The 122,868-nt window shown below is 40.8% G+C and overlaps 1 long non-coding RNA gene across 3 annotated transcripts; it reads left to right on the top strand.

The window, feature by feature from the left end:
• The first annotated feature begins 1,367 nt into the window (after positions 1–1,367).
• LOC146432291 (uncharacterized) lies at positions 1,368–53,254 on the top strand. 3 transcript variants are annotated; one of them, XR_014854538.1, is made up of 4 exons: positions 1,368–1,453; positions 41,443–41,544; positions 52,121–52,194; positions 53,018–53,254. It is a non-coding gene; the product is annotated as an uncharacterized LOC146432291 (long non-coding RNA). The 3 variants fall into 3 exon arrangements; XR_014854537.1 differs by lacking the exons at positions 1,368–1,453; positions 41,443–41,544 and adding an exon at positions 51,069–51,327 and having other exon boundaries at positions 53,018–53,245; XR_014854536.1 differs by lacking the exons at positions 1,368–1,453; positions 41,443–41,544 and adding an exon at positions 51,069–51,388 and having other exon boundaries at positions 53,018–53,244.
• The last annotated feature ends 69,614 nt before the right edge of the window (positions 53,255–122,868 follow it).

The following is a 122,868-nucleotide window of genomic DNA, read 5'->3' as shown; positions in this document are numbered from 1 at the left end:
CAAGGCACCTGAGCCTCCTTATTGAACCAATTTAGTGGGCACAACCCACCCAAAACACTGTGTCTGAGAAAGGGGCAGGGCAGGGTGCCCCGGGGGGATGATACCCCTGTGTGTGGGCTGTGCAGGGCAGGCTAATGCTGAAATCTCTCAAAAATCCAGGTGTCTGTTGTGAGGCACAGCTGGTGAAACTGGGAGCATGGCTGTGTCCATGAGTATCTCAGCTTCAGCTCAAAGTCCTTGGGACAGGCTGGGACTACAGCACTGCCCATCTCCCATCGATTCAGTGGCTCAGTGCTGGAATGGAGCAAAAGCTTTGTTCAAATTTTAATGTACATTGCAATCAGTGTGCTTGTTTAAGGGGGTTGAACATCATCTTTTTAATTTATATATTTGGAAGCTCTTTGTTTACATCAGGCCTCTGGTATTTCAGGAGTTCTTGCTCTGATGAATTTATTGTGATTATTTGTTTGGAGAAATGATCAGTCTGCAGCTATCTCTCTTTGCACCTTTGCCTGATTGCAGCATGTCCCAGGAGATGTTAAAAGCAATCCAGTGCTGTCCAGGTTAGAAAAATTAACTTTTCAACCTTCTGTTTTCTCCAGCGATCTGGGTTTGGCTGAGGTTTAACCACTGGTGCAGAGGGTTGCAAGCACACTGGGTGGAGAACTGTATTTACATAATTTTGTTCTGTTTGGAAGAGTTTGCAACAACGTCACTTTATTTTCCCCATGCAGACCATTTCCTAATGCTCAGAGTGATGCAGTAACTGGTTAAAAAGAACAAGGAATTATAATTGGTGTGACAGAGTGTATATTTTTGTGATGCTCTGTTTGTTGTCCCCTACCAACCGTCCCTATTTTTTCCAAGATGAGCTGATTATCTCCCTGTCCTACCAGCATAAACGCCAGTGGAAAACCCAGAACCCAGGTTTGCTTCCAGTTCATGCCTCCCCAGGAGGATGCCATTCAGCTTGGCAGGACATCAGGGAGCTGGCTGCAGCATCCCTGGCGGGGCTCCTGCTCAGGGGTTCACTGGCTGCTCTGGGAAGTACCAGGGGAGCAGGCTTTAGCAGGAAAACTGGGCAATTGGTGCAGGTGAGACAGCTTTTAAAGGTCATCTGAAAAACCTGTTTCAATATCCAGCTCATGTTGGGGTGCTGCTGCCCTAGGCTGGGTCAGGCTGTGGCTGGGGGAGAGCCTGTGGTCACTGAGGGACAGGGCAGGTGCCTCCCACAGCCTCTGCAGTGCCAGCAGGTGCACCCAGCTCCTCACCGAGCTAACTGACTCTCTGGTGGTACTGAGGAGCTCCAACCTGTGAGTGATTAACCTGTACAAGACACCATGACTCAGGACAGCTGCTGTGGGCAGCACTCTAGCAGCCAGAGAGGCTGGGGGTGGGCAGCCCCACAGCATGGGATCTGTGGAGCATCGCTTGGACTCTCCTGGTGTGACTGGTAAGGACAGATTCCTCAGCATGGCCAGCCAGGTTTCAGGCTGGTGGTGCAGCACTATCCTGGAGTGCAGAAATGTTGGTTGTCCCCCTCTGTAACACCTCTGGGAGCAGGTGCTGTCTCTTACCCCTGATGTTGACTCTCAGATCTTCCCTTTCCATGCTGCATTCCAAGTATCTTCTAGGTCATGTTCACATGGAGGTTTTGTTGAATGAATATTGAAAAGTTTGGCTGATGCACACACATAGGAAGGGATTACACAACACACAAAGTTTGCCACCTAACAGAGAGTTCAGATGAAAGAGTTTAAAGCTCAAGCTTTCTCTCAAGGTTAAGGAAATTCAAATAATGATGGATCTCATGATGACAAGAGGTGATGGGGGTCAGGAGGCTCTGGGTTCCCAGTTTGAAGGTTTGCATTGAACAGGAAAGGCTAATACAGTATGTCCTTGGATACGTGGTCCTCTTATCTCTAGCAGGGTGTTTGTAAAACAGAGCTGGTTACTTCCTGAGCTGAGGGAGGGAAAGGCAGGCAACTGCAGGTGAGCCAGGGAGATCAAAGTCACAGACACCAGCTCCACTGAAGTGCCCAGGAATGAGCTTGGAGACAGCAAGTGGCAGAAATGTTGTTGTAAAAGCATCTGTGTGATTCCAGGCTGTTTAGGCATAGTACAGGTTTTTCAGTGAAAAATCATGGTGGGTAGATCCCCAACTCTCCAAAGCAAGGTGAACTCCATAATTACTGGATAAGTACAGCCTTGAGTAAGTACTAGTGTGAAACAGAGGAAAATGTGAAGAAAATGTGTTTTGAAGGAAAATTAGTAATTTTTTAATTTCCATCATACAAAATAATTCTAAAATTCTGACCATATGTATGATGCTTTCTATAAAATCCCATTTTAATCAGTGATGACAGTTTGACATTTTTCCAGCTGCTTAGAAGCAGTAGACAGTCAAGTATCTCAGTAGGACATGGGTTGGCATGCTGGGATATATGTAAGCTTTAACTTTCCTCCTACTCACCAACTTACGATGGTATTCGAAGAACGGGGGGTAAAAAAGCTTTCTGCAGGTTTCACACCAGCTTATGCCATCTGTGTTTTTAGCTTTGTCTTGCAAAAGTAAAATCTTTGCTTTGAAAGTGTATCCAGATGCTGTCAGCTAATATTATCATTCTCAGTAGCAAGTGAGGATTTTATTTATAAAATGTCCTGGCCTTTGCTGAACAATAAATGGTTCTGCACACTTGAGGGACATATAAATAGCAATTAAAACACAGTTTGGAGTAATGCTTAGGCTCTTAAAGAAAGTGACATCAATTTAAAGGAAAGGATAATGTGCTAGGCTAGACATCAATCAAAAGGAGGGGAAAAAATGTTGTCTAAAGCAGCATTTAAATGGGATAAAGCATCTGGGTGAACAGGCTCCAAAACATGGTGGCTGACAGATAAAGGATGCCTGGGCAAAGACACTGTGTGTGATGAGACCAACCTGTTCAGATGTGTCTGCTCCAGAGTATGGTGTCATAAATGTGCCTTATAGCCCTTTTCCTTTGGAAAGAGGTCTCATTGTATGAGGGAACATAGTCTGCAGCTAAAAGGGGATGATTTCTTACTTATTTAGCATCTCCTATTGCATCCTAGTCAGATGTCTGATCCTAGTCTATCCTAATCTACTTTAGATATGCCCATAGTGACCACCACAGTGGTTATTTGCCATGATTTGTTAACCACCTCTTCTTCCTTACTGTGTTTATGTTCTCTGTGTTCTTCTGGAGTAGGAAAACACTGAAAATCTGTTATCATAAATGGTAATCTGATGTAAAATGTGCCCATTGTCCCACTGTTCACTGTTGTGAGCTGTTGTGTCGTGTGCCAGGTTCTATCTGTAGCACTCTGCCCAATTCCTCTGCCTTATTGCTCCTGTCATCTCTTGTTGCTTGTTTTTGTTTCTTCCCTTCTGTTTCTCAGTGGAGTGAACACAAATCTACTCTCCAGTGCAGAGTGTTTTGGTTTAGATTGCAATTTCTGTGGAGCAAGACACCAAGTTTTAGCTTACAGGCCTCTGTGTACACACACAGCACCTTGTTAACTGTATAAACAATGAGAATAAATTAGATTCAAATTATCACAATTGTAGTAGCACAAGGAGAGGCAAGTAAAATCAATGCTATGGACCTAACCTGCATGTGTAGTTACTGCAATTATGCATAAAAACAATCATTTTGTGGATTGGTAGGGACATTTATCTTGACATGCACTTGCACAACTCCTTAGTGTTCACATAGTTTTAGGCACAAATGCCCTGTAAGTCTGTATGGCACTGGGGATGCTGAAACTGGACTCTCAATCAGAAGTTGTTGGTTTATTTTTAGCTACAGAATTGTGTTGCTGGATTGTTTGTGGAATTCGTAAGTGTTGTCTGAAGAGTTTTAAAAACTGAGTTCTCCACATCTGAGCATTGTATCTTTCAGCTTCACATGGGGGATTTGGTATATTAATGCTGGCACCATGCTTCTGTGAGGAGTGGGCATTAAGTTGAGAAACAGCTATAAATATGTGCAGAATTTGCACCTGAGGATAAAAAGACTTTGAGAAATCAGGACTATATTTTTGTCTTTGTTTATTCCTGCAATTAATGTATTTTTTAAAATGGTTTTAAGTAGCAGAATGCATAAAAAAACCGAGACATTTAAGATCAAGGAGTTAGAGATCTAATCAGAATGTTGATGACTTATTTACAAATGTTTTCTCAGACATGTTGCTTTTCTTTAATTTCTACAGGATATCCTTTTCCTTCAAAGTCTCCAGAAATTACAAGACAGGCTGCTTTTTTTCGGGGCTATTTGTTAGGAGGCTGACAAGATGAATTAGTCAAATAATTGCTGTTAAACTCATACAGTGCCTGCTATTTAAGGTGTTTAGTCTGGGTAAATTGTTCTCTGTTAAGGCACAATAATTCTCTCTCAAAAATGTATTATTTTTGATACATTTCCATCTCAATTTACAATGCTTATCTTACCTTTCCTAATATCTAGTGATGTTGTGTGCAGTGTAAGACATTACTTGGTTTTATGCTGAAAAATCTGTCTTTTTCCTCCCTTCAGATTACAGCTCCTTGTGGCAAAAAAAAGTTCAAATACTTTATTTAAAAATATTGATTCTGGTGATAATTATCAAAGATTTAGTTTTTTTTACTTTAAATGAAGCATTAGCCATGTCCCTAGCTTGTAAATCCAGTTATTAATGAAAATCTGCATGAGTGAACTCTGACAGAAACTTTGGTGCACGTCTCTGTGGGTTTTTCCAGGGAGGCTGCAGCAGTTCTAGTACTCAGAGAATCCCCAGGGCTCTGAAGATGATTAATGATAACAAAGCTTTCCCTATTGTGTTCGCAGATAGGAAGGAAGGAAGAGTACTCTAAAAAGAGAGTGCATAGAATTTCAGAGTATTGAAGTTCAGGAGCAGAGTTAACCCTTAAAATCAGCTACAAAATGTCTCCCAGTTATGTGAGGGAGATGAAATGTACTTTCCTCATCTTCGCACAATCTGCCTACTGGCTGCACTGTCAGATTTCCACACCAAGTGTGTGCAGAGGGAAATCAGTGCACTGAGATGTAGCAATGCTTTCAGATGAGTTGAGCTGTTTGCAATGCAGCAAACAGTTAGGCATACCCACAATCCACTTAGGTTTAGCTTTTTGAAATGTGTTAGAGATTTCTGCTAATGGGTTTTCCCTGTGGGCAGCATTACCAACCTGATTATACAGGTTTTAAGAAACTCTCTTAGGAAGATTCTTTTTCATCACAAGTTTTGACATTGACCTACTAAACTAGGTAATTTAGCATTTTATTTTGTAAGAATGAAAAAGAAAATTGAATATTTCATGACAAGAGAGGGATTATGGTAACACTGTTCTTTATAGGAAACCTATCATGTCCGGGGGCCAGATCATGCTTCCAAGATCTGTGCATCTACATGGAGATCTCAACTTGCTTTCAAAACAGCTCTGGGAGTGCTTTGGTTGTGATACCCACCCCAACTGCTTGCTGTGGAAGCTTCTACCATACGTCCTTCTGAAGTCAGCTTGGGGGTAGAGCTGAGAGGTGAACAAAATACACCTTCCTACAAAAAATTCCAACGAAAAGGTGATACATTTTCAAACCACATTAGTTTTTGTAGGGATCTTCTACTTCAAGAGAAACAGGGAGATCATGGCAAAGATGGCTCTGGTTGAACCATCTGGAGCCTCTGAAAAGGGAGGGCTGACCTCCAAAATCTTAAGGTTTCTCCAGGATTAGGTGCAGCTTTTGAACAGAGGTGGTGAGCAAACTTCTCCCACAGCGACACATTGCAAGAGAATTTTTGTGAAGAAATTTTGGTGGAGATTGCATCACAGAAAACCCAATCCTTAAGCCAACTGGAAGGATGTGGCAATTTAGCCCTAGTGATTTACTTGCTAGATTCCTTTAGTAGCAATTGTTCTTTTCTATTAAGGGGTATGAAACATAACCTGATTCATTGTTGGCTGAAAACCAGGAGTGCTTAGTTTCACAAAGACTTGATGCACTGGAGCTGGGATTCCATTAAAAAACACAGAGAATTTTTAAACTGGTTTTACAGCAGGTAAATTTTATCAAGATATTTCCCTTTAATAAAATTTCAGATGCTGTAGTACTTGGCCAGCTCTCCTGCTGGTATGCTGTGGTTTAAAATAGTACATTTGCACACTCCGACCCCCCAGTATTACATATCTGGTCACAATTCTTGTCAGTCTATGCAAAACTGTGTTTTACAAAACTGTTGTTTAGTATCTCCTTTGAGCTTTAGAGTGAAATATTCAAACTTGTGCTTGCCAGCATTCCATTTGGTATTCATTGTTTTATTACTTTTACTAATTTGTTAGTAATTTGCCACTATTGTTATGCATGGACTTTAGAAGCACATTACTAACCCTCTAGCTGATCCCAGAGAAAAGTAATGGCTTGTTGGGATGTGATATTTGATAGCTTCCTTCCTCTCAGTGCCTTCATCTTTGTGTTCTCCTCCTTTCTCTACTTGACTTTTCACTCTGGAGTGTCCACAGTTGGAGGATGTCCAAGCACAGCAAAGCACTGTGAGGCTGTGCAGTGATTTGATGGTCAGCTGGGGAAGGGGGGAAACATCTCCAAAGAATGTCCAGAAAAGTAAAAAATAATGTGGCGTTCACAATAATGAGAGTGTACCTTTATGTGTGACCATTCTTACCTGGCTATGTAATTGATGCAAGTATGGAAAATACAATATACATAGTGGAGGTGTAACATCTTGCTCTTCAGTAATTTTCTAAAAATAGCTTGGAAAAAGGGTAGTTAGCCCTTCTGTGATGCCTGTTATAATGCCTCAGAGCACTTTGCAACCTGACCTGCAACCTTTGGTCTCAAAGCAGGACTCAAGCAGCAGAAGTTTTTTGTTCCACATTTGGGGTTTATGTTAGCTCCGGCTGGCAGAGCTGCTGCGATAACCGAATGCCACATGTGGCCAGGTCCTCGGGCTTGCAGCATTCTCTGCCTCAAACGCAGGGTTAAGATTTCTTCCTGTGCTGTGACCCCGTTACGGTAGGTAAACAGGCCGGAGCAGCATAAAAGGGCTGGAAGCCCCGTTCCTGGCTGGGGCAGAATTCCCTGGGCACCAGCCCCGCACAGGACAGCAGTGAGGCACCGCACAGCCCCTGCCCCAGATGTCTGCTACCTTTGGTATGCAAATCCTGGGGACCCTCATCGGCGGCCAGCACGGAGCCTTTCAACTTCTCCTTTAGTTCCTGCTGTGTGTCTTTCCCCTCGTGCTGCAGAGAGAGAGAACACTCTGGTTTTGTTATGTTTGAATTACGCTATCTTTTATATTAGAACGGATCAAAAAAGAACTAACACCCAAACCATTTTCAGTTTGCGTAGCTATATAAGCAAATGTTTCATAATTAAAGTGTTCTAATTAAAATGTACGTATGCCCTCGACAAAAATGAAATTGTTCCGTAGCGTTGCTGCTAGCGTGAAGTTTATACAAGACAACATTCAGAGATTTCTCAGTCACTTACTATATAAAAGCAGTTCCAATCCCACCTTTAAAATAACCCACAAAGTTCTTCATATAAATAAATATTCCACTGGCATAATTTATAAATTACTTTGGTTAAAAATGTTAAATTGCCAAGAAGTCTGACTGCAACTGGTCTGGTTCTTCTGTTTTATATACATATTTAAAAAAAAAAAAGAAAAAGAGAATGTTGAAACAGCTGAGGTTGGTTTGGTTGAGGGTTAATGTTTGGGTAAGAAGCCTCCAAGGAAAACTGAAGTGCTGAATGAACACCACTCTATGGTAATTAGTGAGTGGTATTTTTCCCTTGGAGTCAGTTGCTGAATCAATGTAATAGCTAGTGATGGGAACAAGGAGGGACACCGGATGGAGGAGATGATAAATTTCTCAGTGACATGTAGTGTTGAGATTGTGGCCATTTCACTTAAGAAATGTAGGCCCTTCTAGCAGAAGAGGGCATGCAAGTTTTGTTGCACTGGCCAGAGTTTAAGTGATTGGGTTAAGTTAGTTACTTTCTTTTTTCCTGGGGTGGTTTGGTTTTGGTTGGTTTTTTTTTTTTACTTTTAAATATCCTCAACTCATATATGGGTATTGTGGCGCCATATTAAATGGTTGCAATCTTCTGTGTCTGAGATACCTGAAACTGGAGGTTGGTAAAATGTTCCCTATTTATACAGTTTTGTCTGCAAAGTCTGCAGAGCATTTGAGGATCTCTGAATAAATATCGGTCATTATATTGAACTTTGAAAGCACTTTTCTGCACAGAGACATGCTGAAATGTAGATAGATAGATATCTCCTAAAAGTGTGCATGTTAGGAGATAAAAAGGTAAGACGTTGTTTTACTCAGTTCTGTGGCTTCCACTACACACATCTATAGGGTCTCAGAACTGTCAAAGTAAAAGCTCAATGCAGCAGCTAGTGAAAGAACTGTGAACATGTTTCCCTGTCCCTTCCAGAATTGTCAGTCAACTAAAGGCTGGACATTTTTCACACAGAAGAGTTTAGCTTTTGAGAGAGGGAAAAGTCTTTTCCACTGAATAGAAATCTTAACAAAATTTAATGGAAAACACTGGGATTTTTTCTGAAAATCCAAACATCCAATTATAAACCTTTATGAAATACAAGTGTTTGAATGAATGTGGGAAATGCACCAAAAGCACAAGTGTTTTCTTTTGACCCTTTCTTTCCCAGACCTTGTGTCATGAATAGTTTCTTAGCAGGGAAGATGCAGGTCAGCCTAGAGTGGCAGCTTGAAGGCTGCTTCTGTGGCCTTATACTGAAGCCAGCCAGGTCCCTCAGCCCCTGGGACACATCTGAGCTGGGATCATGGACCTGTGGGAGTCCTCTTGGGAGACCATGGAGCTATCTGGGCTCTCCTGGGAGACTGCTCACTTGGCCCGAACTAGAAAGCCCTTGAGATTGGTGGTGTTTTTGAATGCAGCCTCTGCTTTAGCAAAAAAACAGTCATTTGGCTTCAAGATAAAGGAAGAACAATTATTTTTAATGAAATGATCTAATTTAAGAATATATAGCACATCTGGGTTTTTAGGGGTGTCAGGCTTTGATTTTAATAGACAAAGTGGGTCCATGGAGAGAGCTCTTGGTCTTCTGGAGAAGAACACAGAAGACCTGTGGATATCAGTGAGATCAGGTTTTCTCCAGAATGATCTCAGGCTGTGAATGGCTGTGATAGCTTCTCACCATCTTTAGGGTTATGTGTTTATTGCTGTTCCCTGGGACACTGTATTTACACTTCTTTCTTGGAGGTTGGTTGAGGGATTTTTATGGTTTGGCAAGGTCCCCAAACTGATGCTTCGTGTTTAGGTCTACTGAGGCATCTGATGGGAGTCAGTGGCTTTTAGGGAATATGTCACATTCTTAAAACTAGGCATGTGTGAAGCAGTGGCTTAGCTAAGGCTGTAGATCAGGTTTTGTGTGCTGTGGCTGTGGACTGTTCTTTCCATCTATTAAAGTGATATCCTGTTTTCCCAAGAATATCATATTTAGGAGAAAGCTAGTCAAGAATTCTTCTAAGTAAAAGACCTTTTTTCTGTGCTTCACATAATAGCAGTTCAGTCAGATAAAAATAGTACAGAAAACAAATTAAACTTACAAATGAGAGGATATTAGACTTTGGTCATCTTAAAAGTTGGTATTGGCCTTTTTTCTGAGAGATTGTTTTATTTGTTTGGGTTTTTTCTTTTTATTGATCTTTTTCTCCCTCAATGTTGCCAAGGTTTCTCACTGTTTTGTTGTTGCTTTCTCATAAAACTCTCCACAATTCTTAAGGGAAACATTCTCATTAAGGTCACAGTGGTAAAAGAAATCTTTATGGCAAGGTTAGGAAGTATTTCTAATGATTTGGAGGTATTTTTCAAGGCAATTTATCCTTACAGTGGTCATTTAAAACTAAAATAAAACTCCGAGTAATAAGACCCATTCTTTTCCACCAAACCATGCAGAGTCCTGGATTTCAACAGGGGATGATACATGAAACCATTGAACATAGTGCAGAAGCACAGTAAAACCAACTTTCCAAATAAAGGAGAATAAAGCAGTTTTTAAGCCTTGTCTAAACACAGTTTTGCTACTTTTAACTTTGCCGATAATTAATTTGATACAAATGTGCTGATATTTCTCATACCCAGGAGTGGAAAAATGCTTACCTGCATGGAGGAGTGATTGCCAAATAGGTTTGGTGCTCACCCTGCTCCCCCTCAGATATGAAGGCTACATTTTGAGCAGGAACTTAAACAATGCCAGAGAGCATTACCCAGCATTGGCACATGGAAAGCCGTGCTGGGAAGTTCTCAGGAGGGTTCTTGATGGGCTTTTGACCACTGCCAGCTGCCCTGTGCTGAAGCCCTCTGCCCGTGGCTGGAGCTGGGGCAGGATGGGGTTGCAGAGCCAGTTTGCTCTGGTGGTGCAGGGATGGGAGCTCTGTGTCCCTCCAGCCTGTGTGCCCTGCAGTGTTCCCAAGCACGTTTAATTTGTTTTACTGGTAAGGCTACTAGATGTACAAGTGCATTTGTGTGAAGTGGTTTGCTGTGTTTTGCATAAGAGTAAGCTACCTCACCTCACACGAACATGCAGTAATTAGCGTGGCGTTAATTGCACACCTGAATGCTGCACCTTATTACACAGTCACACTGCCATGTAGGCCAGCCCTGTGCTGTACAGAAGTAGGGCATGTTTACACTGCTGTTACTATATCAACCCTACAGCTTGTACTACACTGGGTTACAAATACCTGCTCTAACAAATACAACTAGATGAGCATGCAAATGTGTGAGTGGCCTTAGCGGTAGTGAGCTGTGAAGAGGACAGTAGAGTATAAGTGATGACTACAAAATGGACTTAACTGTCTAAGAGTCCAGAAAAACTGCAGGAATCCTGTATTTTATGAGCTGGGGTGGTGTTTTTGAAGTATTCAAAGCATGCCTAAGTACATTATTTAAGGACAATTTTTTCCATACAGATATTTATCTTTCAGTATTGATGGCAATTACTTATTTTTTTAGTAATTGCTGCAGAGCCTGTATGGGATCTGAAAACTGGCTGGCAATCTTTCAGTTTCTTGTGTTTTGACTGGCAATAAAGACTTTATCATCTGAATTTAGCTGCCAGTTCTGTCGAGAGCACACAAAGGACTATCACAGGGTCTGCTCCTGTCAACTCCTTGTTTCTGCAGTACCAGCTCTCCATGCAGGGCTGACTGCAAGGGGCATGACCTAGCAGAGCATTGGCACCAGGGTGATTTTTCCCCAAAAGGTGGGCAGAACTGCACAGGCGGATTTTGTTGAGACCTCAGGTTTCTAATCCAAAGCCTGCTGGCAACAGCAATAGAGTTCCCATTTAGTGTGATGGAGTTTAACTCAAATGTTGATGATACAACTCATCATCTTAGTCTCTGTGTCACTCCAGTGAAGATGATGCTTCATCTTCCTGCCTCATCCTTCTAGAATGGGACTGGGTGAGCACAGTGGTGTGTAGGAACAATGACACTTGTATTCAGCAAGACACATCAGACTGAAGCAGGAGCAGAATTCTGGCAAGTTCACTGGCTGCAGGTGCAATAGAAATTTTTTTAATATTACCAGGTTGACTGGAACACTGGCTAAAAAGCAGATAATCTTTGTGAGCATGTCAGGAAATTGGGGCTGTTTTCACTGACCTTCTGGTTAGCTTCTGCCATTGTCTGACATGTCGCTGAGCAGTGAATATAGTGACTGATGGCTCTGTGAAGCATCGCGGTGGTGCAGCTCTTCCTCTGCAGCGTGATGCTATTGTGCTGCTGATTGTCTGAAGCTACACTTGCTATTTAGGGTGGCAAAACAAAGAATGGCTTGGTGGTTAATTGCCAAGTTCCCCTTCCTCAGAATGGATCCTGACTTCTCTTTCAGTCTGGAGATCTGCTTCACTCTTGGCAGTTACAAAATTCATTGGAATCTGGATTTAGAGCTACATCTGGAGAGAGAGGCTTTCTTGCAAAGGATTTATTCAGTTTGCCAACACACATGCTAGAAGCTGCTTCTAGAGCAGTTACTTGTGAAAAAGCACACCCAAAAGTGACTCCTGGTGTGCTATATGATCAAATACTGGAGGACTCCCTGAGCAGGATATTCATTTGCCTTTGCCTCAGAGGAGCAGGGAGCAGCTTTTCAGGCAGTGCATGCTGTGTGCCAGCCAAATGTGCCACAGCTGGGCCTGAAAACTATTGTTTGGTGACAAGCTGGTTGCTGGTTTAAAAAAAAATGGTTGATCTTCCATTGAACTTCCTTAAGGAAAAGTGGCTTGATCATGCACCCTGGGAAGTAACATAAAAACAGCTTTTCAGTGTCAACAGACCACTTAGTTGTGGATGGGATAAGTTAAAGCCTTCTCTGAGACTATTAAATGAAAGACTAATTATAGTTGTGCTTTTGGTAGCTCATTGATTTAATTCTTTGGCTGTAATCTGTGAGAAGCATCACAGTCATTAAAACACATTGGTACCCTGCTAATAGTGAAGAGCTGCACTCCAATAAAAGTACAGCGTTGAAACAATAGAACAATATTTTACTAGTGGAGTGTCTCACAGGGATTTTAGTTGAATATGTTTGTTTTTCATTTGGAGCACATTCACTGAAATTTGCAAATGCAAATTAACAAATGGTTACAACAAACTAAGAACATCTATGTCATATGCACTTAATCAAGGATTGCTGTGTGAGCAGAGCTTGTGCATAGGCATACATCAAAGCTGATATCTGTGCATGTTGTAATGTATTCCTCCACATGACCATATCCGATACATGGTACTTATTATTCTATTAGTACCCAAACCACAAACCCTTTCCAATATCCATCTGTGAAGATGCACATAGCTGCATACTTTGTTTTATTAAGGATCAGCCATTAGGGGGTCACTGGTTAAAAGTCTGATGATCATTAGAGGGATTTTTAAAAAATAAACAAACAGCTGTTGTCATATATCTTGAAGAGTTTCTGTTGTACCAATGCAATTTTTATCTGTGGTGATGATGTTGTCATGGGAACATATGCACAGGGGAATTAAGTGATGTCAGGAGAAGTGTAAATGATGCAAACACTCCTCATTTGAAATGTTAATTACCACCCTCCCCACTACTCCAAAGAATGGTTCAATTTGATTTTATTTCAGATGTAGGGAAAAATATGACACTTTTGTCTAACAATAAGTAGCTTACATTGTTGTACCAAAGTGAGTATGAGTCAGTGAGTTAATCTGCATTGGCAGCATTTGCACTGGGGACCATCTGCAGCCCTGCTTGTCTGAGCATCAGTAATATTCCTCTGTGAATATCTCATCTTGATGGTCAGGGGAGGCAGGCAGCCTCTTTAAAGAGTTCCATAAATGCTTATAATTGCTGCATTAAACTTCAGTTTATTATTTTCTCCAGGTGCAGGTATGCGGATGATATGAAACCCCACTGCATTTACATACAAATTGAAGATTTTTATTAATCAGCCCAGTAACAGGAATCAAACAGCAACACTCCATCAGGTCCTTAAATACATTTGGTGACATTTTTACCATGCATTAGCATGATAGGGCAAGCAGAATATAATGTACCAATGATTGCTTTTCCATTGAAAGCACAAACGGTTTCATTTTTCCTGTCATCTCAAATAAGTGTTAAAGAGGGTTTGGAGGCTATTGTGTATGTTCCGTATGCTAGGGACTTACAAACACTGATGGCCACATTAAATAACCATTAGTGGCTCGGCTTAGATCATTGCAACATCCCTCCTCTTCAGAATTTATTCTTTGATTTAAAGTGAAAGCAATCTGTGACTGCTTTCATAAAGTCCTTCGGCTCCCTCCATTTTTTTTTTCCTCAAACAAAATGCATTACAACAGTAATTTTATGACTGTTAAGATAACTGCCGTTAACAAGCACTTAATTAAAATGTACAATAAATAGCAGGCTGCAGTCTTATCTCCTCTCATGAGCTCCCAGCAGCCTGAGACTCCAATGCACAGCCCTGCTGTTCCTCGGCTTGTTTGCAGATTAATTGCTTTTCTGTCTGGCAAAAGCTGCTTCTCCTTCAGCCAGATCGTAAATGACCAGATAGGGACTTTATCAATCAAGCTACTACTTTCTGTGATCACTTCCATTCAACACCTTCTGAATTTCGCATTGAGAGGAACAGAAGTTATAGAGATAGGATTTAACATCTTAGTTTTTGTGTGCTTGGAATTTACGATAGTGCTGTCACCATTTGACACTGTTAATCTTTACATACAATACCCTTGGAGCAAGACTGGTTTTGTTCCTGAGCTGGAACCATCCCTTGTAAGAATTGTGAAGAATACATACAAAACACAACTGAGGTGCCCTCCGCAGTGCAAGGTTGCATCTCTTCCATAATCTGTATGCACTTGCTGATGTGGCTCAGCATCACTCTGTAACCTTGGATTCTGACCAAGCTAGCTGTTTACAGTTGTATTAATTGAGAACTTGTTTTCTTGTCATTATTTCTCATTTATATGGGGTGGTTTCCTCACTTATATGGGGCACTTGTCTGGAGACCTCAGCCATGGCTAAAGGTAGTTGCTAAATGTGCCTTTGATGAAAACCATATTATGCTCAAAGGAGGTTTTGTGAAATCAGAATTTAGAGTTCTGCTATTTAGACTTTGCCTATCAAAAAAACACCAGTGCATATAGATTTTGGGAAACACAGTTTTTTGCAAATGAATTGTGATTTCTGAATTTAGTAGGATGATCCAAACAAGTCTAATCACAGTAGAATTGCTTTCTTTTTACCAAAAGGCTTTAACAGAACATCTGCTCCTGCTACTTGCAGAATGCGTAAGAGTTAAAAATGTAAATATGATACCAGAGTGCAAATGTACCATAGGCCACTTCAGAAACACAATCTTTGAGCTGCAGAAGGTACGTTGTTTTCTTCTCACCTGCTCAGAATATAAACAAATCTCTAATTTAACAGGTTTATCTCACATGCTGAGCAAAGGGAATGGCTTCCATTTGGAGTTCTAAACATGCACTGTATAGTAACTTTGAAAACACACTGTATTAACTTCAGGCTGGCTTCTGAATACACATGCAGCTGCAGTGTTAAACATAATTTGTGTAGCTGCTTCAGAGTCATTAGTAAGGTCAGTCATCTTAAACTAAACCAAAATGCTTACCCCACCACCCCCACACACTATTCTCTGAATATGGCAGCCCTGTGAACATGGTTTGTTATTGTTGTCTTTTGTTTTTCTCCTCCTGTCAGTTAGAGAGGCAAGGGACTTTCCTCATGGAAAAACATGCCTAGGACAGCCAAAATGCAGGAGTTCCCTGACAGCAGCATGTAGATTTATGTTAGCAGCCTCTAAGGACATTTGGAGCATCTTTGCAGAGGGTGTTTTCCAGTCTGGACTCCTTTGAGTGGTCTTCTCAGAGGTTCATTCTTAAAACACATCCCCAGGAGTTAATTGTAAATGAATGAAAAGGAGAGTAGCCCTTAACAGGCCACTGCAGCTACTCGTGCTGGCAGATGTGCTCTCAGACAGCCCCTGAGCAGATCCATCAAGGGACTGGAGGAGTGTTGGGGTGAGTGATACACGTGTATCAGTGGAACAAAAAGCCCCAAAGCAATGGGAGCATTCTCAAGGCACAGGAATGAAGAGGCTGCTGATAAAAGAGTTGCTATAAAGCTGCTAAAGGAGAAAAAACACAACTGTTTGGAATCCTCCAAGCTATTTGTCATGGTCACTACCCTGCTACCACTTAAATAAATAAACAAACAAGCAGAAAAGATAAAGACAAGAAATAATCACTGAGCGTATCAGTGAGAGGAGAATGCAGCCCTGTGAAGATAGTAAAATTACATACATAGGTCAACCAATTTGCACTGTAATGCTGCTGCAGGTGAATAGCCCTGGTGTAAGACATGTATGCATGGACATTTGCAGCTCTGATGTGGTTATGACAGAGAAATGTTATTATTAAGATGTTTATGTGCACTAGGATCAGAACAGTATTTACATCTCCCACCTGTAACCATTAGGTGAACAGACAGATTTACAGAACACTCCTTTGAAGGAGGGACATGCACAACAAACCACTGCCTCTGCATCTTTTTATGTTTTTCTTATTTAAATTTGGCTTACTCTTAAACTAGGCCTTGCAGTTGCATAGCACTTATGTTTTCCCATGGTGCCTGTACATTTGAAATTCTCAGTTCTTACCAGTTTTTGCTCTGCTTTTATATGTCAGTAAAGATGGGGTGTTTTGGACACCTGATGTCTTGAAAAGAAATCTCTGCTTAAAGTTCAGCTGGTGCTCCTTTTTGTTGAGTTGGCATTTATGTCCTATGCTAGAAGCAGGCTGAGCTGTCTTGATGAGATCGTTTTCATTTCAGATTCTTTTCAGATAATGTTTCAAATGTTTGGTGCTCTCCTCCACCCCGTGTTGTGTCATTTGTGAGAGCTTTGTTGAAAAGTGAAATGGCTTGATACAGGCTGAACTGTTGCAGATCATTTGTAATACTCTTGGATTAGAAATGCTCAGAAAGCTGTTGCATAAGCCAGGTTTCCATGTGACTTGCTGTGGGTTTCTTTGCAGGTGGGAGGGAAGAACATTAGGCACTAATGGGGCAGGCCCACTTAGAGTACAGCCATGGCTGATTAATCCAAATCATCTCACTCCACTCGCTACAGCATATGTGTTTTAATTTTTTATTACTTAGGAATTTATTTTGAAATTATGCTGATTAAAAAGGTCATATTTCCATCAGTACCTACATTAATTCAACCTTGTAATATTTACTTCACCCACTCAGCTGGGTGGAGTGACTTTTTTATGGATGAGCAGATGTTATAGCTGAGCTGTCAATTTTTATATTACTTCATTAATTTATTCACAAGAAATGTTTTAATCCCAAACACTTCACTGTGAACAAGTGGCAAGATTCCTGAGTTCTGCAACACCCTGACAATTCAGTGATATCTTCTTCACATTTTGAAATGGAGACATTCTCAAATCTGACATAGGCAAATACAGTATGCACTGAATATTGTATTTTGACATTGCATTTGGTGTGATGGTCTTTGCTAGTTCAGCTGAGTGAAGAAGTCTTTACCTGTGCAAATGTCTATAACTTCATATGAGTCAATTAAATAATTCAGCAGGCTAGGTTTTCTCGTTCTCTTGTAATATTCTCAGTTTAGTCTTCACAATGATCTTTATTCTTTCTGTCTCCATCATCTCCCTCAATCCTAAGGAACAGAGATTTCTAACTACCCTGATTTGTTTGATACAATCCCATGGATTTTTAAATTATTATTTATTTACTCAATATATTCTCAGTTTGTTGAAATGTCTCCTAGCAGTTATGGTGGGGAGAGCTGGAGAACTCAAGAGAAGAACTAAAGAGAATTTTGAAAACGGAGGGAGGCAAAGCAATTTAAATGTGTCATTAGCACATAGACTAAATACTTCTGCTCCATGGATGAGAACATATTGGGAAATACTGGAGTTTCTTTAGGTTTTGTAGTTATCAATGAATGTGTCTTTATGAAATAAATATGTATTTTGAAGGAGATTTTCACAGTCAAACTAGCTGAAATAGCTATGAAAAAGAGCTGTGCTTTCTTTGGAAAAATGAAATTGAAAGCTGACATCCTGGATCAGAGCTGCGCTGTACATGGTCAGCTCTGTGATGGATTTTGCAGTAGAGCAATGCACAAAAATATGATGCAGCAGGGTTGGGGACCTGGATGAACAGTGCACTCAGGATGGGGAGGACAGATTTTGGAGCTCCCCCAGGACAGGGCTACAGCACTGCACAGCCTCCAAGTGTGTGTTCTGAGCCCTGCTCAGCACTGCTGCTGGCTTGGGGGAAAACCAAAAATACCCTTCCTAATGCAGCCAGTGTTGAGAGCTTCATTTCCTTAAAAAGAAATTTGGAAGACTTCCCAGATTATATATGCGTGCCTCTAACTTCAGAGGATATGACTGTACCAAGAGACTATGAGTAAAATTAATAGTAGAGGGCTGTCCTTGTTCTCTTGGAATACCCTCATTTTAGCCCTTCTAATGATCCTAGTGCTCTTTCCTCATCACAGAACAGGTGCTGATCTTTTTGGAATAGACCTGCACACAACCCAGACACTCAGATCTAGAATTCAGGATCTGAGGGAAAGGTTCAAACTGTTGCCTGAATTTTGCTGAGTCTTTCTGGTTTCAGGCTTGATTGCAATAGGATCTACAGCCAGTGTTCCCAATCTAGCAAATTTTCAGGCACAGCTGCTGGGTGCAGGCCCAGACTTAAAGAGCCAAGTGAATTTTTGTCTGAGTAATAAAGGGATTCACTCTTTTCCATCCATGCTGGTGTTGTGGAGATGAGTGGGCTCCTCCCATTCACAAGAGAGCAAGGTCAGAAGGTTTTCCTTCCATATCTTTTTGCCGTAACAGATACAATCTGATCTGGTGTACTTTGATCTGGAAAGGGCTAAGACAAAATTCATGTTTCTGCTGGGGACATGTGTAGGTAGGATGTAGTTATGAATTCATATATATGATGGTATTTTTGGTGTGAATTTCTTTCAGCAGAGAAACAGTAGTTGCAGTAGTTTTAACCTGTGTGATGCTCTGGGAAATTTAAGTTCAGTTAAGGCATCCTGAGGATTACAGTCTGTATTAGTATTAACCAATTACAAAAAAACTCTTGACAAATTAAATGTCAACTCCTACCCAGCTGTGGCTGCTGAAATTCAGATCCAGATGCAAGATTGGATCTTGTGTGTATCTTTGCTGTGCTGAAACACTGTGGCAAAAAGCAACAATATTCTCCTCTACCTTTTAGCTAGCAGTTAATCGAGCTCTCTGTCTCAAATATCTTCTCAGAGATCAGGAGTTCTTAACTGCTCACATTTTTCATTCCACCCATCACCTGAGAAGGCTTGTCTGTTGTTAAACCAAGCAGCAGCGACTTCCCAGTAAAATAAGATGAAACAAAGCGAACCCTTTTTCTTGTTCTGTGAGGGCTGTTTAATTTTGACTCTGTCGCAAAATACTTTTTCTACCTTAGCTATGAGCAGAAAAACTCATGTCACTTTGTACAGCATTTCAGTACCAAGCTCTTAAAAAGTAATGCAATTGGAAGTGGTAAAGACCTGGGAGGTCACCAAATAATGGCTCTTCCCAAGCAGGAATTTTCCCTATAGTGTGTATATATTCCCTAGAGCTTTTCCAAGTCTTGTTTTTCAAAAGTCTCCATTAATAGAACTAATTTCTCTTGGGAAATTATTGCACATGGAAAAGATTTCACAAGAAATCTTTCCTATTATATGATAAATCAAAATCTGGAAAGTTGTGCTCTTGTACACAAGTTCTTGTGTGCTGCTGATCACATTCCATCTCTCTGAGCACTATCACTGCTGCTAGTGTGTCTGATGCATCATGTCTTTTCTTAGTGGGTCTGACAAGAAATTATTTGATTTTGGCATCCCTTTCCCTAGGTTATTGTGCTGTGTGAAGCAGATCAGAACAACCCCCTGTTTTAAGATTTGCTGTGATGAGTGACACCTATTTGCTTCCAGCCACAGACCAAGGGCCCAGACTCTCTGCAGACCCAGCTGCAGGAGGGTCAGACACACCCTTGGGTTCAGGGGAGCTGTGCCAGACCCCAAATAGTCATGGCAGGAGAATGGTGCCTTCCCCTTGCACTTGCAATTGTATTTGCTGCTGGTCATTTATTTTTGCTCTAAAAATTGTTGTCCTAAAGAGCAGCTTTCCTTCAATTCAGGGTCAAGAACTGGACTAAGTATAAGAGGATGAAGGTTTTGTAATTTCTTGTGATTCAGTGTTCAGAACTATCTCCCATATGAAAGAAAAAGCTCATATGAAAGAAATATCTCCCATATGAAAGAATGAAGAGAGGCAAAAGGCTAGAGAAACTCAGAAACAGACCTGCAGACCAAGCATTTGGCAGGTGGTTCATATTGGCATTTCTTTGAAATTGATTTGAACTATTAAACTCCCAGTGTTAAGTTCTGTCCATAGCTGGTATAAGCACAGAGAAGCATAAATGAAGCCAGTGGAGTTATGCTGAATTTAAATTAATGTTGAACTTCTTAGGTAGTGCATCCATTTAATGAACTTATTACATGAGTCCTTCGTGAAAAGAAATCCAGTGATTTCTCTGGCAAAAAAAAGGTACTCCATTATGTTCTTGTACTGATAATTTTAGCCTCTCTCTTTCTCCCCCATTCCTACTTTAAAAACTTCTGTAACCCCTATTGTGTGCTTCACAGGTGTAGCCAGAGTTCCAATTGCGTAGAGATGAAGGGCAGCCCCTCTGGGCTGGACTGTGGCACACTGGATCAGAGACCCTGGCTCTGTGCAATGTTCTGGATATGGAACAAGAGAAAATATCTTGTGCTGTAGGAGAGCAGTGAGGAAGTTTAGTAGGGAGAATGAAGTTCCAATTGTGGAAACTACTGTGGGCTCTAGCTCTGGTCAAAAGTGCCAATAAATCTTCTGTGCTCAAGAGGTTCTTCAATTGTATGTTAAATTCAGAGGTTTCTAAATTTAGAAGTTGTGCATTTGATATAAACCTTATTAGAACTCCAGTTTTTGCTTCTACATTGTAAAAAATCCTCCAAGCTGTTTTCTACGGAATTACACAGAAGCTGTGCATCCCTTAATTAGTTGCTTAAACAGCACAACCTTGTTTAGCAAGTTGTTTGTTTTTTCTGTTTTGTTTTGTTTTGTTTTTAGTTGCATATACGTGGAAAGATTTCCCTAGATATGGCTTCTCCCACTATCTGAGGCAATTTTATCAAATTTTTGTGTTGTGCAGGAGTTTGTTATTGTCTTTTATTTTCATGGCTTGTACAAATATAGTGAATTATAGCATGAAAAATCAAACAATAGCTGCAGACAAAGGCCCTGAATCTGGAAACCTGTACATTTCACGTTTCCAAACTGGATTTTGGAGGAATTGGTGTCTAGTGGCTCTTGTTGTTGTCTGGCATGTGAGCACTCAGGGTCATTACTGGAGAGGAGCTGTACTTGTGTCCCTACCCTCGTCTCAGTATCTCCTTTCATGTATCAGATGTACATTCACCCCTAGAACCCATGAATGGGTTTCCATCCATGTCAGATCAGGTCCTCGCCTGTCTGCTTGAGTTCATTCTGCCAGAGGCTTTCCTAACCATTTAGCACCAGCAGTACACAGTGACTGTGGCTAGCACAGGTCTTTCCCATGAGAACATTCTCCTGTGTTTTACAAACAAAGATAAAGTTTGGATGTTATTAAAACAGTGTCTCGAGATTTGGACAGTTCAGGCCTGGCCAATCAGGCCTAGGGGGAGATTTCTGACTGACCAATCTGGGTGACCTCTGAAAAGTCTATATATATGTTGGATTCAAAATAACAAAGCTCTCTTTTCTATGCCACGCTGAGAATCCGGGTTTTCCTTCTCTGCTAGCGGCTCAACAGCAACACAGTGACCACACATCCATCCATCCTAAAATCCAATTTGCCTTGAACAGAATCTATGGAAAATGTCAAAACACTTCATGCATGAGGTTTTTTGATAACTGGTCATTTCTCCCTCTGTGGTGATGCAGATAGGCCTTTGCTGAACTTTTTGGGTGTTAGAGGTCTCAGACCACCACTCTTCAATGTCATTCTCATTGAAGGGAAGATTTCTTACAAAGCCGTTTGGGTTTCTTTCACTCTTCAGAGAAGTAAGTTGTCTTTCCTCATTCATTACTATTCTGTTCATTTTTATGGAGGATAGCTCTCATTTCAGCTTAACCCAAACAGGAAATATCCAAACCCCCATGTCAATAGTCAATATTCTTTAAGATGTATAAAGGCTTGAGCCTTTATATAGTATTGAGCACTTCTGAAAAACTGACTCAGGGCATCATGAGCTGGCTGCTCCTAAATCAGTAGCTGGTTTTGAAAGAACAGCTGTGCATTTCCAGCTCCTTTTTAACCTTTCTCAGTGCTAAAATATTAGCCTCCCTCCAAGATAGGCTGTCAGAGATAGACAAGTGTCTGTAAAGCCATCTCCTCAGGATAAAGTCACCATACCTTTGAAAAGCTCCTTGGCAAAGTGCATGTTAACATTAAGTGCTGGGAATTTTAGGTGCTGTCAAGAAGAGCATAGGACTGAATTCCACACCTGGAATTTAGAAGATGCCAAAGGGAGAAAGGGAGGCCAGATGGAGAAAGGAGAGCAAAGCAATGTAGGGATTCAGACCAACTAGCCAGAAGGAAGAGCAAAGGTGACTATCAAAAATAACACAGTCCCTAGTTGTGGAGGTAATTGTGGCAAGGCAGAGCTTACTTTCTACTCCAATGGACGATGTGTCAAAGGCAGCTGTGCATCAGCTTCACAAAAAGACCTACTTTATGTCTTAATCTGATCCCTTGGTCCACGTGCCTTTAATTAAAACCAGAAGTGAGGCCTGTGATGCTGTGTGGAGAAGAGTATGTAGTGCTAAGTCTGCACCCTGGATCACCTCAAGTGAATAGGGTGATAGTGTTCCTGTACTTTGGATTTATATCTGTATTTTGGATTAAGAATAATTTGCATTCTTAGGGGTTTGCTGCTTTAAAAACAACAATCACAAAACAGGGAAGAGATTCATCTTACCAGATCCCACAGAAGAGCTTTGGCTGGCTGTTATTGTACACAGACTAGTGTAGCTTTCCTTGTGGATTTAAAAAAATCACCTCTAGGGCAAAGATTTTCCCTATAGTTCCTCTTCCCTTGTCCTAGGTATCATCATAAACACCATCAAACCTAAGGTTATTAATTTCTTCTCAACTAGTTTGAAATCCTCTGGATCTAAAGCTCATCCTTTTTTATTGTTTAGCTTTCTAATTTTTTTTTATTTTAAATCTGCTAGTGCCATAAGAAGTGTGGACTTGGAGACTTTATTCGAAGTGAAATTAAAATCCCATTTTGAGTCGGGAAGTGCATTCAGTGTACGAGCTGTTGTGTTGCATGCACGTCTGAGAAGGTTTCTGTGAGCTGCTGCCTGGTAACTGTAGACAGTGCTGCAGGCTGGATCATATGTCCAGGCTGGTATTTCAGCCTCCTCTTAGTGTCCAAAGAGTTTTAATAGGACAAAAGGCCAATTTCATGTTTGGCTATTTCAGTTTACTGGAATCTATGCTCAGCACAGAGCAAAAAACACAGTAGGGGCTGTGTCTTGTACTCAACAAGGGGACAACATACTTTCATAGGTTAAAAATGGACATTTTCCATATCCTCAGGCACAAAATAGATAAAATATGTGAGCTAACCTTCAACCTCTTCAGCTTGTCTCCTGTTTCTGTGGCGAGACTCTGCTGCCCTGAAGTGTAGAGGAAGAGCTGTCCATGTAAATGAAGCCTTGCAGGACACTGGCATGGTGTGGACTGATGTAGGTACATTTTCTCTCAAAGCAGGAGCCTATCTCTCAATGTGTTAAAACTGCACCTCGCCCCGTGTTCTCACTCAGATGAAGGAACCAGAGTTCAGCTGGCACTGGACTCTACTATTTTGGCTGATAAGGTTTAGTGTAAACAAATGCAGGTCTCTGAATTATCTGGCATGAGGATCAGTTAGGGGTGCTGGCTTCCTATAGCCTTAATCTAGTTGGCCTAAATGATTTATAAACTGGCAACATGATAAATGTTGTTTTAAGTGGACAAATCACATTGAAGAGGTGTAACTTTCTGTCAGTGTGTAACATGACCGCCTCTCTTAGGGGAAGAATAACAATCACAAAGAGCAGTAAAGGTAACAGGATCACTAGTAGGCATATTCCTTCTCTACAGCATAAATCATTAGAAGGGCACTTCTTTCTTTCCTCTTTGCTTGCCCTTCTTCGTCCTTTCTTCCTTTTTTTTTTTTTTTTGGTACTGTTTTCTAGCACTTGCATATCATTTTGGAAAGCTAAACCCTCCACTTGATTTGTGCTGCACTTTCTTCATAAATCTATGAAGCTTGTCTCCATCAAGCTGTATTTTCCATTAAAATATGGTTCCCAGGTGATTTTCAATACTATGAAAAACATGTAGCCATAAGTCTTTCACTGATTGTTTATTATCTGTTTATGTGCTCCTGAGGATTTTGACAGCTAGGACTTGTATCATGTGTAATGTAATAAAAGTGGATGTCTTCAGCCTAACAGGGATAGCTGGCCCTTTATTTCTGTTGCCAGGGCTGTATTTGTTTTCTATGTGTTGGTTGCTTTTTTTTTTAACCTGAAACTTTGAGTCTACTCCATATCAGGTCAGTTTAAACTTTGTGTTTTCTTTGCTATATAGATCAACAACCCCCCAAAATAAAATCCAAACAAAATATAACAATAACTTTCCTGTTATAAACAGCACAGGAAGCAGTAACAGCAAAGCTGCTATTTACACTGCTGCAGGGGTATATTTACTTCAGCTGGTTTCCACCATGGACACTCAGTTCCACCTGCAGTTGCAGGAAATGCAGCAGGACATTCTTGATGTCTCTCTTGGATATGTGTAGCAAGCATGCTGTGGGTTGCAATATAGGAAGCTGCTCATAAGGAGGTGTAAGAAGTTAATGCTTTAAGATGCTGGTTTGTGATGAAGTTTGTGAAAGCTGATAAGAATTCATTAAAAATGTCTATCTGTGGGCAAAAGTGCAGATCTTTTGCAGGCAAAGTTACCTCTGGCCTTAAAGGGAACTTTACATTAGGATTACAGGATCAGCCAGTGTTTAAGCACTGATTATCTGAGAGAGCACAATAAGGCTGGCTGAGGAATAAAACCTTACCTCAAACAGCATGCTGGGAGTTCAGTTTGTCAAGTACCTGTGTATTATTACATACTCACTATCACAAGGAAAGCCATAGTCAGCCTGACAAGGGAGCCTCCTGGAAGAGTTTTGCTTAGGAAAGTTTGGCAGGGATGGCCCCACCAGAGAGGGAAGGGAAGGGAAAGAAGACGACTGCCTTGGAGGTGGGCTAGGAGGAGAAGTGGGCTAGGAGAAGTGGGCTAGCACGTATTTGCTGACTCTGTGGTTAGTAGCCAGGCCAGTCTCGTGTGTTGACTCATCATTTCCTCATCAGTGGAACAGGGAAGTATTGATTATTTTTATGAACCAGGACTCAGAAGGAAAATAACTAATAATTATTAGGACAATTTGTAATTTAAGGGCCGGCTTTATAGCAAGCAAGCAAAATAATTTACTATGGTCAGGAAAACTATTCAGCTTGGATTCCTGTGCCTTTATAATATGGAATGTCCTCTCCCTGCCCTGTAAAGAGATGTCCTCCCAATGGTATTCACGCAGTGGTTACATAGATTTGATATAACCTGGGGTTTGTGTTGTATCTTCTCCAGTTGGACCTCAGAACTGGTTGTCCAATGAGAAACTACCATTTCCTAAATGCTTGGTAAAGCACTTAATTGTGAAAATAACTAGTTTACCTCACATCAATTTGAAAAATTACTCATTAGTTTTTGAGGTGCAGCCACCTTCCCTGGAGGACAGAACTACTGATCTCATCTGTACCTAAAACCTTGGCTTTGCTTGCTAGCAGGCGTGTCTGATCCGCAAATGAAAATTGGCTTACTGTCTCCGTTTCCTTATAAACAGCCTTGACTGCACCTTTGGCAGAACACATGATAATTAAACAGTTGTGGCTCATACTGTGCAGGCTGAACAGAGCTGGCAGGGAAGAGTTTACATGACTGTCATGCAACACAGAAATACTGTTTCCCTCTGCTTTTCAGTGGCATTTGCTAGCAAAGTAAAGTTGAAATTCTCTAAGAGCTATGAGAGCTTAAAATGTTTGCAGTTTATTATTGTTTCTTATTGTTTGCTGAATATATTATTTAAGCCTAAATTATCTGTGCAGCTGGTAGACAAATAAGTCAAAAGAGACAGAGCACAGGGACTTGAAGGAGCTGAGATCTGAATCAGAACCATTACCTGAGAAATGTTTTCTTTACCTACAAAAGTATTAAAGCATCCAGATCTTGTTTAAATATAGGGAATTGTTCAAATCCTCTGGAGACAGTTAACAGCAGAGTCTTACCAATGCAAACTGCATTGATAGATGTGCTAGGCACAGTTTTCAGTGTTTGAAATGATATTTTCTCAAAACTGAAATAACTTCTACTGCAATTGCTGCAAACTGATTTTAGTAGGTTTTTAAAAATATATTTTGTTTTCAAAACAAAGTTTTGTTGGATCTTTGTTTCCACTGGACTCTGGCCATCACTAGCTAAGTAATTCCACATGGGGATGTCTCATTTTCTCAATTGTTATCTTCTGCCTTGCTTTTAGTCTGGAGAATTGTCATTCTCTGCCCTCAGTCTTGACTGCAGGGATTTTATCTTCTGAGATTCAGCTCCACTTTGCCCACAGTGTCCAAGCAATGTTCCAAGGCACAGCAGGGAAATTGATCCAGGATGTCCTGAGACTTCCCAATGCAATGCATAACGTGTACAAAGGTTTCTCCAATAGCTGACTGACCTCCATCCTTAGTGTAATATTGTAGCACTGATTCACTCCTGAAATGAAAACCTCTTGAAGAGCAGAGGCTGATGCAGTTAAAACCCTCTGGGTTATGATCCATTCATTTAGAGCCAAATGGCCCACTTGTTAATGTCATTTGCCTTATGACCAATTATTAGGTATTTCCTTATTAAGCAGAAAATCTCTTTTGCCCAGTGTTGTAAACCAACTTAATAGCACTTCAAAGCAGTTGGAAAAACTGGGAAAGTAGGGTTCATTTACTGGCTACTTCAGCATTTGAGACATTTCTTTTATTTTATTTTGAAATGAAAGCTGATAATCAGAATATTTGTCTCACCTCTGTAGGGACATTAAAACTGCCATTTGTCATATCTTTAATTCCGACACTCTAAAAGGATGTTATTGCTGAACATCTTGGTGCTGTTTCAGTTACAAAACTGAACCCACCAGGTTGGGAGAAAAAAAAATCTTTCATTCACCAGTTGTCCTACTTGCCCTGATGCCCCTTTCCTAGCCAGGCCTACAAGCTCCATTTTCTTCTACATTAGTGCACCAGACTTTCCCAGCTGCTTACACAGTTCTTGTAGCTCCTGGTGGACTGCACAGATGTGGTGATGACTTGCTTCATCCAACTTTGAACATCCACATTACACCAATATTTTTTTCAAATACAGTGATTATGTGCCCTGTGCTTTTCCTCTTGGCTGTTCTGGGAAATTATTACTCCCAGCTTTCCCAACCCCAGGTCATATATTCCCCTTTTTCCCTTGACAGGAAGGATAATTGCTCTATACTTTGGGTGTTTTCATGCAGCAGTCAGTACATATTTACTAATTAGATGACACCCTTCTTTTCCTAGCTGAGCAAGCTGTGAGCTTTTAGCCTCCCATCCTAGAACATGTTCTTCATGCCCCTGAACTTCCTACTTTCCTTTTTTCTATGCCTGCTTTGGTTTGAATTTGCCTTAATTCTGATGCCTCATGAGAGGAGATCCATACCCAATTCTCCAGGCCAGGTGGTACAGAGACTTGGCCCATCTTTGTGTGGCTGACATGCCTTGACTCATATTCTAGGATTTTGTTTTGCTTTTTATGGCCACATCAGCAAGCTCACTTACCACCTTATGAACGAGAAATATGCCCAGGTCACTGTCAGCTCAGATGTTTGCACTTCACTGCAAAGTTACTATTATTATTTGCCCCTAAAAGCATTCATTTTTCACACTGTTGGTTTTTTAACCATTATTTTCAAATCTCTAGTTCATCCCTTTGTTCTTGTGCAAGATATCTGGCCCTGCCTGTGCACTGATAAAGCCTCCCTTGGGCTGAAGCAGAGTTACACTCCCACATTTGTAGCCTGTGTTCAGAAGAATCAATTCATTACCTCCAGTGACTTGCAGTGAGACAGCAGATGTGTGGCCAGAGGATGTCCCAAGGTGTCCATAAGTGACCATGTGCAGAACACAGGTGCTTCCAGCTCCTCGTGGCCATTTCCCAGCAGCAGCTTGTAGCTAATACACTCTCAGAATGGCTGTGAGAGACTCCTCTGCCCTGGACTAATCTATCTGATGGAATAGGATGAGTTTCAACTACTAAACCCTCCCTCCTGAGGCCAAATGCTTTAAAGTAAGATCTGATGCAGATCCTTATCCTAGGACTGTCAATAATGGTTTCAGAGCACGTCACCTCCTTTTCCTTTCAAATGTAGTTTATTAATTTACTGATCTTTCCGAGTCAGACAGTAGTTAATATACACTATTGTGTAAATTGGGTGGAGCTGATTTCATTAATAAATAGCACAGAGTTTAGTTTAAAATTTACATAAGTATTGCCAGTAACAGTATGCAAAAGTCATAACTAAGAGCCCTCCTCTCCATACAAACACACTAAAATGAAGGATTTAGTTACAAACGTCCCAAAAATTAAAGCTATAATTTTTAATGCATCTTCTGACTCTGAAACTTCAGGCTTTTCTCCACTACTGTGACCCCTAACAGAAACTTCCTTTGTTTAAATGTTAACCAAGATTCTCATTTAAGCTTACTTAGCCACAGGGCTTGCAATATATTTTAACAAAGTTAATCCAACAAAATCCAAGAAGATGCAGTGAAAATCATGAAATATTACTTCTCCCCTCAAAAAAAAAATTAAATTGGTCTTTACATAGGTAGATCCGAAAAAATATATCTCTCTTTGGTCATAGCAAGAAATAAAGTTATTTCCCCAGGTGGTGATGCCTCTGAGAAATGTGTTCAGTGCTGCACAGTGGGAAGTTGACCTGCTTGGCTCCAAACCTTTGAAACGAGGGTTTAATGCTGCAAAGGGGTTCATGCACATGGGCACTACCACGAACATGCAGCTGGGACTCCAGGGTTGGCTTTAATAAAGAAGATGTGGCCTGGCTTGTGGCAGGAGTGTGGTTTCCATTGTCCAGAATCACAGGCCTCTGCATTCCTTATTGTACTTATGAATATTTTTTGATGCTGTGAATAATTGAGGAAACTTCAATTATTGGGCTGCCTTTTTAATCATGTGTTTTGTTTTGCTTTTAAACACATTCATTTTCAAACTTGTGGTTTCCAAATGGCTACAACTGTCATTTCTCTCAGGCATAACTCAATTAAGGAAAGTCTCATGACATTTCATATTTTTTGGTTTATATGGAGAAATTCCCTGTCAAGAATAATAACATTTTCTAGCGCAAGTTCTTGGGTTTGCAAACTTGGAATGTGTTTTCTATGGGTCCTCATAATTTTTCATGCTAGGGTGAACATTCCTGGTTTGCACATTGAATATTTGGTAAAATAAATACACAAAAAAGACACAAAAAGTTAATAGGTATAAAAATGGGAATGAATTTTACCAGGAATTTCCAAGTATTTGTGTAGCACTGGCTCTTGCACATCTGCTTTTGTCTGGAGAATTGGTCTTCCTTTAAACATTCACATTTAAGCAGCTGGATTCATCATTGAACCAAGTATCAACAACTGAGGGATATGGCCTTTATCAAATTTAATAAACCTTTGAGGACTGCAGAAAGAATACACTTGTCTTTAAAGATCAGCCTGTCCAAATGAAAACTAAACAGAAACTCAGATCAAATTCATGCTTGTGGCTGCATTGTGAAAGCCAGCTCTTTGGTGTTTTGCAATAGAAATTAGTAATTTTAGCAAAGCATTATGCTTGTTTTGATGGCCTACAGTGTTAATTCTCTCATTTTTTCTTTCTCCTTTGTTAATAATTCTCTACAATGTTAATTTTCTCATTTTCTCTTTCTCCTTTGACATGGAGATCAGAATCTGGCCTATATGTTGTAATATGGTAAGAGAAGTATACAAATATAAGCGTGTCTAAATATGTGAATACAAGTTAGGCTATTAATTCAAAGTGCCTTGCCATATTTATTAATGTTCTGTGTTACGAGATTAAAGCTATAATTTAGAGTTACAGGAATTATAAACAACTCTTTAGCAAGTCATATACCAACCATAGTAACTTTTAAAAGGTGGAGTGTAATTTATTCAACATTGTAAGGAAAAATAAGGTAAATGAGTTAGCTTAGGGGTGGGGCAGTAGCAAACTGCTTGTGGAGACTCTTACTCCCTGAGGTGATAGAGGTTAAATGCATTACAGAGCTTATAGGCTGGCTCCCTAGAGAGAAAGGGGGCCAGACGTTTCTAGCTGACATGTCAAGGACACCACACATTTGCCCTTCTGACTAATGGCACGATACTGAGCTGATAGCAAGGCAGCAGCAGCAATTTTCAGAGAGAAAAATGGAACACAATAGGTGGCTCCTAATTAGGGAGAAGGGCAAGATGCTGGCACAGTCTTAGTGTTTTAGAGGTCCACTAGCTGAAGGCATAGTGAGCCTGAGACCACTGATGCAAACTTGGAACATTATTAACATTAGTGGCCAAGAAGGCCATTTAGGTAAAATGTCCACAACAAAGCCTTCTCCAGTGTAACCTTCATAAGGAAAGTCTGGACATTAAACTCAGACCTGGTCCTGCACCACCAAAAACAGCCTGCTGCTTCAACTGGTTATTTAAATGGGTTGTCTCAAAGGTTTCCACTCTAAATCACTAATTTTACTTAAGAGCAGCAGGACAGATATAGAGAAACAGGAGGGAGGGATACACTACAGTGGTGGAGGGGGGATGTGTCAGTGGATATGCACATGAAAGAAGATGCCTGGGGAGTGGCAGGATTACTGTGTGAAGGAAAGTTGTAAGGAGATTAGAGTATAGAAGTGAGTAAAGGGAAGACTTGGAGTAGGCAGGTGGAAGTGCAAGGAGGGAAGGAAAATGAGGGAGGAGGGGTCCTAGTTGGTCTCAGTGTCACAACTCAACCCAAAAGTTATTTCACATTAAATTTGGGAACTCCAGACTCTTTCAAAAAAACCCCCAAAACACCAAACACCATATGTGTTGTAGAGATCTTTTAGCTAGCAGATGCTGTATAGTAACATATTAATGAGGCTTGGACCTGGAGAAACTCAGCAAGCCAAAGCTGAGATTCCTACTTGCAAAGCTATTTTACTGCAGCTATTTTTTTATCAGAAAGTAAATAGGTTTTTTTTTTTTTTTTTTAATGTCCTTTTAACATCACTCCATGAAAGTCACAGATACAGAGAGGATTACATAGGTAAGCAGATAGTCTTGAATGTGGAGCCAAGTGTTAGGTGAGCAATATTGCTGCTTTATGAAAAATCTCTTGACAAATCTTAGACATTGTCCCAAAGAGTTTGATGAGAAAATGATGGCTAACATGAGAAAAAGGATTTGAAGAAGACCAGCAACATTCCAGTATTTTCTGCTGCGCTGAGTCAGACCTTCTAACAGAGGAAGTGAGAAACTGAAGGTGTAGGTTTTACATGTTGGCTAGAACAGGTTTTGAGCTTAGCTGCTTGGTAGCAGAGATGAGCAAATGTTGCAATAGATCACACTGAAAGGTAGGTGGAAGGAAATGCTCCATTGATTAAGGTACATGGCACACTGAGAGCAACAAAAAGCACAAACCTACTGCTCCTCTGACAGGCTCTTGCCTTTCCAGCTACCTCTCTTGCCCAACAAGCCTCAAGAATGCACACTCCCTTAATCCTCTGCTGGGAGGTTTGGGGCTTGGTGGAAGAAAGGACCTTCAGCAGCAGGAGGGAGGATTGTTTGGAGAATGAAATTCAGTAAACGCCAACCTCGAAGTGAACCTGCTGGGACTGATTTGCTGCCAGCCCCTGGGAACAAAACTGCAGCACTCAGTTCCTGAATCCCATCAGCTCCCACAGCCTGGAGGGTTCACACTGCTCTATCTGGCACCTCTTCCCATGTCAGAACAAGGCATTGTGTGTGTGATTTCAACATGCTTCTGGTTTTGTTCTAACTGCCAAGAAACACTAGTTGTGTTATTATGAAATGATTGAGGAGTATTTGCTCATACAAATTATTTGTTTTAAGAGTTTAGTAATTAAATGTCAACACAGAGTGTTGGTGTCTGAAAAGCTCTTGTGTGAAAGCCCTGCTCTAACTTGAAACTACAATACACTGTTTCTCTTCTCTCCAAGCAGATTTGCTTGAAACACCCTATTCAGTCGAATGCATCTCGCTGTAACACGCATGGTCCTTGGCCTTCAAAGACACCCTTGTGCAAAGGGCGTGTTGCATTAATTTGTTCAGCCAATTTAGGGTGTGTGGCATTAATTTGTTTGGCCAATTTGTTTAGAATCTGGCAGGGCATAGGCAGCCAGTGCAATGTCTGTGCATAATGCCTGTGTCATCTCCTCAGCAGATCTGGAGAGCAGGAGATTTACTGCGTGATGCCAGCCACACCTTGAGCTGCTGCTCAGGGCAACAAAGGCAGGAGCCGAAGCAACACGGTGCTTGCTGAGGGCGAGTATGAAAATGCTTTTTATACTTTGAACAACTGATTTCCACACACACTGCCTGAGCTGCAGGAATAAGTGCTGGGTCGAGTTCACTGCCAGCACTGACTGTGCTCACCTGAGACCCAGAGGGTAATAATCACACTAATCACACCCACAGTGAGCCCCACTTTACCTCAGTGAAAAGCCACAAACAGTTCAGGATGAAACTACTATATTTTGGTGCAGTAGTGTGTAGCTCACTGGAGAATGTTAATGCTAAAGTCCATTGAGCTTTTGACTTGCATAGAAATAATGTATTTTAATCCTATATAATTTTTTAAGATACTTCTCTCTCATTCCTATTTCCTGTCATGCTCAAGATGAATGGTAATGTGCTTTCCAAAATATTTCTTTGTAAGGACCATATAGTTATAACTAAAAAATTACAGAAGTGACCAAGGTCTTATTTAAAAGTAAACAGCTGTTGTTCAAAATATAAGCACCAATAGACTTCAACAGCACTAGGTTTTACATTGAATTGTTGATGAAAAAATATTTTTTGTGTGTTTTTCCTTTGTTTTTTGTGGGTTTTTTTGTTATCCTAACAGACAACAAGGTCTAGAATTAGAGCTGGTGGAAAAGACTAACACTTTCTATTTTCCACTAGAATTTATTTTTCACAAAAGTCTATAACACCAGTTAGCTTTCTTCTGAATTTAGGCTAAATGTTCTGAGATGTGTTGTTGTTCTGGGAACACATCGATACTCTGAGAAAGACAGGCACTGAGGGCAGTGACATCATGGAAGTGCTTTTGCTTGAGTTAAGTCAGATTTTTTCACCCTGGGTGCCTTCACTGCTGAATATAATAGAGTAGATAAGTGCAAGAAAGGGTATAAGGCCTAGATGTGTATATATTTAGATCATCTTATACATTTCGATTGTGAGCTGCTGTCAAATAATAGAGTAGGCTGAGAATTTTGTGATGTTTATAAAGGTGTCCTTATACAGTGGTTTAAGAACACATGTGCAAAGTCACCTGGCTTATTCCCTGGGCACCCAGGAGTGAGGTCTCACTGAGATGCTGGAAACTGGAACTTGTACTTTTCACATCACGTATGAAATGCCAAAAGAATCAGGTGTGCAGAAATGCTCCCATTTCCCAGAATAAGACTGCACATTTCAGAGTGTGTTAAGGATACTAATGGATGACCTGCAGTGAGCTATGCACTGTGCAATCTAAAGCCAAGGGCTTTATGTCAGGCTTAGAGATTTTGAATGGTAACACACCTTTCAAAGAGCCTAAAAGTAATTAGCCTTTCACTCCAAGTTGACACACTTACACTTTTAATATCAGGAATAAGGAGAAAGACTAAGGCTTCTAACCTCAAATCCATAGCAGCTTAGGCACTTTCACCTCGCTGGTTTTGTTATGACAGCTCTTTGTTTGGCTGATAGTGAGCGGTGTTTTGAATAGAAGTGCTTTTGCTGTTGCTTTGGCACTTTCCGGTAATAAGGGAGGACTTGGAGGTTATGCAGCAAGGTGCTAATTGACATTAACACTCAAGACAGGAAATGCTGACACAATTTAAAATTAACATCCTGTCAATATACTGCTGACCTGTGTTAAACATGTACTTTGTCAAACTTTCAGAATTAGATTTTAATACAGAAACAGTGTAATGTTGGGAGTATTGCTGGTCTTGGGAAAAGTGAATTTAATACAGTGAGAAGTCACCCAACTGTCTCCCATTTTAGCTTACCTTTTCTCAAACAAGAAAAGTTAAATTTTGCCCCAAAAGATCAAATATAAAGCCATCTAAGCCAGCTAAAAATTATACCGTATTTGTTCATGTTCAATTACTAAAAGAAACTGTCCTTCAGTTCTTAGATTATTTTGATGTTCCCTAATCAATGACAATGATTCCCGAATATGGATTTTACAAAATATTGTCGCAGATATATGGCATAATGCACCAAACCAAGCTAACTGGGTAACTTACCTATAAATTAAAATGAAAAAAAAGGGCTGACAGAAAACAAAATGTAGAGCAACAGATCATAAAGTGGCTTATTTGCCAGTTAGTTTATATTTTTAGTTATCCATTCCTTAACTAAAGATCTATGAGGATATTTGCAGTTATTAGTGACTCCTGGGGTAACTGGAGAAGAAAACAATGATATCATGTCTCTAGTACTCCAACAGTTACCAGCTGATGTGGTGCTATTCATCAGTAGATATTAAAAGGTACACCAGCACTCTTAAAGCACGGTGCAGCTCTGGCTTGATGCTCTACCCTTCCTTTTGTTTGTAGTTGACAGTAGCTAATTTCATGTATAAACTGTCCCAGTGACTGCTCACATGCAAAGCTCTGGTGCTACTTGCAGATTGGCTCACTCACCAAGTGTTATGCAGCTTTGATGAAACAAAGGTGCTGTTCCCTGTCAAGCAAGTCAGAGCCTCCTCTTTGCAAAGGTGGAAGGCACGAGGCAGAATAATGCCCAATAAGAGAAACAGAGCACGCTTGGGTGCGGTCTGCTCTGTGGAGGAGGCTGTTTGCTGAACATTAATCAGAGGTTGTCGCAGGCGGTAGGAACAGCACGAAGAAAGGCACGGAGCCAGGAAAAGGTGATGAGGAAAAAGGAAGCAATTGGGGGAGAAGATTGGGCCGCATGGCAGGAGGTGGAGCAGGACAGTTTGAAATGGGAGGTGTTGGTAGGAGCAGCCCTGCGCAACCTCGGGGAGTGTGGAAACGTTTCAGGAAGGTGGTGCAAGCTGCATATCACTCCTGGCAAACTTTCTCTAAGAAAACAGCAAGTGGGTGGCCTGTTGCTCTGTGTGCTTCCCGCTGACGGTTCCTGGGAGCCAGCCAATATTGTGTGTTGCAGTTAAGGTTACAGTGAGACTGGAAAAATATTGGCTGTAGCCCTGGTTCTGCAAATTATTTGCACAGGGCACTTATTGCCATTAATAACGAAGTGCTCTGAAAGGCAACGTCTCAGTTTGAGTGTGTGAAAAGGGGGAAGGTGCTCCCACAGGGAGACACTGCTCCAGTAGAAAGTGATTCTTTAGAGCAACTGCCACATTAGGTGGAAAATCTTTAAAGCAAGAGCTACTGGGTGATCTTATCCTGTGTTACAAGTACTATAGTTGGGCTTGTAGGAGAGCTGCTTTGATCTGGGGAGGAAGAAAATGAAAATTATAAGTGGAACATACATTGGAGACTTGGACCTTTTCTCTGAAATCATTTGGCAAAGCACTCTCAGAGCAAAATAGTCATCATCAAATGGTCTGTTTTACTCTGATTTAGTTCTTTCTCACAAAAAATAAATTCTTATTTCCCATTTTTCTGTTGTACAAAACCCAGAGCAATTTCTCAGTAAGGAGCTCAACTATCATGGTCACACTGTGCTCTAGGGGAGAAAAAAAATTGCCTTCCACTAAAAAATGTTTACATTGGCTGCCAAGGTTTCTCCTGATTTCCTCTGTTGGGAATGAATAATTAGGAAGTGAACTGGGAGGTGAAAAAGGCCTCTATGTGTTTAAGTCTAATGTCACAGCTTTCCAAGGACAAAGCTTTTAGTACATAGAAAGGTTTCTCTGTCAAGCAGATGAATTCAATAGCTAAGCAAGACAGCAAGAAGAGGAGTCAAACAAAGCAGAGAATTCCCAGTAGGCAGCTTTTAGTATGCACTTACGACAGGTACGGCATGAAATGGATGCAGAGCACACATATGTGGGACACACAGGCAACACACATAAGGTGTTAATAGTCTTAGCTGATGCCAAGGAAGAAAAAGAGCAGACAGGGTCAGCTACTGTTTCCTGAGCTAAATGTTCTTTTTCTTATGGTGGTCAGAGCCAAGGGTAGTTTTACAATGTGCAAAACATGCACTTGTAATTAAAGTGAAACTCACACTGACAGAGAAAGGGGATGGTGAATATTGACCTCACATGCTGCATCTGTAGAGCATTTGGGGACACATTCTTTCAGCAGAAGTGATGTTGGCTTCTGATATTCTTTTTTAGTAAAAGGTGAACAGCAATAAAGTTCTGTGTTAATTTGTATGCATGGCATGAAGCCATTTCTCAGGAGAAGGCAGTGCTGATGGTACTTTAGAATAAAGAACAACTCCACTATATTTTTTAAATTTTCCATTCTTCTATTTAAAAACAGGGTTGTCATCATTACTTGTAAGCAGTGGAAATTAAAATAATAAATAGGAGAAAAGATAAGTAAAACCTATCTTTTCTTTGTGTTTGTTTTCTGCTGTTAGGCTGTTCAATACTATGTTCACATAGCTGTTTAAGCAGGTGAGTCCCCAGTGTACCTTACTGACATATCTACACAAGTCTGGCTTGGAAATCTCCTTGGAAATCTCTTTTGAAAGAGACTTGGAATAAGAGCCACTGAAAACTTTGTCCATTTTCTGATGCTTCTTGGCTGATATAGGTGGCCCTACAGAGAGAAAAGTGTGGAATTTCTGCCAGAACCAGTGTGCTGACCCTGAGAAGGTGGATGGAAAGACAATGCATACGAATACAGAGGCTCAGATCCTCAACTGTTGAGTCATGGCTTGAGCTGCTCTTTTCTGCTTGTCTGGGGGAAGATCTCTCCCCTGGTCTTTTGAATTGAAGATTGCTGGGGATGACAGGAAAATCTGCCCCTGCTCTAGCCCTCCTAGACTTACCTCCTGCACTAATCAAAGAATCAACAAGTATATATCTTCCTTGCAGAGAGATAAGAGCCTTTGAGAGGCAGAGCACTCTGCCTTCCAACAAACTTGTGCATAAAAGGTTAATTTAGAGGGTGAGATTTCTGTGTATGTTGGACAAATGGAGAGCTGAAGGGATTCTTTTTATTCCTCCCATTCTCTTAGCCTTGGCCGGCGGGTGCTGGTTGAAGGTATGAGTTTACATTATGGAGCACCTCTCCATCACCCAGGCCTTTGTCAATTCACCAAATGTGACAATTATAGCATTTCAGAGATGAGACTTTCTAATCCTATTACTCATTCATCAACCTGCGGATGATAGCAGAAGCCAGATTGAACAGTGCCAAAAGAGCAGTGAGGAGCCTTCTCCAGTGCTGTGAAACTAGGCTTAGCTCAGGCACAATAGGTGTGTAATTTAAGGTTTTGTTGAGCTGAAATCCAATCACATACTTGACTGGTAGATCACAGAAAGACACAGACAAAAAGAATGAGATAATTCTACCTCACACAAACACTTGAATCCGGCTTTGACTTAATAACAAGTGTGTGATCAACCTTACACTGTTTCTTTCTTTTTTATTTTTTTTTAATTTTTATTTGAACCTAGAAATGGGATGGCACTGAAACACTTTGCCTACTTGGGTGTCAGCCAATAATATGAAGGAAAAAATACCAGAAGGAAACAGAAGTACTTGTTTAGATAAATAAATTTTTAAAGTGCAGATGTTTATTATATGAAAGATAACAAGGAAATTTAACTTCCAGACCTAGCTCAGTGCTGCTCTGGTACCTGTTGCTTTCCCAAAGATGGAGAGGATGTAGCAGAAATATGAAGAGTACAAAGCTAAAAAATAATAAACCTTGGCTATTGGGAGGAAAACTCTTCTGTGAACATTATTGCCCTCTTTCTCTCTTGCTGCTTAAATGCTCCTTTAACTTTGTCCTGTTTCAGCCATGAGAGCTCTTGTGTGTGGGTGGATGCTGGGTGCTGCAGCCCTGAGCCACTGCTGGTCACGTAACCACACAGAGGAGATGGGAACCTGGAGGAGAGGAGCCACTGTATTTTATGGAAACAGAGAAGTGAGTTGGTTCTGTTCTGTGTTTAAAGATGTAGCTTTTCAGCAGACAGTGTTATTTATATTAGGTTTTATAAAGGATAATCTTTAGTACAGGCTGCTCTAGGAGTGGCCTTTAGAATTAACAAAATTAAGTGTAGGGCATGTAAGTTGAAAGCTTTGGGAAGAAAGCTCCTTGGAATAGGAACTTGCACATTTATGTCCATCATCAGTGCTTCCATATAGAGTAGGAGTCCAGCTTCTCTGGCCAAGTCATCTGTCAAGACCAAACTTAAAAACCCCACATTTCTATAGTCTTTTTGGGCATCCCAATCTCTTTGAACTCACAAATTCAGTGGGATTAACTGTGCATGGAAGTTGGTGCTAGCTTGTAAGGTGTCATGACACTCAGAAATGTATAAACCCCAAACTAGAGGAGACATTAAAAACCTGAGAACAAGCCCACTGCTAGGAAAAAAGGCAAATAGTTTTAATGACTCAGGCCTGGCAGAGGAACAAGGACTGTAGTCTAGTGGTGGAGAAAGTATGGGGTTTTAAAGTCTGCCAATCAAGAAATGCTTTCAAGCCACATTATTTGAGTAGATACATGAGACTCCAAATGCCTTAGACCAAATTACATGGCCAGTGAGTCACTGAGGTGCAGCCAGCCCATGGACATGGACAGGGCAAAACTCAGGTGGAAAGCAGCTGACAGAACTCCTCTGCAGCCACAGGCAATGCTTACACTGTGCCTGTGCCAAAGCAAAACAGCCAATCCCTGGTGATGCAGTGAGCAGGGCAAAAACCCAAAAAGCCCAGAGAGACAAAAAAGGAAAGGGAATCTTGGGTGTCAAAGAGTTAAACTGAAGTTTGGAGCTTGGTGTTAGTCACAAAAGACCAAAATCCAAGCAATGTTTTGCTAATGAAAAAGTAAATAAATTACAAATTTGCAAGATATCAGACTCAGAAGCATACAGAAACAACATCAATGGAAAGATTTTTTTTTTTAATAAGTGAATTAGTGGAGAAAAATCCTACAGCGATGAAATCCATATTTAAACATGACAGAGGGAGATATTTTCAATGGCTCATAGGAATAGGAGGAGATTGAGATATGTTCCAAATGCAGGGAAAAAAGATATCCACAACACAGTATAATCTGAGAAACTCAAACGGGGTTTAATGTAGTTCCCAAACTGCAGAGATCTCATAAACATAGTGATTTCCTTTAGCGGTATAAACTCTGACATTTGACCAGACAATTGCCTTGGGGACATTAGCTAAAATAGCCTCAGCTTTAAAATTGAAATATGAACTTCTAAAGGCTTTGGTAATTTCTTTCCAGTGACAGTGAGACAGCCAACATGACTAGTGACTGCTGCTGGATGTATCAGCATCCCTAATTTAGAAAGAGGCTGGTGATTTTGGCTGTGTTGAGCTGCAGACCCCCTCTGATCTGGAAATGTCCTTTTCCTTTGGTTTGCACATGTGGGTAGCTCAGCTGCGTTTCACCAACAAGAAGACAGGTACAGTTTTCACCATCCTTTTTGCCTGTCAAGAAGCCAAACACGACTGTCGATGGTGTGTGGCAGAGCTGGTGAGCTGGGGTGGTGCTGCTGCTCCTCAGCTGTGCTCACAAGGGTGATCCCACAGAGGATAGACCCTTCCAGGCTTGGGGAGTGGCTGTGCAGTGTAGCACAGAGCTTGCTGCTGCAGTCCGTGTTTTGGGGAGGAGATGTCAGGCATTTATGCTCTCGCTGGCAGGTAGGTTTAATTCCTTTTCCTGGAGGGACACAGTTTGGGCTCCTTTGTGCTGCAGCCTGAGCCCACTGGGGAGCATACCCTGAGGGTGAGCGACTGTTGCCAGGACAAATGCAATTGTTGGTGGTCTCAGGGGGCTGCAAGTGCTCTCTGTGGGAGCTGTTTGATGTTGTTGACCCCACAGTGAATCAGGAGGGGAAGGAGGGAATTGCATTCAGCACTCTCTGTATAAGTACATCTGCTAACGACCTGTGCCTGGTAAGGTGTAAATGTGTGCACACATTCAGCACTTTGGCAAGTGCCCTCTCTTTATAGACATGCTTGCACACTGTACTGTATTTTTATTTTTATTCAGTATGCTCATTTATGATGTTATATTGCTGCAAAGTGTAACCCAAATTAGCAGTGAGAAAATAAATGCCTTTTGTTGCTGCTGACTTCTCAATATCCTGGAGCAACTAGAATGCTTTAGACTGTGCAGGTGAGCATTTGCTCACCTGTGTCAGCCCTGACCCACCTCTCCTTTAGCAACCATATCAGCTGCACAGATAGCAATGTGATTTTCCTGCTTTTGTCCAACAGAATAACGACAGTGAGGTAAACCAGCTTATGAGTCCTGCTGTCTTCCCCACTACAAAGTAATTTGTTTTGTGTGCTCCCAGTAGACTGTAAGGACCTGTTTACTAATATGGCCCCTTCAGCTCTGTGGGTTCATCCTCTGCACACCAGCTCTGAGTGCACATAGGTCTCTGCAGACTTCATCAGGACAGCATGTGGTGAGGAGAGTTGGGGACAAATCTGGGCTTCCCCTAACTTTTCAAATCAAAACAGCCAGGACAAACATCACTTCTTTCACCAGCCTTTGCCTGTCCTCTTGTCCTTTGCAAACCTGTGTGAGCTGAGGGAGACTCATCTGCCTCGCTAAAATCCTACCCTCTGCAGTAGCCTTTGAAAGGTCAGCCTGTGTGGGCCAGTGGTGGCTGTTTTGCATTATTCTTTTCTTCTTGCCTTCATACTCTTTCCCTTGGCTCCTTGTCAGACTCTAGGAAAAGCTCTTGAGGGCCACAGAACTGGAGCAGCTTTGGCCTCACAGAAATTTAAGTAGCATGTTTCTGTCTGTGCAGATCCCAGATCTTGCTGTCTGTTGCTGTGAAGTGTCAGACTCTGTTGGCTGGTGACTAACAGCAGCAGCACTTAACCAAGTTGAGTGAGGATGATGTTTAAGCATTTCTCATCCTAAGGAACTACTATGGCAGCTGCAGAAGGCTCCTACAGTCTGGCTGTGCTCTGAATAACCTCTCTCACTATGGTTCACATTAAAAATTTTGATTATCTGTCAGACTGCTGCTCCCCTTCTCTCCAGCTATCAGAGTTGCAACACTCTGTAGAAGTCATTTACTTGCCAGCAGTACCGTTAGGCCTTTGTGAACAATTAAGCTGAGGTCGGAGGTTGTAATATATCAAATTTGCGGACCATATTAAATTTTATTTTTACTGAAAGGAACTTTTTGTCTCTTTTATCAGGAGGAAAATTAAGCTGTGAACTGGAATTCCATCAGGCTGTCTACTGTGAAGTCCTGTGGTTTTAGAAAAGGGGCAGCAGTGGTCAGAAATGACACTCAAAAGGTAAATTTATTTCTTTTTTATTAAAAAGGATAAGTTATGACCTGTACAGTATATCTTAAAGAAGGAGGGATGTTAACAAGATAGACTGCATTTTCCCATTTCTTTTAAGAAGCCTGGTCTTGCCAGGCCAGAGAAGTTCTGGATGGGAGGGAAGGGGATGCTGAGCTACCACTGAAGCTGCAGGGTATGGATTTACCCAGCCTCTGTGCCTGCCCACCACAGCAGCTTCTGGTTTTGGTTTTTAGGTGAAATGTAGGAGGGCTGGGCTGGAAAGAGCATGGAAGTGTGAGCTAAATATTCTACCTAATTATAAATGAACAAGCAGCTCAGGATAGGTTTTTTGAAAAGAGTTTCTGTTTGATTCAAGAGCTGGAAGTTTCTTGAGGTAAAGTTTCTAAAACCTTTAAAAACACCTTCAGTCTGGGCATCTTCTCTCACCAAACACACCAGAAGTTTTGCCCTTTAGAGATTACTTCCAAAAGTTCTGTGCAAATTTGTCAGTGAATTTTTGCCATTCTAAATAATTAATATTTAATAAATGGAAACAATGCCATTATAAAACCAAAACACAGTGAAACCCTGTGTCCTTCTTGCTTCCAGAGAACAGACATTTTGGGATACCTGGTCAGCACCCAGCCAGGCTGGTGCTGCCTTTCACCTCTCTGTATTCTGTGATTTAGGGGGAGGATTGTGTTCTGGACTACACGAGGAAGTACGTGCTTGTTCTCTTCACATGAGATAGCCCTTCCTGTCCTGCACATGTATCAAAGTATGTGTGTGAGGCTGATCTTGTCACTCCTTACAAACCTGCTCTGTTTGCACAGCCTGGCCACCTGTGGGTTACACACAGACGGGGCTGGTTTTGTGCACTGTGGCTGATGATATCAAATTGGGCTGCAAAGATCCAAGAACCTTTTCATTTTTCTGTAGGATTAAAGGATTGCCCTGCTATATTTGGCGTGGGTTTTTCCTCCCCTCTTTACTGCACAGTGTTATGTTCCAATCATCCATATCTCCTGTGTTTCTACCCTGAAGAAGGTGGAATTTCAACAGCAAGAAAATGGATTCTATTGTGCTCTGTATAATTTGAAAAACACCCTGTGGGATGAGTTGTGTAATTTTAATATTCATTATCTCAAATGCAGACAATAGAGTAGACCTTAGTAGGAAAGACTGATTAGCAGATTACTGAAGATAGTTTTTTCAACTTGCCACATTATTTGATGGTGAGTAAAACAGTTTCTCAGGACCTGAATCTTTGGTATTAAAAATGAAATGTAATGGCTGTGTGGGAACCATCCTTCAGGAAACACATACATGGGAGCTCACAGCCCTGCACTGCTAGAACTGACCTCCTTTGTAAGTCTTTGGCCTTACTGGTTTAGCAGCTGAGACCAAGAGATTTCTGTTGCTCTCTCCAACTCTAAATGAAAGACTGGAGAAGGGGAGCATGAAATCAGTCCATAAACTAAATGGTAATGTTTTAATTACAATTCTATTGTTATTCTCCCTATTTGTCTATTTGTAATTGTGTTATTTGCATATTCATTCCTTTCTTTGCCAAAAAGGTTTTATTGTTGTGGGTTGGTTTGTTGTTTTTTTTCCCCCAAATGTTTGACTCCAAAAAGAGGCCAAACTTGTTATTAACAGGCTATAAGGGAAAGAAGAAAAGAAAGGAAGGGAGGAGGGAAATCTGTTTTCCCTAAATTCAAAGACTTCTATGGGATAAGGATACAAGGTGGATAAGATTTTGTGGAAATAGAGACACTAAGATTTTTTTGTAGACAAGAGCAAATGAAATTTTGTTTGGCAGCATGATTAGGAAGTGTAATAAAATTTAGCCAAGCAAAAAACTCCTGTAACTGTCACCCAAATGCGTTCAAAGTAACCTGGTAATTTTATAAAGGCTGGAGTACTTGACAGTTCCTTTCTTCAAGCAAAGTCTTCTGGGGTATTCATTCTGTTAAAAACTTCAGTGAAATGCAGCACTACATACTGGCTTAGTTCCTTTCCCATAGAAGAAAATATTCAACAACATTTTTTGTTTCTTTCTTTTTAGCAAATAACAAGTAACTAATAGAATTCCAGTTCCTGTGAAAGAAAGATGCTTTTACTTCACACAACCATCTAAGGAAGTAAGTTTGTCTCCTTGTAGAAACACTGCCACAGCTATAACCATCTTGACTAGTTCTTTATGTCCTCCACATTACATGGACACTTCTCAAGATTTTGTGTCAGTAGGCCTTAGAATCAGAAGAGCCTGCTGAGACAGTACACAAAGCTGTAATATCTTCCATTTCCATGGCTGCTTTGATAGGACCTGGGACTCTGCCTCTTGCTCTGAGGTCAGGATGGATGGTGTTGGAGGGTTTCTTCAAGCCTGAGCCAACCTCAGGTGTGGGAGATGCACAGGAACTGGAGCAGGCTGGGATAGTGTTGACTGGAGGAGCATTTTCTTTCATTGTAAAGTTAAAGTAACAATCAATTCAAGCAGCAGCCTCTCATGCCTGCCTAGAATTACAGTGTTCTGTGCACCTACTACAAACCATCAGGGAGTGGGGGAGTCCACTGCAGCCTCCATGCATGTAACCTGTCTGCAGCTGTCACTAGAGATGCTGGAAAGCAAGTCCCCATCACAGGCATTTCCTGGTGCCATCAGATGATGTGCAGTGACTAAAAGGGTTGCCAAAGCTGAGAAAAGGACAGGCTGCAACAGACAATATTTAATAAGTGCATACTGAGATTTTTCAGTTATTTCCATATTTACACATACTATATTTTTTAAATGCTGTGTTTGCCTCTCTCCTTTTTTTCCTAGTTTATGCTGTCTCTGGACTTGAGAATTTTGTCTTTCCATTGTGTTCTCTCTCACAGACACTGTATAATGACAAACCAATCCCCCTGCTTCTAGTTAATGAATAGTCTCTAGTTGGTTTTTTTTTCAGGCACGAGTGTTAAAGAAAGCCTAGCTTTCAGCTATTAAAAATATTCAGTGATATTTATGACAGATTTTCCACTTCTTCTTTCCTGCTGCACATAATCTTCAAGATCATTAAAGGGAAATTCTGAGATTTTCCATGCTCAGTGCTAATGTAGCACTTGTTTCATAATGAAGCTTGAAATGGTGGGTTTTTTCTCTGCGCATGATTAATGCTAAAGTCCACATCCTTATCTGATAGAAAACACCAAGAGCTCCACTGAAGTAAATGAAGTTAGGATAATTTGCATCGGTTGAGGATGTGGCCCTGTATCTGGCTGACATTATCCTGCCTGCTGCAGTATAGACACCAGCTGGGGTGCTGTTGTTTCATTCAGTGTGGGATAGGAAGGGTCTCAGTGGGGGACAATGAAAGTGGAGAATGGTCATTGCTAGCACAAGTTGGGAACGAGCTGTTTGAAGTGTAAGATGATTGAAATAAAGAGGAAAACTCACCATAACATAGTGAGGTACAACTGAAATGACCTGAACTTAGGGAGGTTGCTCTGCTTTGTGTTACTCTAGAGGGATCAGTGCTCAGAGGAATTCCTCCAACCCATGTCTGTGATCGGGGTGGGAAATTCTCCCATGCCCTGGGGTTTTCAGGTCAAACTGAACTGCTTGGGGGCTGTACCTCCAAGCCATCTGGAGGCTCTAACTACTACTGTGCCAAATGCCCTGTTCCTCAGGTGGAGCTGGCAGGAACCAGTTCTTCAGCTGCGATGTTGGCTTTCTATTTGCATTTGGATGGAAACCAAGAGGTTGTTTTTTTCTCTCTGACTGTGAATAGAACTCTCTCTCCTCCTTTAATCTGCCCTACTTCTTAAGCAGTGATGCTGTTTGCAGTGCTGTAGCTACCTGGTTCTGGGCTTTTGTTTCAGAACACTTGTGCCATAATATTCCCCTCCGGAGGTGTCTTGCTAGAGGCACTGTCTCACCTCCAGTCCCAAGGAGAACTCATCATGTCTCCGTGGTACAGCAGAAACTTCTGGGGTTGTCATTCTGTCTAGCATGACTGAAATAGCTGTAAAATATGGTATGCATTTTTAGTAGGTTATAACTGTATTCTTTGAGCTGAAGGAAGAGAGCCTATACAGCAAAATAGATAAAGTTTTTACTAAATATTTTCCCCCCCCAAATAAATTTTTGCAGTAGTTTTTCACAAGTAATCTTCAATTAAATAAGACTTTATAAACACTTGATCCAGCCACTGTTTAAATCAGAACAAAATTCCTGTCGAATTGAATGAGGTCAGACTGGGGCTCCAAGTGAAAGTCAATACAGGTTTTAGTTCCTTCTTTCTCCTTCTTGCCTGATCCAGCATTTACACATAAGAAAGTTGGCCAGCTGTGAGTTGGTGATTCAAGAAGGATGGGTATGCCTCAGAAGCCATTGCTCCAGCTGTCTCAGGCTGTTCTGGTGAGCCAGAGGTTTGTGCTCTTCAGTTCAGGGATAGAGAATAACAAATCTGTGCTGAAATAGAATCCAGAGTTCAGGGTGAGGACACAGTAGAACAAAGCCCATTACTATGGGAGAATTATAATAAATGGCATGAAGAAAGCATGATCATTTCAAATCCTCACCAAATGTGACTTGTAATTGTCACTTTTCTTGAGAATATGGTCTACTACAAAAAAACCCAAACCAAAACCGAAACAAAACAAAAAAACCAAACCAAACTAAACAACAACAACAAAACCCACCCAAAAAAACCACCAAACCAAAAAAAAAACCCCAAAAACAAAGAGAAAAAAAAGAGAGAAGCTGTTGATTCTTTGGAATTAAAGGTTTAGGATATGACATGGGGAATTAGACATGGGCCTCCTGTTAGCAAGCATGTTGACCTCCATGCATAGCTCTGAAAATAAACCCTTTCTCCAGCTCAGATGAATTTTTTTCTTCCACTGAAGAACAGGCATAGATGTCATTGAGGAGGAGAGTAGATCCCACGATTGGAAACTTTTGATGTCATTTTCAAATGCAGTTGTAAAACTGAGTGTTGACATGTAGGTGTCTGCACCCATAGTATTTCCAAACCAAGATATGTGTGTGCCTAGTTTCTATGGTGGCAATAAAATATTGCTGAGCATTTCATGGTAAATGTTTAGGCTTCATCAGTTATTGCTAAAAAGTGGGGTAAACAGGCAGCTATAGCAAAATTGAGAGTACAATGCATAACCCATGTATTTTACCATGGATTTGGAGACAAAAAACTGTTTTGTAGCATTCTGGACCCTTCAGCAATCTTTATCACAGGCATGTACTTTTGGCAGGTAGCTCCACTGAAGTCTGGGCAAGTGATGGTGATGACATTCTGAAGTCAACAGGAGGGTAAGGTGGCAGTAAATCATAGTGTGCAGGACACTGAACTGGAACTCACATCATCATGTCCCACTGCAGCACTGGGTGTGATTTGGATTCTCTCAGCCTCAGTTTCCTCCTGTGTAAACAGCAGTGATCTCTTTTGTGAAGTCCTTTGACGCCTGCAGAAGAGAAGTAATGTGAAAAGCCTGGTTTGCTATTATGCATATCCTCAAAACAAAGCTTAATGCTTCAGCTCTTTGCTGGGTTGAGTGAGTGTGCTTAGCACTTTGTGTGATCAAGCTGTAGATTACATAGGCAGTGGTTTGTAATAAGAGCCTTATCAGTAACAAAAACCCTTCTGTCATTATCAGACAAGCAACAATCGCATTTTAAAATGGTTGCCAAATATGTTTATTTGAAGATGGTTGTTTCTAGCATGGCTCAAACCATTGTGTGGCAAGTGTTCAATTGCTTCCCACTAAAGCCAACATTTATAGCTTGGAAAACTCTGTTAGATAAATGTCAGTTTCTGCCATAATTTGTGGAATCAATACAAACTGAGTCAAAGAGTCACAAACAGTAATATGAAAATAAAATGATCTGCATTATGGTTTTTAAGTAAATGATGATAAACTAATAAATGCCATTAGCTGCTGCCATTACTTTGTTGAATTTAGCTGATGTTACTGTGTTGACTTTAAAAGCTATCAGCTTAACTATATAAATCCATTTGACATGTCTTTATTCAGATAAAACTTTAATACTGCAAGTGTAGCAAATTAGATGCAAATGCTCTTTTTATTTTAAGTATATTTAAAGCTGCCTTTTCAATGCAAATTTTACAGGAAATCTCAACAAGCTAGGACAGACATCTTAGCTGTCAGCGTGCAGCACTTTCATTTCGGTCTCAGGCATGGGAGCTGCGTTTTGTCCCTGCAGACTGAGATAATTAAAACTACAGAGAGATGGTTTTAAATATACATGATACACAGTTACTTAAATTGTGGGATAATGCATAAATGCAGCCCTTAACATTTTTTGATAGCACAACACTGACCAGATAACATGGCAGAGTGGATTGTAGGAAAAAAAAAATATCTTTGTGTAAACAGTTTAATGTTCTGGGTTGTTTATCTTTTTTTTTTTTTCTTTTTTTGCTTTTCACTTGAATAATTGTGGAGGCAAAGAAATACCAATTCAAAATCTGGTCTGTGAAATGCCCTCATTAAAAAGATACTGATACTATTAACTTTTTTTTTTTCTTTTTTTAATTATGCTTTAACTCCTTTGTTTTTAAGCAGTCCATAACCTCCTTGGAATACATATCTATTTCAGCTTTCATTTGCTGAACCCCCTGAATGAGTTTATCCAAACAATGTGAATTTACTCAGATCTTTTTAAAATCCCACATCTCTTGTGGTTGATAAAGCTGACTTTAGCTAAGAAGAGTTGGATCAGGGTGATTTAAATTTCACAGTGAAAATGATAAGGGCTTTACTAGAAATAATAAGCACATTCAAATACTGTCATGGGCAAACAGTGGAATGTGCAGTGAGAAATTTGGCAAGGCTAGTCTTTTTCAGTGTTGATTTAATGAAGTAATGGATAGTAAAATAGAAAAAAAAAGATACTTGCATTCAGAGGTAAACTTATGTTAATTCCATATCAGTAGTTTTATAAAGCTTTATTCATTAAAAAGCAGCATTAATGCTCTAATAACTTTTAAAATGTCACGCTGTTTAAAAACAACAAAAACCCCAAACCAACCCACCAGCTAGGGAAGAAGAAGAGTCTCTTTTGGCAGCTCTCTACAAAGTGGCTGAGTGATACCCTATTATTGCCAGCAACCACATGTCAGTTTGTTGAGCCTGAGGATAACTTGTGTTTCAGGGAAAGAAAAAGAAAAAAAAAGGCAAAAAAAATTTAAAAGCCCACATCCATTTAAGCTCCAGGGCAAACAATAATTGTCCCCAGTTTAAAATCGTTTTAAACATTTGCTTGTCGATTTAAACAACACAGAGCCTCACCTTTCTCATTCAAATTGTGTGGGGAATCTGCCCAGCCCCAGTTGCAGAGGAAGGCTTGTCTGGAGCCCTTACATTTGCAGGATCAAAAGGTCCAGGTCTATGAATCCAGATGTGCTCTTGAGTGACAGCTGTTTTGAGCATGTCACTCAAAACATAGGGCAGGGAGAGGAGCAGGAGAGGGGCAGGAGCAGCCAGGAGAAGACAAAGTTCTTTTTCGAGGCACTTTTTCAGATGCTGTATTCCCATCATTAACAGGGTTTGTGTACGGCAGGGAACTGGCATCCAGAATTAGTGTGGTCTGATGAGTGAGGCATTTGGAAAAAAAAGAAATAGCAAATCTACCGTGTATGGCACTTTCAAGAAGAGGCGAGGGAGAAGAAAAGAGAAGAAACATCACTGTGTTGCCAAAGGGCTGAGGTTAAGAATCCCTCTGTGCAATTTAACAGTTTTTAATTCCTACATTTTAATGCCTCGCAGGCCATTGTGTCAGTCTACTTTAGCTCCTTCAAGGAGCCATCTCAGTGCTGCCAAGTGGATTAGCTCCCGGAGGGGCTGCGGCTCCCCCCGCCCGGGATTCCATCCATCTCCATCACCCCCGGCTCAGCCCTGCCTTGGGGCTCCGACCTGTCCGCGCCCAGCGCCGCCCCACAGTCTCTGAGCGGGATGCGCTTTGTTTTTCACAGGTGCCCCTATGATCTGTTACTTTTTTTCCTTCCTTCCTTCTGTTTTTTTTTTTTTTTTTTTTTCCTGAAGGAAGGTGGTAAAAATCTAATAGAAGGCTTCCTTCCATCAGCGCGGCGCAGAAGTGGTCATTAGGAGACACGGGGAGATCAATATCCCTGCCCAGCCTTTCTGGTTGCAGTTCCAGTCAGTAATTATATAGCTCTTATAAATCCGTGAGTATTATGTATAAGGAAAAACTAATCTCTTCAAAACAGCTTATTTCCATAGTTAATGACCACAGAACTACAACTGACTCTGTCACTGACAACTTCCTTGTGTTTGGTAAACAGATTTTGTAGCAATAAAATTATTGTAAGGTTAAGAAAAAAAAATTATACTTACGAGGTAAAACTCCCCCATTCACCATCACACACATACTTCCTGCATTTGGCTCATTATTGGACAAGTATGTCCTTTAAGACCCAGCGATTAATGAGCCATTTTATGAGACTAATACATTTTAAATTTTAACAGTGGAGTTTGCATCTATAATTGTACAATTATACGTTCGTTTAGATTTTTTAAAGATAACTAATCACAGGTGACTAGAACTGTGTGAAAAGGCAGAATTTATGTTTCTCCTGCTGTAGGAGTACTAAATCATGCAGGAATTGAAATTGTTTTCCATATGACAGATAGCTCAGGCAAGATTAGTCAGTCACTGTTTCAGATATAATGCTTTTTTTATTATGCATACTTTATGTGGGACTATTATATTTGTAACATATATTTCTGCATGCAGCAAATTAACTATTGTGTAATGCAAGGACCAAGAAAGAATATCATTAGTTCTTGCTATCCCGCAGCTTTGAGCAGCTGGTGAAATATATACCAATCATCCAACAGCTAGCTTCATGTTAACATGTATAACAAAGCCTGAACGATTCCTGTTTGACGGAACTTTACCATGTAGTAATAAATAAGGCTGAATTATTGATGGTGAATAACTGCTAATATTATTATGACCTCAATTAAGTGCTTTTTTTCAGACACATTAGCAACAAAAGGTCTTCTCTTTGCTCATTGCTGGTTTTTTCAAGTTCCACTTTACATTAAAATCGAATTGATCAAACCTATTTGCCATTTCGCTGTGAGTGGATAACCATAATGGGTAATCTATCAGCATGGTGCTCCCCTTAAAGCTATTAACACCTTTTGTTGTTTTACTCAAGTTTCTAAACGTGCTGAGAGGTTCAAAAAGGCAAACCCTACAATCTGTTAGGATTGCACAGAGCTGTGACTTGTGTCACTCTTTTAATTACCATACTTTTTTAACTCTACAGTTAAATACTGATATTTCTGACACTAAGTAAGTCTTTATTTACTTATGAAGCTGTGAGACAGCTAAATTAAAGCTGATTAGCAAGATGGCAGCTCTGCTGCTTGCAGCTGAGGTGAGTTTAGCTGCAGTATGGCATCTCCCCACAGCTCTCTGCTTGACTCTTAGTCACTGGGGCTGAGATCACTCAGCAGCAAGACAAATAAAGGGAGCTTAGAGTTTTTTACCCTTTGGCAAATTGGCAAATTGTGTTAGTTACATGGATATGTGTGTACAGTGTGGAGCAGTCTGTTTGTTTGTGAGGGAGCTTTATAAAAGGCAGAGGGAGTTAATTTCTAGGGACAGCCTGTGTAGTGTGCATGCTTGGGGAGTTGTGGGATTACACTCATTAAAAAAGTGAAGAGCTAATGAAATAATCAGAGGAAGACTGAATAAACTGGAAAATACAAATATGGACCAGCTGTCTCAGCAGGGTTGTCTCTTCTTTCACTTGAGTCTGTTGAAGATGGCTGCTCTTCTGTAACCATTCTTCAGGTTTGAGCATCTGGATTTTGGAGAGTTGCCTTATAATTATTTGTATGGAGCTGAATGGCAAAAGGTAGAGAAAATTCCTCATTTTCCTGCTCAAGGCAAACCCAGGCTAAGGGCCCTGGTGGTGTAACGTTAATGCAAAGGCCAAGTCAAAGTATGTGGTGCCTGTGTTCATCAGCACAAAACCCTGGCAATGTTCTTGATGAAAATCTCGACAGAAAAAGCAGGGGAATCCTTTATTCCTGCTCATGTTCCCCTTTCTGTTTTTTGTTTTTCAAACTTTTTTTTTTTTTTGTATGTGTGTGAATGAGTTGATACTGTGGTTTGTTCTTGTTTTTATTTTGTTTCTAATCCTTTCTGTTCAGCTGCACCTCTAGTAGCATTAATGAGTGTGCCCCATGCATGGAGAAGCCCAGCTGGAGATTTGCTCCCTCCATGGATTGTGTTATGGGAAGGAGCCACTGTCAGCCCAGCAGAGGCTCCTGCTCCCCTGTGGGTTCAGGAGAAGTGGGAGCAGCTCTGTAGAAACCTCTGTGCAGGGTTTGCACAGTGCATGTGGGTCTGGTGAAAGAGCACAGTTGATTTTCCATAGCAGGTAAGGGGGAATGTCTCTGCTGAGCAATCAAGATGCAGCCTTGGGACCATGAAGCCTCTTGCCTGTGACACTTCACATGAGGGTGAGAGTCTTGTGAATTCATTCATAATTATTCCTACATCAAATTCTCTTAATTGCAGAGTGTCACAAGTGAAGGCAGAGATCCCAGCTCTTTGCTGGCACAAGAAGAGTCAATGGCACTGATTTAAGCCAGGTAACACCTTTTATGACATTAATGTCAGCAGTGGTTTGGGCCCTTTTGCTTCTACTTACATAGTGAGTCAAAAGCAGGGTGAAATGAAGAAATATTTGTGTTGGCTTCAAAACCTGACTGAAGATAAATTGCTGTTAAGCTCCATTTCTGTCTAGCTGATGATACATGTAATATAGCAAATTAATTAAGAGCTTATACTCACAATATAAAGGGATTTCAATTGTTTTAAAGTGGTGGTTAGTCTTTCAGCAGCTAGAGGATACACACGACTGAGTTATTCTTGTAGATCAGTGCTTCCAGAAGCATATGTTTAGTTTACCACACTTGCAGTTTCTTCACGTCAATCACCTTTTGTGCATTTTTATCGTGTGTTGAACAAACCAGAACTGTCCTTTGCCCATTTTATGAGTGTCCTGCAAAGCAGGGAATGAAGTGGGTTGATGACAGCTCATCCATCTCACTGTTTTTGAAAGGGATTCTCCTACTGGACATCATGCAGTGCAGCGTTTTTTTGAAGCCCACCCACCTAGTACTAGTCCCCCTTCAGAAGTGGTTGTATTTCCCTAAGGCACTTCTCGGAGTGGTAAATGTGAATCATCAAACAGCAGATTTCTTAATGGTATATAGTGATGTTGGCTTTCCTGATGCTTCAGTTGCTGTTGTCTTAATGTCGGCTGTCGCTCGTATGTCAGCTGGAAACAAAAATCAATAAGCAATGAGGATGGGAGTGAAGGGAGAAGAAGGAAACAAAATGATGAACAGGAATTCAGTATCTTCCCTCATAAACGTTATTCAGCTGGTTTGTGTGTTTTACTATTTCAAGGATCTGCAGATAATCCCCACAGTCTCCTGCTCACGTCAATCAGAACTCTTCCCATTTCGTGGAGAAGGAAACTAAGGCACAGTGGCCGTGGCAGAATCTGCTCCAGGTCCTCAGATTTGCCTCCAATAAGCTGAAACAACTTGTTCAAGGGCACTCCGAATCTGGTGAATCTAATTATTAGACTCATGGCTACCAATTCCTTGCTCCCAAAGCATGTATACCCAGGTTTCCCAGGCCTATATGAGGGTGTGTGTGACACACATATTTAGTCAGCAGGCAATTTTAAAGAAAGAAACGTGTCATTATTTAAGAAAAATATTAGAGGTGTGTGGCACGCTCTGGATGCTGTGTGATCAGGTTGTTTGCCCCTCTAGGTGTGTGCGGGGGGCGGTGGGCAGTGTTCCGTTCCCCCAGCAGCGGTCCAGCCGCAGAGGCTCTCACCCGGCTGGAGCATCCCCAGCCCGGCGGGGCTGAGCGCGGGCAGGAGGGAGGGAAGCGGCTGTCGGTGCCCGCTCGGACCGTGCAGACAGGCGGCGAGATCGTTAGTGAAAGCACCGGAGCGGCCACAGCTGTGATTGAATGCTCGGCCCTCCAGCCCCTGCTGCCGTGTTTACCGCTCCGTGATGCGGCATTGTTTACTCACAATTAAACTCTTCGCCGTTAATTTCCCTCTCTGACGCTGAATTGGTCACACGGCCCCAGCTGCCGGAGCGCGGGCAGACGTGCTCTGCACACTTGTGTGAGCAGGGCTCTGCTCTCCGAGGTCCCTCTGGCTCCAGCCCCGTTCCCATTCCCGTTCCCGTTCCCGTTCCCGCACCGCTCCCGCCCCGCCCGGCCGCTGCGGCGTGGGAAGCGCTGATTCTTGTCAGCCCAAATTTCACACCGGAGATAAAAAACGCTGGGAAGCCAGGCGCTGCTCGGAGGAGATAAACACATTTTCCCCCATTAATTAAAACGTATCTGTAAATTTAAGCGGAGATGGTGGCTGTAATAAGTTTTGAACCGGTGACAAATGTCAATAGCAAAAGGCCTGAGATAAGAGCATGTCAGATCCCTGTGCGACAGTAGGTGTGTGCCTTCACCCCTAGCAAGCTGCAGCATCACACGGGTCAGGGGCTGTGGCTGACACCAGGCAGTCCAAGGAACCTGTAACAGGGATTCTGGACAAGTAGAGAGAGACCTATTAGAACCGTGGTTTGTGCCGATCTCAAAGCTGGGGGCTTTCAGTGTTTTTCAATTTGGTATTTCCCTAAATTTCTCTTTTGATTCTTTGGTCTCAACGAAAGTACTTCAATGCAGTCACTCTGTATATTGGTGTGTCCAACTTAGCTATACCAAAATTGACATCTGAAGTGATGTCAGCCTCTAGAATATGCTTAGATTTCTTTTTAAACTTTCTTTGTTCTCCCTCAGCCCTTTGCTAGTCACGTCAGGGACACTGTGGGCAATTATTTGAAGCATCCATAACCTATTCTGTGTGGCATGTAATTATTTCTGGTACAACGTGTGGGTGTGTTTTTTGCTAAACACAAGAAACTTAATGAAAATCAGGAAGAAAACAGTGACAGAGGGGTTCCATTCCTCACTGTAGGTGGATACCAGAAATGGTGAGAAATGCCTGGTCTTGAATCAGTCAACACTGGAGTTGTATTGCAGCTTTTGTTCACATTCTCTTTACCATGGTGTGTGATATATATTTGTAAGGTCCAGATTTGCTTACTGGATTGCAGCTGGGGGATTCTGGGTGGAAACTGTTTCTGGCCCAGCTGTCCTGGTAGCTCTAATGCTGCAATATTTTCTCCTTGCAGAGGAAGAACAGAGACAGGGAGGTGCCTGCCTAGGAATGCACGTCCAACTTCTTCTCAGAAACAAACAAACAAAAAAAAGTAACTTTCCTTTTTCCTTTATCATCTCTAGTGAATTTCCCAGAAATGTGTTTATCATGGAGGTAGATTTGTGTCTTTTTTCATTATAAAGGCCTACTCATTCAGCTAACCTGTTGTGGAGTCATAGACTTTTGGACATTCCTGGCTTATTCTTTATTTAAAGCAATGACAGAAATGGGCAGGTCTGCTGATCCCTGTTTGGATTTGTGGGCCATCCATTCTCCCATTACAGAGAGATGGCTTAATTTGAATTTCTGAGTATTTGTGTACCAAGACAGGAACTCTATCTCTAGTTTCAGCTTAGGGCTCCCTGACCAGGTCTTTAGGACTTATCTGGTTGGCTATTAGGTATGAGGTGGGTTTTTTTGTTTGTTTTGGTTTGGTTTTGTAATACTTATATACATGTGACTACAGGAGCTACTCCAGAGAGTAGATCTTTCTGACGGGGTCAGGGTTAGGCTTTGTTTTGTGAAGCACCAGTAGAAAAGATGGCAAAGAAAAAAGCTTTTTAAAGCCAGTGTAGGTTTAGAATTCCCAATTTCCCCTGGAGGTTGGCGGTGATCAAGAGGTCATTTGTAATATCTGATATATTTTACATTTTTTCATATATTAGATTAGCTCCTGTTACATACTAATTATCTAAAATATTATTACATAATTAGATATTATTTTCAACTCAAAACATTAATAAAGTCAGTATTTCAATTATTTAAACCGAGATGCCTGAGTGATTCAAAGTGAACACTTTATTTGAAGAAGTTACCTTATTTCTGTAGTTGCAGTACATCCACAACCATGTTCAAATATCTTTAAATTTACTACTAGGCAAATACATTGTGCATATTTTTCTCCTAGAATCGATTATAATGTTGAAACTTTTATCTGAAACATAGGTGGCTTATTTCAGACTGTCTAAGTAAATCAAAATATATTATCCCTCTTCTTGTGAGGCGAGTCTTATAAATACTGTACAAATTTAAAATCTGGTTCCAATAAGTGGTTGTGTTGTACTGATTTGCCTTTTAAATTCAATTTCGGTGAAAAACAGCGAACATCTACTTATTTTTGCACTCAGTTTTAATCGGTTTCACTTTTTAAAAAAAATGTAAAGATCACATGGAAAGAGAAAGGTGCTTGCTTTGGTGTCCTGGAACTTTGTGTCATGTGTAACTTTGCTATGTACATTGTCTTTTCATTCACTTTCAAATCAAAGGCAGGCAACGAGGTGCAGAGCAGTTGCCTCCTACACTGTCAGTTCACTAACCCCTGGCAGTGGTTTAAAGGAAGCAGGATTCACTAATTTTAGTTTTTGTAGGGCTTCTAGAATGTTCATTGGCCTGTTGTAGATTCTTAAATGTTGTAGCTGGTTTGAAAATACCTCCTCTCTCTTCCTAAGTCTGTTCCACTGAAAGAGGTATTTATAGACCTCCTGCCCATCAGTTCCTGTCTCTTAACATCATGCTCAACCACTTCATTTCACCTTTTCCATAGGTTTATGATCAGCCACCTAAATAAAGTGACACTGCCAACTTTCCCTGCCTGGGAACAGTTAACAGTGCACACTGCACACTCATCTCTCCATGGTACATACACCAGTGCACCGATAACTATTATTTTAAGACTATCTGTGTGATTTAGCAACCCAAGTGACTTTCCCAAAGTAGAAGGAGACGGTCAGTGAGAGCCAGCGGTGCCCAGCTGTGGCCACTGCCGCCAGGAGCTGCTGGATGGGACACGGGCAGCAAAGCCGCTGCTGTGTCAGCCCCTCGTTGCTGCGGGAGAATTACGGGACATTAATCCTTTTCAAATGCCCTTGCTAATCCTTGCAGTTTAGTTCCTGCGAGCCCCGAGTTTCTCCTCCCTTGAAGCCTACACATTTTATTAGGTATTGTAAGTGGCTACACCTGCAGTTTTAAATGACTAACACAAATGTTAGAATGGTCGCGATCAGTCAAAGAAAAAGTTCAAAGTTCAAAGGTCGGTCTTTTGTAACTGGCGAGGAAGAGCTATGGGATAATAGCTTGTTAATGTTATTTACCTCATTCAGCTGAAAAACTTTCTGTTGTGTAAAGACATTTACGTGGGCAATTCTGGGCATTGTCATTTGAATAGGGGTTAAATTATTCTGTTTTGTCATTAAGTGATCCTTGATTGGCAATCCATTACACAATGGGTGATCATTAAGGAAAGGCCATAAAACTGTTACACCATTTAAGAGTGAATGGTGAATGAAGCCAGATATCTCCAGGACCCGTCCCCCCTCACCCCCAGACTACAGCTGCTGGAGAAGCAATTTAAAGCAGAAAGGACTTGTAACAATTTGGAACAGTCATTTATTCCCTCATTTGGTTCTGAAAGTATTTACACTGAAGTGGACAGTGGATAAACCTGCTTATAGTCACCTAAAGTGTGTTCAGTATTGTCAGGCCTCCTGATTTTATTGTGTTAGGGTAAGCATGAGCAGGGTTGCTCTATGTAAAACTGTCCAAGACTGTGTCAGAACATTAGTCTTACAAATAAAAGCAAACTGTGCTATATTAATTTCAGATAAATTATGAAAATGAGGCAGAAGCCCAAATCAAAGAACTCGAGAACTGGCTGACACAGAAGGACGTGCAACTTGCTTGGTGAAATTGCCTCCAGATCCAGATGTTAATGGTGTTCTAGGCCTGAGCCATGGCTTTTGTGGGCCCTGGGCTGATGGCTACTAATCACATCCAGATGTTTTCAACCCTAAGTTTTCTGTCAAGGGACGTGACAGAGTTTTCAGTCTCCTGTAAATCACTTCAATTGCTGTAATGTTTAAGGTAGAGCAGAGCCAAGATTGTTCAGTACACAGCTTATTAGGGCACTGTTTCTTCTGTGGTTAGACCTGTCTAAGTAGGGCTCCTCTCTCCCCGACATGGTCCTGGGCCATGTCTGGCCTCTCCTGATCTATTTCATACCTGTGGAGGAGCAGGGAGGCACAGGATAGGAGCATGTGGCTTAGACAGGACAACTGTCTGGTCTTGATTTGCACCAGTTAAGTTGCCATGGGACCAACGTGAGGAAGTTCTCATGCTGCAGCAAACTGATGGCTTCCAGCCAGCTTTACCCAGACCTTACCATACTTAGCTTTTGCAGTTACAATGCTCTAGGTAACCCCTGGGGACTGGGTTTTCCAGCTGCTGTCCAGACTGTTTCACCCATGCTCTTGGGAATGGTGATTTTTCCATGACTGAAAAGCCAGTGTAGCATTTAACTAAAGCTGTAGAGCTAATTAACTGCTTAGTTATTTGTCCTTGCTTCTTTTTATTCCAATTACAATTGTGGCTCAACCCACTTGAGAAAGAGCCTGCTACATGGCCTGCAAAGACACTTATTTTTTCAACTACAATTAAAGATAGGATTCTTTCCTAGTAATTAAAGATGTGCTGCTGCAAGCTGTGAAAGCAGGCTATAAACAGCCCACTGTGAGCTGAGGCAGGCTCTGCTTGTGCTTCCCAATCCCCCCAGATACGCAGTTAGACACCCAGTCTGCAAACATTCACTCTTCAGCTTGACTTGGAAGGATCCATTGTCTTCAGGGCCTTTGGAGAATATCATGGTGACAAGTGTATGAGATCAGATGTTATGCTGTAAATCTGCCTTTAAAAGGGAAAAAAGAAAAGAAATAGGAAAACATCCATGTTTTTACATTGAAGTTCCACCATAGCAATAGTCAAAGATGTTTTGAATAGCAACAGACAAAGGTGTTTTCATAGATTCTGTGTATTTTCCAACATCTGAATTTCTCTTTAAACTTGTACTAGGTAAATGTTACTCAGTTGCCCTTTTAGAAAACAACAATTTGACTTTTTTCCCCTCTTTGTATTCTGACAAATATTGGTCTTGATGAGTGTTAAGGGAGTAAAAACGCTAAACATCAAAGTGCTCATTATCAACCAGCCAGCTGCACTCCCCCCTGCACCTCCTCATCACACACAAACCTGATCTTTTCTGTGGGGACTGTCCCCCCCAGAGACACAGAACAAGTTCTTCTCTATGCTAACAGTGCACAACATTGTCAAATGATGTGTAATGATTTTATAATGTGAACTAATGCCACTAGGGACTGAACTGAGACTTCTGATTTCATTACACTCAATGCCGAGACTGGTTTGGAATATGAATTTGGGGCAAAGATAAAAGGCTATGTTGGTGTCCTTTACCTATCAACCCTCCACCAGTATTGTTTGACATGGATCCAGACAAGGATCCCACCTCATGTATCTCAGGAAAAAAATATTAGTAATTTATGTATGTTTCTATAAAACTGTGTGAGTGTTAATAAGTATCTTTTACTAAGTAAATCTTTGTGCCATGATTGAAATCTTAGCATAAGTCACGAGAAACGTCATCTCTGTGTCAGAATCAGCCCTTGGCTGGCCAAGACCATGTTCATAAAAGCTGCTGTTGGCTAACTTTGGTCTGCTGTTTTTGTGTTATAACAGTTAGAAGTGAGATTTTGTTCTTTCTGTTTGTTTATAATTAAAATAGATGTTAACCTTTAATTTATGGGTAGCTCCAGAAACATAAAGGCACCACATGTATTTACACTGTGCACTCGATTTATGGTCTGTTTTGTTGAACTGAATAAAGCCTTTTTATACAGTGACAGAAACATAACTACAGTAGCAAATGGTGTTCCTTTAACTATTATTATCTGTGCTACCATGAAGCCTAGGATACCTATCTGATTTAAGTTATTTCATCCTTCTGTGTCCTGGGAGAATGTGAAAAATAGAAAAAATAGAAAAAAAATGCCATAACATTTTTCTCTAGAATGGATAATATGGGAATTAGCTTCCTTCTTCATTCTGATGTAAGAAAAAAAAAACCCCAGGCTTTCAGTCAAATTCTCATCTACTGTAAGTATGTCTGGTTCTATTGTTTTCAAGACAGTTTATCCCATTTGTACCAGCAGAAAATGTAGGCCATGCTAGTGACAGCAGGGAGATGAACACCCTGAGTCTTCAGCTAATTTTCAAATGTAATCTACCTGCTAATGTGTGATATGGGAACTAAGTGTCCTTTATATACTCTTAAAGCACTTCAGATGCAAGAGGGATAGAAACTAATCCACCTTCAAAGGTAATTATATTGGGAATTACACTACTTCATGCAGTAAACTGTATTCAGTACCCTGCCCTTTTTTTCCAGCACTACACCACTGCCCCTATTTTAGATATGAGTAAGAGTTAATCGTAAGTCAATTAAATTCAATACGTGAAATGGAAAAGAGAATCCTTGCAAAGATATAAAAGCATCTAAATTATAAGTGGCGATTAGGCTTGTTTCCTCTTGTGCTTATACACACTGGACAAATGATTTACTTTCATCATCTAATATATTTAAACTATCTTGGTTGTAGGGGTCACAGCCACTGTGAGATGGGAGGAAAGACAATACTAATCAAAAGTAAACCATGCCACTTTTTTTCTCCAGTGCCGCTAATCTTAATTGAATCAATCTCATGGCATATGTTGACAGTGAAAGATTGCTCGAACCTGGGAGGCCAAGCTGGACAGAGCTTCCAGAATAAATAAATAAAAAAAAACTTCCTTAATCATTAATTTGTTCATTCACTCCCATTTACTTCCATTCTTCAATGTCTTAGAAGATGTACCCCATGCAACCTTCCTCTTTAGCAATCATTTCCAAGTGTTCCTCCCAATATGCTAATGTGCTTTTGAAGAAACTAATTTGCCTGAGATGAATACAGCAGAGATGCCTTTTTTTTAAAGAGAAAAGTAGTTGGATTTTATGAAATTGAGCATTTTATGAAAAAGGATAGCATTTGTAATGAATTGCAACAGAACTGAGTTAATTTTGGAGCTGAAATATTTCCTGCTAGACAATATTAGGTAAGTCCTACTTGTCCTAGGATGGAGTTGAGGAGTAGTTTACAACCTATTTGTGGATCCACAGCAGCCCTAGTCCTATGAAAATGAGGCAGAGAGGTGAAAACCCTTTTTTCTTCATGGAAAAACTAGAGAACCTTGTACAGGCATCCTGCAAATATATATGAGTGTTCCATAAAGCTATATTCATAACAACCAATAAATAGTAATATTCTATCAGATTGAATTTTCCTCCAGGATTTTACTGACATTGTTACTGTTAGAATGCCACTGTTGAGTGTTATTTAAATATTATTTTTATGTTTTTGCTACTGAACAAGCAAACTCCACACATACTTGTGCCTCCTTCCTCAGTTTCACAGTACTATATACATATACTGCATTATAGATTTGTCAATATTGCAAAATTACTTAAATAAATGTGTTAACCTATGAGATTGAGGAAGACAGTGGATGGCTAGGATTTCTGCTCTGGCCTTCATATCTGCAAATGTTTGTGTTTGCTGAATTATGAGCATGAAAATCTCAAAAACTAAGGCCTTGAAATGAAGTCTGAAAGGATAGAAGCATCCTTGCAGAATTAGGACCTTAAAGGCTACATTGAAGTCTCCAGAGATAAGGCTAGATTAGATCTATTCTTTCTAACAAATAGTTCTAATTAAATAATGTTGGTAGGTGTGAAGTATAAGGTTTTGATGAACAACACTGTTCAGATTTTATGTAATCCATTATGAGTCCCTATAATTTAAAACATTGCTATATTGTGCATTAATAAGACTCATTGTATGCAATTAGACGGTATTTGGTGATGAAAAGCAGGCTTACTGGTGAGGTGCAATAAAATCTCTAACATAGTAGCAGAACCTTGCTACAGATGTCATGGTTTGTGCTGAGCATATATTGTCTATGCTAAATTTGAATATAAGAGTGTGTAAATAACATTCACTTATTTTCCGAACACATTTATTCTGTCTGTAATGTAACTCCATTTTATTATTCCATTTGATTTGGCTATGTGCAGACAGAATTAGTCCCTTAGGAGACATATGCTCTTAGGTAATTTCTCAGGGACTGATTGCACTTTATAACTTGAACTTCTTCCCTAAGCAAGGAAGTCACTTTTAACTTCTTATTCTGGCTTTGAAAAAAAACCAAATTGAATATAGTTCTCAAAAAACTAAAAATCCTTTATGTTTCAGGAGCCTAAGTCAATATAATTTACAATATTATCCAAGAACTTAAATAGGGGACCCCAAACCATTCAAATGACAAATAATTTCATCCATATTTAAAAGTCAAGACAGAGTATTTAGTAAAGTCCCTGCCTCAAGCCTACCCTCTTTAAAAGTGCCATTGTGCTTTATTTTGATGTATATCTTTATAGCAGAATAATTAGCATTTTACAAATCAGTGATGGTGAAGTTGTTCACATTATTCTGAGGGCTATAAATCCCCATGCACATAGTTTTGTATTATAGAGATCATTTAAGTGAGTGTAATTTTAACATTTTGATGACAGTTTTAGGATCCTACCGAGCAGTGATAAAGCTAGCAGTTATACTATGTGATAATTCTGCCTTTCATTATGATGCAGTTTCTCCATACTAAATCAGGCCAAGATGCAAGCTATTACCCCTGGGCAAAACTCATTCATTATGCATGTATGTTATTCCTAAAATTATTGATAACGCTTTTCATAATAGTTATTTTTCACAAATTAACTTTTGCAGCTATATTAGTATCTAGGATATGTTTATTAGTCTTGAGTATTTCTTGAATAATAAATACAATCTCAGAGCCTCTTATAGTTTCTTAAAGTTGAAAGCTCTCGTGGGTTTTAATGCTGTAAGGCCACAGTGCAGCTGAGAAGCAGTGAGTTAAGCTGCATTTAAGGAAAACATTAGAAAGAGGGTAATGAATGTCCTGTGCACTACTGCAGTTAAAGACATGACCCAGAAACCTTGGTTTACTGTGAGGAAAGTAAGAAATGAAACTGCTGATTACATTTCACGAGTGTAAACTCGGTACCAGGTTTGTAATTTTCCCTCATGCAAAATGCACAGGTAGCAGCTGATCAGCGGAGGCTGGAGCTCTCATCAGCTGGGAATTCCAGCAACTCACAGACTGGGCTTTGCTGCCAGAGATGCTCATTTGCCACACGGGAATCTGAGGCCCGGGCTATACTTTTAATGATGCCTTAGTCAGTTCTGAGGACATACAGAGAAGAGTGAAAATTCATCAGTAATATATTTTCTTACCTGCTCTTTTATCACCTAACTCTTGAGATCTTTAGGGTCTGTAAGATCACCTACATAGAAAACTAGCAATTTTCAGGTGGATCTCACAAGCTCTTTCTTTTTTGGCAGATGTTGCATGTAAGATGATGTCATCTGCTCTATCACTTGGCCTTGTCAAGGCTGGCTACAAGAGGCAGCTCCATAGTCTAAGAGGCAGCATGGCATAGGAGGAGATTTCTGCATCAGTGGGTCTGGGTACAGTTCAGGACATGTCCTGCATGTTGACAAGGCATTGTTTGGGTGCTGTGTGAAGCCAGAGCTGAGCTGAGGAGAGGGAGGTGCAGAGCAGCAGCAGGTGGGACTAAGGGAATGGAACATCACCTTTATTCTCCTGGAACCTGCAGCCATCCCAGATACAACCTGTGTATGTCCTACAAGATGCCTTTATCTGTTCCAAACATGCTATGTTTTGGCCTGGATTTATTTCACTTAATTCCAAGGACTTTCTATGACTATAGAAACAGTCTACGGCAACTAAGTTCATCATGTAGGGAGGTAGCTGAGAGGGTGCATGTAAGCTCTTTCCTTAGCCTGCTGTCTTGCCTTCTGGTCAGGGATGTGTTTGAAATGAGACAAAGGTGGGGAAAGAGCCAGCAGGGTGGCAAGAGGAGACATTTTCTCCTCATTGGCTGAATGGCTTTTATTCCTCCTTCACATTCAATAAAAAGAGTAAATATGAGTGGAAGTGAACGTCATTCCTCAGCTGGTCCCTGTTTTCCTATATCTCACATCTATTTTTAACAAGACACCAAACAGCTGATGTAAGGACAAGATAAATAGTGTTACCCCAGATAATCAAGTAAAACTAAGAAAAGGTCTAAGATTCATTAGACATTTTGTTATCTTCCAACTGTATGAAGTGCTTTCTTTGGGGAATAACTTCAGAGACTTGGATTTTCATGGTTCGCTAACTGTAATAAATAAATCTGAATAAATCCAAACTTCAATGCCAAGGACTGAATCAAACCTACTTATTTTTATACTGAAAATATCCTGGCATTAGAAGGCTTAGCAGGTTGGGCTGTTCTGTTTAACAATGAGATGAAAAAATGGTTCCGATGACTGTAGTAGTAACTAAAAAATACTGAAACTCTTCTTTAGATTCTCTTAAGGAAATGGCTAGAAGTTGCACGCTCAGACTTTTTCTTCACATTACTAATCCACTCTCCTGTGACCTATCTTTAGTTTGATATTGAATCAGAACAAGAACTGGAGCTTCAGCTGACCCCAAACATTTAGTTACATTAATCACAGGGTGTTTTTGGACTCTGAGCATACTGAATGAAAGACACTTTCTTTGCGAGACATTGATCAAACAGTCTACAGGTATCACTACATCGAGGCACATTAATCATCTGGTGCATTATCAGTTCCACCAGGAGAATATGTAAATGTGATTCCTGTCAATGATAAGGGGAAGCAGAATTTATTTTTAAAAGTGGTCCTTCTGGAGCTGTTGATATAATCTTACCTAAGACAATAGGTTGCAAAGATACATTTTAGCAGGGCTGCCAATGAACATAAAGAACAAGCAAATTAAAGCCATCCAAAAAAAAAAAAAGGAAAAAAGAAAAAGATAGTGGCTATACTTCAGTCACTTGTGGGAATTACTGTTCTACAACATTGTGGAGGAGACTTTTTCTGCTTAATAAAACAGGGCAGTTTTCTGAAAACTCTTATAATTGTTCTGTAACCACAAAAAGCTTTAAGAGTGATGCTACTCTATTCTACGCTCCAGTGCTCCTGCCCTAGAATACACCTGTGATATACTTGCCTCGTGGCTGAGGATGTGATGCTCATACTTACTGCAAAACTCTGAGGCAATGCCTCACCTTCACAGATGGCTCTCCTTCACTCATATTAATGGGGCTGCCTGGCTGAGGGTTGCAACATGCATCTTGCTGAAAGCATTATTGCATAGATTTTCTTATATGAATGATCAACTTCTTCTATTTCTTTACAAGAAAAAGAGGGGGTTTATTTTTTTCTCTTTTTTTCCTTCCTTTTTCTTAAACCTGTGCCAAATGAGTACATGCAACCATGTACTCAACAGTGTGGAGGTGTGAATACATATTTTAGACAGAAATATTTTTTGATGTCTTATCTGAGGGGATTGGAGACCTAGGGCAGGGAAATTGGTAGAGATTGAATATAAAAATGGTCATCTCATTTCTTCTTTTCTCTTTAGTGTTCTTTTCTACTTTCCCAGCATCTTTGGGCTACAAAAGTGAAACAAGGAGTCCTTTGGGAAGACAAGGGCTTGTCTGTAAAGGGTGTGGCTCTTGCTGGCTTTTGGTCCTCGAAGCCTGGAAGAAATGCAGTGCAATCTGAGTGCAAAGGCTGAGGAGAGAGTTTGCTTTGGGTCTAATCTTAGCTCTGTCCAAGGCAGGAGGAAGTTCTGCAAGAGTGCAGGGTCACAAATGATTTTGGGATTTTTTAAAGCAGTTTGAAGGGCAAATGGGCCAAATGCTGAAGGTTTGGGGGAATAGGGCTAAAAAGTATTTTTGAGAGATTAGGGTTATAAAGTCATGAAATTAAAGCTTCGTCATCCTGTAACTGAGACAAGATCCGTGGGGTGTGTATCTTCTCTCCTTACAGTACAGCATCTCCCTAATGGTCAGCATTATGGTTCTCATTTAAATGTGGAAGAGTTAGGAAAACTTGAATGTAATTGCAATATGCCTGTATAAACAAAGACATGATTAACTGCATATGTGCCTGGGAAGCTAGCAAAGAAAACAAAGTACAATTTCTCTACATGTAAAAAAACCTCTTTGAATGTCCTTCCTTTTGCATGTTTAATACTGTTTGTCATCATGTAGCAACCATGTGCCCTTCATAATTAAATTTACATATACTTGTAGGTTTTTTTTCAAGGTCAGAGTATTATGTCTGCACATTTCAATAATTAGTTATACAATGTATTGTAAGTGTCTTACAGATTCCCTTCCTCATATCTCTGCACTGTTCAACAACATAATAAGAGAGTTCTGAAGTGAAAGTTCTTGTTGAAATGCAGGATTTTTGTAGACATGTCCCTGGCTTCCACTGACTAATGTAGAGAAGATGCCACTGTATCCTTGGGACACTCAGTGTGTAGCTGCATCTGCACAGATAATACTTTTAATAGCAATTCAGTATGAAGCTTTAAAAGTCTTAGGTTTACTATTCAAAGAGAAGAAGATAGATGCAATATTTATGGTTTGCATTGCACCTTGTATTTCTCAAAAACCTTTCAGGAAAGTACAAGATACTGATATTCTTCCTGTATCCTCTTCTGCTTCTCTAGAGCACACAACTGGAAGTTAGTCAGATGTTATTTATGCAAATATATATTATGGAAATAATGCAGGCTTTCAACATACCATGGACACCCTTAAAACTAAAAGATACTCATGACTTGCTTAGGAAAGGTAATAAACTATTTGCTCTAAATTGGTATATAATATGTGCCACATATCTCAAACTGGGTCACAGAGTCTTTTGGAATCTGCAGGCTCATTGCTGTGGGTGAGCATTTGCCAGCTGAAGTCTTCAGGGAAACTAGGGAGAAGAAAAAAACCTTTGAAGTGATCAGGAAATCACAAGTTTTCTTGAACAGGAACAAAAATTTACAATGCCTGTAATGGTTGTGGTAGACTTCTATCCACAGAGCTCAGGGCTCCAAGGCTGTCTGGAGAGGGAGGTGCCCAGGAAGAGCCCAGAAGCTGCTGGCATTCCCAGGGTGGCCAAGGATCCAGGCTGGTTGGCAGAGAGAGCCCAGGGCAAAAACCAGCCCAGCTTTTTCATTGCTAGTGAGAGCTGGAAATGACAAGTCTGCAGACTGTCACCCATTTCTCTCTTCCTTCCCCTTGCCCCCTAAGTTTTACATTTCTCTCCTCTCCCCTCTTTTTTCTTTAAATATTTCTTACACTCTCTTCCACCCATCTTTCTCTTAGTTCTCAGTTGTATTATCACACTGGAGTATTTAAGAGTGTCTCTAATGAAACAGGACTTGTGCTGCCAGCAGTCATTTTTCTAAGGTGTAATCAACTAACTGATAAAAATAGCTGATTATAGCAGCAAGTTCACGCCACAGCAGTAAAGACAGACTTGGCATTTCCATTACAAGACTCATTATTGAGAGGTTTATAGCGCAGTTATTAAACAGAAGGTGTCATGAAATTTGGCATTTGTAATTACAGCAGAGGGAAGTTTTTCTGAGTCCAGTATTTAAGAATCTGGTTTATTTTATTGATTTCTATTTCACTGTCATGGTCTATGGCCATAGAAACAATAAATAATGAGAAAAAATATGTCTCCATACAAGTGCTAGTGGCAAATAGTAGGGGTGGATAAATAGTGTGTAACAGAGCAGGATAAAAATTGCTGTTTAAGTCTTAAAAGAGTCATCCTGAAGCCAGCTCTGAGCCCATCACACAGCAGACAAGCAGAAAGCCAGTACCACACAATATTCCATTTGGAGGTAACAGAGAGGTGTGTAGTATCTGGGATGTGTTCAAGGTCCAGAGAGCACAAATGAAATTAGGTAGATTAAATATACATTTTTAGAAAAATAATTATAATAATGTAACTTTGAAGGACAGTAAAAATAATGGAATGGAAGAAGAGAGATGGAATGCAGAAGGCATACATTTTGTGTCATACATATAGATCTAAATTTTTAACAATTTTATTAACTTTTTGAAATTGTTTTTAGTGCAGAGGCTGGGTTTGTGTTAACAATCCCTTCCTTTGGGGTCACTGCGAAGGAGCTATATTCAATGTTGCCATAACTTTTTCTTTTTTCTCCCCTTTTTTCTTTCCTTTTGAATGAAAGTTCAAATGAAAAGTGTTCAACTTTGAGAATATGAGCAGCCTCCTTTATTGCAACAGAACTACTTATATGCTTACGGATAAGAAAGCAGAGAAAGGCATGCAAGGCTTGCCTTGTTTTTAATATGTCTAAAGGCCTTCAAATCAGAGGTAAGCTGTTTGAAATTTTAGTGAAGTCAATATCCTCTCAGGTCTGGATATATTCCTTTTGTTTTAACAGTCATAGGCAGGTTTATATCACAGTTATTTCCAGAAGATTTTAATTTTTTTCCCTCATTTATGCTTCATTCAGTCCTGGCAATATTTTAGGGGTTCTTTTGACATTTCTAAATGGCGGTTCTCTTATCTCAACATTTGTTTTTCTCTGCATTTATGTATTTCTAGAATCTTGCCTTATTTTTCTGTAATTCTGTTGCTAATTTTTAAATTTTCTTTACCATTCTGGTGTGCTCTCCTTTTTTGTAGTTGTTGTTCTGGGAGAGATAGCTTTTAAAAAAGATAGATATTCAAAAATTTCCATTTACCATACCTGAATTGTTCTGGTTCAGGGTGAGCAAATACTAGAGAAATGTTGTTTACTTGAAATTTTCAAAGATGTACCAAAGGCAACCACCTGGAAATATTAAAAAGGGAGGGCTGAGGTATTTATGAGGAGCACCGTGGTGACTTTCTCCATCAGGATCATCCTGAGAGACATTGTTTATAAATGGATTATGAGCTTCAATCGTTTTATTAGGGTTTTTATTTGTGCACATTAAAGCCAGGTGCATTATGGTTGACCCACACTTGCTGCAATTGCTGAGCAAGTCTGTTCCCCAGACACCTGAGGAGAGTTTCACAGTGTGTTTGGTAATTGTGTGATTTGGCAGTGTTCACCTTCAATTTTAAATTTGTCTTTTCTTTTAAATAGTAAAATACTTCTAAGAAGAGGGCCATACAGGAAATTCTGACCCTTATTTTCCAATGCCCCTGGGTTGGCTGTTGTAGACCTGGGTTCTTCACTGCTTCTCTGTATGGCCATCCTGCTGGAAGGGGTAATGCCTGCAGACATGAGAACAGATTGCTGATGAGCTGCCTGGTGCCCTTTAGATTTTCGTTTTCTGTGGATTTAACTTGCCTGGACTGGATAGAGTTGTTTGTGTGCAGGCAAGATGGTTATGTGCAAATTCCCCATTAGACTCCAATCAGAAAACCCTTTGAGGAGGAAAGAGTAGGTATTCCACCAGGCTTGTTGGTCTGAAAATTGATGGTTTTTCTGTGAGTCTGTGGCCTGTGTGCACAGTGGCTGTCCATGGATTTCCACTCACTGCTGCCTTACAGCAGTCTGACCAACCATGTGTTTTTAGTGTGCTACCATGTTAAACACTTGCGTTGCTAACATGTTCCTTGGGCTGCAGTCTGGAGACAGAAGATATTTCATTGGTTGAATATATGTGGAATGAAAACTATTGCCATTTGAGAGCAACATCTCACAGGGGAAGGGGAGGAGGGAGGGCACAGGGGGAGTGTGTTGATTGGGACTGACATGCGCCTTAATATCTGATGTGGCTTTCACACTTGGAAATATTCAGGACTCCATATGTTCTGAAAACCCCACTGAACAGTGCATATAACATTGCCTTTATCATTCTTTAATCTCAGTTTAATTGCTGTGGTCAAATTACCCCACACTTAATAACCCACAGCTTGGTATATTATTTAATATGGTTGACACATACTTTGTTTTAAATGTCAGTGCTGGTAAAGCCCTGGAGTTGGCAATGCTGTGCATGATAGATGGCAGAGGAGATGGATCATCTGTTCTTTGTCTGTGCTGTTGGTATGTTGGCTGCAACTTTTTCAACTGTGACACTAGACTCATGCCAAACCCAAAGCTACTGAATGGGTAACATTATCCCTTGTATCTGATGTTTTGTAGCTGATCATTCTCAATTTCTCTGGCTCTTTTTTTCAGGAATGTGTAATATTATATCACCCAAGTCGAAGTGGTGAACTAGTGTTGTTTCAAATGGGCTGATTTAATTATTTCAGCACCCAGTGGCACCTTTGTTATTAAAGGATTTTCACAAAGCAGTACATAGTCTAATTATGAATTTACACAAGAGACTGTAACAACATCTGCTGGGTAAATAATATACATTTGTAAAATGGTCTAGCTACTAATTTACACAGCCGACCACTGAGACACTGAAAGGCTGTGGCATTCTGTCATGTCAGCTCTCAAACACTTCCAGCATTCCTGCTTCTCCTTACAACTGTGAACAAAACAGAGAAAATCACATAACTAAAACTCCCTTCTACAGAGAAACAGGATTGTTTGGCATTGGTGAATGTAGCTGCAATTTCATTCAGAGCTTTTTTCTTGTCCCCAGCTGCTAGCAGAGCATGGGAAGTGCTAATGACCTGTATTTTGGGGCCCACATCTATACCAGCAAGAGCATGCAGGTTAAGAAGGAGGTGCACATTTTCATTCTGGATTGCTGGCTCTGTTCTCTTAGTGTAAATCTGTCCTCAAATCAGATTAGCATCTCAAGACTTTCTCCCTGCGAAGGAAAGCCCAGGGTAGGAGCATTATGCCACTGTAACTCCTATGTCACATCCCTACAACAGTGTTCAGTGTTCAACCAGGACATGCTTATCTGAAAAATCTTTGCCTACAGTCTTGGTTCCTTGCAGCTATAAAAGTGTGGTGCCAGTTGCAGCAAGTCCAGGGCTGCACTGACTTGCTCTGGGAAGGTTGGTTGGTCTGAGATCTGCAGATGCAAGCACAGTTCACTCACTGAGAACGCTTTGGCCTTTTTTTGTCATCTGGGTGTTGATACAGAGGCACAAATTATCCACTTCTGAGAGCAGCTATGATAGATTCATGCAGCTCCTGGGTAACAAGACGATGACAGCTGGGGAGTAAATCGCTGGTGTAAGGTAAAATTTTTGCCAGATCAGTGAGACTGACATTCTCAGTCTGGAACCCATTAGTGATTAGTGAGAATAAGATTTAAGATTTCTCAAACCCTCAGCTAAATGCAGCTTTGCAAAGTGGAAAGGAGAGCTTTAGCTATGGCTTAGTGCTAAGAAGAGAAGAGCTCAATGTTAGGAAATGCCTTAAGTGTCTTAACTATCCATGGATATGCAATTGTCTACCAAAAAAACAAAAAAAACCCAAACAAAACTGAAAGACTGCGGAGAAAGAAATGCAAAGCAGCATCCACTGTGGGATCCTATCTCTTCCTGTGTTTCTGGAAGGAGAACACAGTGGTTTCATTGCCATCTGTACAGTAAGATGCCCATCAACTTGAAGTCTTATCTTTTGCAGGCAGAAAACTGGGCAAGCTCTCCTATAGCAAATCCCTCCTTATTTCCTTACAGCTGTCTCACCTATGTAAGCCATAGCGCCTTTTCCAGCAATGCTGAGAAAAGATTTATGACTGCAGTACAGGAGAAGGTCTCCTTCCCTGTTTAAGTCTGAATTCTACATCAGCAGGCTACATCTGGGGAAGGGAGTTTGGATTGGTTTTCCCAAGTGCTCTATTTTCCATTTAAACATCATGCTTAGGAAATGATCATGACAAAGCTTGTGTTTCACATTAAAAGCACATCCGTGCAGCACTGTTTGTTCAGAAAAGAAAACCAATATAGCTATTTTTCTTGATTCCTTGAGTATAGTATGGGACAAAGGAGAAAAAAATGGGAAAAGTTAGAATTCGGGACTCTGCTTCCTCAAGAGGAGTGATGATTCTCATCAGTTGTGGCTCTTGCTCCTGCATCTGTAGTGTAATTACTCTCAAAATTATGGGAGAGTGGTATTGGAGAAGGAAATCACCAGTGCCCTAAGACAAAAAGACCCCTTTGAAATTACATGTGGGACTGTCAACCTATTGGGCCTAAATACCTGATCTGTTTGCATGTAAGATCCTTTTATAATCGACATATTTTAAACACTGGCTTGTATTGTTTGCTGAATGAGCAGCTGGCTCTGTAAAGGATCCAATTTTCACATTGACCAGGCAGAAGATACCCTCTGGATAAAGGAGAAATATTTGTTGATTATGTGTATTGTCTCTTTTGTCTCATATTGCCTTCATATCAAAGGCAACATGGCAATTTCTTGAAAGAAAAGAAATATATTTTTACTTTGTTCCAGGCAGCAAAGTATCTTTACAAAGCTTTTGGCTCTTGCTCAAGTGCATCACACCATTTGTGATGGCTTTATAAACTAAGCATAGCTTGAGAGAGTCGAGGATGAGTCAGACTGAAAGAAAACATACAATTAATACCTTACTGTAAATTTGGGATTAAGATTATCCATGAAAATCAGAACTATTACCAGGCTGTGCATCATGAATGGTGTTTGGGGGGGTAAGTGGGGAGTTGAGAAAGAGAAAAACTGTGTTTAAGATGAAAGCTGCTTTCAGTGAAGACAGGATCATAGCAAAAATGTAACAGGAGAAGTGAAATATAATTAGGAACGTGACATTAATACTGGATTTGCAGAACGTTGCCCAACAGGTGGGTGGAGTTTATTTGACTTTATTTCAGCTGGAGTATTGAACCACACAGATGCAGCCTTTAAAATTAATCTAGACTGTGAGAAAAAAGGTGACAAGAATGTTCAAATACATGAGCTCCCACCACCACCATGTGCTCTTGCACTTTCTCTTCTAGCTGTAAGCTCCCAGTTAAGATGGTTCTTGCTCTTCCTCTGTCATTCCTTGTTTCTGCAGCTCTGCACTGGAAAGCAGAGGGGATATTGGGTTTCCTTTCATCACAATGACAAGTCAGGGAAACATCTGTTTTAAACAAAATGTGCAAAAGGTTTGAAAAACAATTAAGGTGGGTTTTTGGCATGTTTTGTTTATGCCTTTTAGGCACCTATTTTTATTAAAATAAAATTTATGAGTATAATACGAAGAGAAGACATTTAAAAGATTGAATTTAGAGTACTCAGAGAGGAAATCTGTGAAAGGCAAAATGTCCACCAGAATGGACAACACAAGTCGCTTTCTGGACTCCAGGATGGAAGCATCAATATAGAAACATTTGTTTTAGTTTATGAACTTTTTTGGCAATCCAGCTAAAAATATCAGCACCACCTGTGATACGAGCATCAGATTTATTATCAGCTCCTCAGGAATTGCAAAACAGCCTAACTCCACCCGCCTGTTAATAAATCAGGTGCTGAAAGCACTTCAAATGAGAACTTTGCTGAAGAGACAAGTAACTCATGAGGATCAAAGGCTCAAGTCAGTTAAACTGGCCATTTGCCCTTTTGGCGTAATCAGAATGTATTTTCAAAAAAGAAGAAAAGAGAAAAATAAATGAAATAAAAAATCATGTCACGAGATGCTTTTATCAAACTAGGACAAATATTAAAGTGGGAGTGGGCGTCTGTAAGTCAGTCACTCTGGTTCTGCAAAACTGAGTTTTCTAACATTGCTGAGTTAGTAAAGCTCATGGATTTGATCCAAAGCCCACTGAAGTCAATGAAAAAAGAGTGTTTCTTTTGATTTCAGTGGTTTGGAACTGTCTGGCTTTGGAGCATCCACCCTCCCATGAAGCTGACCTGTCTCCTCTCTGTGTTCCCCTGACATCAGACATGGAGAAACTCAACTGACAGCCAGGCTTCCAATGAAAGAAATTGCCTGAAAAATAGTGCAATACCCAACCTTCTGGATTAATTAATAAAATTACTTGCTCTTCAACATAGATTACATGCTGGGCATTTAGCTGCTATGCTCTGGGGAAGGGGTGAGAGAAAAGATCAGTGGAGATGCAGGGAAGAGAGAGGAGGACACAGGTGAAGAAATACCATGAATATTGATTCATGATGACAGGAATATTTTTTTAAACACTGTGTAGCTCTGATTTACATGAACAATATTTGCCTAATTCAGAATCTCAGAATATTCTGAGTTGGAAAGGACCCACAAAGATCATCAAGTCCAGCTCTTAGATGAATAGCTCATACAGGGATCAAACCTACAATGCTGGCATTATCAGTGTCCTGCTCTAACCAACTGAGCAGGATCTGAAACTGAAGCTGTCAGCCACACCCACACTGGCAGCTTTACAGGATTCTAGTTCTAGCTCTTCTTTTTGCCTTTGCATTGGATATCAACTTGTAGGGATTTTATTATTCAGTGTCAACCAGTCTACACTTAATGTTTGAGTTCCCTCTTTCCTGCATCCTGTTACTGCCATAGAAGACAGGTCATTGTTATGAACTGGGTGTTTTTGCTTTGTCTGCATGACTGTTCAAGCCATAAAGAGAATTTTGGGTGATGGTGTTGCTCCGTGGCAGTGTGGAAGTGATCTGTGTGTCAGGGTGAGTATGGGTGCCTGCAGTATCCTTGGCAGATGGATGATGGATGGGCCTTGTGGGTGGCAGCAAGAACCACAGGAGGAGCACTAAGGTGAACAGGCAGGGCTGAGGCACTTCTGCCACACTTGGTAGTGAAGCAAATGTGAGTCACAAACAGCAGTATGGGTGGAAATGGTGTTTTGCAAGAATTTAATGCAGAAACCCATGCTTCCCATGCTTTCAGGCTCCCAGTTGTAAAGCTGAGGGATAAAGGCTCTCTTTTTCTTGGATACCCAGGTGCAGTGCCACTGATCTGAGCAGAGTTAGTCTGGGTTATAAGTAGTGCAGGAGGGAAAGCAGTTCTGTTCCTGTGGCAGTGATGTACACCTGAAAACAGTGCAGAAATGATGACTCACAGGTCAGTGGGTGACGCTCTGGAGTTTACTGTTTGCACATGTGGTTGGTTCTGGGTAAGAAATTGAAGAGCAACCTGGTTTATACCAGGTTGAGTGTGTGAGGAAATCTGTGGAGTGGCTGAGAGCTGTGCATTTTCAACTGGGCAAATATCAGCCAAGAAAACAGCATGTTTGCTGTCCCTCTTTGCTTTGCTCTTGCAGGATATCTGACGTTAGGAGAGTGTGGTCACTCCCACAGTGACAGATCCATTCACACCCCGCATTGTGCTCTGAGAAGAATCTTTTCAAGCTTTGGAGTGATGTCTCCACACACAGTGGGGTTCCACCTTTAGTTGGAATTCACAGAAGTGCAGGTCCTGGTGTTTGCTGTGCAAATCTTCACCAACCAGGCTGTGGTGTGCAAAATGAGAGCTGCTGCTGATGAAGCCCAAAGACTTGATTGTAGAAAGCTCATGTGAATTCTGCTTTATTACTGGCACTTGGAAAACCTATTTTCAGTCCTATGCTTTAAACTGTACCTTGAGTGACAAATCTGTTTTGTTTAGGGCTTGCTTCTTCATTTGCTGGATTGGCAGCAGTGTTGATGCTGGCAGCAAAAAGGTCAATATTTCTGTCTTTGGCCTCCTTTGGAACATAAAAGATACTTGAGTATAATAATTCTCAATGTGGAGTGCACTTCTTCTTAATTGATTTTCAAGGCAGCATATTGCAGCTTGGGCTGCCCTTCTGAAAGGCAGGAGTGCTTTCCCACAAAGGGTGAGAGCTGTGCTGGCTCAGTGGGCACATCCTTCCTCAATGAAACCATGCACACCTCACAGTGTGAGCTTCCAGCTCTGCAAAATGGCAACAGCCACCTCAGCTTTCCCAGGCTTAATTAATCACTTGCTTTTTAAAATTATGAATGCCTAATGTGGGATGACCTAGTGGATGCTTTTTGATCTGTGTAGATACCAGGAAATTTTAGATTTGTTCCACCACATGTACTAGGGCAAATTAGAAACTCTGGAGTCAGGAAATTGCATTTTCTGTGGCTGATACTGGGATGTGCTGCTCTTTTGATACAGAAATTTTAGGAACATTGATGGTTGAAGCAGACACATCTGCTGTTTGTAGTGATTCTGTCAACAGCCCTCATGGTACACAGCCAGCCTAATAATCACAAGTGCTTCTTTCTGTTTAAATCCCAGAAAAGGAACTGACATCTTTTATCAGAAAGACAGACAATCTCTATCCCGTGACAATTCCAGATTATGGATCCCAAGAGACTTTCCTTACATTCTTATTTTATCATGGAAATCACAGTTAGTGCTGTTTACTTTCTATACCTCCACACAGTTTTCAAGGTGTTGCCAGCAGGACCTGTGCTGATATTGACATATGTTGTTGTCATATTGCAAGATCTGATAGAACACCCCTATATATATAAATATCAGTGTTTTATCAGATCTTCCTTTGCTTTCAGAGGCTTTGGAAATCGTGGCACTAGTTAATTCACATGCTTCGTCTATTTTGTAGGCTTTTTTCCTACTTCTAAGGAAAGACTTGTTCCTAGTAGACTGGTTTGGAGTATCACTGTCTTTTGTTGCTATTTTTGTGGTAGGGATCTGTGTATATGTCATTTTCTAGCTATTACGACAGAGTAGGATAAGAATAAATATCTGGGGGAGAAAGAGAAATGCTAGTTATTTGGAAAAATAAGTAACTTTTTCCTGATATTTTTTCCTTGAAATATTCCTGTCCTGCTGCTTTGAAATTCACTGCCCAGACCCACATCAGAAGCTGGGGGGATGGACAGCAGAGCTGCTAAGGAAATGCAGGGCTCCAGCCACACAGCCACACTCCAAAGAGCTGTTCACTGTCCTCTGTTGTGATATAAAAGCTAAAATGTCACTCAAGTTCCTTCCCTCTGGACTTCCCTCACCCAAGGGATCAGTAGTACATGAGAATGACCCATCCCTGGGGTACTGCCATCCACAAACTCATGATTTGTCATGGTTGCAGTTCCTTGAGACTGAACTTTGGGTTTGTGAGAACAACAGGTTCTTCGTGCTGATCCCCTGTGATTTGACTTGCTTTGCCTGGCAGACTGTCAACCTTCTTTAAAGTTATAATCATCTGTTTGAGGCTTGGGGCACATTTCCACGAAAAATATTTGTTTCTGAACTTACCTACAAATTGTTCATTTTGTAAACAATAAAGAAACAAACAAACAAGTATTAATATAATATATATTCACACTTACATTCATGCACATATATATTCATATTCTTTTTTCCCACTTCAAGAAGGTATCTTAAAGACCAGTTCAACAGTCCAATTGTCAGTGAGTCCTACAGCAGCCAAGTACACTGGATAATTCCTTTTCCTACCAAAAACATAATTAGGATTTTTGCCACATGCAGAAGACAGGGAGTCCAGGTTTTTGTTTCTGAAGCCCACACAGTGCATTAGGTCAATCCAGCAGATGCATCTCAGGAAGGAGCTACATTCCTCTTACTTTCATTTGAACTTGAGATAGTAAAAGATGCTAAAGCCTTGAGTTTTCATGTCATGACACCTCATTTAGTTTACTCCTACACAAAATGATATGTTATCGGACCCAAGGGCTTTGCATCATGTGTCCACAAAGCAGGGTAGGAATCAACATATAAATCCAAAGCTTATTTTACTCCTCTCTTTTCTCTACACCATATATAAATTGTCCAGATGGTTTGTGGCAATGGAATAGTAATGACAGTAGGATGGTAATTTCATCTTGAGTTTTACAAGCAAGAGGAGGTGCCGAGAAGGAAACCAGGTATGAAGGTTGCCAAATATATCTTCCATTTATCATCTCAGCTAACAGGGAGTAAATTATTTCTGAGTGGCACTTTGAAAAGGGAGGGGAGAAGAGAAGCTCACACTAATATGTGCTGCAGAGGTGTCTCTGAGGAGTGGCTGGTTTGGTAAGCTAAAGTATAGTCCTTCCTGCAGGAGGAGTACAGTGTGTTGCTCATGCAGGAATTCTGGTCACGCTGCTGGAGCTGAAGTAGCTGGACACAAGCCCAGGTGGGAACAGGCTCTGGTCTCCTGGTAATACCAATGATGGGTCTTTTTTATAAGAGCTAGAAATGTAGAGAATATTTTTGCTCAAACAGAGTGCTTTCACTTGGGGCTCCAGCAATGTTTCAGTCCTGGACAGTGCTCACCATGCTCCTTTTGCAAAGTAGAGAGATTGATAGAAATGTAAGTTTTCATACCAAATATCCCCAGAATTCAGCAAGAAGAAAGGGGAGCTTCGTCTTTTGCTTTGCCATTTTCATTTAAAGTGGGGTTGTCGCTGTTGAGCAGCTAGCAGAGTAATGAATGCATCGGTTCTCAGTGGCAAGAAGGAATGACCTTTATTGTTTTGATTTCATCACATATATAGAGTTCTCAAAAGTCACCCAGATTGGTCAGTCAGAAGCCTTCCCCCAGGCCTGATTGGCCAGGCCTGCACTGTCCAAGTTCTGGGACACTGTTCCAAAAACATCCAAACTTTATCTTTATTTACAAAACACAAGAAAACTTCTCATGGGAAAAACTGTGCTAGCCACATGGGGTAACTTTTGCTTTAGACTGTGATAAGGAGTGGTGCTGTGCTGATATAAGCAGTTCAGGATGTGGCTCATTGCATGCATGCTGGGAAGGTGTTACAGTGCTGTTCTGAAAAGAGTTACAAGCAGACAAAGCATCTGGTGAATGGAAAACAACCTGCTTGAGTAATTTCTACTTGGCTGTTTTATAATATGATATTTCTCAGGTGCAGACTCACATTTACTTGTCTAACCATTGCCATTATTATTATTATTATTATTATTATTATATAGTAATTATAATTTACTTGTACAAATTAGAGGGAGGATTAAATGACATATAAAAAGCATACTGACCGGAACTAAATTGAAAATTCCAAGGAGGAGTCCTTAAAATAAAGCAATTGTATAATACTTAATTGTATAATATAAACTGTAATTTCCCAAAAGACATTGTATTAATCTTATGGTGGTTAGCTATTACACTTGGTCCATTTATAATCACTTTGAGCTACTTAAATACAAATTTAAAAAAGGATCAAACTTGTTTCCCACTAATATGCCTTGTGCTTTCCCCACAGCTTATTCATCTTCAAAGCTCTTCACCAACATTAGCTAATTATTTCTTTTTTCTAATTAGTAGAAATTGACTATGGTCAAAAGGGCCATTCAGCAAATTAGCATGTCTCTACCTTCAAATCTCAGAGCTTCTGACCCAGGGCTTTCAAATGGTTGATAAAGATATCATACAGCAGTTGTGCTGAGCCCATAGTCAAGGCAGCCAACTGGAGAAAAAGAAAGAAAGAAAGATAGAAAAAAAATTTAAAAAATTACACCTCAGGGAAGTGTATCAAATCTCCTCATTCACAGCTTTCCCTGGAGGCAGCAGCATGGAGAATGCTGGGCTGGATGGAGGCTCCTCCTGCTCTGAGCACAGCTGCCTGGGCCAGGGGCCAGGGGTACCTTGCTCTTGTTCTGAAGACTTAAAGACACGTGGGGCTTGTGGTGACCACCTGCTCCAAGGCCACTTCAGTTCTCGGGGACTGGAAGTGGCACTGGTCCCTTGGTGTTATTCGAGTGGTGGCCCTGTGTGTGTCCTGGCTGCTGGAAAAGCAATCCAAAGCTCTGCTGAAGGGTCAGCTTTGCTCTGGGGTGGTGTTCTGTCCATTTTGAATTGTAAGGTGGCAACACAACAAGATGGATTTAGGAGTTTTTTAAACCCTATTTGCATTAAGACTGTCCTCTCAAAAGGGTGTTTCTTCTAAGTCTTATGTGTAGCCATGCCACTTGCTAAGCGCTTCATTTCTCACTTTATAAGAATTCATATGCACCCATAACTTGAAAGTTGTAACCCAAAAGTATCAGAAAAGTCTCTGGAAATATGAACAAGTTCACTCTCCCTTTGTGTTCTGAATTTCTTTACTTGTTCTTCAAAAAAGGCAGCTAAGTGACAAATCTTCACCGAGCAGCAGCTCTGTTTGGCTCTTGGAGAACAGCTGTGAGTGTGAGAGTTGTTCATGTTTCAAAACTGTGAATGTTTTAACCCTGAACAACAGTGTGTGCTCCGGGAGATTAATATCTGCATTACATGGACTTGCTGAGAATAAATTAACTCTTGATGACACGATTACTGTCTTAGCAGTGTTCACCGCATACAATTGCATGGTGTCAAAGATATTAATGTGTTTTTGTGAAGAATTTAGGAAACAATTTATTTATATGACTGTGCTTCATTCCATATCACACCAGGACATCAATTAGCTACTATCGCCTGTAAAAGAAATGTAAATCATGTGTCTCATTGGTTATGAGGATAATAGTGGGCCAATAATTCACAAAGAATAATTCATTCCATGAATTGTGCCTCACTCTGTGCTCATGAATTGTTCACAAACAGATACAACTTTTTCAAGTTTTCATTTTTCAAATTATTATAATGGATTCTTCTTGGTTACAGTTCACTCATGGAGGTTTTGAATATTAAGGACTTGAAGTCTGGGGTGATTTTATTTGGTCACACGGTACAATATATTTCTTTTTTGACTGAATCAGTACAATTTTTGGAATCAGCTGAAGTTGCAAAGACTTGGGAGACAAAGCAAATAAATGTCAAAATTTTTGTAAAACAGGGTGCTGGGAAAAGAAATTTCTTTTTACACTGGTCAGAAATACATAAAAATATGAACCTCCAGAATGGTGAAAACTTGAATAGGCTTTGAAAAGGATTTATGTTGAGATCTGAAGGAAAACATTCTCTGGGAAATAATATATAAAAATAAATTTACTCTCACCCCCTGTACAGTTTCTAAAATTAGGGAGCAAAAGTGATTGCCTTGGGAAGATAATGAGCTCTTTCTTTTAAAAGAAATTTAATGTAAGAAAAAAAGAAACAAAAAAGAACAAAAAACCCAAACCCCATGAAATGTGTAGATTTTAGTTCCTATTGGTTTCTGCAGAATCTTTGGCTTTAACAGAAAAAAGAGTTTTGAAAGTTTTGACATTTGTATTATTAGAAGGAGTTGTGTTTGTATGGGCAGCATGAGAACAAGGACAAAAAGGTGAATTTTCTGGAAACCTCAGAGATCATTTAAGAATATTCCTTTGTACCCTAGCTGAATACAATCAAAGTTGAAAATACATATGATAAAAAATTAGGTGTGATTTTAGTTTTCAATATAGAGCCTAAAATAATGTTCATGACTCAAATCTATCTTTTTTTCCCTGTAGGTGCTGGCATAAACTAGAGACAGTTTCACCCATGCCAATTTTTGAGCCTACCCTCAGTACAGCACATGCGTTGGAAGTGAGGTAGCTGGCTTTCCATGATACTTCATGCATGTTGAATATTGGACGGAAGGATTGAACCTTGTTTTTCTTCCTTTCAGTGAAATTAGATAAGATGGAAAATTTACAAGTGTTTAATTTTTTTGGTGCTTGATTCACACAGATATCCAAAAACTTTTTTCACCAAACAGCCTACTGGGAATCTGAAATCCATCCTCTTCCCTCATATTGCCAGGCATGCCTTTCCCATGCTAATACGTTAAGTAGCTTTTATTGCACTGAAGAGCATATAAAGTTCACTGCTTTGCCGTGACCTTTTCTCCTTTAAATTGTTTCATCATTGTGACCAATAATGGACCAAAGAGAAGATGTAAAAATGTTAGGGACATTTGTTTCTAAGGAGGTTAAGCATCTTTTGCTATGCCCTTTTTGCATTCTTCCAGACCTTCTAAAAGGAGACTGTAACATGACAGCGATGGCCTCCTTAATTACATTTTGTTGTCAGAGGAAGCATGCTTTAAAAGAACAGTAACCCAACACTCCTAGAGCTGAGGATTTCAATAATCTCAACCAGGTTCACAACATTTGGAAAACCCCAAACCTTCTGTCAGCCGATTGAAGCAAATTTTACGCATGCAAGAAATACAGTCATCTGGCACAAGGTTCTGTGTTACGGGGCTCGGGCAAAGGGATCTCATTTCACTTTGCCAGATTTTCCTCAGCAGTTGGACAGATTTCACGATGGCAATGGCTTATCAAAAATCTGAAGGCTAAAGTGCGATGTGCTCCTGCTGTTCTTGTTTTCAGTAATGTTCATCTCCATCAGGTACTGAATATCGCCAGTCTAGTATTGAAATATTAATAACAGCTGAAGATTCAAAAAAATGGAGATACCAGTGGAACTTAGTGGGGGTAACACTTGATCTCCTTCCTGGCCTATTTTGGTTGGCCACTGAACCTGATTGTTTTGTTTCTATCACAACTGCTGGTAGCTTTGTTCAAAGCAAAGGAGAAAATTGCTCCTGGGTGACTCCGTTTTATATTTGTGTAAGATCTGTCATGACTTTAGCAGAGATTGCCAAGGAAAAAAATCAGATTTTCAGTGGACTGCTACAGTGATACAGGATATGGACTTAAAGCCCAACAAGGGTGGGCAAAGGGTAATGCATTGAATTTATCAGGAGAATACAATGGGTAGGAAATACCAATGAGAGGCACAAGCATTTACCCAAAATAGAAAAGGCTGTTGTCTGAACATTTTCTAGGGTTCCTGTAGCATGCCTATTAGTTAGGTCAGTGAACCTGCTGGCCTTTCCTTGCAAGATGAGTTGCCTTCACTCAGGACTGTCTGGGGAGCAGTGGAGCTGTTGTGGCATTTGCAAAAAGAAAAAGAAAAAAAGAAAAAAAAAAAAAAGGGAAGGGGCTGCATCTGTTTGCCTCACTCTGGGAGGACACAGGCTGTGTGTCCTGGCTTCTGTACTTATAGAACAAACATGAATACAGTCTGTACCAAAATTAAGGTCCTAGGAGCAAAACTTCTAGGCTCCTAGTCAGGGTTTAAGAACAATCGAAAATTAAATTGGTCCCAGTGCAGTTTTCATAGATTGCATCAGACTGAACTCTTGTGCATTTTGGGAGAGGCTTGCAGAGCCTGTACAAATATCTATGTAATTCAGATCAACAGTGCTCATATTTTAGGCATCTCCCATCAACTTTCATTGGCATGGTTCTGAATGATCCCTGTGGCCTAAAGCAGAATAGTCTGTTGGCATGGTGTGAGCATTGAATCTTCAGGATCTGAAAAGTGCCTTACAAATGAAGCAATTCCCTGTGCAGTGTTCCCATGGCCTTCAGGTATTGCTAAGGAGCACTAAGTATGGATTTGTAATGACTCCTGAAACAGCTACTTACAAAAAGTATATAGAAAATGCCCAGATGTGAGTGCATTTATCCAAGAGAAAGGATGGCAAGGGCCTTTTGGAGGTATCTATGCAGTAAAAACAGTGGGAACATCTGTACGTTTGGCCATGGTATAATGCTGGGCCAAACTTCTAGGTGGGGTGGGATGTTACAATTGTTCCCATAGGATCTCCTTTGCTGGCCACGGGAAGAAGACCAAGAAGAAAGAGGCTGTTAGCAGTGTCCTCTGATAAGCTGATAGCTGTCTTCATGAAGACAAAATTAATATTAAAAAAAAGGTTTTTACCTTTTTTTTAGGTGAAGGAGGAAACATAGAAGTATTGAGAGAAAAGGCTATTTTGCCAACCTGAAGTGAGCTCTGTGCCTGGGAGGGGGAAGAAGGGGCTCTTGTGGCACAGGATACGTGGGAGGAGGATGGCTCAGAGCAGTGCGTGGGGCTGTGCCACATGGAGCAGCATTCCTGATGAGCTCCTCAGGAGTGCCCTGGTGGCCATGGGGCTGTCCTGTGAGCATTGCACAGCAGGAGGTTGTCAGGGCAGCTTGGCCACTGGGAGCCAGACCATTCCAGCTGGCTTTGAGGGACCACAAATTCTTGCTGTGTCACAGCAAGGGAGCCTTCAGCCAGGTTTGTTTTTCCTTTGTGAGTGAGATGTGGGCCCTAGATAGACATTCAAGCATTTCCTCCCTGCAGGCTTTCTGCAGCCATTTCCAATCTGAGCATTTCCATCTGAGGCTCTTTGTTTGGGGACTGTGGTCTGGGGCTCATTCAGTAAATCTGGGGTAAGAGAAAGACTCTGACTCCCTGAACTCTGCTTTAGTCCAGGTTACTCAGGTTGAGAATCTGGCCTTGCCCACCACTTTAACATCCTGTTTCTTCAGCATGTGCCTCTTACTATTGTTTTCTCCACATTCCTGCCAAGGCAATTTGTTTCTATCCTGTCACCCAAGTGCAAATTTTTACAGATAACACAGAGGGAGGTGTCCCCTCTACAGTTTTGTAACTCTTCTGTCCTGACATATTCCCTTCAGAGGATTCAGATCATGTGCACCTCACAAGCACAAGTTTTGCACTTGTAAAAAATCATTGCCTTTTGACTATATTTTACACTTGATAAATTTGTTTAGGAGGAATTTTATTAGTGATCACAAGTTGTTCCCATAACCTTGGATCTGCAGACTTTAGCAGTGTGGAAAAGTGTTTGGGAGGAATGTTGTATTGCAAGTCCGTGGCTGCAATTTCTCATTTTCTGCATTAGGTACTGGAGAGAACAGAAGCTAAACAGAAGCTAAAATGGACAAGTAAGTAAAATTCTGAGGTCTGACTGGTTGGGCGAGACAGTCACATTCTTGGAGTAATAAATAGCTCCTTCCAGATCATGATGTGCTAGTAGTGTTGAGGAAGCAATAACATGGGACTGGCCCAAGTTAATGATATATATTAAAGGAGATTATGCAGATACCTAGGACATGTTTAGTAAAGCATCTATTGTCTGCATCTCTCACCACAACATTCTGGCAAGTGTTGGGAAACATGGAAAGTGTGAAGTAGGAGGAGAAAAACGCCATCTGCATTTGTTGACTACTTGTTGACAGCAACCAAGACATATGCTGAATGCTTTAAAAATTTTGTAATTAATTGTTGGGATTGCTAAGGTGCCACCTATAAAACCCATTCTAATCATGCTTCTGGCTGCCAGAGTGGGGAAGAATGTTGCAGGGAAGGGATGTGCATCTTCAAGTGATTGTACATGTGAAGGACAAGAAGCCATGATGCTTAGCACTGAAGCCTTGACCTGGAATAATTTAGGCTACAGAATGATCTTCACAAAGGAAACAGAGATTGGCTTTTGATGGTGGCAGGAGAAAAGCAGATGTCTTGGATGGAGGTACCATGAGCTAGGCTGGAGATGTGTGTCCTGGTGGACACGTGTCACCTACCATGAGTGGGTACCCACAGCTCAGCTGGGTCCCTGGCAGAGGTCAAAGTGCTGTGGCAGATGGGGTGTCTTCAGCTTGGGCCTGATTCAAACTTTGCTAAAGTTTGTGGAATGAAGCCAATCAGCCATGGATAAAAGGCTTTGATGGCTATTTAGTTTTCTAACATTTCTATTGTAATTAAGCTGCCATTTCTTAAAAACAAAAACTCCTCCCATCCCCCAAATTGCCATCAATCCTTCCAACAGGAGCATGCTGCAGTTTAATGTAAATTGGGACAAGGAGTGGGTGTGGAGCCATGCCAACACCAATGCTCATTTTTAAAAGCCTAGTCCTGAATGGGGGTTGGAGCAGTTTTGTGTGTTGTGTTCTCTGTTGCTGCTTAGGTTAAATTTTGTGCAGTTTCAGTTGTCCTGTCACTTTGTCACTGTCTTGTAAATCAAACAGACTGTTTTGCTGTTAGTGTGTTGAGTATTAGAACAAGCACAAACAAGAGCTTCTCTACTGCTTTTCAAACTGTATTTCAGTCCTCAAAAGGTGGCAGTTGTATCATGATTTACAGCTCCTATTTGGTGTTTTTAATTGGGAATTTACACGACAATTTGTGGCTACATGATTATGTTAAGATTATCTTATAAAAGATCTAGGACAGTTGTTTGTGAAACCCTGGGGGCACATACCAACCTCCTTAGTTATCTAACCAACTGTTGTGCTCCTCGGTTAAAAGAGTGGGGCCTTAAGAAGTGGTTTGATCTTCCTCTGAGAGGTTAAAGGTCGAATGACTCATAAATGAAGAAAGAGTGATTTAATCGAAGGAACCTGTGCTGTTATTGTAAAACAATATTCACCAGTGATGGTACACTGCTGTATAAATGACAAACTGCACAGTGATGGAAGTTGTTATTACATCATTGGAAACTTCACCTGCACTACATTTATGGCTCCATAAACATAGGTTTATTTAACAGCTGTGGGAACACCTATGGCCATTTTGTGTTAAAGGTCAGGAGTCCTAAATTTCAGTTTGCATGTTAGTGTTCATGGGTGAGGTTCATAAAATACGATGACTAGCAGTAAGTGATCAGAACATAACCAAAAAGTAATGCTGAGACAAACATGTTAACACAGCCATTTACGCTGTCCTGTGTTCCCTTGAAGTGCTTGGGAGGATTGTTTGTTTGCTGAGTATTGCTCTGAAAACAGATCTATATCTCTTGGTCACAACTCTGTCTTCCTCTCAATGGGAGCCTGCAATTGTACTTGCTACCAAAGTTAGACTCCAACAGAGCTTTGCCTTCTAGGATATTTTTAAAGGGGGGCAGTCAAGTCCAGCCTATTTCAGGAAATGAATTGAAGGCAGTAGTACATACAGCAGCTGCTCCTCAGTTCCTTTGCCAAACGAGATGATTAAAAATATTAATATTTATTCTTGAAGTTGCCATGTTAAACACTGGGGCAACTGGCTGACTGAGCTGCGAGCTATATATTGCCAAGTGCACCAAATAAAGAAAAATTAAAGGGAAAATAGTGTGTACTAATGTAAATACTTTTCACATGAGAGTGTGGTTTTACGCAGGTGGTGTCTCATTGCAGTAGGTCCTTCACGGGAGCACTTGGCCGCTCTGTAAAAGATAAAAAATAACTGCTGAGTGAATAATTCTTTTTTGTACTCTTGAAATATTTGAAAAGTTAAACTGGCCTCCATTTGGAGATTAAATTGCATATATGCTGTGGGAGAACAGGAATCTCTCTCTGGTTTGTGCAACATTGTTCTTTCTCAGCTCTTTTCCCGTGGCCTTGTCTAACTCATGCCACACATGAATATCCGAGTGCTGCTTTACATTCCCCACCCATGTTATTGCTTCAGGTGTTGTACTGTTGCTCAGTGAATGGTAGCAGATTTTTAACAAATTTGCAACAGCAATCTGGACTACTGAAAGGATTATGACTAAACCAATAAATTACTATTGTCTGCTTTCATCACACGATAGATTCCCATAACCCAGTCCAGTGTGGCTGAAGATTTTATGCTGATAAAGATTACTGGGTTTGCTTACATTTTAGAAACACTATTGTTCCATTAGATTCATAAATAATTGTTAGTCAAAGATCAAACAGAGATAATTACTGTTTTTTTGCACTTTTGGAACACTGATGAGATGATTAGAAAAATCTGAAAAGATATGAAGCAATAGCGAAGCTTCTCTTAAGCAATGTCAAACGTATCTTTCTTGTTCAACAGCATTTTGTATCTCCATCAATAATCTCGCCAATGGTCATATAATTAACTATGCTAATAATGCTTCTTTTAGTCTTTTTATTACTGTTATTGCTGTGAACCTACTTAGGAGCAATCCACTGTAATTAGTAATTAATCTGATGGTTGTGTTGCCCTATGCAAACGTGAGATGGAGCATGTTGATGTAACCACAGCAGCCTCATTCTCTGCTCACATGCTGCTGCTGCCCAAGCTGGTGCAGCTCTGCCTGCATTTCTCGCTGCCCCTGCACTGCCCAGGGAGGGGTGGCTGCAGGCTCCCAGCTGCCTTCCTAGGGGACAGGGACTGGGCACAGAGCAGCCTGTGTGCCACCTGGTCAATCTTGCTTGGCCGCCGCCAGCCCCTGTGCCTTGAGAGCTCTTCCCGGTGCCATTGTCACCTTGTCGCATGCACAGCGAAAAGGGAAATGCAACACTGGCTGGCTTGGGCAGCAAGCACTCTGTGAAATGTGTCTTTGAGTGTTTAATGTGGAAGTGTTTCCACTCAGATTGGGTGTTTCACATTGAAGCCATTTCTTTCTCACTTTCTAAACATTGCATTTGATCGTCTTTTCTTTAAGACTCCCAGTTATCCTCATCTATTCACTCTTGTTTGCTCTGGCAACCTTGTAATGCGAGCACTTACCAACATCCCACTTATTTTTTCTTAGTTTAGAATAGGGAACAAATGTGATAATATTTGTTGCCAAGTAGTGATATTCTTGTGGCAATTGCGTTGAGCACTAACAGCAAGGGAGAGATGGAGAGAATTCCCACTTTAAAGTGTTTCCTTTTTTTAATTCTTGCTCATGGCCCTTCAGTATTAGAAATTCCACCATGTTTGGTTTGTTTTTTTTTTTTTTTTTGTAGAGAGTAGACAGTAATGAAAATGAAAATGTAATATATATTTTAAAGAGATATTGCAAGCCATGACTTAAGCACCTGAACCTTGGGAATCCAGTGTTGCCATACTGCCATACATACCATAAAGACTCTTTATCGTCTTTCCTTGTTGCAGCAATGCAGCAGTAGGTACTGATCTCTCATTCTCAGAGCACATTGTAATTATTTCCTCTGTTGTATACCACAGCTGAAGGTTTCTGAAATTCACTGTTAGAAAATGATATGTTTGTGTGTCCCTATCATTGCTCTTACCCTTCTCTAAACAAGACTTACAACAGAGCATTTAGGAAGCAGACACAGACACTGCCAAGAGCCCAGTGGATTGTAAGGTGTCTCTAAGCCACTATAAGGAAGGAAAGTTATATTAAGCCAGAGAGTATAAAAATTAGTTTTAAATGTTCTGTAATCACATATAAGTGTAAAAGCTGAAGGCACAAATCAGGTTTAGGGTAGATAGTGCTATTCAGAGCTAAAATTCATAGAAAAAGGCAAAAATATTTTTTGATCCAGTACTTGCAACATGAAGCCTAAACCTGCCTAATCCTGACTCCACATAATCACCAAAATACCTGTCAAAAGTCTGTCTATCTGGAGGTATTTGACACTTTGTAAGTGTCCCTGAATTATCTGTCTTAGCAACATACACCTCTGCTGAGCTGTGCAAATACAGCAAAAGGTAGGGTTCTGGTGAAACCAGTATTTACACACTATCTCAGTGTTGGAAGTAATTAATCTTCAACTGTATGAGGCTCTTTGTGATGTAAAGCAAGTGCTGACACTTTTGTGTAAACATGAAGATTAGCATATTTACAAACTGGTAGATGTTACTTTGATCAGTGGCTGCTTGCACTGGAAAGGCATGCTGGCATGTGGGTTTGCTCTTCATGTGACAAAGACGTCTAATCCTTTTACACTATTCTCAGATCCATATTTAGAATTCTGACTTGTGTTTTCTCTATCCACTTGAGCTCACTGTTTGGTTTGTTTAGCAGTGTTCATCCACTCTTTATACTCACCAGTGACTCATTCCAGTTTGTTTTCTTTGCAAAGCAAGCAGTAAAATTCCAAAGTAGTAAATGACCTGGGTGAAAAACCCTTAAACTCCTTTCGATTTAATTACTAAAGCAAATTGGAAACACTTGCAGTCAGGCTTTTTGATGGCCCGTATAAAGATCTTCGCTGTTTTCTTTCTGGCTTTTAAGTAAGTTAGTGTGAAAATTAGCCAACCAAGCTCCAGTCTACTTCTAATGCTCTTATATCAAGACATTTGTTTCTGTGTACATTTAGGCTCATCTGGAAGACTTTAAAAGAGGCATCCTAGATGCTTGTTTTTGTTCATTGTAATTTAATGGTAAATTGTAAACAATACATAATTCATTTTAGTGCAAATTATAGCTTTACATACTCTAAACTGGTTAGTGACAGGGCATCTTGTGGTAACAAGATAATGACCCGAGCAGGTTGGAACAGGCTGGGTCTTATCTTTTAAGAAGGATGAAATAATGTTATGACATTGTCAGCATATTGTCTAACATGCTGGGATGCTAGCAGCTCATTACTTATGTGCAACCCATCTGTCTGAGTAAACGATTGCAAGATTGGCCCTTCGAGGTGTACCTGTGCTGGCAAGCCCGAGCAGGCCAGCGGCCGCAGAGCAGCAGGAGATGTGTGGCTCAGGTGGGCCCACACACGCTCACAGGAAAGGTGAGACTGCATCTGAGGGGTGGGTGGGGTTCTGCTGCTGCTCTCAGCCCCAGGACCTTCGTTTGAGCACTGAAAGCAAATTTACTCAGCCTACCCACAGTCGGTGGAGATGGTAGATAGATCGGCTTGGAAGCTTTCCTGCTTTCCTCTGGCAAACTGGAGCTTTGCCTCCATCCTCAGGCATACCTGTTAATTTGTCAAAGATGAGGAAACTCCTTCTCACTAATCCATTGTGTTCTAGAAGGTGTGACATTAAATCCCGATGCTTTAGCCTCTCGACCTGGCTCCTATCCACACACTAAAACCTCTGAGCTTTGACTCAGTTTCCATTTGACAGCAACCCCCAGTGAAGAATGCATGATTCGGAGACACAGCTTCCACCCAGCTTCTTGCCCTTATGGCACAACTGGAAAGACTACTCCAGCATTTTACCAATGCTTTAAGCTAATGTATTTGTTTGTAAAGTTGAGATACTGAGAGCATTCCCTTCCTCCCCACAGTACAGAGGTACAATTGCTGTTGGAAGAGTGCAGCAGGCACCTGGTGGTGGCAGCAGCTTCGGTGAGATTGACTACAATCCTCAGTGGCTGTTGTCTGCCTTTCCCAGACCTGGGGGCTCTCCATACAAAACGAAAAGAGCAGTAAATATCAGAGTAAAAATCTCTGTGTCTTTCAAATGGATCAGAGTGATGTATAATTCCATATCCCAAAGAATCCTACCAGCTTTCCAGCCAAGCAGGATATCTATTCTCACAAGGTTGCCTGAGTCTCTCTGGTGGGAAATTAGACTTTTTACTTCGTTAAGAAACAGCTGTCAATAACACACATAAGAAAGACATGTAATGTAGTCTTTTGTACTACATTCATTTTTCCAGGGCTGGTATCGTACTGAGCATTTTCCCCTTGAAATATTGCAGTCTGTAGGCTGCAGTCACACATATTTAAAGAAGGTTTAGTTGCATGGAGCTGCCCTCTTTGTATCTAACTTATGAACAATAACAACAGGATCTGTGTTTTGATTTCTTGTTAAGCAAAGTAAGCAGGTGAAGTGCTCAGAAAGAAAACTGATATACTTTCCTTGCATTGCTTGCAGAGCATCATATGTATGTTAGATCTATTACTGATTAAAACTCTTGTTAAACTGAGGATCAAAAAGAAAGCTCGACACCTCATTTAGCTCTTTTCATGACTGGATTAGCCTAAATAGAACAACTTGTCTATATGAGAACAGCACAGACACTTAATTTTAAAGATATTTTCCTATCTAGGCAGGGAAACTGTGAGTATTTAAATCAGGAGGAAAATGTTTTATTCGGTGGCAGTTATGAAAATTAAAAAATTATTGGGTGAAATCTTGACCCCACCAAAGTCATAAAAAATTTTCCATGGTTTTCAGTAAAGCTTAATGTATTTTTTATTCATATTTGAGGGGGGGGGGAAATCAACAACTTTTGCAGGTTATATAGTTACTTATTTAAAATGGAATACCTGGTTGCACATTTATGAACTAATACTGTATTAACAGAAGCCTTCCTAAGTATATATTAATCTCTGTGGTTTACTAAAAGCTTTCAATACATCTGGATTGCTTTCAGCTTAATAGACAGATTAGAAGACAGGTAGCTGATGTGCTAAACAAAATGGAATTTAGTTTGTTTTCCTCTCAAATGCCATTATTTGTGTCTTCATTTTTTTGCATTGCAAGTGTTCAGCACTTTTGCAACTTAAATGCAAAGAACAGTCTGCAGCCATACTGGAAAATAAGCCTGGATCCCTCAGGCTTTCAGTCTGATTCCCTCCTGCTTCTCCTGTTTCTGAACACAGGCAATGGAAGAGCCTTCTCTGGGCTGCTGAGCTGGGCTCTCTTGCAGACCCACACAGATATTAGCCTGATGACAAGCAAGGTAGGCTTGGACCCTTGGGATTACAGACTGACTAGGGGCTGAGAGTGTGGAGGAAATGTCTACAAAGGCTGCAAAAAGGGAATAGAGTCTCAGTGAAGCTGGGAAGCTGCAATAGCCCCGGATGACAGGATTTGGGTCTGGCAAGCTGATTATTCAGCTCTGCAACACTCAGAGCCCAACCATGAGCATCATATGAACTTTGATGTTTTTAATGTTGTCCATGGCTGGGCTGTAGTCAGCAGGACTGACCCTTTTATGCTCTCACAGGTCTTTTTTCCCTGACAGTTTTATGGGCATAAATAGATAAAAGTCTTCATCTTAGGAAAAGCATGTATTTAGGAATTTTAAGATACTAATTTCATGTTACCCTAGAGCATTTTCTGCAAATGTTAGCATGCACATACTATTTCTGGTGATTAAAGCAGAGTATTTTGACTTTAAAGTGGCATCTTCTGAATAAATGTGTCTTCAAATGATTTATGCATGCCATTAGGATTTAGTGCTGGTAGTTGTCCTGGGAAGCCTGATCTGGTCTTTCAAGAGTTGCCTTAGCTTTATCAGTCCATTTACATGTGGTCATATTTCAACCTCCAGGAGCTTTAAAATGTTTAGTACACAGAACACAAATTTAAGCCTGTGTTTGTTTTTATTGGTGGAACCTCTTTCCTTTCTTCAACATTCTCAAATGTTCCCTGGTTTAAGTAGAGTTATCTAAGGTAATCCACTCTTGCCCTTACCAGGGATATTCCACTTTGTTCATAAGCACATAACATAACTCTAGTCCCCTGTGATTTCATTGTGAAATTAAAACCCAGACACTCATCCAGATGTCTTAGAAGATAAGGGCAGACCTAATCCGTGTGTCACAGAGGACTTGAGGAGCAGGAATTCACCTATACATCATCACGTTGTTATTAGCCTGGACCATGGCAAGCCCAACACAAACATTTTCCACAGGGCTTGCATTCAGGCTTGGCAGTGTTAAGAAAATAGCCTCCAGCAATGTGTTATTTTAGGCTGAAACAAAAGTAGACATGAATGGCAAGAGGAACAGAGAAGTATTGTTTTTATTTTCAATGTGAACCCATAACTTGTGTTAAATGAAAATCTAACCAACTAAGATGTAAATACCATCGTGTTCAAATGAGCTATCAAATATCAACACATTTATTTTGTGATGGAGCACTGATGCTTGTCTTAGGCACTATGGGAAGGGCAATTTAGATAGTAGAAGCCAAAAGCTTTATCTGATTAAAACTGATATGATGATTGATTTTGACAGAGAGAAATCACTTCCATTGCAAAAAAGAAGGCAACAAAAACATTGTGCATTTTTCATTAATATGAATGGTGGCACTGAAATCAGAAACAAAATGTGGGCTTCTGACAGAGGCAAAACTTGGCCTCTGTTTTTTGCAGTTCTGCCACAGAAGTCACCCCCAAAGCTTCCATAACTATTTTTTAAAATCCTAGGATAAGGATGAGAACCCACAGGAGGTGACCTACCCTGCAGATCCTCCCATTTCTGTCTGTTCCTGCCCTCACCTCCTGTTTCTCCATCTTGCCCCAGCAGCACTCCCAAAAGTGTGTAGAGGGATGCTACAGGATAGCAAGGAGCAGAGGTTGTGATTAAAGCAGTAAACTGGGATTTAGCTGGTGCCACAGATGTTCTGCATAGCCAGCTGTGGCATGCTCTGTTTTTGACAAAATTCACCCTGTGCAGAGAGCCAGCGAGCCTTGGATGCCATCTGATGCTGGGATACCCACTGGTTGAACATTATACAAGTATATTTAAAAAATTCTGATGGTATGTAAGCTTGGTGGTGTCCTTCAGCAGAGGCTGAACCTCGTGTTTACAGTCTGTGCCTCAGTGCTGCCTCCTGCCAAGCAGGAAAACTGCAAGGTTCCTCCCATTAACCTCTGTGAAATAGTCCTGTGATGGAAGGGACACTTAGGTGCATGTCTATTAGAAGGAAAGCCTACAGATTTCAAGCGAGCTGCCCAGAGTTTATGCACTAATTGAATAGTTGGAGTCTCACAAGTGTGGAAAAGGGCCCTGGAAAAATCTTCAGAAACAAAGAAAAAGCTGTAATAAATTCTGAGGGGTGTTATTGTGCTGGGCTTTTTGTTTGTGGTTTTGTTTTGTTTTGTTTTATTTTGTGTTTGTTTGTTTTATATGAATATTAACAGTAAATTCATGCAAATGTATTCATTAAAATCAAGACTAGAAGAAAGGGATCCAGGTAGGACAGACAAACACTTTCTAAAATGGAATGTGGCTTTGATTTTTTTGTTTTGGGAAGTGATCCAGGTTACCCTAACAGAAAGCAGAGACACTTTGTGGCTGGGGTCTCTTTGTGCACAATGCAATGGCAAAGCAGTTCAAGACCAGTTCATCTGTGTGAAAATATGACCCTGCATGAGTCTGGAGGTCAATGAAACCACTGTTGATCTGCTTAGGGCATGCTGGTCACTGCTTTAGGGTCATTTTGATTTATGTGCTTGGATTTTCCACTTCTAGAAGAATAAAATATGCATAACTGTCTCTTAGTTAATGCTCTTTTTTGTTGGCAGCTTGCATTTTCTTTTCCAAAACATGCATTATATGAAAAAGTCTAACAAATTTAATGTAAGTGTATAAAAAGTGCCATTTTTGTGAAAGATGAATGTATTCACAGTGATAATTAGGAAAAAAAGACCCCTTAAAAGTATAGCTTTTGGTTTTGTTGGGAGGTTTTTTTGGTTTTTTTTTGTTTGTTTGTTTGTTCCCTTTTTTTTCTTGTTTCTTTTAAGTAATATGCAACCTTCCCACTCCTCTCTGATATTTAAACACTGGATTTAAGTGTTTAACAGTTTTTGTAGTTTTACTTATAAGATGCTCATGTGAAGGATGAAGTTGGTGGTAACATCATTTAGTGGATGGGATAGTTGAGGCAGAGGCAGAATCAGCTAAAAGAAATACGTAGCAAACCAGAAAGTTAATGATTATTTACCATGCTAACTTCTATCCAACTTCAAAACTAAAACGAATGGAAGCTTTAAATGTGCTTTCTTAGTACAAAAATTGCAAATGCTTCCCTGCTGAGATGCCTGGGAAGTGTTGCCACAGATGGTCACCACTCCACAGAGAGTTTGGCTTTCAATACCTCTTGAAGTCTGGTGGGGACTTCCAGGCCTTCATGGTGACTCTGACACCAGTTCTGGAAAGCCTTCCTATGCATTTCTCTGGCAGAAACTGGTACTAAATAATGTCCCACTGTACAGCGTGGCATGGCAAAGGAGTGGATGAAATTTTGCCATGTTTTTTTCTCTATCCATGTGATTAAGTACATCTAAAATATACCTGTGCCTTGACTTGTTTCATCTCATGAGTGTTAGTTCAACTAAATTTGTGGCTGCAAGGGAAAATATGTGTTATTTATGGAGAATAGGGAGAACAGGGGTAAATAGTGTAGAAGTGTAACATATTTCTTTTTTATTAGTACCTTATTTCAGACAAACTGTTTAGTCAGGGTTGTAGAAGTGTTCAGAAGGCATGAATGAGTGGGTGAGAAAATGTGAAAAGTCACTTTGTTCAGATACATACAAAATTTTACTGAATCTTCCTTTATTCAACCTACGTATCAGTTTAGTAACATGAGTAAACAAACAACACATTTAGGACTGTGCTGTAACCTTGCCATTGTATTTCTTGTACCATTTGTTAGGGAGCTTTACAAAACCCCAAAGACTGGCTTTTGTTCAGTCTATGAACAAAACATGGGGCTGGAGAGGCTGCAGTTATGAAATGTTCAACATGCTTCTCACTACTCATTCCTCAGAGTAGCTGCTTCACAAGCCTCCTTCAAGACATCCTAAAGGCTGTTTAATACCCTCTTAGTTGTCATTTCTGTCAGCACTCAGCACTGTGAAGAGTTGCTGAACTAAATCATATTACCAGGTCTTTACAATTACTTGTAAATGTTGGGATACTCAGAAGATTATTGCACTGGTACATTGCCTTTGGTGCCTGAGGGGAGCACAAATTATGTCTTATCTGCAGGAATGGCACTGAGGAGCTGTCTTAGGAGATGCTGTGGTGTTCAACCTACTTCCAATCCCGTCACTGGGATTGTCAGGGTACAATTTATATCAGTGAGCAGGATGGACACAGACTCTAACATTAGAGTTTCACATGAATCTGATGCATGGGAAATGGATTTTTTTTTCTTAAATGGATAAAAATATCTTCTCATCTGAAACCTTAAACTGATGACATTTCAGAATTCCATTTGGAGAGATGGAAAAGCAGATGATCTGTGTTTTTTAAAACTCTTTCTGATAGCTTGTGCTTCTTGCCTATCCAGTTTGTTGAAGTACTACTGACACAAAGCACTTCAAATTTTTGACTATATATCTGACTCCCCAAAGGTTTGTCTAAAACTGTCTCTATTTAAGAAAAACTACTATTTTATGAAACACATTACTTCAGGATGGTCAGGACTGGTACCTGGAAGTTAAGTTCCTAAAATTCAAAGAAATGGTCCAGTTTTCAAAAGCACTGAGCAACCTCTGAGTGCCATGGACATTGTCCAGGATTTAAAGCTCTGGGAAAAGGTCAGGCTGGTTGTTTTGTAACCTAAATTTAAGCTCCTATGTACTAAAAATGCCAAGGAAGAAATATCCCATATCATAAGCCAGTTCTTTAAAAAGAGACATACTTTTAACAACTGCTTAATTGAAAGCAAAGCTTATTTTCAGTATGATAGGAACATATTTATGGTTGTGGTTGTGCCATCCTGTAATTTGCAACTTGCAAGGATGTCAGCTGTTGCATAACTCTACTGGCCAGTGAGCCATTTCCCCTGGCTCCTGAAGCAGAAATTAAAATTTGTTTTATTCTTTATAGTTATATATATGTTTATTTATTGCCTATCTGCTGCTGGGAGCTGCTGAGTGACCTGCTGGTGTACCCTGTGGATCTGGGCATGGGAAGGACTGAGTATTGTTAAACACTCTCAGCTCTTCCATACCAGGGCACTGCAACAGGAGGCTGTTGGGAGCTTCCATCTGACTGTGACATGAGAAACTCCAATGCTGTGTGCACTGCCACTGGTGGAGGCTGGAAATTTAGGGCATTGTCTCACCAAAGAGCCTCACTGATATGGGCTTCACTCGAGACTGCAGGTCCTAACTCATTAGAGGGGAGCATGAAGGGCTTCCTACCCTTAATGGGAGTGAAATGCTGCCTTGCTCTGGCTTGGGCTTTTGCCGCAGCGTTGCTTGACAGCAGATTTCATCACTGGATGGTGTATCCTGACATGGGCGTGAGAGAGGCTGAGCTGAGCTAGAGCACAGAAACCACAAGCAGCTCAGCAACCTGGAGGCTATCAGGTGTTGTAGAGAGAGAGGTACCTGGGTGGGAGTGGAGACAGGGAAATTCATTTCTTCATGCAAATGATGGTTAAAAAGGGGTCCCTAGAAAGGCAAAAGGGTTTTAAAATGTGAGATCCAATTTTCTGTCAATATTTGCTTGGTTTTGGGACTGTTTATACTTTATCATGTGAAACATGGTAGAGGATGATGGTTTCTTCTCAGTCAGGGCAATTACTGTTACAATACAGCACCTGAGTGTAATTCACCATGAAAGTGACCTTGACAGAGCTGCTCCTTTTGGAGTAGAAAGGGACATCAAATGGGAACTTCTCAGCCTCCTAAGGGACCCTGTGGCCTGCCTGGATGGCCTCTGGGAATAAGAAGTGCATCCTGGCTGGGCATGCTGGCTGTGCTGGTCTCAGCCAATGCTAATGCTCCCAGGTCCCTTTGCCTGTTCCCATCTGAGGGTCACCTCTGCTCAGTTACTGTCACATAACGTCAAGTACTGGCTTCATGACCATCATCCTCAGATATAGTGTATGGTTTTTTTATTTCCTTTCTTTTTCATTTACTCAGAAGAGCCTTTCCCAAATTTTCTGAACCAAAAGTAGATTTGTCTCCCCAATGGCAGGACTGAAGAGCACCAGCTGTCCCGTGACTGTGATTTGGTACAGCTGGACCCACACTGGCACTTGATCCCGTTGGGTCATTTCTTGCCAGGTCCACAGGTTCTTTCCAGCCATGGTGGCATGGCTTTTGTGTCCTGTTTAATTTTTGTCTTTCAGAGTTGTCGAGTTTGGCCATCAAGCTTTCTATGTTTAATGTTTTCTACTCTCCAACTCCTAGAGTGGTATGAAAAGCTTAGCTATTAATAAATATTTTCAGGCTTTGGAGGGGTAGAAAAAGCCTCTGAGTGTGAATTTCAAATGCAAACTTCACAAACAAATACAATGAACCTTTCCATTTATTGAGCTTTAACATCTGGTTTTCTAGGGCATCATTTCTGACTTGTGATTGTTGGAGGTTGGCAGCACTGCTGCTGACTCTCTGTGCATTGAGGCTGCATTTGTGTTGCTTGGCTTGATACATTCCTGGGAGACTTGTTCCTACTCTCCGTGCATTTAACTACAGCCTAGGCAAAGCAAGAGAATCTATTTTTTATTTTGTGGTTCTTCTTTCCCCTTACTTTAGCTTCAACCTTTCTACCTTTTGGGATAATAATTTGCCTATTATTCTGAAACATACATTCGATGCTGAGTATAATTATTGGTGTTAAGTTGTATAAATCACTGAATAAGTGTATACAAATTGACAGTAGATGAACTGGGGGATATTCTGACAGTAGCATGTAAAGAATTAGAGGCAAAATTAGAGCACATAATATTTTTGAATCTGCATGCCTTTTGTGAATCTTTGCACACAAATAAGTTATTTTCTATTTTTTTTTCTGGTGTCACATGTATGTTGCCACCTCTTGAAAGTACAGGAGGAATTTAAAGCTTTCTATGAATTTTAAAAACACAGAAGGTTTTACTACTATTGTAGGAGATCTTGGTTAGACCTATTATGGAAAGTAACAGGAGACAGAGGTTGACATCCAAAGTCAGTGGAGTCAAAACCAATGAGATGGTCATCAGTTTTGTCAGAGGACACAATTTTACTGACTTCTACTTAAACTTTTCATTTCTGATTAATAGGAAGATAAGTACTGATTTCTGGTTCATGGCCAAAGTCTCAGAAGTCTGATAAATTCTATTTTACAAGTTTTCTAAAAGAGAAAAGACAAGAAGTCTTTTCTCCAACCAGGTAAATGTGTGAGTATAATACTAGTAAAAGGATCCTTGAAGTGTTTTCCTTCACATGAACAGAAATCAATTAAGTATAAGCCACCAAAGAACCACACCTGAGAGATTTAAGGTGATTTGTTGTTTGTGCTATGCTGGAATTTTTTTGTTTCAGGAGTGTTTGTCTTATAGCACAGAGTTGAAGTGACCCTTTTAAATCTACCATTAAAACTTGAAATGACACAAGCCCGAATCATGCAAGCAAAAGGGCATTACCTTGAATTTGTGTGCTTGAATCTCTTGGCATGGGCAGAACACCCAGAAATAGTTTCAGTCTGTAGAAGTGTTCACAAATACTACAAGTGTGTCATTGTGGACCACAGTCTGAACATGTCTTCTCCCCTACCCAACAGTAGGCTCATATTGGAACAGGTCCAGCACTTTAGTGAAATACAAACCTGTAAAGTATTTCTTTCCCTCTGCCTGTGGTAACTGCTCTTTAGCCTGGCAGCAAGACTAGGTACAAACAAGCCCCTGAGGCTGACTCCTGGGCAGATCTGCTGCGTGTGGAAGCAGAGGCTGTGCCACGGAGCCACTCGCTGCTCCTCGGCCACGTACTGCACGTGGTGATAAAGGATGGGGAGAGCCCTGTGCTTGACACCAAGCACATGTGTGGGTGCTTCTTGCCAGAGCAGGTGGGCAAGAATAACCTCAGCTGGGAGCAGGGGAGGGCTCAGGCAGGGCCAGGCAGGGAAAGGCATTCCTGGCACTTCTGCTGCTGCACTGCACAGGGAGAGCAGTGCCAAACAACACGTGGGCTGTTGGCATCTCCAATTACTTCTACCTCTGTAAGTCAGGAACCATTCCTCTGAAGCCAATGGCACCTCATTAACATTAAATTGATGTGAATAAAAGACAACTGGGACATATATGTTTCCATACCTTTATACCGTTGGGTCTGATTCTACTTTTGTTCACACCGGTTTGATACTGATACAGCTCCTCTGGCTTTCATGACATGAATCTGTGTTTAACCTGGGTCAGCAAGATCTCAATCAGCTTCATTTACTTCAAAAATATGTGCCTAGAGCTGTTGGGGAAGGATGGGTCTGAAAGAGAATAGAAGATGGGAAGTAAAAATAGAAAAGGGATCAAGAAACACCTCAAGGATTGAGCTTTAAATTTCTTCTTTCTGCCTAAAATTTGTTGCTTTTGTCGGTGAAAAAATGGGAGAGATGAAAGAAGGGAATGTCTCTTGAGTTAGAGATTGTCTTTGGGCTGAGAAAAGCCCTGAGGTAGAAGTATGTTAGTCCTCCATCCTTTCCCTATTTCAGCTGTGTGTTGGAAAAAAACTCACTGCTTTGTTTTTTTCCAATACAAAATAGGAAAGGACTACAAGGAAACAGAGCGGATTATTTTTTTCCAGTTTGCCTTAGGGTTTCCTGGAATTTTTGCTACTGTACATTTATTTAAAGTAACCCTATCTGTTTAAATACATGCTGATCTTTGGTTGCTCTGAGATCAGAATCAGCCCCGAAGAATGCCTTTTGCTCTCAGTCGTTTTTGTATTGTCAGTCCTTGCTGGGCGCCCCAGCCATGCTGACCTCCAGGGTATCAGGTGACAGCAGGATAAACTGCAACACATGTGGGCTGGGCAGGCAGCGAGTTATGAGCTGAACCAATACAGAAATTGGGATCTGTTGTCAATCTCCTCAAGGATGACGGGACAATCTGCTTCCAAATGAAGGTAGATCTAAGATAAAGTCTGTGCCTGCTATTATATTTTCTTGGCATTAGCCAAATGCTTTAAGTGTTTTGTGGCTTTGTCACCACCAATTATGAACTAAAATAACATCAAGTGCTGCAGAGTGCCATGATCCAAAACTCCTCTGTCTCTTCTCAGTGACATGGTGAATAAATAAAATCAGCTCCAGTGATTCATTAATTCATGTTTAATAAGGCTTTGCAAAGTTATGTCAGACACTTGGAAAGGATGTTTGGAACTAAAAGCTCAATCCCTCAGTGTCTAACCCAGACGAACTGCCTCCTTAATTTTGCTGAAACAATATGTGCAGTGAAGGTTTTGTTAGAGCTCTGGAAAGTTTTTGTTGTGTGCACTATTTAAAAATTCTGTGCAATTGTCATCATTATGTACCCGAAATGAAAACAAGTCTTTTATAGTTAAACTTGGGACATTATGCAATAAACTGAAATTTATTGTTTAATTCTCCAACCAAGCTTTTGCATAACAAATGGAATAAATTAAAATTTTTTCTTGGCTGTCCCAATTTCACAATAAACATATTTTTATTTGAGCAATGTGTGTATATCATGAAAATATTTCAAGAAAAAATAAATTACTCAAATGGAACAGCTTTGTTGTAAATTATACTGCAATTCTTTTTCCTTAAATGTAATTTATATAACATTCATTTGTTAGAACTGGTAAGATGCTTGAAGCTTTTAAAAAAGGTAAAATAATTTACTTTTTATTGTCTAGACTCTATGTAAGCCATTGCTAATTAATACTGCCCTTTCTGGTGACTTTGCAGCAGGCAAAGCAAGCAAACTCAAACAAACCAATTATAAATGATTTTTCAATGTAAACTTTTAACAGTGTAGCCTAAGGGCTTGCTCAACATAAAAGTACAATTTAGAAAACATAAGTTTTGACTAAGGTCAGGATATATCAGGCCATGATGGATGTACATGTAAAAACATCTTACTGTGGAATGACAATGTTTTCTTCAAGACTAAGCAAAGTGTTGGTGGCAGTGATAAGTAAAATGAAAAATATCCTTGAATGAGCTGACCAGAAGGTTTGGGTTTGGCATTTGGTTTGCTGGTTTGGGCTTTTTTTGAATGTGTGCAGGTCTTAGGTTTCTTCAGAGTTTTGCAAGTCTGACTTCCTTGGATCCTGCAAGCATTATAGTTTGGGTTTCAGACCTATTTTCCACAGCAGAGAAATTCAAACTTTTAAACACCATCTGCTGCCTTGGGTCTCAGGTAGAAATGATCCCCCTTTCCTTCTGTTCCCAGCTGCTGGAGCAGAGCCCATGTGCTGTGGGAATGTGCCACACGTCCCCTCTGTCTGCACGTGGTGCAGCACTGCCTGCTGCCAGTGACGCAGCTCATCTGGCTTTGTTTTTCCAGCTACTGAGTGGACAATGTCATGGTCCTGTGATGCAAAGCACTGTCCCAGTACATCACACCACCACAGGTTTAATTTTGTTCACCATTTTGGAGGGAAAAAGTCTGTGGAGAAGATCCCTGTTTGAATAGGTGGTGGTTGACTGCTCCACGCTCTTTAAGGCTCTTCATCCTTATTGTCTGTCTTTCAACAGCATGAGTGAAGCTGGCACAGGCTCACATCATGTGCTGTATCTAATTTGGTAGAAGCAGTCACATGCCCACAGTGTGATCTGTATCAGATTTGTATGGCTGAGTCATCTGGTATCAATTCTTGTGGAGTGAAGGCTCCATAGCTGCAACCCCTCACGTGTTCCCGCAGCTCCTGCTCCTGTCTCGTAACACATTTATCACAGTTTTGCTGTAGCCCTGCTCCTCTGCCCATTTCCCAACTCACCCCACACCTCCTCTGTAGCTCAGGAATATTTTTTTCCCAGACACATGTGCCACCTCATCCTGGACTCAGCAGTCCAGGGAGTCACTCAAGCGTTGTAAATGATCTCTGAGCCTCTGACTCTCTGCTGTTGTCATTGCATTCCTCTTGCTCCTTCAGGAAGTCCATAGCTTAGCCTCCTTTCACATGCAGTGTCTGCACAGCCTCTTGAAAGGAGAACAGAGAACATTGTTATCAAGCAACTTCCTTCTCTTTTCAGCTAAAAAGTGTTGTCCTGGTCATCAACACACCACCCTCCATATCTGCTCCTGGCTCCTGCACTCAGAGTAACGAAAGACAGCCAAAGACATACCCAGGGCTTCACAAAATGTGCATGGAAATCATACACTGGAGCTGGGTCACCAGTTTATCAGACAGGCTCTGACTGGTTTGCCATTTTGTCAAAGCAAAAAACTGATCTTGTCGATGAAGTAGACTCATTAATTTTATTTTTAATAAAAACACTGCCTTCTTCTATATTTACTAGAATTTTGACCTTACTAACCAAAGAGTGTATGTTCATAGCTGTTAGCAAAAGCCAGTGGATGCTACTTGGAAAAACAAAACATTACTGCTTAGTTGAATTAGAAACATTTATAACATCTGCAATCATACTTGTTTGTTCTCTCTTCTCATGAGCAAAGTTATTCCACTGGTGCGGTCTCCCCTCTTTCTTTCTTGTCATCTATAATTATGTTGAAGGGATTAATAAACATGCATTTTATCCAGCGTCTCGGCTTGATGACAGGGCATTGTTTAATGAGAGCACAATCAGTGTCCTGGCTCTTTGGGAGAGCTAAGGCAGTGCTCACAGTGGAAATCATTGAAAATAAACATGTGGAAGCCTAAGCGCTCTTTAATAACTCCTTCTGCTTGTTTGGTTAGCAATTTTGATGATTTTGTCCGCTGTGCCTGGCTCTGCTGCTGCAGAGGCATGGTTATTTATGGTGCTGGAGGAGGTTATGATCTCCTTATTTAAACTACAGGACAGAGGTAGAATATAGTCAGTTCTGAGTCACAGGAAGTGTTTTACTTCTGCAGCTCTAATGCCATTAGATTGAGAATTGGCCGTTAGACTATACCAGAATTATTAGGATACTGATTAGGACACTGATGCACCAAGTACCCAGAAAAGCTAGGGATCTGTTGCATAGGCAGGCTTTGCTGTGTCTGTAGCTTTTACTTCTACTTGGGTATTTAGTTTACAATTGCTAATGGCAAGATGATGTTACGAAGTGGCACTGCCCATGTGTTGGAAGCAATTAATGGATTATTTCCTTCTCAGAGGTGCCTTGGGTTGATGTACAGAGCTTGGAACCGTATGTGCTTGAACTGAAACAAAGGGTTTAAAAAGGTGTGTGCTGGGTGAGATGCAGCCTGCCTGCAGCATTGCTGTCTGTGTGTTACAAGCCAGGGAACATGGGCAGTTTCCATGGGACCTCTGAGAAAGGCTCAGTCTCATTGCAGCAGAGAGCACTAGCTCAAAACCCACTTTTCCTGTTCTGTCCCTGACAGGAATCTGGAGAAGCTTGGCTTTGTGGTGTGTGATGGCTGTGGCATTTCCTGTGCCACTGCTCAGCTGGGTCAGGGCAGGGAGGGAGAGTGATAATCCCCAGAGTGCAGCACCTGCCTGGCAGCATCCTGTGCCCACTGGAGGATCAGCGCAGGGGACAGAGGTTTCTCACCAGTGAAGTAAATGTAACTATGAATTAGTAGACAGCATGAAAATGCTGTTGACGTGTACTCAGACAAATCCTCAGACACAGATCAGAGCTCAGGGTACCAACCTGGGTTGTGGTTCAAGCCATGGAGCACCAGAAGGTACCACAGAATTGGTGCTTCAATGCCCAGAACTTGGTCTCATGGCTGTGGCACAAATTTTTGGGGAATATGGACTCTTGTCCTGACTCAAACAGTGAATTCACTGCCCACTGTCAACCTTCCATGGGTTGGTATCTTCTCCTGTAAATGCATTGTTGAAGGACACTGCAGAAGTGCTCCAGACCTTATTAATGAGGGAGTTTTCCCTCAGACCTTCCTCAGATACCCATCACATCACCAGGCAGTATGGAATGCAGTCTGTCCTCTTGCTTTATATGAGTGATTCAGATTTTTGCATAATATATTTAACTTGTAACCTATGTAGGTAGCAATTTGGGAGATGTTTGAGTAGGATATTTCCTTTTCAGCATATTTCCTTTTCTTGTTACTTCTAGTGCTCAAAATGATGAAAACTCATTCTTTCTCAAGGGAAGTACATGGGGAAGGGTAGCCAGGAGCTCAGACTGTAAGTGGTGGGGTGGCAGGGGCCAGCAGTTAATTCAGCCAAAACATATATTAATGTGGAACATAAGGGAGGGATTTTTGTCCTCTTCTGTGCCCACTTTATTTTTCAACTACAGAAGCCACCTGACAAAGACAAGGGTTACTTTAGGTAAGCTCCTCATGCTTACACACACATACACACATTTACACCCTCGCAGAAGCATAATGGTACCTGAAGTCCAGGAAGTCCAAAAACAACTGGAGGATGGAGCTAAGATCCAACCATTACCAACCTGGTGTTGTCCCTGTCGTGCAGTGGGAGTTCACTTCATCAGCATACTTTCAGCCTGTCTATACCAGCCCACATCTCCTCAGCCCTGCTGTCTGGACAGCCTCTTGTCTTCCCTCTATTGGCCATCAGCACTACTATGATACCTTAACCCCACTTTTCTCCTTCTCCACATCGGTGATACTTGCACAACATCTGCTCTGAGATGCCTCACAAGGAAATGCCCTGCAAATCTCCATGTGGTTTGCAGAATGAATTCCCTGATGACCCTCTCATTAATAGTTTTCCCTGCCAAATGCTGTTTGCTTTTACTTTCAGAACTGTCTGCATTAATGACTAGTTCCTCTACTTGGACATTATTTACATAAAGTATTGCTCTCATTTCACAGGCAGCAGCTCTGCAATGACACTGGGCAAGACCAGGAGCAACAACCAGTGAAAGCAAATGCCAGACAACAGTTGTCTCTGCAGGATGCATCTATGGAGAGCTGGGAATTTCCATACCCTCCTGGCTGCCCTGCCTGAGATGATAAATGCTCGAGCATTTCACAGCAAAAAAGTCCTGGGAAAAGCAGCACTATTTTTTCTGATAAAGGCTGGCTGCACATTTTGGGAAGATGAGCTTGTCAGGGATGTTGCTGCACTCAGGCTGAACCTGTGGGAAGTGCGCCTGTTCCTAATAAATGTTGTGTGTATTTATGTGGCAGTCATTGTGCTTTGCAAGGAGGGAGTCACAGAAATAATTAGTTAAGAGCGTGAGGTTTTTGGCACAGATTCCCTTTCTCAAGTAGCTGTGATGTTCGTATATAAGAAAAATTGATTTGGCATCTAGACAGGATTTCAGCATGCTCATGGTTATGGAAATCAGCTATGGGCATGGAGGAAATCTGTATATTGATTCATAAACTGACTTGATGACTTGTTCATGCTTTAATGTTTTCATGGACTTTTACCCAAGATAAAATTGTCAGTAAGTACCACTTGACTGTGCTACAGCACCACCTAACATGGTGGGAAGAATGTAGGGAATAAAAGGGATTTCCTATTAGCAGAAGACTTTACTTTTGGTGCTAATTAATTTTTTCCTTAAAGACAAGCATTTTTGTCAGTGCCCTTGTATTGAGTTAGAATTTGCATGTATATGATACACAGTGAAAAATGGTTTCTTGTGATAGCCCCCCAGTTTCATGCACATTTTTTATTTTGCAACAGATCAGGAAAATCAATGCTCACACCATGCTGTGTCCATGCTGCCAGAACTGCCATGGCTGTGTGTAGGTAATTGTATGAGAATCACTTCACTTTGGTATCTTGCAGCAGGATAAAAGCCAACATGGCTTGCTGACTCTTTTTTCTTCTCTCCCTGGCTGGCAGGGGCTGTGTTTAGTCAGCACCAACACCAACCCAAGACTGCCCCACAGAAAGCACCTACTAAGAGACTGACTCCTCAGGAACATGTTTCTCTGCAGGTTTAAATTTTAATCCCTGAATAATACCTCTGCCTGCCTCATGGTTTTCTTTGGAGACCTTCCAGCATTGACCAATCCTGACCCCATTTGACTTAAGCTATGTGGGCTCGAAATGGAGGCAGGATGGCTGCTGGCCATAATTGAAATGAATGGAAAGTATGTCATGTGCAATGTCATCTAAGATCCAGCGTGATAACAATGTGTGACCAAAGACTGATCTCACTCGTAACAGTGAGCTTCCGGTGTGACTTCAGAGGAATCAATGGGTGTAATGTGAGATGAGTCACAACACACACACTGTACCACGGCAGAGCAGAATTTTCCCAATAAATAATGTCTCTGTTGTCAAGCCAGAAAAAAAAGCCTGGAGACCTATACTATATTGAACTGCAAAATTCAGGGAAGAGGCCCTATATGTAACCACATTTTTGAGGGTGAAGGTTGCTCCTTGTGGATTAAATCTTCCCTTACGACAGTTGGTTACTCATTTTTAGAAAATTTCTGTAAGTTTTTCCATGATTGGGGTGTAGGATTAAAAGATCTCTGGGGCCTTGTTTGACACTATTGTGTTTGGACACCACTTTACATACTAAAAGCACTCATGGAGAAACCAGGGAGGTGTCTCAAGGTGGGCTGCTAGAAACAGAGATATTTTCATACCCTCAGGAAGAGAAAAAAGGCCATTTTGTGATTTGGTAGTTGGCTTCTTGCTGATTATTAAACAGTCTGCCAAATCTGTGGTTAACAAGTGATTTAAATGTAGTTTGAAGGCAGCTTTTGTTTCCTCCAGTTGTTATTCTAAGAAAGAGCCCTTAAAATTAATTGATTGACAAACTGTATAATTGATGCTGCCTACATAGCATGCACTGGCCAAAACTGATGGGAGCACTGGCAACTTGGTCAAGGCTGCTCTAAACCCTTCAGAGAACCTCTGCTTGCCCTCTCTTTATGCTCTTGGGTAGGAGAGGGCATGTTTAGTTTTCTGCTTACTCTATTCCCTTTTGTACTTGTTCATTTGCTAGGTGCATAAAGGAGAGGAGGTCATTTGTGCACATGGGATAAAGAGGTATTATGAATTCTAAAGTGTTTGCTTTATTGGGAAAAGCACAGCGAGCAGGAGAGCGCAGGAACATAATGTGTGAATTTTTAATGAATGCTGTGCCATGTGTTTGTGCAGGTTTTTTTTCTACCTGTAGCAGCCTTATTCATTTGGGAGAGTACTGCGTACAAGATATTCTTTAGTAGTGTGCTGGCTGCTGTTTAGTTTTAATAAATTAAATCCTTTATATCAATGTAATATTCTTTAGACAAGCACTTCCAAGACAGATTAGAAATGAACTTAAGGGGATTAAAAGCTTCTCTTGCTAAAAACAATGTTTCAGATGGGAAATCCACTTATTTATGTCACTTTCAGTGGACTACATTTGTTTTTAATATGTTGCTACTGCTAAAGAAAGCAGTGCTTTGCCCATGACTGCAGCCTTTCTGCTCTGCTTTACATACACAGTGATGTTTATTTTCTTCCCTACAGTAACTCACTTTGGGAAAGATTGATGGCTTCCCATAAAACTGCGAGCAATCATTTTCTTCTTATTTAGAGAAAACAAAAGATTTAATGGATCTGGCATTTTAAACAGCGTCAGTCTCTTTGTAAAATAGGAAACTATGTGAATGGGAGGTATGAGCAGAGAGAAAAATCTGCTCTGATTTCCCCCTTGCTGCAGCTGAAAAGGCCAGTTGGAAAGTTGTTACTCTCTGTGAAATCCTGGACATCTTGGGAGCAGCCTGGTTTAGCTGGGGTTAGCTCTGGTCAGTGCAGCGGGCAGAGGGTGAGGTACCAGCTCACAAGCTCTTTCCTGTAACTCATACCAGGTTATCCATTTCTACATGAAAACCTTGTCCTAGTACATGGTTCAGCAGTGTGTCAATCCCGCTGGTGGGTCTCTGGTACCAACCCGAAATATCTTGATTTGAAATATAAACTGTGTAAGAATACAATATCTAATGCATAATAATATAAAATATAATAATGTGTGTGTGTGTGTGTGTGTGTGTATGTGTGTGTGTGTGTGTGTGTGTGTGTGTGTGTGTGTGTGTGTGTATGTGTGTGTATAAATCAGTATGTGCTGGATTTGCTGTCCCACCACTCTGCAGGGGTTGTTGGACACTCTGTAGGGAGGAGATGCTGCCTGTCCCTCCCCAACACCCAACTCCTGCTCCACTGAAGACATCCAGCCAGCAGAAACTGAGTGCTTTGCTGAACCCAGCAAAGATGCAGCCTTGCCCCTCTCCAGAGCCTTGTCCTGCTGGGTATCTGGCCGTGCTCAGATGGCTGTGAACATTGATGGGAAGCCCTGGAGTCCTAGGCTCTGTAGGAGCTTCACAGTCGTCACCAGCCAAGTGACACAATACTGACCTGGAAAAGCCTGCCTGCTGCCTGATGGTCTCACACACTGAAGTTTAACCAGGCAGGATCCACCTCTGTGGAATAAATGAGGAGGCTCTCCTGGGGGTTGAGCAATGACAAAACTGAATATTCTGAGTATTTGCACAATTTTAAGACCACGTTTCAGCCGCATAAGAGACAATCCAGCACCCTAACTTTCCTAACATCCACGTTTGGCAATCTGAACTTTCAGTTCATCTCCCAGACTATAAAACCACAGTTTTGGAGTTTACTCCTCACAGCTGTTGAATGCAATCAGGACAATGATGGTACTAGGACACAACTGATCTCCCAAAATGGTGAAAGAAGAAAGACATCTCTTGAGCCTCCTCACAAAGCTGCCAGCAAGGGGACTGGAGAGCCTTTGAGGACAATCTGGTTTTGCCTTTTCTTAAGTGAGTTGGATGTCTTTGGTCTGCAGTGAGGACAGAAGAAATGATCATAGGAAAATGAAAACTAGAAGAAATATGTGAAATTAATGTTTTAATTGGAACAAGGCCTTTCAGTCTATTTATTGTTGCCATTTGCATGTGAGGCCATGAAAGTACAGAGCTTAGTCTTACATGTCAGCTCCAAGAGCTCAGCTATGGTTTGCAGCTCTGTTATTATTCAATTGCTCTGCAGATATCTTGGGCAGAGGGAGAGGTTCCACCCCACAGCACATAAAGTTTGTCTTGGTAACTGTGTCCCTGACACAGTGCTGGAGTTTGTTATTTTAGGCACACCTCCCCCCATCATTACTTAAAACAGTTTCACAATAATTTCTATTCCATCATGTTTCATTACACAGAAAAGTATTATTTATTTAAATGGTTTTCAAAGTAACATATTTCCTGGTACCTGGTTAAAACAAGATAATTTCTCTTAATGCTTTCAAGCCATTGAAACTCCGGGATCTGTGTCTGTTTTGGTCATTCTTCAAATGCTGTTAGTGCCCCCTTTCCATACCCAGAATCTGACATTCAGATGGAGTTGTAGTGTATCTGGTTAAGCAAGAGAAACATTTTGAAGGCAAAGCTCAAAATTCCTGGGATTGAAGAATAGGCTGGTAAACAGAAATTAAATCACCATCTTTATTTTTAAGTATTTTCCTCTGTTATGTTTTCTGAAGTTAGATTTCACTCCTTTCCCCCAAATCACCTTTTTTGCCAGTCCTAGCAGTTGTCAGATATCTAACTCCTTTTATATTGTACATGACAACAAGTTCTGACTGAAATTTCACCACTAGTCTTAGGGTGAAGAGGGTAGAGTAATTTTCTGCGCAATAATGATGGTTTCTTTTGTCACTGTAGCCACTATGTATGCACTGGTCATAACACCTGAGGATAAAATTTATATACATTGTCACGTGGTTCATCTGAAAAAAAATATATATTGTCCAAGAAAAAAGTATATAATGAGGATCAGGGATAGAATTTCACTGAGAAATGTGGTGTAAAAATGCTTCTCATTTTAAATTAAGCTTTCAATGGCAAGTGCTTGGCTTTCAGCAACTCCTCTGAAACCCTTTTAATTGAAGTTCCATGAAAATCTGGGGAGTTCAGCTCAAGTTCACCTCCCAAACCCATCCTGATTTCATTAAAGATCTGATCTTTCTTTATTTGCCAATAAAATATATGTATATAAACGTGTGTGAGTGTGTATAAATCAGTATCTGCTAGATAACTGTTGTTTTGTGTTGTTTTGGGTTTCTTTTTTCCCTAAAGGAACAGTTTCCCTTTTCTTTATGAAGGATGAACTCTGCTCTGTGCACGCAATGAGAGTTGGAATGAAAGATCCACGGGAGATCCTTCCCTCTCCCCCTGCCCCAGGATGGGATTTGGAGTGCACAACACCCTTATTGCTTCCCTCCCCTGACTTGTACTCTGCACGGGTTGTGCTGAGCTCACATCCTCCCCCCTGGCCTGGGTAAGGCCAGTGGAGGCTCAGGATGGTTTTCTTGGTGCTTCATGCCATGGGAGCACCATGATCAGCATAAGCTGGGGATGGAGCCTGCCTTGGCCAGGCTTAGGGTATTGCCATGTTATTTCCATGTCACAATTTTCTGTTCCTGTCTTCTAAGAGCCAATAAAGGTCTTGACAGTTCTTGCTCAGGGCTCTTGCCTGGACAGTGATTTTGACTTTTTGGGTTTTTGTTCATTCTTTTTCCAGCTGCAGTGGCCAGATATGCCTGTAACAACACCAAGGGGCTCAGGCTGTTTATACCACAGCATATTATAACTTTGCTAAACCAGTGAAATAGTAAGATGTCTTTAAAAATTATATCCATATATCAGAGGTTTTCAGCTTGGCTATAGGGTCCTTTCAAAGCCATGAGTTTGGAGAGATTCATTTTGCCCCTTCTGGGCAGAAAACAGCGTTCCTATTTCCTTCCACGTCAGCTCTGTTGTGTAGATTCCCATGGGACCGAGAGGACGGGTCCCTGGGAATTGCTGGTGTTCCTGCTTTTATTTTGTGTGAGACTCCAGATGAAAATGTGTTGAAAACGGTGTAAATCCTGAGTTCCCCAAGGCAGAGAGTTGTGATATACTCAAGCCCTGTGTCAGTGCACTGTGTAGCAGCATGCCAATGACTCTTCCTTTAGATATCACTTGGGTACCAATTTCTCAGTTTCATCCCACTGCTGGAGAAATTATTGCTGTCAGGTTCTTTTATTTTAATCAATTATTTTATTCTGTTACTATTGCAACTGTTCCACAAGGCTCCTCACAAGCTCTGCACGTTGCTATCTGCAGTTTTAGTGAATGAGATCTCAGTGTTTCTGATCAGGGTCCAGCTGGAACCACACATCTTTGGTTCATGTATTTAATATACTCAAAATGCACTAAATGACAGTTTATAATATCATTATCAACAGTTAAAGACATTATAACTTCAAGAAATGAAAAGAAAGTGCAGCCATATGTGGAAATGCTTTATTTTGTGCACTTTTAACCCTCACAATAGTTCAGCTGCAAAAATGGGGATAGCAATGAGAAGCAGGGAGAAAATCGTATGTCTGCAAAATCATTTTTCAGCTTTCTGTCCACTGCTGTCATGAAAGAGCACTGAGCTATTTGGATGGTAAATAACAACCGAGGACTAATTTATTTTTCTTCATAAAATTATTTCTAGAATTGGATTCAAATGTGTTCCTTATTACACGGTTTGATAATTCAGTGATGCTTTCCCTCCATAACATACGAGCTGATTTAAACCTTCACTCCAAACAGCCTCGGGCTTATTAAGAACAGTGTGGACTGAGTATGGATTAGGTTTAAAAGTAATAAAAAAGTAGACCTGTTGGTTAGGTGAAAAATTCACTATCAGATTCCTGAGTGCAGCTTTCTTTTCATGTGCAAACTGCATTAAATGAGGCATTTAATTCAACAAATCCATAGTTCTGATCCACCAGAAATAGAGACTGGGTTAGTTCAATTTGTAACAAACGATCTCCATATGATCAAAGTCCTGAGAGCTGATTCCAACATACTGCTTAAATTAGTCTAACACCGAAGTGTTTGGCTCTGGGACAATATTTGGAATGTCTTACCAGAAGAAAAATTCCTCTGCACACATGGTTCCAATATCTGGGAATGCCAACCTTGCTTTTTAATGGGCTGACAGGGAGCCTCCGTGCTAACTTTCTGACTCCAAAAAGTTCTTGTGCTGTCACCCGCAAACCAGCTTGGATAATTTTTCCTTGGCTTCCTTATTAAAGCCTGAATGAAGGGATTGTGTGGCTTTCTTAATGTCACTTGGTCTGCTTGCCATAAATTCAAGCACTCATGATGAAAGCTCCACTTATATTTCGCTGGGAAATGGAATCAAGGAGAATGCACCCTCGTTCACAATAAATAACTAAAGTTGAGTTATTAAGTGTATTTCATATACCAGTGCCTTATTACATCAGCAGTTTAGATAATGGCTTCTTAAAAATACTCCTCCGCTGAAATGTATGACGAGCGAGTTGCACAGAGGATCCCAATGCAAGGAACCCAACCAGCCGGCCAGAGCAATAACTTAGGACTGTATTAACAAATATCAAATATTTACATTTTTACATGCTGCTGTCTGTTTAGATTAAGCAACCATAGCAATAACAGCAGTCAGCAGCGAGGGCTGTATTTGCTCGGTTCCTGCCAGGGAATTCTCAGCTGGGATTGTTTGTTTGCTTTGTGCAGTGAAGACTCGAGCTGTTTACACTGTAGCTCCAGTTTTAGAGAGTGCTAATTATGCTCTACTGCTGAACCCCTCTCCTTCTCAGAATCTGCTGTTCTGCAAAAATGCTTTACGCTGGTCTCGAGGAAAGCAATCTGACTCACGGCAGGCAACAAAGGGTGCCCCAGTGCCTTATAACTTTTCCTTTTAATGTGGTGAGCATCGCTAAATGCAAGTTCATGCCTTTAGCTCTGCTTGCCTTTCCTTTATTTTTTTTAATTTTTCTTTTGAAAGAATGGACAACAGTTTCAAAGTCCTTGGCTGAATTTCCTCTCACAATTTTACTCCTTTTTATGGAACTTCTTAATGTGAAATGGGCTGATATAATTCTGCTGGAGGGGTGTGTAGCATCCATCTCTCTATTTACATACATTAAACATGCATATAATTCTTTACCTTTTCCCCCTGTTATTATATGTGCAGTGGGATGTAACAAATTGACACTCACCCAGGAACAGGCAGCGCTGACAGTGAGTAAATGCCCCGATTAGCATAGCATTGTTATAACTTTGCAGTTCCTTCCTGATTAGTTAAAATATGTGTTGCATGGCTATGCCACTATTTTTAAATTTGTGCTAAGCATTGCTCAATACTTTATGGGTGAAGGAGGCAGAATGAAGGATGAAAGGCTGGCACTCAGAAATTCAGCAAAACCACTGTTTTCATGGTAACTATGCTGAACAGGTGGCTAAGTAAGCCAATTAAATAGACTTTAAGAACAAATTATGATAGTAATTCATTGTCTGGGATCATTGAAATGCTCTGTGTGGAATGTGTTCCCCAGAGCCGCCTGAATAATGAAAATCTATTTTTGTATAATTTTATTGTTTTCCTATCATCATGATATGTTGGAAGGATCTCACCCTTCCTCTTTGTTCTTTTTTTTATCCTGGGGGTGGATGGAGGGGAAAGGACAGAGAACTTCCTCCAGAATTTTTTTAAAGAAGGGTGTGATCCAATTAAAAACCCCAAATTATTAACATGTAAGAACATCTTTCAAACAAAACAAGAAGTTGTTAATGAAATTTTATAACTGTTTTCAAAAGGAATTTTTTTATAATAAGTTGAAAACCTTCAATATCTTCATAGAGAAGAATGAGCAAAAGCTCAAAGTCCTTCTGACATAAATATTTTGATCAAAAAGGTGTCTGGCGAAGGCCAGTAAAGAAAGTGTGAAATATGAGAGCTGCCATTTATGAGCCTTTTAGCTTCAGTGGAGTGCTCCAGAGATGAAGGGGCTTCAGTCTAGTTTTGGGGAATGATTGTCCAAGGGTGTGGAGGACAATGCTCCAAACCATCTGTGTGAGCTGATTCAGCCCTCTCAGCATCAACTCTTTCACCTCACTGGCAGAGCTTTAAAGTTAACACAGGCCCTGACAACTTTGGGACTGTAAGTGGTAGTCTCCAGTACAAACCATCTCCTCTTCATGGTCTGGCTCAGTGACACTCTGGCATTGATTAAAAAATGTGCCAAAGACTGACAGACAACACTACATATGTGTATAGACATATACACTATATATATACACTATAATATTTGTATCTATACTCACTATATATATATATGTGTATATATACACACACTATATATAAAAATATATATATAAATATATAATATGCATATAAAGAGGAGGGCAATAGTAAATATCTGCTTCTTGTTTCTTTTTCTTTTGAGACCTGAGGCAGAAAAGGGTTCTCTGGAATGATCTCAGGCCATTGTACAGCAACAGCTCTGAGTGGCCACATAGGGCTGTATTTGAACCCCTGACCCAGGAACAAAACAAATTACGTGTAGACTGAGGTATGGAGATGGTGAGTGACAGAAGAATAGCACTCTGAAATGGTGTTCAAGAGATTCTGTATTCATTTAGGTAGTGTAACTGTTTAGCCAATTTATTCATTTGACAAGTTCCTTTCTAACCATCCTAATTCACCATTTAGCCTAAGATGGCCTTCATTAGTTTATTAGATATTCATCGGAAGAGATTTTAGCATAAATACAGTTCCAGAGAGGATTAGCGCCCAGGGAATCTATTCTTTTAACCTACTTATTCGGCTATCAAGTATTTGTTGAAAAGGACTCATATTTACTTAGTCTCTTAATGAAGTCTAGAAAAGCTTTTCTGCAAAGGGAATATTGTTTTGTCAAAATTAGCTTACTTAAATAGCTTTCAAAGCAGTCTGAGAACAAAGATTTCAAAGCCATAGCTCCAGCCTAATATTTACTTTTTACACTGTACAGTAGTTTAGACTTGCCAGAAAAAGTGCACTTGTGCTTTTTTGTTTTGTTTTGTTTAAATTTCTCTGCTTCTAGTTGTGAGATATATATGTCATTTCTAGGGGTATGGAACTAATTGAGGAATATGTCCTGCCCTTGTTGAGGTGAACAGGGCAGATAAATAAAAACTCCATTGGACATAAATCTCCTCCACTAACATCAAAGAAACAGGATCCTGCTAAGTGTATTTGTATAATGCAGTAATTTATGCAAAAAGCAGCTTTTGTCAGCAATGCAACAAAGCAGCTTTGATAAATGTCCCCTAATTTATTGTCATGTATCTCAAATCAAAGTAAAACATTTACAGCCTGCATACTGAAGGAACCCAGGCGCAGGGTACTTAAAGGGTTTCTCTCCTTTTCCATCTCCCCCCCTTTTTTTAAAAAAAAAGTACAAAAAGCTAAGTTGAGCAAAAGGTTAAAAAGGATCTGTTTTGAATGCTAAGTACTTCATACAAATTATAGGCAAAAAATAATAATGAATCTACTTAAAGAATGACAGAAAAGCCTGTACAAATTCAGATTAAAAAATCCGCGTAGCTTTTCTCTTATGGGTGGTGTCTGACGAATCATTATATGGATGCTAATTGTGTTTTGCAGGGACACTTCCAGCTTCTCATGTTTTGAAGGAATAAAAAGGTGGCTGTAGACAGTGGCTGTTTGGAGTTAGCTCTTCTCTTCCCAGCTCTCCTATGGATTCTCCTGAGCAGCCATCTTTCAGATGCATGGCACATTCTGGAAATCAGTGCAAGTGTGAGATTTTAGGGACAACTTTTATTACTGACTTCAGACAGAAAAATCACACCCTGGAAGAGGTTGAGGTCAACAGTACCAGTAGCTCTGTTCCCACCAAAGGGCTGATGGCACTTGCATGTTGAATTTTCTTCTAACTTCTTGGGAGAACTATTAGGCTGGATGGTTTGACAAAGTCAGGCAGACTGCTTGGTCTTTCAGTGCACAAAAGGAGTATATTTTACATAAAAAAAAGGATACTGTGAATGGATATGGCTTGGGTACAAGTTGCCCAGAGAAGCTGTGGCTGTTCCATCCCTGGAAGTGTTCAAGGCCAGGCTGGATGGGCTTTGAGCAACCTAGTCTAGTGGAAGGCGTCCCTGCCCGTGACAGGGGTTTGGGACTGGGTGAGTTTTAAGGTCCCTTCCAAGCCAGGCTGTTCTGTGATGGTGTGGCTGTTAAGGCTGGACGTGCTCTGTGGATGGTGTTGGCAGCAGATCCTGGAGCAGGCAGGAGCACAGGAGCTGCTGTGCCTGTAGCCTGCAGGTCACCCTGACACCAGGGAGCACCTTCAGCCAAATGCTCTGTCTCCAGCTGAGCACTGAGGTCTGCTGGGCCCTCTCTGAGGAAATGAGAAGAGAAAAATCAGTGTCAAATGTGTTACTGACCTGCTGTTGCAGAGCTGCTGCTGTTGCAGGGGCTAGACCAGGAAAGGGCTGAAATCAGCTGCCTGGAGGGACACCACCTCATGCCCATCGATCAGATGGTAAATGAAAACTACGTGGGCTTTTCATTCACCCATGGTATTGTTCAGTTAAAAAGACCAAATGTGATATGGCTCCTCCTCAAGCCCCTTTGATATTTAGGGGGAGCGATAAATTAAGTTCTGTTTCAGCTGAGATCTAGCACGGCTCCACATGTCAGTTTGCTTCAGAAGTAGGCAGCGTTTCTATGTTTTTTACATAGAAAGCTCTGTTTATAATAAAACAAACATACAGCTTCAGGAGTATAATATCCTTTGAGTGGAGTTGTTTCAAAGAGTTTTACAGCCCATCTGGTAGACTGACTCTAACCATTAGCCCTGTTCTTGGAGAAAATGCCTTATTCACACAGATAGCAGTATGGTTCTGGCATTGCAAGCCAGAAGAATGAAACTTCGGAAAGCCAGGCCTGCTGCACCATAAAACAGAGACATGGAGTTCACTGAGAAAGTGAAAAGGAGAAGTTGTTAAAAAAACCAAGCTTCATTTTCTTTGTACAAAAGTTCTGCCTGCTGGGAATGAGTCTGCTTCTCCCAGCACCAGCTCGCCTCTTGGAAGAGCATAAGTCATCTGTATTACAGAGCAATTAATTCTAATTTCTCATGCATGTCTCTCTTTGTTGCTGTTGCCATTAACACATATTAAGATTATAAGTTAATATATAATGATTTAAGTTAATATCCTAATTGCTAGGTGTGTAATTAAAACTTTGTATAAGTATTTTGCAGTTAGTCAGTGAAATGAGACCCAGACCAAGTTAGCAACTCTCCTCACACTCTCCTCCTTAACACACCAAGAAAAAAGAAAATTACAATTTTTACATTACCTGCTAGAATTTCAGGGAGGCAGGTGTGTTTTGCACAGTTAAATTAGCAGCAAATCTTGAAATACAAATCTATATATTAACCAGACGAGCTGCAGGTTATCCACTCAGCAGGAAAAGCCTCCCAAGGTGTGCTGTGCAGTGGTGGCACAGCATGCAGGGACACCTGGGTGACAGAATGGACAGTGGGTGCCATGGGCAGGCAGCTGCCTGCACCATCCACAGCCTGGGCAGATCCACCTAACATAATGTCAGTGCTTTGTATTGACTGGAGTTTGGGAAGGAATTTTATCCAAATATTTCAAAGCAGAGACAGCCATGAGTAGCTGTTAAATAGACACAAACAAGAGCTCAGTCCGAAATATGCATGTTCACCATAGTGCCTTATATATAAGTTGTGCTTCAAGACCACAAAAATGAAGAAACCAAAACATATTAATTATTTGAAATAGAAACACTCCCTGTTTAAATACAGGCACCCTTTTTGGATGTCTTCTTTGAGTGTCACATTGATTTTTTAAATCTTTGAAGTCCCTTTATCTCAGTGCACTTATTTTATGAGTTACATTTTGACACATGGTTTTGGTTTATCATGTAATGCTTCAATAAGTAAATGCAAATTACCAATAACGATTTTTTAAATTTGAAACATAACTTGACCAAACTTAGACTTTTCAAGTAAATAAATTGAAAGATTTTTGAAGTTCTTCTTATTTCACAGATTAGTTTCAGTGTCTGACATACAAATTTTGAAGAAGTTTACATTTAATATGAGTAGGACAAATAAAAAAATCCAACAAAATCAACACCCCCCCACACCCCCAATCTTGGAATGTGTCATTAAAACCACATGGATTTTAAATTCTTGTTCTTATACAGAAAATTGCATTAGCAGATTTTGACCTCAAGACTAAGCCAAGTTACATGTGTTACAGGTCCAGCATCTCTGCTCTGATCCACAGGGCTGTTCCTGCATACTTAATAAATGCTGCCTACTGATGTAATAGCATCCTGCACATGTCTCATATTAACGGTATTTTCCTAATAGTAATAGCATTAAAAACCTGCCTACTTTGCTATTGAGTTACCCTATTTAGGATAATTTGCACAGAAACACTATGCTTGAGCATGTGAACAAGCATATCGTTTTATAACACTTAACTTAAAATATCAAAATCAAAGCAAGCTGCCAGTTTGATTCTAGAACCAGTATTTTTCCATTTAAAAAAAAACGGTTGTGTTCCTTGAATAATTTATTATCTGTATTTTTGTTTTATTTTCCACATGGAATTGATGAAGAAAAAGTACATTTTTTTCTAAAGAAAGTTTGGAAGAGTGAAAATTCGCACATGGAAAACAAATGAGCATCGGGAAACACTCCTCATAGCTAATGGCTACTTGGTATGTCGCCAGAATTCATACAGATCCTTAAAATCAAGTAAATTATGCCCGCAGTGATAGCTCCCTTTGCTGGAGTCCCACAACAACCACCAAATGGTGGAGCGAAGCTGAACTGCCAAGTTTCATTTTTCACCTCCCGATTCCTTTCAATTAAGTAGGTTCGTTTGCTGCAGAAGGGTCTATGCATATTTTATGGTCCTAGCCCCTCTCTCAGGTGAGCTCACAGCTTCCCATGCCATGTCCTGACGCCAGCCCCGCTCCAACCCCAGCCTGGTCACAGCTCCCGAGGCAGGGCTCATCATGCCATGGAGCTGGGTCAGAATTCAGAGTGCAATGGCAGAGGTGGAAGCACTGAGATGTGTGCCTCAAACAGCCCGCTACAGGAAAATGGAGACAATGCCAGCTTGCAAAGGGATCTATAAAAAAGAAGTATTACTCTCCTGCTCTGCTCCTGTGATAAGAGATCGCACACTTTAAATGCCTTATTGAACTCAAGGTTAAGGAACCTGAAATTCATCACACAACAGATTAAATAACTGGTGAATTATGTGCTAGAAAAATTAGGATGGATTACACAAATATCTGTTAAGGCTATGATAAATATTTATAAACAATCTTCCTTGCAGAACATGTCTCTGTCATTCATTTCACTGCAATGAAAAACCTCAAACAATGGAACTAATGACTACATTGTTCCAAAGTTAAGTAGTATATCTAATAAGGAAAATAATCAAATGAGCCAAATTCTTTATGAACACAACAGTGAAGCAATTAAAATAAATGTGATTTTCCAGATCAAAACTTCTGGCTGTTAATTGCTATATGGCACCTATCCTAGTCATATGAGTTTCCCTTGCAGCTGTTTTTATTTCATGATACATTTTGAAATCCCAGGAGCCTAGTCCTGGGATCTGCCATACAGACAGTTAGCCTGAAAACCAGGATGCTTATCAAGTGTTTATAATCTGGGTAGATGAACTCTCAAGACAGACCTCTGAGAACAAGCACTTTCTCGCCATTTGCATTTTGTTTGCAATGTGTTTCCAATGAAGATAATTTATTGATGCACACTTGTGGGGCTGGAGCACGTGGGTTCTCATATGCAGGCAAGCACAGAGCATGAGGGGTGGGCAGTGGAGATGTTCCTGCCTCCCCCACGCTCGGGGCTGAGGCCACCACAGATAATATGGTGTGGGGCTGTGAGGCACTCAATTCAGACACAATTCTCTGTATCTGATGGCTTCTCTTGAGCTGTATTTTTTTGCAGTTTCTGCCTCTCATGGGTGTCCAAATTGAGGAGCAGTGGGGCAGGAGGGCTGCAGGCTCTGCAGGGGCAATGAGCCTATTTAACATCCAACCCATGACCCCCTGGGCTGGAAGTGCACATGGAAACCTGGCATATTCCAGCCAGCTCGTTCAAAGCCGTGTCTCAGTATCTGTGGGTTACTAATGAGAGTAAAGAACTTGGTTACAGGGAATGACAAATGCAGTTTGTCCAACATTAAGCAGATATTGGCATCCTTAGGTGCAACTCAGGAGTCAGTGAGCTCACCTATTGAACAAGCTAAAGCCATGAGCAATGTGATATTGATTAGACAATGGGTATTGCATTTACCCACATAGTTTTATTGGGTGAGGCTCCATGCAATGTGTTTTTATTTGGGAAACTTAAGGAAAATAATTAAAAATGTTGTAAGGAGAGCCTAGCAGCCTTTGTGCTTTTCTTTTTAAAGGCTACAGATGTCTTGTCTTTTTTCCTTAGATATATACTTTCTTTAAATATATACTCCCTCCCCACCTTCCAAAAGATCAAGGGTAATAATAATAACAATAATAATACAATATCCTGGAATTTTTTTACATGCCTCAAGAGAACTTTAATATTTTCCAGGAACTGTTTTCTGACCACAGCCGCCTCTTCTACTGTTCCTTTTGCCCTGCTTGCATTGCCAGAGCTGCTGTGGCCAAGTAAAAATGGTTTCTTTAAATGTGAGTTCTTTGCTGTAGAAAACACTTCTTTTGCTAACCAAAACCATGTAGCATTCAGCTATCCTTCACAGTCTGCAATTTCCCTGCTCTGTGCAATTCCTGCTTTCCCCTTGCCATTTCCAGGTGGTGCCAACCCCACAACTTAGTTTTGCCTTGCAGATAATAGGAGTTGGTTAAAACTTGAGCTTTAACTCAAGTTTGTCTCACTCCAGACTGTGGTGCCAGTGTGGGTCCAGGTGTTCCTTGGGTGGCTTTTGGGCTGCATTTTTTGTTTCACAGCCTTCCTGTCCTGGCTGGGCAACACCAGGACTCTCCCCACTCTGAGGGATATGCTTAGGTCAGGATCCTGGGTAGCCTCAAAACCCAACTAAAACACTTGTGTGATGGAGGCCAGTGGGATACTTCAGATATTAATCTTTACATTCTTCTCACTTCTGGGTCCCAACTCGAAGAACTCACCCACAACCCTCTGAGGGAAGGGAAGGCTGGGATATAGCATCCCTGGAGAAAATCTCCTGTTTTGCTCTTTTTCCCATCATTTGCATACCCTTTCTCTGAGGGCTTTTCTTTTTCTTTTTTTTTCTTTCTTTTAATCCCACAGCACTATCATGTTTGCCAGCCCCAACATCACGTTCCTCTCTTTCATCAGAAGACTGACTCATAGCATCTTTCAATTTGGACTCAGTTTTTTTTTTCCTGTGGGACTTTGGCCCAAATAACACAACACACAAAGCATCTGCCCAGACTTGACACACAGCGAGGCATCGCCCAGCATGGGGGTGAACCAAGACCCATATTTTCACCATCTTTTTGCCCCTGGGAATTTTCCTGTACTGAGACTATTGTACCTGAGTTTATGTGTAGCAGCTTAGCATTTCCCCTCCCTCCATGGGTGACTGCTGCTTTCTCACTCTCCCAGCTTCTGAGCATGGAACTGTTAATTCTTTTTCTCCAGCCTGATCCATGCCCAATGCTCCAGCACTGCTGCCAGCGCTGGTTCCAGTCTGCAAGGCTGCTTCTCACAGCTACTGCTGCTCCCTCTGCTCTTGAACCTGATGCTTTCCACCTCCAGGCTCTGCAAGGAGAGGCATGAGGCAGGATGTTGGAGTGCCGGGAGGAGTGGGTGAGCAGCTTCTGGACCCACACTCAGAGCAGCTTCTCCATCTGCACCACGTCCTGGGAATACAAAATGGCACTGAGCTGCACTTCTCCTCATTAGATGTGGGCAAACTTGGCTACAGCACAAGTGCAAAAGCTCATCTTTCTTCAGCTGCTTGTAATTCATGCTTGAGCAAGAACATTATTTGGGGCTTAAGTCAGATTCCTCTAAGTAGGTCACAATTCTTCTTCTAGACACAAATTCCTGCCTCTGACTTCTCAGAAACATGGATTCTCAGTCTCTCCTGATTTGTGTAACACCTCAGGTGCCCTCTTATCATATTTATCAGCTCATCAAATGAATCCACAAAACAGTTACTAACTTGCTGCCTGATAGGGTTCAGACTTGGAAAAGATCCTCTGCCTTGGTTGGCAGCCATTTCTCTGGCTCATTTGCATGGCTGATTTTTCCCATTTTAATGATGCCTCACTGTTAGCCCTGCAGCCAGGTAAAAGGATGTAGCCTGCATCTTCTACGGTCAGTGCATCAATGAGAGGACAAGAAGCTGCAGAGAGGGCCAGGAAGTTCCAGCCTATATGAGGTTTGCTTTCTGAAACAGATGCAGTGCAGTCCATGCTATAAAACAGAATTAATTTTAGTGGTACAGAGATTGATTCCCCAAATCATGACAGCATGTGTTAAATATTAGTCCTTTTCTTTTGTACAGCACTATGAGGGGCTTGGACACACCCAATGCTACAATGAGGGAGAGAAAATAATGCAAT

The sequence above is a fragment of the Lichenostomus cassidix genome, chromosome 11 (assembly GCF_008360975.1).
Source record: "Lichenostomus cassidix isolate B80296 chromosome 11, HeHo_3.0, whole genome shotgun sequence".
Taxonomy (NCBI): domain Eukaryota; kingdom Metazoa; phylum Chordata; class Aves; order Passeriformes; family Meliphagidae; genus Lichenostomus; species Lichenostomus cassidix.
The sequence above is the reverse complement of the archived record's forward strand: the minus strand, read 5'-3'. Positions and strand labels throughout refer to the sequence as shown.